This window comes from Ovis aries, chromosome 2 (genome assembly GCF_016772045.2).
Source record: "Ovis aries strain OAR_USU_Benz2616 breed Rambouillet chromosome 2, ARS-UI_Ramb_v3.0, whole genome shotgun sequence".
Classification (NCBI taxonomy): domain Eukaryota; kingdom Metazoa; phylum Chordata; class Mammalia; order Artiodactyla; family Bovidae; genus Ovis; species Ovis aries.
Window position 1 is genome coordinate 27059091 of NC_056055.1, and position 134016 is coordinate 27193106.

The following is a 134016-nucleotide window of genomic DNA, read 5'->3' on the forward strand; positions in this document are numbered from 1 at the left end:
TGCATGTGAATTAAGGAGGCAGAAATACTTTTCCTGGAAATCTTCAATATTTGGAGTGGCTTCTGTAAACCAGTTGCAGGAAAAAAAATCACAGACCTGGATATTACATGAGTCCCAAGTCCTTCTGGAATGACTTCCTACTGGAACATGTAAGCGGGAAGATAGGCAAACTTTTTGCGAACTTGTCTCCATTATTATCATTAATAACAACATATATTTTGTACTCAGTAAACATCAAGTGCAATTTAAAGTATTTGCATGTATCGTACCCAGTTCTCACAATGTCTCTATGGGTTGCGGCACAGTTACTCTCATTTTACAGATGGAGAAACGAGGCACAGCCAGTTTAAGTCACTGTCCAGGTTCACACGGCTGGCAGGTGGTGATGTTGGTCCTTCTAGGTGTCCAGACTCTGGGGCATCCTCTGCACTGTGCATGGAACCCCTGGGGGCCTCCTCCGATGTTGCAGTCTGTGGAATAAATGTGAGAGGAAAACGGGGCCTGAGGTGATGCACAGCATGGGGAGTGCCTCCAGGGAACTTCTTGCACACCATTGAGCAGGGGAGAGACGGCTTGGGGTTTGGGGGGACATAATCACTCGGAGGGTAAAATGCAACAATCAGGGGAATGGAACCGAATCTTTGAAGTTTTCTGGCTTGTGTGTTTTCATCAAAATAGGATACTGATTGGTGTGAGTCACATTCCCTGTGGGAAAAGTGTGCACAGGTAGTTCTTTCTCAGTGACAGAGGTCTCTCTGGAGCCAGAGAATTTCCCAACTTGGCTTGGGAAACACTGTGACAGGAGGATTTAAGATAATTCAAATGTGGTCCATCTACCTAACTCTATTTCATAAAGAACTTGTTCAGTGAGGAGGGTCCTGTCCGAGGACTCATGGCAACTGAGCAGATAAGCTAGGACCAGACCCTGTTCTGCTTTCAAATTAGCCTTGAGCTGCCTCCTGTTCTATTTTGGCATACTGTCCTCTGGTGCTGAGACCTGCCACCCCATGCACATTGCGGACTTCTGGATGTCCATCAGGGACAACACATTTGCTGAAATGACTGAAAGAGTCAATTGATTAGCAATTATGTTCATTATCACAGATTTGCACTTGATTCAATATAGCTGTTGTTCAGCCGCTAGGTTGTGTCCGACTCTTTGTGATCCCATGGACTGCAGAACGCCAGGCTTCCCTGTCCTTCACCAACTCCCGGAGTTTGCTCAAATTCATGTTCCTTCAATCAGTGATGCCATCCAACCATCTCATTCTCTGTCACCCACTTCTCCTGCCCTCAACCTTTCCCAGCATCAGGGTGTTTTCCAATGAGTTGCTTCACATCAGGTGGCCAAAGTATTGGAGCTTCAGCAACAGTCTTTCCTATGAATATTCAGGATTGATTTACTTTAGGATTGACTGGTTTGATCTCCTTGACTCAACGGTTTCTAGTATATTGAGTTGTGCATCCATCACCACAATCCTATTTTAGAACATCTCCTGCAAAGGTCCCCTGTGCTGACAAGTCTTCATCAGTCAATCTCAACCTCACCCCCAGTTGCAGACAACCACTAACTTTTTATATCAGCTTTCTCTGGACATTGAATATGCATAGAACTACATAATTTCATGGTCGTTTTCATCAGTTTTTTTCACTTACCAAAAAAACTTTTGGAGACTTTTTATTGCTAACTTGTATTCCATTTTATGAATATACCACTTTGTTTATTCAATCATCAGCTGGCAGACATTTGGACTGATTTATGGCCGTGAACTCCAGGAGTTGGTGATGGACAGGGAGGCCTGGCGTGCTGCGATTCATGGGGTTGCAAAGAGTCGGACACGACTGAGTGACTGAACTGAACTGATGGCCGTTATGAATAGCGCTTCCCAGGTGGTGCCAGTGGCAAAAAAAAACCCCTGCCTGCCAATGCAGAAGATGTAAGAGATGCAGGTTTGATCCCTGGGTTGGGAAGATTCCCTGGAGGAGGGAACGGCTACCTGTCCAGTATTCTTGCCTGGAGAATGAATGAACAGAGGAACCTGGTAGGCTACAGTTCATAGGGTCAGAAGAGTTGGACGTGACCGAAGCGACTGAGCATGCACACACACATGGCAAATTTATGTTAAATTGAAGAAGCTGCCAAACTGTTTTCCAAAATAGTTGTACCATGTTACCTTTCCACCAGCTATGCATGGGGTTTCCAATTTTTCCATATCTTGATGACATTTGGTATTATCTATCTTTTTGATTATAGTCGTTCTAGTGAGCGTGTAATGGTATCATGTTGTAGTTGTAATTTGCATTCCTCTGATGACGAATCACATCAAATATGTTTTCATGAGTTTAGATATTTGAATTTCTTGGTGAAATGCCTAGTCTTTCACTATTCTAAAATTACACTTTTTCAATTCTTATTTTGGAGTTGTGCTCTTTACATTCTTTATAGATACGTATCTTTTCTTATATAGGACTGGCAAATATTTTCTCACAATCTGTGGCTTATGTCTTTCAAGCTGTCTTCTGAAGCGCAATTAGACAAAAAAAATTAATGAACCTTAATTTACCAATTTTTTTTTCTTTTATAGCTTATACTTTTGGTATTGTATCTATGTTTGCCTAACCAAAGATTTGAAATATTTCCTTCTGTGCTTTCTCTTAGAACTTTTGTAGTTTTATCTTTATATTTAGGCCTATGGTTCATTTTTCCTAAGCTGGAGTCACCTATAGACAACAAAAAGGGAGCAATTGTGTGTGGCTTCTTCCTCCCCTGGGGGCAACCGCTGAGCGGTAATCTGCTCCAAAAGCTTTCCATGCTGCTCACCTAGTCACTGCCTTTCTAAACAGAGGACAGAGCACTTCAGAACCCTCTCTCACTGTCTCTAAAACAGCAATTTGCATCCTGCTTTAGATTTGAGATATTGTCTCTCAACGTTTCACTTGTTTTATACATTATTTTGCTTCTAATAGGTTTTTTTGTGGTGTGTATTACTGGATTGTGGTCGCTCTATGGCTTTAATTTAGGCTTTGTTTTCGGTTCATGTTGATGTGTTTCAAGGACTGAAGTTAAATAATATGTGCTGCTCCATTTTTTTCCAGGAACTTCCAATCATTTTTCAAAAGTAGCAATAAAAATCTAGATACTGCAATTTCGACTTTGAAAGGTTACAACCTTAATCTGCTTATAAAAAGAACAGGCCTGGCATTTTTGTAGTCATACGGGGCCAAGGCTTCAATCAGTATGAACCAATGAAATTTCTGATACTATATATTGAAGAAAGGCATTAAGGAATTAAACACCCCCATAACATACATACACACTCACACACGGACTACCACCCTAGGTCTGCAGAAGTTAAAATTAAGAGACCATTCTCTTGAATATATTACATATGCAAATAGACTGATTATCAGGAATGTAAGTTTATTTAATTAAAAAACAAAACAGAACAGATTCATCCCCCAGAGTACTGTATCTTTTAAAGCAGCAGCAATCACAAGGCACATATGTACAAAACACATCAAGCAAAATAGAAACTAAACATTAAAAAATATATGTTATCTAAAAAGATGTTGAGGACCATTTGTTAATATGAACATATACTATAAAAATGACATTTTCAATATAATTTTATTCCTTTCCCTTTAACAAGAGATGGAATAATAATGTAATATCTATGCACTATCTTGTGGCACATATCACAAACATTTATATCACCCAACTTGGTCTGCTAAAGAAAAGAACAGATAGCTAAAGCACAGACTAAAAATTTTATTTTCAGTGCTTTCACATCTTTTTCAGATATCTGGAATTCATTAAGCTGAAAAGAAATAAAGGTCTCATTTTCTCTAGCTTAGAAAAAGCCCATGGTTATATGTCCCTAGGCAAACCCACGATACAAAAAAGAATACATTCAAGATATTCTAAAATATCAAGGACATGATTTCTATTTTGGGATGATCACAGTAACCCTCTTCAGAAAACAGATTAGAAATCAACAAAGAATAAATGTAAAGGTCAATTATACTAAAATAAAATAGTATTTGATGTAAATTATTGCTCACTTAGGAAGTATGACTGTTCTCTGGTTAGGGATGCTAAGATTCAATGTTAGAAATGGTGCAATATCAGTATTTAGTGTATATAAAAATTCTAGGATTCAAATATATTATAATGAAAAGTTTATAATAATTACACAAAACTCTTCCTTTATATATATTAGCCACCACTGAGCTTCACATGACAAAGACTGAAAAAGATGTGGCTGGATTAGAACTTCAGTACATTTTATATCATATATGCTGAAGTGCCTCTAAGCTTTACTGGTGTAGACAATTTTGTCTATTTAGACAAATAGTACTAAATAGCACAATTTAAGTATCAGTTAGATGCTGTCATTAGTTTTTCCTTTAAAAAAAAAATAGATTTTGGGTTTTCGGATGTTTTCCTTTAAAAAGTCACCAGCATCCATCTCATGGTCAACACGTTGACATCCACACCGTCTAGAGACACTTTATCAGGTAACTGCAAGGCATCCTCTGCTCGCTTGGCCATGATTCTGAGGCCTGAGTGTGGTGTGTGGAGTGGCCACCAGGCCCCAGACTAAAGCAGCACGGTCTGGGCCACCTCACTGATCGTGGACGCAGCTTTCTCCAGGTCCTCTTCTGTTTGTTCCACTGTGACCACAACCCTAATGCTGAGAAACCATAAGGGACACAAAAGACAGTCAAACAAGAGTTTACACAAAGGGTCAGCGGCCATCTGTTTTTGTGCATAAAGCTCTTCTACTGGAACATGGCCTACTGTCCACAGCCACTTTCTCACTGCCCCAGCAGGGCTGAGCAGCTATGGCAGGAACCTTGTGTCCTGCGAACCGCAAGTACTGACTGCCACTTACAGGAGGTGACTATTCCTCCCTGGACTACTCGTGATTTGGTCAAGGTAACCTTGCAGTGGGGCTCTGCTAGGGCCAACAGGAAACTCTATGCTTTAAATCCACCACTGCAAGCAGTACCAGGTTCAAAGCAGGGAGTCAACATTTCTCAAATTAATGAGTCTGCGGTTGTTCACAATTTTAATTCAGTAAGTCATACAGAGTTCTACAATATTTTGATGCAAGGCAAAGGTTTTCAAGTTTTCAAGAAACATCAGCTTGACAGCTCAATGCTACTCCTGTGCCTCTTACTCTGCTCTGCAAATATCTGCATCAGCCACTGGACACACATGTGCTGAGGTCGGCTGGGCTTGGAATCCTGAGGGCGCAAAATTAGGGTGGCCCCTGTCCTCATGAAACACAGGCTCACAACTCAGGATGGTGTGATTAGAGGAGAGAGAGCAGGGTCTTCAGGGTGCGTTCCAGCTGCTGCCAGAACAGTCTTCCAGAAGCCAGTCTGGTGCTCCGTGTCTGCATGGTGCTCTGACTCCATATGCTCTTCTGGGTCTTTCCCAGGCTCCCTCTCGATGGTTCCTCTCAAACCTGTGCTCTGGGCTCCCCTGATGCACCTGTAGATCTCCATAACCCTGCATTCCCTGTTGGAAGGTCTCATGCCCACCCCAGCTTGTCTGATACACTCAATTTTCCTGGTTTGACTTATGCATCACCTGCTCTCGGAAGCCTGAGTCCCGCCCAGGCTAGCATTAACCATATCCTCCTCCTCCTCTGTGACCTGTGTCATGACCTTGAACACTCGATGTTCTGGGTATCTACCTCCTTGGACTACACTGTAAAGACTTAAGGGCAGAATAAGGATGTTCTGTTCAATGATCGCTGATTTTACTTATTTTTTAAAATTAATTTATTTTAACTGGAGGCTAATTACTTCACAGTTATTATAGTGGTTTTAACATACATTGACAAGAATCAGCCATGGGTGTCCACGGGTATCCATGTGTTCCCCATCCTGAACCCCCTTCCCACCTTCCTCCCCATTCGAACACTTATTTTAAATCATGAGTCAAGGTACTTTCCCTGGAGGGCTGCTCAAACCTCTCTCGATTTTCCCCACTGATGCTTTGTTTTTCCTTGGGGGTTTAATAAATGTTTGTCAGATTAAGTATCACACAGTGCTTGGGCCAGAGGTGAGATGAAACCACCCACCAGACTGTGCCCTTCCCTACAGGACTGTCCTTGTGGCAGAAACGGCTGCCACAGCACAGTGGCAGGTTGTAACCAATGGGAACCTGGGCTGTCCCAGTTCAGTCTTGGGATCACAGATGTTTCATTTACTAGAGTCCTGAGGGATTTGCAGTTAAAAATGGAAAAACATCTAGTTTAAGAACAACTGGTGATATACTATTTTTTAATGATACATATTCTTCCTTATCCCGTGATGATCTTTCAAAAAATTTCAAAACATAATGTATTTCAAAAGAGCTTAAAGTATTAAACAAAATGATGCCTCAGGTCATATTTTAAAGTCTACTAACCTCGGAGGGGGGAGGTACTTTTCTTCTTTCTCCAAGTAGCGTGCCTGAGTTAATGCGATGCCTCTGTCCATGCACTGTATAAAAAAGGAATATACCTGTGACTTGAACTGCAGATGTATGTGGGTGCTAAGTTGCTTCAGTCATGTCTGACTGTGTGTGACCCTATGGACTGTAGCCCGCCAGGCTCCTCTGTCCATGGGATTCTCCAGGCAATAATCCTGAAGTAGGTTGCTGTGCCCTCCTCCAGGGGATCTTCTCTACCTAGGGATCCAAAACACATCTCTTGCCTCCTGCAGTGGCAAGTGGGTTCTTTACCACTGCCACCAGCTGGAAAGCCCAGACTGCAGACCCTGGTCATTAAAACAGGAAGGTACACTGAAATGCCACCCTCAATAGAAGTCTTAATTCATTTTTCCAATTATAACTACCAGAAGACAAAATAACTACAAAATCATTCTGAGCACACTGTTCTACAGAGCTTCCTGCAATGAGGGAGGTGTTTACTCTGCACCTTTCATGGGCAGTCAGGGACCCACGTGGCTTTCGGTCACTATGAAACATGGCTAGTGCAACTGTGACACTGAGCTCTGAGTCTGACTTAATTCAAATGGCCGTAGGTAACTAGGGATTACCGTTTTAGGGAAAGCAGAGTTAGGACAAGGGAAAACAGGACCAGCAAAGCCCTACAGTCTTACCAAGAGCTGGATTTAATACTGCCAGCAGAATCACTTCAGAAAGAAATTGCTCACAGGGAAATGGCAACCCACTCCAGTATTTTTGCCTGAGAATACCATGGACAAAGAGCCTGGCGGGCCACAGTCCATGAGGTCGCAAAGAGTTGGACACACCTGAGCAACTAACACTTTCAAATGCTACCAACACCTCTGATTCCCACATGCTACACTTGGGCACGGGGCTACCAGGCACAGAAAAGTCTGGTATCACACATGTTTTGAACAGTTTTCCCATACATTAGCCATCTGTCAACAATTTTAAAAAATTAACTAATGCTATCAAAATAAAGAAAGCATAAAGTCAGACAAGGGTAATGATTTATAACAGCTTTTCTTTGGGGTGATGAAATGGTTTGGAATCAGATACTGATACCTGCACAACCCTGTGAGGACACTAAAAACCACTCAATGGGATACTTTAAAGGGTGAATTTTACAGGTGAATTGTATTTAAACAACAACAACAAAACCCAACCAGAGCAAGAGGTGGTATAAACGAGAGAACAATCACAGCCAGCCTGTGGCAGCTATCAGCCTGAAGAGAAACAACTCTGTAAGCTAGGAAGGCAGGTTTTCCTCTGCTAGGAAAAGATGGAAAACAACGGCAGGCAGTGACGGTTGCTAATTCTACATTCTGGAAGTGTACTTGGAAAAGTTAACTCCTTCTGTAAACATCTGGACTGGCTCTGCTTCCTGGCTAGTTAAGAAACATTATAAACCATAGCTCAGTTTGTAAAAACAGTTGTTTTGTCAAGCAACTCAACAAAAACTTGGCAGAACCTCCTCTCAGTTCTACAAAGCTTGAAAAAGGGCTACGGTGTCATAATTCTCTTTTCTCTTTCAAATACAGAAAAGAAAAGGCAAAGAGGAACAAAGGCTTTTAAGATGGAAGCTGTGATGATGCAAAAACACTGTAAGAACTGCCTCTTCCTTCTTACAAATGCAGCTTTCACAGAGTATTCTGTTCCCTCCTCCAGAGCCTGCTCTCTCCTCATTCGACTCTCAAGATGATTTCCCAGAGACAGCCAGTGTCGATCAGGCCCACAGATACTACTTGGGATTTGTGAACTGTCCACAGACTCACTTTTTCTTTTTGTTATGAAGAAAAGCTATGTTAAGTACAGTATGGAGCCAACTGATTCACATGCCCTCTTCTGAGTCTCCCTCTGGAACAAAGTAGCAGTAAGACTAGCTGTTGCCACGAATGAGAAGAAGACAGAGGTGAGTCTGATCAGAACAGACACTCTGGCACCTAGACAAGGCCCATGTCCCATGACACAAAGTATGTGTGGAGAAACATTACTATTACCCTGACACCTGGCAGCACAGATTCAGGGCAGAAGGCTGAGGAAGGAACTGTCAGGACAAGCAGGACAAGGAAGCAGAGTGAGTCTGTTTTCATTTGCAAATATGTATGTATTCACCTAATAACTGGATACTCACTTGAGTTACTATTTCCTGAAGCAGTTTAACATCTCTCTCTCGACACCCAGTGGTCTCTTCCAGTTGGAGGTGCAATGCTGGAGAAATAGACTCCCCCACTACTTTTAGTCCAGGAATGCTGAAAGGAAAACACATACAGAAGCATAAATCCCCTTCCAAGCTCAGGTTGTGCTTGTGCTCACTTGCTCAGTTAAGTTCAACTCTTTGTGTCCCCATGAACTGTGGCCCGCCAGGCTTCTCCGTCCATGGGGATTCTCCAGGCAAGAATACTGGAGTGGGTTGCCATGTCCTCCTCAAGCTCAGGTTCCGCACATATCAATAATCTTATGAAGTCTGCATTAATGAATGTGACAGAAACTTGGAACTTTCATGGGAAACATCATGTGATGGGATTCTAGATCTGACAAAGCAAGGTAAAAACGCATGCTCTGGGTAGTGCTTCCCAGGCTAGGACACCCTGCAGCACGGCTGGGAAGATGGTTCCCTGTCTGGAGGGTCCTGCTGGGCTCACATTTCACAGGGAACACGGACATCGTCTCCAGCCTCCCCCCAGGTGGTCTGCATGCCTCACCCAGCTTGGCTGGGACTGCCCTGCCGCAGTGGGGCCCTCTCAGGTCCCACGCGGGTCATGGGCCTCGGTCTTGCCGCTTCCTCTCCTCATCTATTCTCTCGGGTCCTCCTGCTGGTGCCAGACATGCCTGGTCCCGGCCCACTGTCACTCCCCTCAGGGCCTCCCTCATCACCCACTCTAGGAAAGCACCTTCATTTTCTATTATTTTGTCTTCTTCATGGACAACTTATTATAGTCAATAATGTTGCTTCCTTATTTTCTAAATCTTTAGTTTGTATCTTGTTTTTCACAAATTACAGGAATGACTTCTGACACTGAAATTTTATATTTTGACCACCAGCAATGTTCAGCTTGTAAAGCTGCCTTCTTGTGTGCATGTTTCACTTGAATTACAATTCTTTTCTTTTTTCTTAGGATTAACAGCACAGAAACCTGCTCTTTCTCAAGGAGAAAAAGAGATTTATTTAGGGGTGAAAGTCTGTATTTTCAAATGACTATTATAGATGTTATGAGAACCACAGGCCATACTAGTTAGTCAGGAATGGTATGATTTTTGACTTATCTCGAGGGAGAGAAACCATAATAGATGTCTATTTGAAACTGGGCTAAACATTTTAGATTGCTTTCATTTAGTGTGCTTTACTTGGAAAGATTTGCTTTTCCCTTAGACCAAAATGAATACAAAAAGCACTTGGTAGCATATTCAATTCCTCAAATATCTTTAGGACTCACCACGCTTTTCCTGAATGACTACTTGTGCCAAATAGCACATGAGGTGGGGAGGCTAAGATCACCTGCCTTTCAAGCCACCCCTAAACACCATTAATTTACATCTACTTTCTTTACATATAATACATCATGCTAGGATCTCTCAATAAACCAGGCTGCAGATTTGAATGGAACCTTAGATTCTAGACTTCTAGAATACTGGGAAACCTTATAGATCAGTTGTTCTACTAATGTAGAGACTAAGTAATATGCTTTCAAAACCCATCTCCTAGGTGAATTTTGAATGTGTTAAACTGTATACAAAGAAGTATCAATTATTTTAGGTCATATACTCTCAGAGAGAACTGAAAATATTACTTTTCAAACAGCATTTCCTATGAATAAAATGGCCTGGGTTTTCCTTGTTAACAAGGAGGCACCTAAAAGCCCAATTAAGCTTTATTATTTGATCAAATGGGCTCATTTCACATGTTGGGTGGAGCAAGCTGGTGGGAGAAGAATGAAACAAAAACGCCCTCTTTCTGGCTGCCTGGATACTGATGCGTTAAAGTTTAACTAAAACCAACAGACAGAGTTATAACTTGAGTTCAGAAACTTAGAAGCTGTGTTTCAGAGCCTATTATACTTAAAAATTTTGGAGACCTTATTATCAACCATATTTCTTTACCAAATGGAAATCCTAAGCATTGATCTAAGTCCCAGGGACAGAACAATCAATAATTCAGACACAGGCTCTATCATGTGCTTACTGTGGGGACAGCACTGGGCATGAATAACTGACAGAATTTAAGGACTTCAAGATTCCAGCAAGGATTCAAACTAGCATAGGCCATTGACTTCCTCTCCCAAATGCAGCCTCAGAGATGACGGAAGCAAATCTCTGATTCAGTTCAGTTCAGTTCAGTCGCCCAGTTGTGTCCGACTCTCTGCGACCCCATGAATCGCAGCATGCCAGGCCTCCGTGTCCATCAACAACTCCCAGAGTTCACTCACACTCACATCCATCGAGTCGGCCATCCAGCCATCTCATCCTCTGTCGTCCCCTTCTCCTCCTGCCCCCAATCCCTCCCAGCATCAGAGTCTTTTCCAATGAGTCAACTCTTCGCATGAGATGGCCAAAGTACTGGAGTTTCAGCTTCAGCATCATTCCCTCCAAAGAAATCCCAGAGTTGATCTCCTTCAGAATGGATTGGTTGGATCTCCATGCAGTCCAAGGGACTCTCAAGAGTCTTCCCCAACACCACAGTTTAAAAGCATCAATTCTTCGGCGCTCAGCTTTCTTCACATTCCAACTCTCACATCCATACATGACTACTGGAAAAACCACAGCTTTGACTAGACGGGCCTTTGTTGGCAAAGTAATGTCTCTGCTTTTCAACATGCTATCTAGGTTGATCATAACTTTTCTTCCAAGGAGTAAGCGTCTTTTAATTTCATGACTGCAGTCACCATCTGCAGTGATTTTGGAGCCCCCCAAAAATAAAGTCTGACACTGTTTCCACTGTTTCCTCATCTATTTGCCATGAAGTGATGGGACCAGATGCCATGATCTTCGTTTTCTGAATGTTGAGCTTTAAGCCAACTTTTTCACTCTCCTCTTTCACTTTCATCAAGAGGCTTTTTAGTTCCTCTTCACTTTCTGCCATTAGGGTGGTGTCATCTGCATATCTGAGGTTATTGATATTTCTCCCGGCAATCTTGATTCCAGCTTGTGCTTCTTCCAGCCCAGCATTTCTCATGATGTACTCTGCATATAAGTTAAATAAGCAGGGTGACAGTATACAGCCTTGACATACTCCTTTTCCTATTTGGAACTAGTCTGTTGTTCCATGCCCATTTCTAACTGTTGCTTCCTGACATGCATATAGGTTTCTCAAGAGGCAGTTCAGGTGGTCTAGTATTCCCATTTCTTTCAGAATTTCCCACAGTTTATTGTGATCCACACAGTCAAAGGCACAGTCAATAAAGCAGAAATAGATGTTTTTTCTGGAACTCTCTTGCTTTTTCGATGATCCAGTGGATGTTGGCAATTGGATCTCTGGTTCTTCTGCCTTTTCTAAAACCAGCTTGAACATCAGGAAGTTCACGGTTCACATATTGCTGAAGCCTGGCTTGGAGAATTTTGAGCATTACTTTACTAGCGTGTGAGATGAGTGCAATTGTGCGGTACTTTGAGCATTCTTTGGCATTTAGAAAAGATTTTAAAAATTTCTTAGAACTGAATGTTGGAAATACTGTCTTTGAAAATGTTTATCTTTAAGATATTTTCTGGAAAATAATAAAAACCAATAAGCTAAATGTAAAAAGCTAAAAAAAAGAATAAAATAAAAATTCAATGAATGAAGGAGGTAGAAAAATAAGGAAAAAAAAAAGATCAATCAAAGAAAACAAAATCAAACTTAAAAAATGTGCTGGGCAAAAATCCTGGAGAAAGTATCATAAATGGAAAATGACAGAAACAGAAAATAAAAACAGGAAATAATACATACACAGGAAAGATAATCATAGACTATATGCTCAAACCAAAGGCCCCAACTCCAGAGAGTCTGACAGAGGAGTCTTGCTCAACTCTGAAGAAATAAATCATCAAGCCTGGTCTTACACAGTAGCTCCATAACGCAAGACAGTGGAAAAACTATCAATCATTTGAAGCTACCACAACACTGATTCCTAGGTTACGTAAGGCTGTTGGGACCAAATATTGCAGGCCCATTTAAATCACAAGTATGAATATAAAAATTCAAACTTTAAACAGTGCAGAAAAATATACTATAATCAAGTACGGGTTTACTCAGGAATACAAGGATGTTTTAACATCAAAAAATACAGTCATCCCTGTTAGTAACAGGCACATGCTGGGCAAAGTGCAGGAGTGGAAGTGGGTTTCAGTAGTTTCAAGTTTACATGAGAGGTGAGGATGTGGAGAAGGCTAAACAATGGGAAAAAAGACGGACTACACAGAGAGGCAGAGCAATGAGCTAGTTGCTAGAAGAGAGTGTGGGGTCATGGGAAAGAAAAATTTAAGTCAAGACAGGGCTGCTGCTGCTGCTAAGTTGCTTCAGTTGTGTCAGACTCTGTGTGACCCCATAGATGGCAGCCCGCCAGGCTCCCCTGTCCCTGGGATTCTCCAGGCAAGAACACTGGAGTGGGTTGCCATTTCCTTCTCCAATGCATGAAAGCGAGAAGTGAAAGTGAAGTCGCTTAGTCGTGTCCGACTCTTAGCGACCCCATGGACTGCAGCCCACTAGGTTCCTCTGTCCATAGGATTTTCCAGGCAAGAGTACTGGAGTGGGGTGCCATTGCCTTCTCCGGCAGAGAAAGGAGAGGAGACAATCAAAGGCACTCGGTTTTAAGATAGAAGAGCTATGATGGATGGAGGAACACCCCTCTGGCTGTAACACGAGGGAAGACTGGCTTGGATACCTGCAGGTGTACAAGTTTGTGAGGGAAAATGAAGGAGTTCCCAAGGGAACGCATGAGCCAAGGCTGTCAGCTAAAAGTGGGTGGAGTGAGACAGAGGGCAAGGGATTTTAGAGAGGAGAAGTTTGAAAGAGCTGGGAAAAATGGAGGATTGGACTTAAACATACAAACACTGCGAGACAGAATAAAGGGCATCTGACGCATGTGTTCATGAAGTGACAGTGACTCCAAGGTGCTGGGCTGAGCAGGTTTATTAACATTTCATAAACCAATGTAAGTGGAAACAATAACAATATCTCTCTACCATAAATCATGCAAGAACTTTTGCTATGATCATCAAGTCAGATCAGACTTTAATTATTTCTGCCCTTATATTATCTGGAACATCTGTGACCTACTTATTTATCAACTGTCTTTTCCATTTATAAAAGTTTCTAGATTCCGTATCTGGGAACAGGGATAGGACTTCCATGACTGAGAAGGCAGGTTTCACCTTGGAAAGGCAAAAAGAAACACCACAGGAAAGGTGACATAATTTTCTCTAAGAGCCTGATGATGTCACCAGCCTCAATTTTTTCCCCCTCAATTCTCAAGGCATTTTAAAGAACTACTCTTGTATAGTTAATATAAACAAAATAAACAGAATACACATAAGGTTCACTTCACTTTCACTAGTTTCTTTAAGTAATTTAAAATAAAACAGTATTTTCTAAAAAGTAACATGGACAGTATGAATCCACCGTCATCTAATTACATCCTTCTATTCCTACATTCAAGAAGCGGTGGCTGCGCAGGCACAGGAGATCCGAGAGGAGCTACTCCAGGTTCAAGGCCAGGAGGGGCGGCCATGAGGAGATACCCTTCGTCCGAGGTAAGGAGCAGCGGCTGCACTTTGCTGGAGCAGTCGTGAAGAGATACCCCACATCCAAGATAAGAGAAACCCAAGTAAGATGGTAGGTGTTGCAAGAGGGCATCAGAGGGCAGACACACTGAAACCATACTCACAGAAAACTAGTCAATCTAATCACACTAGAACCACAGACTTGTCTAACTCAATGAAACTAAGCCATGCCCTGTGGGGCCACCCAAGATGGGCAGGTCATGGTGGAAAGGTCTGACAGAATGTGGTCCACTGGAGAAGGGAATGGCAAACCACTTCAGTATTCTTGCCTTGAGAACCCCATGAATAGTATGAAAAGGCAAAATGATAGGATACCAAAGAGGAACTCCCCAGGTCGGTAGGTGCCTAATATGCTACTGGAGATCAGTGGAGAAATAACTCCAGAAAGAACGGAGGGATGGAGCCAAAGCAAAAACAATACCCAGCTGTGGATGTGACTGGATGTAGAAGCAAGGTCCGATGCTATAAAGAGCAATATTGCGTAGGAACCTGGAATGTTAGGTCCATGAATCAAGGCAAATTGGAAGTGGTCAGACAGGAGATGGCAAAAGTGAACGTCAACATTCTAGGAATCAGCGAACTAAAGTAGACTGGAATGGGTGAATATAACTCAGATGACCATTATATCTACTACTGCAGGCAGGAATCCCTCAGAAGAAATGGAGTAGCCATCATGGTCAACAAGAGTCTGAAATGCAATACTTGGATGCAGTCTCAAAACGACAGAATGATCTCTGTTCATTTCCAAGGCAAACCATTCAATATCACAGTAATCCAAGTCTATGCCCCAACCAGTAACACTGAAGAAGCTGAAGTTGAACGGTTCTATGAAGACCTACAAGACCTTTTAGAACGAACACCCAAAAAAGATGTCCTTTTCATTATAGGGGACTGGAATGCAAAAGTAGGAAGTCAAGAAATACCTGGAATAACAGGCAAATTTGGCCTTGGATTATGGAATGAAGCAGGGCAAAGCCTAATAGAGTTTTGCCAAGAGAACACACTGGTCATAGCAAACACCCTCTTCCAACAACACAAGAGAAGACGCTATACATGGACATCACCAGATGGTCAACATCGAAATCAAGACTGATTATATTCTTTGGAGCCAAAGATGGATAAGCTCTTTACAATCAGAAAAAAACAAGACAAGAGCTGACTGTGGCTCAGATCATGAACTCCTTATTGCCAAATTCAGACTTAAATTGAAGAAAGTAGGGAAAACCACTAGACCATTCAGGTATGACCTAAATCAAATCCCTTATGATTATACAGTGGAAGTGAGAAATCGATCTAAGGGACTAGATCTGATAGAGTGCCTTATGAACTATGGATGGAGGTTCATGACACTGTACAGGAGACAGGGATCAAGACCATCCCCATGGAAAAGAAATGCAAAAAAGCAAAACTGTGTCTGGGGAGAACTTACAAATAGCTGTGAAAAGAAGAGAAGCGAAAAGCAAAGGAGAAAAGGAAAGAAGCATCTGAATGCAGAGTTCCAAAGAATAGCAAGAAGAGATAAGAAAGCCTTCTTCAGCAATCAATGCAAACAAAGAGAGGAAAACAACAGAATGAGAAAGACTAGAGATCTCTTCAAGAAAATCAGAGATACCAAGGGAACATTTCATGCAAAAATGGGCTCGATAAAAGGACAGAAATGATATGGACCTAACAAGCAGAAGATATTAAGAAGAGGTGGCAAGAATACACAGAAGAACTGTACAAAAGAGATCTTCAAGACCAAGATAATCACGATGGTGTGATCACACACCTAGACCCAGACATCCTAGAATGTGAAGTCAAGTGGGCCTTAGAAAGCATCACTATGAACAAAGCTAGTGGAGGTGATGGAATACCAGTGGAGCTATTTCAAATCCTGAAAGATGAGGCTGTGAAAGTGCTACACTCAATATGCCAGCACATTTGAAAAACTCAGCAGTGGCCACAGGACTGGAAAAAGTCAGTTTTCATTCCAATCCCAAAGAAAGGCAATGCCAAAGAACGTTCAAACTACCGCACAACTGCACTCATCTCACACGCTAGTAAAGTAATGCTCAAAATTCTCCAAGCCAGACTTCAGCAATACATGAACCGTGAACTTCCTGATGTTCAAGCTGGTTTTACTGGACATGGAACAACAGACTGGTTCCAAATAGGAAAAGGAGTATGTCAAGGCTGTATATTGTCACCCTGCTTATTTAACTTATATGCAGAGTACATCATGAGAAACGCTGGACTGGAAGAAACACAAGCTGGAATAAAGATTGCCAGGAGAAATATCAATAACCTCAGATATGCAGATGACACCACCCTTATGGCAGAAACTGAAGAGGAACTAAAAAGCCTCTTGATGAAAGTGAAAGAGGAGACCAAAAAAGTTGGCTTAAAGCTCAATATTCAGAAAACAGATCATGGCATCTGGTCCCATCACTTCATGGGAAATAGATGGGGAAACAGTGTCAGACTTTATTTTTGGGGGGCTCCAAAATCACTGCAGATGGTGACTGCGGCCATGAAATTAAAAGACGCTTACTCCTTAAAAGGGCTTCCCTGGTGGCTCAGAGGTTAAAGCCTCTGCTTGCTATGTGGGAGACCTGGGTACAATCCCTGGGTCAGGAAGATCCCCTGGAGAAGGAAATGGCAACCCAGTCCAGTATTCTTGTCTGGAGAATCCCATGGACGGAGAAGCCTGGTGGGCTACAGTCCACGGGGTCGCAAAGAGTCGGACTCGACTGAGTGACTTCACTTTCACTCCTTGGAAGAAAAGTTATGACCAACCTAGAGAGCATATTAAAAAGCACAGACATTACTGCATGGAGATCCAACCAGTCCATTCTAAAGGAGATCAGTCCTGGGTGTTCTTTGGAAGGAAATGATGTTAAAGCTGAAACTCTAGTAGTTTGGCCACCTCATGTGAAGAGTTGACTCACTGGAAAAGACTCTGATGCTGGGAGGGACTGGGGGCAGGAGGAAAAGGGGACGACAGAGGATGAGATGGCTGGATGGCATCACTGACTCAATGGACGTGAGTTTGAGTGAACTCAGGGAGTTGGTGATGGACAGGGAGGCCTGGCATGCTGCAATTCATGGGGTCGCAAAGAGTCGGACACGACTGAGCAACTGAACTGAACTGATCCCTACGATGTGCAGAGATTCTCCAATGTTTATCAGTTATTTCTGGTGGTCAAATGTTCTGTTTTTTTGTTATTTTTCATCTTTATCTTTTGTACTGCTGTAATTATTTTACTAACAAGCTTGTTATCATTTTTAGAAAAACAAAGCTATGATTCTTTAAACAATTGCAAAATGGATATTCTGGATTCACACAAAGAGAAATTTGAATGAACCGTGTTTTTGGTTTCTTGGTTGCAATTTAGTCAAACTGACCCAGCCCATTAAATTCACTCAAAACCACAGAAGTAACATTCAAAAGTTTTCATGAGTTGTTTGAATGTGATGAAGATAAACTCTGAGTTGGTTGAAAAGATATAAAACTCACCCTTGTAAAGCTTTATGAATTCGTTTGCACTTTTCCTTCAATACTGCAAAAATACCTGAATGAAACAAATACATTTGATAGTACATTTAGAAAATTTGGTATTGCTAATCTAAAAATGTTTTTAAAGACCCAGTTCATCAATTTATTTTAAGTAATTAATTTTAGTTTTGGCCATGCCATGTAGCATGCAGGATCTTAATTCCCCAACCAGGGGTCGAAATCATGCCCCTGCAGTGGCAGCGCAGAGTCTTAACCACTGGACCACCAAGGAGGCCCCCAGTTCATCAGTTTCAAACGCTGCAAATCCTTCTGCCTACTAATAATACACAGACAGCTAGTAGCTCCTCTGAAGACCCCCAACTTTCATCTCTGGCACATACTAGCTGGCACCTTCTCACCCCACTTTCAGCAAAATCCAGGAGGTTTTCAACAACAGGTCAATGGCTCTTTTTCTTACCAAGATTCTATAAATTATCTAGCTAAGAATAAAAGGGTACAAATCTGATTTCTGGACCCTAAAGAATTTAGGAAAACACAGACAAGGTGTAATGTTTATGATCTCTTTCTTGATACTTTTCTTTCTTTTAAGGAAATTTCACAAGCTGAAATATCTGAGGAGATGAGAGTGGCAGGCTACCTGACAAGCAAGCATATGAATATGCACAGAGAAACGTTCACTTTTACTGATTCTCTGAATTAAAAAAATCAATGCTGAAACTTTAGAAATTTGGAAAAGTTAAACTTTACAAAACCTAGGCCTGCTCTTGCATTTGTGTTTTAGCCCTTGGTGAGGAGGTGTTATCACAACCTAGAATCACATTTTAAATTGAGTCACCTGCCCATTAAGCAAGCTTTAATGGCTGGTAAACCAGTTTGACTTTGGTACCAACTCATGGTTCAAAGGCTGAAGGGGAAAATCAGACAATAGCTATAAAATTATTTGTATCAAATATTAGCATACTTCAGCAAATTTCTCAATAAATAAATAAATAAATAAACTAAACGGTGGCTGGCCCAGAGGTAACCCTCCTGTTTCCGGCATCTTTGCCCACCAAAGGAGCCAGCTCTGCTGTGGCTCTGGCTTCATCTTCAGAAATGAGAGAAACTCTATACCAAAGCCCTGAGGCAGAGACAATTTCTTCACCACCATTCTTCCCATAGGTTGCCAGATAATCTAATTCTGAGAAAGAGCTTTGTCTAAGAAATAATTCCCTCCAGCCAATTTCTCAGAAAGCAAACCAGGAGCATGGCTAACATAACCTGTGGTATCTTTGATTTCCCGGGATTAAAGGTTATACCTGGATTCTCTTCCATGATGTTGAGAGCCTCAATTGCAGCAGCAGCTAACAGGGGCGGTAAGGAAGCTGAAAAGCAGTATCCCTGGCCAGAAAGCCGCTGAAAAGAAACAGAAACAAACAAGTCACAAAGCATACATTTGGTTGGGGGTGGGAGGTTAGGGGGACAGAGAGGCTAAAAAAACTAAGTGCACTAAATCTCCGTACCACCTACCAAATATTGTGTACAACTGCTAAGGTGGTAAAACCCAGGCATGCACAGATGTTATCATGTAACAAAACAAAACCTTTTTTTAAAAAGGGAAACAATTTCTAAATGTAAATATTTTGAGTGATTCTTTAAGAAACCTATTTCTAAATAAAAACTGTATGATAAACTAAGAATGAAAATTTGCAAAAACATTTACATGTTTGGGTGACTGAAATGGAGCAGTAAGTTTCAGGTTTTGCTCTTTGTTTTTATTTTTTTTTTTATTTTTTTTTTGCTCTTTGTTTTTAAAAAGAACCCACCTGATGGTCAATTACGAAAGACCTGCCACAGCAGAAACCCCCAATAGAAGCAAGTGAATTCTCCATGTTGGCACTGATGAGATCAATATCATCAATCTGCCAGAAAAGAGGGACAGTGGGAGTTACTTCTCAATTTAAAGAAAAGGGAAAAAATAAAAAAGGTCAATGTCAAGCTTAGAGACAAAACTTCAGCAGTGATGATGTTAACATCTGGATTCAAACCACCTCTACGAAAATAAAGGTTAAGTCATACAAAATCAATTGTTAAAAGGACTGTTGCTTCACAACCTACCTCTGAAAGTGTCTCATTTTATATACCATTTCGTCATGCACTGACAATTTATTCACAGAGGATAAAAGATGAAATCTAAAGCTGTTTGATACTAAACATATTCAGAGGCACAAGATCAGATCATTCCTTGCTAAAACAGTGGTCTCAGCTGGCCTTCTCCATAGAAGGTACTTGAGAGAAACAAAAAGGAATCTTTTGAGCATTTTTGGAATGTGTACTACATTCATCTTTTCCACCTTTCCAAAAACAAAATCAATTTATTCAAACATGAAGGCAATAGGTTCTTTGAACAAATGAACCAATTTGGGCAGTGGATAAACCTAATGTGCCCAGTGCGCTCCTGAATACCCACCACCTTTTCAACTGCTCAGCACTCCTTGGGTCCTCACATTCTGCTCCGTCCCCCAGCACCAAGTTCTAGCCTGTGTATACCAGCCATTCAGTAATTACTCACTGGTGGCCATAGTAACTGGTCAGATCACATATGGTGTGATTTTAAGTGTTCCACAGATCCAACAAGGAAACCTGCACCCTCTTATTCATCTTCATCCTCTCCTTATGAAAAATTCCAAACATATATCAAAGTATTACAGAATTACCACCAGATTCAATAATTATCAACTTATGGACAATTCTGTTCTATGAACAGCCCCTTACTGCCCTCTTCATTTCTTCGGAGCAAATTTCGGACTTAACTTGTTTTCATCCATAAATATTTCAGTGAGCATTTCTAAAAGATATGCACCCTTTCAAAAACATTATCAAAATTTCTTAATGTCAGACATTGAGGGTTCAAATATCTGTTTCACAAACCTTGTTTTCAAGAATATTTGTATGAATCAGGATCCAAATAAAGTCCATACATTCTGTACTTTTACTCAAGCTCTTATAAATAGTATCTCTGAGACCACTGCTAAAAGCAGTCAGAAAACCAGAACAGTGAAATTAGATGGTGCTTTTATCTTCTTTAAAATCTTCATGTCTTAAAAGCTGCTCTGGTGTAAATTTTACTTGAATTACATTTCCATTTTTCTTAAATTCTTTAGGGCATTTAGTTGCCAAATGCCAGTCTGTCTCTGGGGAGCATGCTTCAGGCAACTTTCTGTGATAGTCATTCTGCTTCACACTTTTCTCTAGTTCTGTATGGGTAGAGGGATGCAAATATAATTGAAGGTGATTTTGTTTCGTAAGTTCAACTTTTTAACACAAGTTGTGAAAATTTTTATACACAAGATTTGGAGAAAAGCTTTTTTAACTTGACCACACAGCGGAGGGCAAGGACAGGCTATGGCAGTGGTGAATGAAGACAGACTGCAGCAGCGGTGAGCGAGGACAGAGTACACAGTGGTGGGTGAGGGCAGGCTACGCAGCGGTGAGTGGTGACTGGTTGTGCAGATGGGCCCACGCTGCTCGTCCTTCCTGAAGATCTAGGCGCTCACACCACCAAGGGTGGGGCCAACAAGCTTATTTTCCTTCAGCAAAAGGACATACTCCAGTTGTCTGGGACCTTGTGGGGTTTTTCTGTGAATGCCACGTTGGTAAGTGTTTCTGATATTGTACATATAAAAATCATCCCTATATATATGTATTACACAGAATATACAATTTTAAATATTAGAAAGAACATCTTTTCACTGCAATAATAAATATTTTCTAAGGACAACTTGAGGAATTCTTACTGATTTTAAGGAAAAAAAAGAAGGTAAATTTAACTGTTTCTAGAGAAGAGATACTGAAAGCTGGGATCAAATGCTACCTTGTAAACAGAACACAACTCTATGATTAGCCACTCTGCGTTCGTAGATTTCGAGGGAAGATGGGGCCTCTGGTGTGGCCGAGCCATCCTCCACGGACTCAGTGAAGTGCTGCCCGTGCACACTGACGAGGAGTACTGTCTTATATCCATGAAACCTGCCCAGCAGGATGGAACTACACGGTTACTATATGGGGGAATGTTCCAAAAAAGGAGAGCTTACATTGATTCCAAAATGTTCCGTGACTCCTCGGCCATGCTCTCCCAGGACTCCAAATGAAAGGCTTTCCTCCAGAAAGATTCTTGCTTTATATTTATATTTTAACTTAACCTATGTGGTAAATAAACACAATTTTAAAATACTGATAATTAGCAGTGCATAGAACATATGGTTAAGAACAAAATTAAACCTAAAATAAAAAGGAAAGGAAAAAAATGTACAGTTGATCCTCAGTATTGGTGGATTCATATTTGTGAAACTGCCAATTTGCTAAAATTTGTGACCCCAAATTAATACTTAAGGCACACTTGCAGAGTGGTGAAAACTGTGAGTCACCTGGAACACACTTCAGCCGAACTAACAGGCTACTGCTTCAGCTCATACTGTGAATAAGTGCCCTCTTCACGTCCTGTTTACTGCCACATTTTTCACATTTTGTGCTTTTTGTTGGTGATTTTGTTATTTAAACTGGATCCCTAGCACAGTGCTGAAGTCTTATCTAGTTTTCCTAAGTGCAAGAAGGCTATCATGTGCCTTATGGAAAAAAATGTGTCTTACAAAAGCATCATTCAGGCCAGAGTTATAGTATTGCTTGCCATGAGTTCAATGTGAATAAATCAACAATATATATGAAATAAGGTGTCTTTTAACACAAACACATATAAAACAAGGTTATGTATTGAGCAATGGATGAAAACATTGTGATGAGAGGCTTGCAGAAAACTAACTCTGTATTTGTCCTAGGAGCAAAAGTTTAGTATTTGATTAATTCAGTATTGGCAGCGTGTTAACAGAACGTAAGTAAATATACCACAGGCTTTCCTGGTGCTCAGACAGTAAAGAATCTGCCTGTGATGCAGGAGACTGGGTTCAATTCCTGGGTTGGGAAGATTCCCTGTAGAAGGCAATGGCAACCCACTCCAGTATTCTTGCCTAGAGTATTCCACAGACAGAGGAGCCTGGCGAGCTACAGTTCATGAGGTTGCAAATGACTCAGAGACTAACACATACACACTCTTCATAGATCAGAATTGCCATAAATAACGAAAATAACAAAATTTGGATGCTCTAAAATGATTCAATTTAACTCAAATAAAACAGACAGCACAATGCCAATTTTTAAAAAAGGAACTGTTTAGACCTTATAAGTACAAACATGTAATATATCTGTCAAATATTGGTCTAATTATGCATAAAAATTCCTAGGGAAATGTTGTATACATTCTTCCCTCAGAGGCACTGTGTTTCAATTTAGATTCATTTTTTTAATGCAGAAAAAGTTTTCATTAGTATGGTTTTTTAATCTTTTTTTTCCTTCCTCTTTGCTTTCTGGCTTGTAGGAAAGTCCTTTCCCATCAAAGGTTTAGATGCATATTTATCTATACGTTCTTCTACTTATCTCATAAATTTTGGGGTGTATACCTTGGGAAACGCACAAGTGTACAGTTTCTTTTTTTCTCCTTCTGATATCTAGTTGATTTACCCCTTTACAATATGTATGTGATCAGTTTTACAGCTGAATTAAAATACAGTGATTATCAACCACTAAATTTTTATGTATGTGACACGAGAAGTTGGGTCATAAATCCTTCCACAACTCAAGTGCCACAATCATACTTTTAATTATCAAATTTTAATTACTAAGACTTTTCCCACTGAGACTATAGAACTAATGCATAAAAACATATAAGACTCTCATATCATGAGTCTCTGATAATTTCTTTTTTCACCATAATCATGCTGCTGCTGCTGCTGCTAAGTCGCTTCAGTCGTGTCCGACTCTGTGCGACCCCACAGACGGCAGCCCACCAGGCTCCCCCGTCCCTGGGATTCTCCAGGCAAGAACACTGGAGTGGGTTGCCATTTCCTTCTCCAGTGCATGAAAGTGAAAAGTGAAAGTGAAGTCACTCAGTCGTGTCTGACCCTCAGCGACCCCATGGACTGCAGCCTACCAGGCTCCTGCATCCATGGGATTTTCCAGGCAAGAGTACTAGAGTGGGGTGCCATTGCCTTCTCCCTAATCAATAACAAATTGGGAGGAGATTCCCACTGGGCTTTTAGATAAATTTTCATTAACAATGAACAAACCAATTTGGGGAGAATTACATTTTTTCAACACTGACTCTGTGTCCTATCCATTAATATGAGATATTATCAAATGAAATAGCTTCTAAAAACTATGTTTTAGAAAATATTTAATAATATTACAGTACTGGTACACAAACAGACAAGTGTAACAAAACAGGAATCCCTTTGTCAAACCCTAATTTGTATCCTGTAATTTTACAAACTCAATACTTACTGTTCCTACACTTTATATTTTTTCCATTGGCTGTATATCTGCCCATGAACACTGCTTTATTAATGTATTTCTGTAATATATGGTTCTAGTATCCTGTGGCCCACTCTTTCTCCCACATTATCCTATCAAGCTTTGACACAAAAGGAAGGAGAGGATAAGAAATCATCTCTTTTATTAACATTTAGGATGTATCTAGATTTCCTCAATAAACAGGGAAAAATTTTTAAATAAGGTATGAAACTCTTAATTGTAAATCCTTATTCAATTGATGGACTCACAGATTCAGACTTTAATGGTCAAATGCAATGGTGGTTTACTACAGGATAATCAGTGTAACAGACCATACTAATAGATTGAAGGAAAACTACATGATTAACTTAACTGATGCAGAAAAAGCATCTGACAAAACCCAAATCTCGTATGAGAAAAGCGCTCAACAAATTAGAAAAAGGAGGAATTTCCTCAACTTGATTAAGGGCATTTACAGAAAACCCACAGCTAAAATCTACTCAATGGTGATGGCCTGAAAGCGTCCCCTTAAAGATTAGGAATAAGACAAGGATACACACTCCTGCCACTTACAGTCAACACTGTACTGAAGTTCTAGCTAGAGCATTAAGGCAAGAAAAGGAAGACAACTAGATTGGAAAGGAAGAAATAAACCTACCTCTGTCCACAGATGACATAATTTTAAATAGAGAATAAGATCCACAAAAATATTATTTCAGCTAATAAGTTCAGCAAAAGTTGTACAAGACCAATACACAAGAGTCAGCAGTATTTCTTTAACTAGCAATGAACAATTCAAAAAGGAAATTAAGCAAATAATCCTATCAATAACAGCATCAAAAAGAATAAAATACTTAGGATACATTTAACCAAGGAGAGATAAGACCCTACAGTAAAAACCACAAACAGTAATGAAAGAAATTGAAGAAAATAAAAATAAATGGAAACACATTTCTCGTTCATCAATGAAAAGACTTACTATCATTAAGATCATAATACTTCCCAGAGCAATCTAAATATTCATTACAACCCCTATAAAAAAATCTCAATGGCATTTTTTACAGAAATGAAAAAGCTGATTTTAACATTTAAATGAAATCTCAAGGTACCCCAAATAACCAAAAGAATCTTGAAAAAGAACAAAAATGGAGAACTCACATGTCTTGATTTCAAAGCTTACCACAAAGCTACACGAATTAAGCAATTAAGCATGGTGCTCACATAAGGCTAGATAGACAAATGGAATAGAACTGAGAGTCCAGAAAGGAACCCATATATTTATAGTCAGATGATTTTGACAGGGGTGCCAAGACCATTCAATGGGAAAATAATGGTAGAGGGACAAACAGATAATCACATCCAAAAGAATGAAGTTGAACTCCTCTCTCACAGAATATGCAAAGGCAAGTAAGAACAAAAAGTTAGATAAATTGGACTGTGCCAAAATTAAAGACCTTTGTGCATTATAGGCCACCATCAAAGAAATGGAAAGACAATCTACAGAATGAGAGAAAATATTTGCAAATCACATTATCTGATAAGGGTTTAGTATCCAGAATAAAGAACTTAACAGAAAAGACAATCCAATTTAAAACTGGGCAAACAGCTTCTACAGACATTTCTCCAAAGATCAACAAGTAGCCAACACAAGAAAAGAGGCTCAACATCATTAATCATTTAAGAAATAATCCTGAGGGATCCTCTGGAGTGACAGCAATGTTCTATATCATGACTGGGGTGCTGGTGATACAGTAGTGTACACCTGTCAGAACACATCAAAGCACACACTTAAAATAAGTGTATTTTATTACATATCCATTACACTTCAATAAAGCTGATTTAAAAAAACTCAGTCGTGATTACTCTTTAAATGTCATGGTTGGCATTTATGTAAATCTACTTCCCTAATACGATCAGAATGTGCTTATGATACCTATTAAGCAAATCAGTGTAGATGTTATACATTAAAAGTGGTCATAAACAAAAGGTATAACTGCCAAATAGTCTGAATTCTCAAATAATTAATAAACATAGTTGCTCACCAATTCTGGAAGAGGGCAAACAGTTCCAGTATTCATATACAATCCTTCAACTATAATGAAACGTCTAGTTACACGAGCCTTACGAGGATTCTTTAAAAGAAAAAAACAGACATTTTAAACTTTAGTAACTCCAAATACAGAAATCTGTTAGGTGCTTTCGAGCACTTTCACCCTACAAGATGTATTCACCAAGATAAATAAATAAATAGACTAAATTAATTTCAAGTTTAAGGTTTGAGATCCTATTACGATGAGATGAAAAACAGTGCTTTCTTTTCCCAGGTATGTTTTCAGGTCACATAGCCAATGAGGAGGCCTCACCCACAAATATAAACTTAAGAATCTGAGAATATTAAAACAAAACCACAACCCTCCAAGCCCAGAATGACTGGGAAGGGACCCAAGGGAATCTTCTGGGGGAGAAATGGATGTTTTATGTCATGACAGGGGCCAGGACACTGACTATGGCTTCATCCAGCGATGTTCAAAGGTGGTGTAGTGGAGGGACTTAGTCAAATAACACATGCCTTTCCACATCCCACTGACATCAAGTCACTAATAAACCACTCCTACTGCTGAATCTGTGATGTTTCAGGTATACTGCACTTAGACAATTTCACAGACAGAGTTTGCCATCACCTTTCTACTCCAAGGTGTCTTGCTTCCAAGCTTCTAATGAACAACTAGAAATTCAAATAGCAGAGCTGTTTTTTAAGGTATATTGTGGAGCGCACAGCTGTAATGCTCAAAAAAGTGTCTACTGAAGTACGCAAAAGTATATACATCATTGAGTTTTCTTGGTCATCTTCACTCTGCCATTAACTCAAACCTGGAGGCTGTGGGTCTCCTGGGAGGTCACAGGTGAGGACATGGGGGCATCCTGCTTCTCCTTACCTTTCAAGAATGAAGTACCTTTCTTATGATCTTAAAATAATCAACGAAGGAATATTTTATTCCTATAATATTCTTGGGAAATGGAAAAATACAAAAAAGAATTTAACAAATGAGCTTATCACACCACACACTGATTAACTTACTTTGTTTAAATCAGGATTTTGCTGCAATAGTTTTAGGATGTGAGTTTTAAAAATATTATTTGTGAACATTTTTACACTATTTAATATTATTTAAACCATGATTTTAATGGAGATTCACTACTTCACCTTATAGCTTTACCACAGATGAATTAATTATTCCCACAGTATTGGATTTAGTTGTTTCCCTCATTTGGTTTTTGGTTGATCTTTGACACCATTTCTGATTATCTTATCTTCTAAAGACAGAACTCCAGAGGATATGGGTATTTAAGAATCCTGAAATATATGCACCCATTTATCCTCTAGAAAGGCTGTCACAACTGAAACTCTTATCAGAGCTATAGGAGGACCCTTTGTATTATCACATACATCAGTGTGGCACTGATTACTACCATAAAAGCTTTCCCTAATTGGACAGGCAAAAACTTTTACCTTCATTTCTGTAATTGTTAGTGAGGTCAGACTAAGTTTTATTTGCTCAGTTGTTTGTATTTCTGTGAATTGCTGTTTTTAATCTACTGTCTTTTTTTTTCTTAAAGAAAGAATAATATGGGATACAAGAACTGTAGAAGAAAAGGAATGAAAAAAGGTATAAACCCCAATAGTTGGGAAATTTTTGACAAAAAAGTTTGATCCAAATCCAGACTAGATGGCAATATTTTAACTCACTTTCAAAGTAAAAACAAGCATCTAAGTAGAAAATATGTAAAATTTTAAATATGAAAATAAAATTTTAAAAGACTTATTTCTAAAAATCAAAATGTAAAGTAATTTAGAATGCTTACTCTTGGCAGGAAAATATGGTATGAATTAATTAATAAAAAGGTAAAAACTATAAAAAGGAAATAAATTTTAAGATAATTCCTGGTTATTCACTTTTTAAAAGTTCCACAGATTATAAATCTTATAAAATACATACACACAAAACTTGAATATGTTGTCTTCCAAATTTGTACAATGTTAACCTGGCAAAATAACTCTACAGCAGACCAGTCCATTGGTCATACCTCCTATGCAGTGTTCTTCAATACAGTAGCATTCTATTACTGAATCATAATAAGGGGCATCATTTTACAATTTGACGAAAGAATTCACAGGTGATATGGTCTCAATTTTACGGCATTCCCTAACATCTATAGATTTCTCAATTGTGTAATTATACAACATGGCTTACAGCACATCTACCGCAGAAGAGCAGAGTCTACGCATATTCATCACAGGAATGTGTATGATCATGTAGTGCTGCTCCTAGGCTATCACCTAAACAAAGACAACTGAATCCAAAAGAAATAAAACAAGGATCTAGAAAAATGGGAATTAACACAAAATTAAGAATGTGATGAACATCTTTATCAGTTACTCTAGCAATGGATGAGTTGCAGTGGAAAAGTCCACCTGAAAGTGGTGTTTCAAACCAAGGATCTGGTGACCAGGTTACTGGTACATCTACATACAGTGGTTCCTGCTGCAGAACCACAGACCAGAACTACCTTTTCCATCCCTGCTGTCGGGGCAAATAAATGCTAATTCTAACAGTGATGCTTTGAACACGTTTCCTCTATTTCCCCCTTTATCAGAACAACAAGGAGCAAGTTCCACTCCGCCAATTCCCTCCCTGCCCCAAGGACCTATGCAGGTGCTTACTGGAGAAGACTTTGATGCTGGGAGGGATTGGGGGCAGGAGGAGAAGGGGACGACCGAGGATGAGATGACTGGATGGCATCACTGACTCGATGGATGCAACTCTGAGTGAACTCTGGGAGTTGGTGATGGACAGGGAGGCCTGGCGTGCTGCGATTCATGGGATCTCAAAGAGTCGGACACGACTGAGTGACTGAACTGAACTGAACTGAACTGAGAAGTGGAAACAGGCTGCAGGAGGGAAGGAAACCATGCTTGAGGCAGTTGCTTCCCATGGGAAGCAGTCGCTCAGAGCTCTGGGATGAGGCTGGGGTCAGAAGAGTCTTATAAATTCATAAATGAAGATACGCTGCCACTGTTTTCTCCAGTGAACTGATACATGATTTATTCTGATATGAATAAGTCTATTTTGAACTCACTAGGTATATCCTGTTAACACTGTAATGAATTCTGGTGTTATTTCTGTAGAGTTGAGTATATATATTCCTCCATCTCTAAAGTGCATGCTGTTTTTCTTTTTCTCTTTTTAGAAAGCTGCCTAGATACCCTTCTTCCAAATTTGCCACATATAATGATGACAATGATGAGGCAATTACTATCAGACTTGGCTTTCTAACCTGAGGTACATTTAATAAGCAAGAACACCTTTATTTAATACCCAAATGTGATCCACGGGCAAGTTTTCATGACAAATTACCATTTCATTTATAATTTAGCTAGTTAGAAAGTACTAAAGAATTGTATAATTTTCTTCAAAAGAATCATACCTTTTGATCTTCAATCTCTTGTTCTTTTAGTAGTCGCTCCAGGTCATCCATATCATTATGGTTAAACAGCTTAATGTCACTACGTGATGCCTGTAATCCCTTCTGAATAGCAAAGCAGGCCGCTTTATCTCTGCAAGAAAGACAGACCGACCAGATTGGGGTTTAAAGGGTCTTGTCAACATTCTCAGAAAAGGAATGCTTGCTTTTATAAGTTGACCAACATCCACTTGTTAAACTGAACAGGGTAAATAGGTAAAATATGTTTGAACATTAATACATCATTGTTTGCACTTCACTCTGCAAGTCTTTCCACCTAACTACCATACTGACTCTGTTCCAAGAAGCACACTCTTGCCATATTTTGACCTTTGAAAAATCAGCATGCATCTTACTGTACGGATGGCAGATTAATTTATTCACAGCAATTTTCTCATTCTGAAAACTAAATGAAACATTGATGCATCTTATCATCAATAACATCTCTGATTTGACTGGCCACCACTCTGCCATTACTTTGCCATGAAAATGAATACTGGACTGCTGACTCTACATAACCCAGGGGAGAATGCTGAGTCATGTAGATTAAACTTCAGTACGATCTCCCAAATTGAGTTACTTGTGGTGAGAGGGTGGAATATAATTTTTAAAATAAGTGTATTATTTAAAAGTTCAAACAAGACTTCTACTTCTGGGGAGTAAGACATCATTAATTTTTCCTATTTTTTTCACTGGGTAAAACCAAAAATCCTGGAAATTGTGTATAAAACAAATATAAGACAATACTGAAAAATAAGAAAAAGCAGACAAGCAAGGGATGTAAGAAATGACATGAAACAAGTTCCTGGATTTTCCTGATTTAGAACTGATGGAAAAGGCAGTGACACCCCACTCCAGTATTCTTGCCTGGAAAGTCCCATGGACACAGGAGCCTGGTGGGCTGCAGTCCGTGGGGTCACTGAGAGTTGGACATGACTGAGCGACGTCACTTTCACTTTTCACTTTCATGAATTGGAGAAGGAAATGGCAACCCACTCCAGTGTTCTTGCCTGGAGAATCCCAGGGACAGGGGAGCCTGGTGGGCTGCCATCTATGGGGTCACGCAGAGTCGGACATGACTGAAGAGACTTAGCAGCAGCAGGCAAACTGAAAATGCCAACAGGCATAGACAAAAAAGGTCTGACAAAAGTCTGCTCTCTGTAGCCAAAAGGACAGGAAAGGGGGCAGCTCAGCAAATGATAATGTCTCTGTGAGTGTTCTTAGTCAGTCATGTCCGACTCTTTGCAACCCCATGGACTGCAGCCCGCCAAGCTCCTCTGTCCATAGGGATTCTTCAGGCAAGAATACTGGAGCAGGTTGCCATACCCTCCTCCAGGGGATCTTCCCAAATCAGGAATTGAACCCAGGTCACCCACACTGCAGGTGGATTCTTTACCTCTGAGCCACCAGGGAAGCCCAATAATGTCTCTACTGCAACCAATCAAGAACAACCTGGGCCTGTCCCCTCCACATCAGCAAAGGCTCAGGGGGAACCTAGACTCTAGCCCTTGCAAGGCCATAACAAGGCTCCCCAACACCCCCAAGGGAGTTGTCACAGAAGACAACCAGGACTTGTATGTATCCCTACTGGATAGTAACGAGTGGCTCCCACTGTGAAGACCGTGTGGAGAGACCCAACTTCCAACCCTCTTGCATGAGAGGCACTCTCCCCTCTCTATGCTTAGGGTATGTCAGGGGAGGCTCAGAGAAAAGTAGGACTCTCATCAACAACCAGCAGAAATGAAAATAACCCCATGTCAGTGTCAATGGAGGCCCAGTGGAGACCCTGGACTTGTATTTCCATCTGGCAGTAATGAGGCAGCAGTGGCCCCTGCCCCTGTTGGAAGACTGTCAGAGAAACAATTAGAACATTTAAATAAAGCATAAACTATAATAGCATAATATGAAGATGTTGTCACACCAAGAACCAAAAAACATCAAAAAATGGAAAAAAAATAAACTAATGTAGGTAGTGAGATGACAAAGCTGTCAGGATTATCTGTCAATGACTTCAGAGCAGTCACAGTGAAAATGCTTCAATGAGTAATTACCAACATGCTTGAAACAAATGAAGAAACAGGAAGTCTCAGCAGAGAGAGGGAAGAAATAAAGAATCCTGTGGAGATGTTAAAACTGAAAAACAAAATAGTCAAGAGAAAAAACATAGTGGATGAGCTCAAAATCAGAGAGCTAAAAAGATAGAACAGCAGAAATCAAGTCAATGTAGACAGCAAAGAGAAAACAGACTAGAAAGAAAAGAACAGAGTCTCAGGGGTCTGTGAGACTACAATAAAATATGCAACATTCAAATCTGTGGAGTTCCAAAGAAGAGAACCAAACAGGTACTTAAATAAATACTTAAATAGCTGAAAAAAGTCCCAACTTTGGCAAGAGGCTTAAACCAACAGATTAATGAAGCTGAGTGAAATTCTTCCAGGTGAGCCCAAACATATAAATGCCAATATAATTTTAGTCAAATTTCTGAAAACTAGTGACAAAGAAAAAATTCTTGAAAACAGCACCCAAAAAATGACATCTTACATATAAGAGAAAAGAAATTTGAGTGACAGTACATTTCTCATCATAAACCATGAACACCAGAAAAAAGTGTCACAACGTATTTCAAATGCTAAAAGAAAAGACTGGCAACCAAAACTAGCAAAAATATTCTTTAGTAATGAAAAATAACTGAGAATTTTTCTCAAGCGGGCCTCCCCTAAATGAATGGCTAGGGAAAGCTACCCACATAGAAATAATAAACAGATAAAATAAAATAACTGTACATTCTGATGAAGGAAGAAAGAACAAAGCAAAAAGCATGAACAAACACAGTAGGCTTTTCTTCTCATGAGTTTTCTAAATTATTTTTGGATGGTTAAAGTAAAAATTATAACACTATCTCATGTGGTTCTCAAGGTGTTTGTAAGAAATACTTAAAACACCTGTATTATAAAAAAAAAGATATAAGTGATTGTATTATATAAACAAGATAAATAAAAATGGAACTCCCAAAGACATTCAATTAACCCTGAGAAAGGCAGGGGAAAAAAAAAGGAAAACAAAAAACAAACAGAACAAGTAAGAAATGAAAAATAAAAATTGGTAGATCAAAGCTCTCAGATCATGAACTCCTTATTGCTAAATTCAGACTGAAAGGGAAGAAAGTAGGGAAAACCACTAGACCATTCAGGTATGACCTAAATCAAATCCCTTATGATTATACAGTGGAAGTGAGAAATAGATTTAAGGGCCTAGATCTGATAGATATAGTGCCTGATGAACTATGGACGGAGGTTCCTGACATTGTACAGGAGACAGGGATCAAGATCATCCCCATGGAAAAGAAATGCAAAAAAGCAAAATGGCTGTCTGAGGAGGCCTTACAAATAGCTGTGAAAAGAAGAGAAGTGAAAAGCAAAGGAGAAAAGGAAAGATATAAGCATCTGAATGCAGAGTTCCAAAGAACAGCAAGAAGAGATAAGAAAGCCTTCTTCAGTGATCAATGCAAAGAAATAGAGGGAAACAACAGAATGAGAAAGACTAGAGATCTCTTCAAGAAAATTAGAGATACCAAGGGAATATTTCATGCAAAGATGGGCTCGATAAAGGACAGAAATGGTATGGACCTAACAGAAGCAGAAGATATTAAGAAAAGGTGGCAAGAATACACAAAAGAACTGTACAAAAAAGATCTTCATGGCCCAGATAATCACGATAGTGTGATCACTCACCTAGAGCCAGACATCCTGGAATGTGAAGTCAAGTGGGCCTTAGAAAGCATCACTACGAACAAAGCTAGCGGAGGTGATGGAATTCCAGTGGAGCTATTTCAAATCCTGAAAGATGATGCTGTGAAAGTCCTGCACTCAATATGCCAGCAAATTTGGAAAACTCAGCAGTGGCCACAGGACTGGAAAAGGTCACTTTTCATTCCAATCCCAAAGAAAGGCAATGCCAAAGAATGCTCAAACTACCACACAATTGCAGTCATCTCACATGCTAGTAAAGTAATGCTCAAAATTCTCCAAGCCAGGCTTTAGCAATACGTGAACCGTGAACTTCCAGATGTTCAAGCTGGTTTTAGAAAAGGCAGAGGAAACAGAGATCAAATTGCCAACATCTGCTGGATCATCAAGAAAGCAAGAGAGTTCCAGAAAAACATCTATTTCTGCTTTATTGACTATGCCAAAGCCTTTGACTGTGTGGATCACAATAAACTGTGGAAAATCCTGAAAGAGATGGGAATACCAGACCACCTGACCTGCCTCTTCAGAAACCTATATGCAGTTCAGGAAGCAACAGTTAGAACTGGACATGGAACAACAGACTGGTTCCAAATAGGAAAAGGAGTACGTCAAGGCTGTATATTGTCACTCTGCTTATTTAACTTATATGCAGAGGACATCATGAGAAATGCTGGGCTGGAAGAAGCACAAGCTGGAATCAAGATTGCCGGGAGAAATATCAGTCACCTCAGATACGCACATGACACCACCCTGATGGCAGAAACTGAAGAGAAACTATAAAAAGCCTCTTGATGAAAGTGAAAGTGGAGAGTGAAAAAGCTGGATTAAAGCTCAACATTCAGAAAACGAAGATCATGGCATCTGGTCCCATCACTTCATGGCAAATAGATGGGGAAACAGTGGAAACAGTGTTAGACTTTATTTTTGGGCTCCAGAATCACTGCAGATGGTGACTGCAGCCATGAAATTAAAAGACACTTGCTCCTTGGAAGAAAAGTTATGACCAACCTAGATAGCATATTCAAAAGCAGAGACATTACTTTGCCAACAAAGGTCCATCTAGTCAAGGCTACGGTTTTTCCAGTTGTCATGTATGGATTTGAGAGTTGGACTGTGAAGAAAGCTGAGCACCAAACAATTGAGGCTTTTGAACTGTGGTGTTGGAGAAGACTCTTGAGAGTCCCTTGGACTGCAAGGAGATCCAACCAATACACTCTAAAGGAGATCAGTCCTGGGTGTTCTTTGGAAGGAATGATGCTTAAGCTGAAACTCCAATACTGTGGCCACCTCATGCAAAGAGTTGACTCATTGGAAAATATCTGATGCTGGGAGGGATTGGGGGCAGGAGGAGAAGGGGACAACAGAGGATGAGATGGCGGGATGGCATCACCAACTCGATGGATATGAATCTGAGTGAACTCCAGGAGTTGGTGATGGACAGGGAGGCCTGGCGTGCTGCAGTTCATGGGGTCGCAAAGAGTCAGACACACTGTGCGACTGAACTGAACTGAACTGACTGATGGAACATATTCCAAAAGAGACCACATCACAGGCCACAAAACTAACAAATTTACATTTTCCAAAGGTTTGGGAAACGAACAACAAACTTCTACATAACCTATGGGTCAAAGAGAGTATTAAGGAAAATAAAATCCAAGGAACTACATGAAAATGAAAATAAACACATCAAATTCATGGAACACAACTATAGCATGATGAGGTAAATTCATAACACTAACACATTAGAAGAAAAGAAAAGCCTCAAGTTAGCGATTGAAGTTCCCACTTTAAGAACCTAGAAGGAATAAGATAAACTCAAAATGAGGAGACAAGAAATACAACAGAAATCAGCAGAAATGAAAACAAAAATACACTGTACAAAAAAAAAATCTATGAAACAGAGTTGATTTTTTTTTTCCAAAGATCAATAGAATTGACAAATTTCTAACAAAAATGACAAAAAAAGAGAATAGACAAAAATTACCAGTCAGGAAGGAAATGAGCTTCTAGACGTTCGAAGGATAATAAAGGTATATCACATTAGAAGGATAAGAAAGGAATACCACAAAGTATGCTATACATATAAATTTGATGATTCAGAAGAAATGGACCAATTCCTTGAAAAACACTAACAAAACAAACAAACTCCAGGCTCAATTGTTTTTACTGGAGAATTCTAACAAATGTTTATAGAATTTCTCCAGAAAATACTACAAGAGGAGAAAACACTTTCAAATTGGCTTCAGAAAGTATTATTCTGATGCCAAGATTGCTGCTGCTGCTGCTAAGTTGCTTCAGTCATGTCTGACTCTGTGCAATACCATAGACAGCAGCCCACCAGGCTCCTCTGTTCACAGGATTCTCCAGGCAAGAACAGTAGAGTGGGCTGCCGTTTCCTTCTCCTATGCCAAGACTAACAAAGTCTAAAAACAGTTAAGTATGGCTAGTTATCAGGGAAATTTAAACTAAAACCACAAAGAGATATCTTTATACACCTACAGAATGGCTACAACAAAAAATAGTGACACCACCAAATGCGGCTGAGGATGTCAGAAAACTAGATCACTTATACACTATTGACAGAAATATGAAATAATATACCACTCTGGAAAACTTTTTTTTAAAGTTTCTTAAAAAATGAAATATGTAACACTGCATGACCAGCAACTGCACTGTTTGGTCTATATTTCAAAGAAATAATAACTTAAGCTCACAGAGAAACCTATACGTGAATATTTATTGCATCTTTACTTGTAATAGTCCCAAACTAAAAACAACTCTGATATCCTTAAGAGGTGAATGGTTCAACAAACTTTGGTGTATCCATACTATGGAATGTGGCTCAGCAATCAAAAGGAACCAACTCCTGTTTTACATAACAGCTCTGAAGAATCTCTGGAGAATTCATTCAAAATGAAAAAAGGCAATCCTCAAATATTACCTACTATATGATTACATGTGTACAGCAATCTTGAAATGATGAAATTACAGAAATGGGAGAAGAGAGTAGTGGCTGCCAGGGGTTAAAGAGAAAACAGGGTAGAAGGAACATGGGTTTGATAACACCAGGGATTATCTTGACTTTATCAGTGTCTACATTCCAGTTTGAAACTGTATTACAGTTTTGCAAGAGATGACCTTTGGGGAAGACTAGGTAAAGGGTCCAGAAAAATCTCTGCATTTCTTACAGGTGTACGTAAAGCCACAATTATCTCAACATGAAGCATTTCATTAGAAAAGGGTACATAAAGTAACAGAAAGATAAAGTAACAAGGAAAGACTTAAGTATATGAACAACCATTGCTCTGAGATCTGTAGACAAAGCATTATCACAGTTTACTACAAAAGAAAGAAAATGAAACCTCGGGCATACTGCCTACGACAGAGGATGAGATGGCTGGATGGCATCACCGACTCAATGGATATGAGTTTGAATGAACTCCGAGACGGGGAGTGATGGAGTGGGAGGCCTGGCGTGCTGCAATTCATGGGTTCGCAAAGAATCGGACACGACTGAGGGACTGAACTGAACTGAATGAATTTATCAAAAACAATTCATTAAACTACTTACTAAATAAATAAATTTTTACCTCCAGTGTTCCTATCTTCAAACAGATTTCAGGTGGAATATTTAAAATTATGTACAAGGAAATAATTAAGTTGTCTAATGATGTACTAGAAATTTAAGACTTGAAAGTGAATTTAGACTAGGTTTCCCAGCAACTAAACCAAAAGGACAATATAGTATTTATTATCTGACAAAGGAAGCATACAAGTTCAACTGTTAACTGTAAGCTTTTTCTAGACTTTAAACTCAAAAATGAATTTATGGGGCGGTACTTGTACAAAGCAATACTGGATGACACTGTAGTTGTAACTATGCTTTATTAAAAATCTAGTCCCTAGTTGGGGACTTTCTTAACTTTCCAGAAGCAAACATACATGGACACTGGACGTGTGGTATTGCTGCTTACCATAGAGGGGAGGAAGAGAGTGAGGGCTGGCAGAGCCCAGGCAGCAGGTTACAGGCAGCGTCAAAAGTACCTGCCACTAGCCCAAGCCTCTGTTATATTCTGCGTAGATTATTAAATAACTTTTAATTTTAGGTCTCAGACTGACTTTTGCCTCCTCTTTAACACTGTAGCCAGAATTTGGTTTTGTCACACTTCACTTAAAGTTTCCATTGTTCATAAAAATAGAGACACAAGTCCTTATTATGAGTCCCCCAACTCATGACTTCAGTGTTCTAAACAAGCCATGGAGCAAAATCAGCAGAGACCAAGAGTTGCAGCGAGGGCGCTGAGAAGTGGAGTGACTTTAGCAGGGAGTGTGAGTGGGTTATGATCACAGACTCACAAGGACACCATGCTGTCTGGAGCTACACAGGGAAGGCAGAGGGCTGGCCCCTTCCTGCAGAAGTCTGACCTTCTCAATGTTAAAAAAAAAAAATCAATATTTTAGGTAGATGATCTCTAACAGAGACATTTTCTAGGAAGGCCAATATTATTTCCAAAGGAATTTTGATGAGAAATGTAGGTAAAAGTTACTTACACAAACACAATGTCCCCTCTCTTAGAGTAAGCAGGAATAGCACTGGCTATAGTGGCAAATCCATATGAGTATATTATGGCTTCTTCTGTCTTCATAAATTTTGCTAGGCGGTCTTCTAAATCCAAGTGCACATCTAGTTCAAGAGTAAAAAGTTAAATGGTTAAAAGGTCTTTTAATTCTTTTTCTTTGACTAAAGAAGAAAGAAAATAACATAGGCAGTTAGTTTAGTTATTAATAGTCACCTTGTGGTCAAATGTAATTGTTTTTAGTTACAAGTTATACAATATCTACTAAGATAATTCCAGGCCCAAACTATTTCTATACTCTGTGAACTGAGTCAGCTACTCATTTGTCCATAAATATGTGACTGAGATGGCTCTGACTCTGGGTTTTACTTTCATATCACTCTAGCAGTAAGATTTCACTTTGCCTGCTTTAACTTCTCTCAGTCAACAATGCTGAGGTGTTGTTAATGTACATTATTAATGCCTTTTTGCATTTTAGCAGGAGTGACCAAACCAGGCATGAAGACAACCGTCAACCAGCTTTTAAAAGGAAAAGAAATACAAAAGCAAAGTCGTTAAAAAGAACTCTACACACTCTGCATTGAGAGGGAGACTTTCTCAACTATGGTGGTCACTCTGCTGACAGTTTGTGTCAGCATTTATTGGTGGCACCTGCCATTACACTGCAGGACTGAGTTTCTGTCTGAATTTTCTTTTTAACAGTACTGGTGAATTCAAATGTAGAATACAAAGAGAAATACAGCCCTTTTATGGAAGCAGCTTAGGAAGAATGTTGATATAATTATAGGGATAAACTGTAATTATTAAACTGTTTTTTTCCTTCTCTCTTACATCATGGTTCCATATAGCCTTTCACCTTCCTAGGCCCTCAGATGAAAAGACCAGCGATATCTGGAATAAACAGTATCCTGACTGGCTTTGAACTGGAAAACTTCAAGGTATCTTGAAGCATTACCTGAGAGCAGAAATTTTTTTGTAACTTCCTTTAGCTCTTTTAACTACAGCAGGACCCAAGCCTGGAGAACTACATCAGCATTTCACCCATGCCCTGTGCAAGGAGAACTCAGAAGCTAATATAGGGAAGATGCAGCCAGGCCCCTCTAGCCTTGCAGTTTCAAGAGAAAGAGGACGAGCTCAGAGGAGTAAAGGCAGACTTTCAGACAGAGCCGGGGTACGTCCACAGAGAGGAACTCAGAAGCGTAGGCAGCGGCAGAGGACCTAGATGTTCTCCAGTAAGGGGTGAAGAAGGCCGATGGCCCAGCAGAACCCTCCCTTCAGCCTAGACGTCGAGGACCTGTAGGTGGGAGCATCGCACCCAGAGGCCCCTTCAGCATCAGCCTTCCCTGCAGTATGCCCCTCCCCACCAGAGGCATTCCTGGTGAGAAAGGGGAGAAGGAAAAGACCGGAAGGACTGAGATATACAAAAGAAACAACTTAATCCAGCCCACAGTAAGGGACAGGGACCTAGTTAACTATAAAGCTTCCATCACCTTCCAGGGAGGGGTAAGTTCAGCAATAGGAATAAACCACTTTTTAGAACATTTGACTAAAGTGTCTAAACTCTGTAAACCCACTTACTGATATGTCAGAGGCAAGCTAATCTTATTGCAATGCCTTTTAATTAATAAGAGACAAAATTGAGAATTATAAAAGATACAACTTCACAAAGGACTACATTTTAAAAAGGAGATGAGGGCTGTCTAACAATCTCAGTTAATTCAACTGTTAATTAAACATTTAGTAAGTGTCACATAAAGATACTCTGATAAGCACTGGGTCAGGGAGAAATCAGGGCTCCTGCCACTTGACAACGGAGAAGGCAATGGCGCCCCACTCCAGTACTCTTGCCTGGAAAATCCCATGGATGCAGGAGCCTGGTAGAGGTCGCGAAGAGTCGGACACAACTGAGCGACTTCACTTTCACTTTTCACTTTTATGCATTGGAGAAGGAAATGGCAACCTACTCCAGCGTTCTTGCCTGGAGAATACCAGGGACGGGGAAGGCTGGTGGGCTGTCGTCTATGGGGTCGCACAGAGTCGGACACAACTGAAGCGACTTAGCAGCAGCAGCAGCAGCCACCTGACAAAGTGAGACAGCTAAGAGAGGCATCTGGCAGTTCTCAATGGAGAACTCTGAGCCTACAGGGGAGACCACTGAGTGAGATATGAGACAACACAGAGGATCCAAACTAAATCCCAATTTGATGGCAAGAGAGGTACAGTGAGGAATTAGAAAATTCAGCAGCAACATCTGAAAAATAAAATAAATCAAAGTCTATTTCATTCACAGACTTCTTAAAGGATGATACAGAATTGTGAAAATGAACTATTTACCCCATTCTAATCAAGCAATGATTTAAAAACAATCTAGTGTGCTTCTGCCCATTTATAAGTTTAAAAGTATACCAATATAGCCTGAAAGTGAAAGTCACTCAGTAGTGGGCAACTCTCTGCAACCCCATGGACTATATTATACAGTCCATGGCATTCTTCAGGCCAGAATACTGGAGTGGGTAGCCTTTCCCTTCTCCAGGAGATCTTTCCAACCCACAGATAGAACCCAGGTCTCCTGCACTGCAGGCAGATTCTTTACCAGCTGAGCCACAAGGAGAAGCCCAAGAATACTGGAGAGGGTAGCCTATCCCTCCTCCAGCAGATCTTTCTGACGCATGAATCGAACCGGGGTCTCCTGCATTGCAAGTGGATTCTTTACCAACTGAGCTATCAGGGAAGCACTCCCATATAGACTATTACATAGAAAATACATGAAATATCACTTGATTTCCATTACTAATCAAATAGTTTTTATAACTGATACTTTAATTAGATCAATATTAAATAAACATGAGATTTCACAATAACAAGGTCTAGAAAATGCATCTTGGTTGATCGAAATGGTACCAAAGGAGTGCTTAGCTTTTCAAGCATCAAACCTGTGATAGCAACACCACCAAGTCTACAGACTTGATTTTGCTCCTGCTTGCCCGCCATTCTATGAGGTATGTTGCCATGGAAAGGTTTCAGGCAAAAACCTGACAAGAACAAGGAAAGCAGAAAAGCACCAGACACCTAGCTTCCTCCATGCGGCTGAGCACAAGCATGTCTCGGGTGTGCCTTCCTTCTCCTCTTTGTTAGTGTCCTCTGAGCACCTTCCCTACACAAAGACCCCCACCACTCCACTGCCTCTCATTTCTGATCAGATGAGAGGGCAGGTCCCACGTAGGAGGCCTCCTTCAAATTACAATGCTACCTCTAAACCGGGAATTATCTATGGCAAATCTCAACAATTTAGCTAGCAGAAGTGCTACCCAAGTCACAGTGAAATGCTTTCATTCATTATCTCCATTTCAAAAAGAAAAAAGATGCTGTGGATACAGACAAACTCTCTGCCAGCCACAAAAAGGGATTTAAAATCATTCTGTAGATCTAAATGATTCTCTTCACTGATTAGCAATAAAACAAATAAAAATAAATAAAACAAACACATCTTGGCTCTGCTTTAAGGGTTTAGAGTTAGTAACTCAGTTGATAAAAAAATTATGTTAATACTCTCATCACACATACTCATAACCATTTTTATGTCATTACCATGAAGTAGTAAGAAGAATCTTTCTACAATAAGTCAGTGATTTACTGGTTCTTGTCTAGTCCCAGAAGCTTAAATAAGACAGGCCTTTTCTCCTCCTAATTAAAAACACTGGGCTTTAGCTGATGTCAGCCTTGCAAAGCAGGTTTTGTGACAGGTGAACAAGGATAGCTGTGTAACTTCTTTTTATGTATGATATTACTCTACAATGAAGAAATTTTCAACAAAAGGGTGAGGGAGCCAGCAAACAGAAAAATCTGCCAGGGCATGTTCTTTGACTCTGGATGTCTATCTTCTGTGTGTATGATCCATTTCAACAATTAGATTCATAGATTTGCATGGGGCATTCTTTAATTCACTGCTAGGAAACAATATGGCAGGCAAGAGGCTATGGCAGGAGGTGACCAGAAGGCCTCCGTGTCCTCTCAGCACTTGCTGCTCTTTCTGGCACTTGCTCCCTCACCAGAATGTAACAGATGGGAGGCAAGGCTAGGGTAAGATGCCCCACACCAAGCACAGAGCCTGGCCATGTGGTCATCACAGGGGCTCAGATCTGGGCTCCCTCACTGCCTGCTGTGAACCCCAGACAGGCCTAAAACTGTTCCGTCCCTCTCAGGTCCTTCCTCTGTCAAATGGCAACAGCTGTACCTACCTGAAAGGACTGTTAGGAGAACCACAAGAGTTAATGCTCATAAACACTCAGAATAACGCCTGGCATGGAAAAAGCAGTATACTGTGTGTTTGTTCAACTAAATTAATATTTGTAGAATAAAAGAAAATGCTTTCTTCTTTTAAAAGGAAATATCAGATATGTTATCTTCTAATGAAGCTATCTAAATCCTGGATATCCAAATATAAGGGCTATCTTATATTAAAGCCACTTGGTTCAATTTCCTATTTATCAGAATAAAAGGAGGTTTTATGGCCAAGTTCTAGTTTGTTGTTCAGAGGAAAAACCATAAAATTGCCAACTTTAAAACAGTTTAAAAACAACCTACTATGTTTTCTCTTTTATCTCCATATTTTTATATTACATACTTTTTAAAATATCTGAGACTTGAATAATTTTTCTTAAAAGTACAAATATCACATATATACTCATTAGAACACAAAAACAGTGCTGAATGTTTTCCAGAATGCTTTCGCATGCAGTATTTTTTCACAAACAGTATCTTATGTGATTCTTACCAAAATGTTCTAAGTTGCACAAAGATCATTCCTTGCCTACACTGAGAAGACTACAATCCCATGACTGGTAGAAGGAAGTGGCAGATCTAGGAATTTTATGACCAAATGCTTTTCATACTAAAACATGCAGTCAAGATGCTACAACAGAGAAAAAATATCTTTAAAATAAACAAATGAACAGTTCTTTACTACTGGCTCTAAAACACAATTAAATGTCACTATCTCTCACAATGAAACCCTGCCAGTAACTGTCTTTTGATTTAGTTTAAGACCATAGAGCCAAGTATGTATTATATACGTAAGGCAGACCCCAGGCCTGAGGAATAAACAAATAAATGAGATCTGAATGCATTACAAACAAAATAAAAAGGTTCAACAAGAGCAATTATCAAAGGCACTGGGACCGCATTAGCCTCAGAGAAAAGGAAGGCTCCACAACTTGATAACACCATTTGATTGATTCTAAAATACACATTAAAACAATAAGATGAGAAGGTGGAAAAATCTCTGATTCACATGGTCCTTTACTATATAAGACAATTTGCTGGGCCTTTAGGAGCTAGGTAAACATTTAGCCTAAGAAACTAGAAGAATTTTAATTCAATTCTCAATTTTCTTTTTTCTGTGTTAATCATCTAGTATCACCTAATTTTACTATCAAACAATAAGCGGAAAATGTTTTAATAAGGACATTTGCTTTTCCAATATGTGATTTTCATTCATTACTTGAAATGTTGAGAAAAGAGCTAAAACAGGCAACATTTTCAATAGATGCCTCAATGATCCTTCCAGGAAGAAGACAAAATTAAAAACAACCTTTTGCTGGGCCAGGGAAAGAGACCCTAGTCTCACAAACGCACAAGCTACTAAAATGAAAGGAAAGGGGTCTTCACTTCTGCTTTAATGCTTGGTGCAAAGGGTTAATGTACCCTAAATATTCAGAATAATTTAACTGTAGAAGGTATTTTAGAGATTTAGAATATAGCCTTAGCAGATCTCAGGTAGCTTCCCTGAACTTACCTACACTGAAATTTCAAGGTAATGTAATACAACTACAATAATTTAAGTGATCGGTCCCAGAATAAGGAAAAACACAGAAAATATCCTATTGAAAAAACAAAAAGTAAAAATACATGCAATATACATATAAAGGAAGGAAAAAAGATGATAAGCAAGCATGGATAACTGCTAAAAAGGAACAAAGCAAGTTAACAGGAAGGACAATATACTCAGAAAACATTACACGTTACTCCAGGCTGTAGGTTTGGTGTCTTATTACAAAACCACGGCAAATTAATCTTCAATCTTTGTCCAGATAACACAGTCTGTTTGAAGCTTGAACTACAATAGGATAAGAATGATACGTGTGAGTGGATGTGTGCTGTTATTTAGTCATGTCCAGCTCTTTGAGACTCCATGGACTGTAGCCCAGCAGGCTCCTCTGTCCATGAGATTTTCCAGGCAAGAACACTGGAATGGGTTGCCATTTCCTACTCCATGGGATCTTCCTGACCCAGGATCGAACCCACGTCTCCTGCATTTCCTGCACTGGCAGGCAGATTCTTTACCACTGTGCCTGCCACCTGGGAAGCCCAAGAAAGACACAGTGACAAATAAAGTAGTTCACAAAAGAGCTGATAACACAACTATGTGTTTAGTACATTCAGACATATGAGAGATTAAATTTAAAACAAACTTGAACAGCATACTATGTATATATGTATGCTATCACTTTTGTAAAACTGGGGTGAAAAAGTATGAAAGTGGTTTGCATACACTGAAAAAAAGTCTCTGGAAGAATTAACAAACTACTGACAGTAGCTGTCTTTTCTGGGAGGCAGAATGAGAGTAGGGAGAAGACTTCACTATCTTTTTAAAACTTTTTGAGATTTATATCATGGACTGAATTATTCAATCAAGAAAATTAATTTAGGGTTTTATGAAAAGTGAAATAAGTCAGATAGAGAAAGACAAACACCGTATGATCTCACTTATATGTGGACTCAAAAAAACAAGCAAACAAACCACAATGAAAACAGACTCATAGAGAAGAAATATGTGGCTGCCAAAGGGAAAGGGGATGAGGAGTGGGGAGAATTAGGTACAGATTAAGAGGTACAAACATCCCATTATAAAATAAATAAGCAATGGGGATGTAATACACAGCATAGGGTATATGGCCAATAATATTGTAATAACTTTAGGAACAGATGGTTGCTAGACTTGTCATGGTGATCATTTCATAATGTATGCAAATGTCAAATCACTATATACTTGAAACTAACAATATTTTTTGTCAACTATATTGCAATTTAAAAATTAATCTAAAAATCATTAAAGACTCCCCACACACATACACACAAATCTGGAAGCACACAGCATCATATTATGCATATTTCAGGTGATTCAAATGAAAAATTAGGCGATTATAACATATTTCCACAGTTCTAGGAAAACTGGTCTTAAAGATTTGAAACTTTTTTTTCACTAAATTTTACAATAAATCTCTTATTGGTCTTCTCAGATAACTCTCGAGCAAGAGTCAAGGCCACACAGGCAAATAAAATCTGCTGGAAAGAGAGGCTTTTAAGAAAGCAAATTCTTTACCCCAGCAAGCAGATCATGGAAAGAAAGGCTTGTTGATCACATTACAACAAATAAACCTGTAAAAACAAGAAGTGCCTTTTCTAGTTTTCTAATTCTTATCAAGGAAATAATACCCTACCAATAAAAAGCAGGCAAACAACTCATGTTTGCATTAGGCTAGAAGAAAGAGGGAGGCTCTGATCTAAGCTCTTTAAAGTCTTTGATCTTCCCATTCTGACTGCAAATCAAGAAACTTGTTTTCTAGTTTTAGGGTTGAAGTTAATTAGCAGTGTGACCATGAGGAAATCACTTAACCTCTCTGAGCTTTCTAGTTCTCTTCTGAATAGCTTGGATGCAGGAATACAAGATTTTAAAGATCCTGTTCAGCTGCAGGATTCTTGGACACCAACTCGCATCATCTGTTTCCAATACAAATAATTCAACCACTAAACTAGCTAAGGGATAAAGAAAGGTGCTCCCTTAAATAAAAACATCTTAACTGCAGAAGTGAAACAAAAAGCACAGACCAAGGAATGAAAATGGGCAGAGAAGACAGAAGAGACTTCCTTCCCTGGCCTCTTTCCCCAGCCTCTGACATTTCACAAACCAGAATGTTGTTTCCAGTAGTATACTCACTTGAACAATTATATAACAACATTTCTGAAATTTTCAGAAGCAAAGAACAATATACATTTAACAAAAACCACCATAAAATTCCAAGGTCTTCTTTGATGACTCTGATTTAGGGAGTTCACTGTGTTTGAAATCATACTCATCCTAACATGTAGTTAATCCATCCCCAGGTCATCCACACATAAGGAAATCAATGATCCTTCATCTTCATTCCAGAAAGAAAAGGGCTATACAGTTGATCACTGCCCTCCATACCCCCAATCTGTTCTCACCTTGCTCCTGGCATGTGGTGGCTGCCCAGCTAGGGCAACTTCCCAGTCCCTCTGCTGGAGGCATGATCCGGGTTATGTTTTCACCAAAGGAATGTGGGCAGAATGATGAGTAATACCACCTGCCCACCCAAACGGGTACAGCAGCCCTGCACTCCTGCTCCCCCATACTCATCATTTGGCTACAGCCACGCAGACAAGGAAGGTGCCCTTATTAGGCCAACAGCAACAATACAGGGAAGATTTGGGTTCCTACACAACTATAAAGAGCAGAGCCATTCAAACCAGATGCTTCCTGTTACAAATGTCATGCACGGCAGACAGTCTCCTCACACCACTGTCTCTTGGGGCAAATGCAAGAAGAGCTCAGTCTTCATCCTATCGAGATAGTGCGCCTTAGGTACCCATGGCCCTTCAACACAAGGGACAGTCAGCCTAAGATCAACATGTCTGCCACCAATGGTCTCAAACACAAAATCTTCTAGAAAGTTCACCTGCTTATTACCACAACTAATTAAGGATACCTTTTCCAAGGAGTTTTGAAATCAGATTGGATCTTAATTGTTGAAAGCAGCAGTCTAAAAAATATGACAGAAAACATACCAAATGTGCCATAAAATCCTCTAGGTCCACAAGTTCCCACACCATACTTCTTTAGAGATGCCAAAGCTGCTGCCTTTGTGGAAAAAAAATATATATATTGTAATAATTCATCCTTAAGAATTCAAATATGAAATTTTTTTTTCACCCACATAGCTCACATAGCTCTCCAGTTGCCTGGTTTTTCCTCCTTTATAAGAACTAAGACAATTCTGACAGGATATAAAGAAAGGAGGGATGGAAAGATTAAGGCATATGACTAAGAACATGGAAAAGTTGTATTAGCTTGACCATTAAAACCTCGTTGTTAGTCACTCAGTTGTGTCTGACTCTTTGCGACCCCATGGACTGCAGCCTACCAGGCTCCTCAGTCCATAGGATTTTCCAGGCAAGCGTACCACAGTGGGTTGCCATTTCCTTCTCCAGGGGATCTTCCCAACCCAGGGATCGAACCCAGGTCTCCTGTATTGTAGGCAGATGCTTTACTGTCTGAAAACCTGGTTAACTCAATGCAGTCGCACTTTTGGCATTTTGGGCATAAGTTTTACCTCAAAGTTCATGGACATGAACTTGTACAAACTTCGGGAGATGGTGAGGGGCAGGGAGGCCTGGCGTGCTACAGTCCAAAGGGTTGCATAGAGTCAGACATAACTGGGCGACTGAACAACTTTCCTCAAAAAATGTTTACTGGCCCACAATCCCAAAAGGAGATGAAGCAGTTTCCTGGACACCCCTCCAGCTATTGCCAGGTTTGGTTCATATAGTTCTCTGGCTATCACCTAACACTAAACCCCATCAGGACACTCCTGCCTTCCCTTGTTGAAAACTAGGTTACAGCTCTGTCAAGAAAGAATAATGATAAACATTTACATAGCCCTTTCAGATAATCTGCATTTGTCTCTTATTTTATGCCCAGTTGCTTAAGTCAGTCATGTTATCTGTCCACTTCAGCATATGTGCTACCTACCTTGAGCCTAGGGTTATCCAACAATCCAAGAAAATTGAATGAAGCAAAGTTTATACATTCTTTTCCATTCACCACAATGTTATGGCTTGGAGGGCTGGGGAAAGAGACAAGAGTGGTATACTTCAGTCATTTGTGTTGCAGGACACACATTATTATACTGTCTCAGAGAGCGAAGGGGAGAGGACACACAACTGTTGTCATTCTACTCTGTCTGCGTACTCCTATTTGCATACTCCTATCTCTCTTTTTATTCTTAAAAAGTAAAATCAGAAAATGGTATATCAAAAAATCAGATACTTGGTTATTAATTCTACTCTTAATAGGCCCCTCTATATTACTTAAATTAAAATAAGGTGAGCTAGAATTTCAAGATTTTGGATAGATGAATGGCAAACAGTTGCTTGGTTTTGAAACTCACTTAAGTTGCTAAATAAAGTACCTCAGGAAAATATAGAAACATTAAGATCAAAGGCATGAAGAGGCAGAGCGAGTCACAATCTTACAGACAAGAGTTTAAAAGTATGTGTTATCTACAGGAAGCCACCACAAGAATAAGTGAGCTATGGCCCCCGTTTCTAAAGTTAATGCTGAAATGCTATTTCAAACGAATTCCCACCCCTCCACAAAGGGGTAAAATAAGAGTGCCTGGTTGCACAGAGCATGAATCTGAGTTCAGCTGAACAGGAGATGGGCTCTTACTCAGACAACCTGTTGTCCTCTGCTGAAAAGTACTCGAGCTACAAGTCATGCTTTAAAAATGTGGGCCAACCTATGGGACATGAGCTATTGAAGGGTGTGATTACTGGATCACAGCCAGCCTACTTCACCTGAAGAAAATAATAAGAATAAAGAATAGAATGGAATAGAAACGTACCACACAGGGCCAGGGAGAGGACAGTGGCACGGAACTGACTGTGTTTCACAAACTCACTGCTCAGTCACTGGGCTGTTCTGTAACCCGTACTGCGGCCAGGAAAGATGAGGGAACACCACTATCACAAGTATATTCTAACAGAACTGGTTTTCTATGAGAAAAATAATGAAAAAATGCTGGGAAACCAGGGAAGGAAAGGAATGACTACTAGAAGCAAATTAACAAAAGCAGATGAACTCATACAAGACTCAGTGCAAAGAACAGCTGTAGAGCCAGTCAGACAGACTCTGCCTGCACTGTGGCTACTGACGGCTTCAGAAGCTCAGGGGTGTTACCTGGCCTCCATGAGCCTCCGTTTCTTCATCTATAAAGTGGGGCGAGAAGCTATGGCTCAACTTGTCATTACAAACAGTGCTCATAACCATCCTCTTTCTTCTCTATGGCTTCAAGGGCTTTTTCTCTTTCAAATCATCCACTATGATTCTAAATCCACTATGTCACTTGTTTTCCCAATTCCTAGGACTTCTTTAGTTTCACAGAACTGAAGTTTCATAAAATTTCCTGAGGTGGTGGAGCTGGCACCCACAAAAACATGAAAAACCAAAATATCCATGTAGACAAGGGCTGCACACAATAATCTCAAACATTCCAGAACGGAGGGCAGAATCAGTAACATGAAAGGACCCACTCACTGACCTTAAGAGAGCCTCCCAGAGAGGCAGGAGGATGGGACTTAATGTGGAGACAGAGATACTGGCAGCAGTCATTTTTGGGAGACCATCATATATGGCAACACTGGTGCTGACAAGTGCCATTCTGGAATTCTCACTCTAGCTTATTAGCACTGAAACTGAGCTCTGTCTACCAGCCAGTCAGCACTAGTACTGGGAAATGCCAGGCCAAGGGACCAGATGGGCAGAAACACAGTTCCACCTATTAGCAGGCAGGCTGTCATAGGACCCCATGAGCTGCAGGAACCCCAAGACTAAACCTGCCCACCAACACTAGGTAAACACTAGCTCTGGGGCTCCTGGTCTTCAGTCCGCTACTTCGTAACCTGGGCCCACCCACCAGTAGGTTGGCACCAGGCCTGGTACTCCACTAGCCATGTAGCTAGCTGTGCAGGATCTGAACATGCCCATCAGGGGCCAACAAATTCTGCACAACTTCTGCGGTAACCAACCAGACCAAGGACCAGCCACGGCTACCAAGTAAGTATCCATAGGAGTCAGTCCACTGAAACAGACTCACACACAGGGCATACTCAGAAGCTGTAGCTCTGGTGACCAGATGGAAGTATGCTGTTGCAAGTTTAAAGCAATACAAGACTGACTATCTCAAGAAACAAAAAAATCCCTCAAATAAACGACAACCTTACACTTAAAGGAGCCAGAAAAAGAACAAGCAAACTCTGAAGTTAGTAGAAGGAATAAAATGTCACACACACAAAAATCGCAGAAATTTCACACAAAAAGGACGTTACAGACCAGTATCATTGATGAAGACAGATGCAAAAATCCTCAACAAAATATCAGCAAGCTGAATTAAACAGTACATTAAAAGGATCATACACCATGATCAAGGGAAATGTATCCCAAGGATGCAAGGATGATTCAATATCCAAAAATCTATCAACATGATCTATCATATTAACAAACTAAAGAATAAAAATCATGACCATCTCAACAAGGAGACAAAGTTTTGATAAAATTTAACATCCATTTATGATAAAAACTCTCAACAAAGTGAGTACAGAGGGAACATACCTCAACATAATAAAGTTCACACAGAGCAAGCCCACAGCTAATATACTCAATTGTGAAAAACTGAAAGCATTTCCTCTAAGATTAGGAACAAGACAAGGATGAGCAAGGGATCTAAATAGATATTTTTCCAAAGAAAACATACAGATGGCTAACAGGCACAAAGATACTCAACATCACTAATCATCAGGAAAATACAAAACAATGATGAAATACCACCTCACACCTGTCAGAATAATTATCATCAAAAAGACAACAAATGTTGGCAAGGATGTGAAGAAATAGGAATGCACTATTTGTGGGAATGTAAATTGGTGCAGCCACTATGGAAGACAGCATGGAATCACTTCAAAAATTAAAAATGGAGCTATCATACAATATAGCAATTCTAACCCTGGGTATTTATCTAAAGAAAACAAATGCACTCATTAGCAAATACTGTCCACACTCATGTTCATTTCAGCATTATTTACAGTAGCTCAGATTCAAAAGCAATCTGAGTGCCCATCAGTTTGGATAAAGAAGATGTAATATATGTGTATGTATGCATGTGCGTGTGTGTGCACACACACACACACAAAGGAGTATTACTTAGCCAAAAAAAGAGAACAAAATCTTGTCACTTGTGAGAACATGAATAGATCTACAGGGTATTATGATGCTGAGTGGAGTAAGTCAGGGAAAGACAAATATGTATGATTTCACTTACATGTGGAATCTGAAAAACAAAACAAATGAACAAACAAAACAGAAGCAGTGACAGAGAAGCAGAGTCACAGCCAGAGGGAAGGGAGGGTGGGGGAATGAGAAAAAATGGGTGAGGAAGGTACAAAGGTACAAATTTTCAATTATAAAATAAATTAGTCACGGATATGAAATGTACAGTGGGGAAATATAGTTAATGATTATTGTAGTATCTTTGTATGGTGATAAATGGTAATTCAATTCATCATTGTGATCATTCTGAGATGTATAAAAAAAAAATCACCATGTTGTATACCAGGAACTAACATAGTGTTTTACGTCAATCATACTTCAAAAAGAAACAAACTCATAGGAAAAGAGATCAGATTTGTGGTTACCAGGGGCAGGTTAGGGAGAGGGGGTATTGGATTAAGGTGATCAAAAGGTACAAACTCCCAGGTATAAGGTAATTAAGTACTGGGGATGTAACGAGCTCCCTGGTGGCTCAGATCATAAAGGATCTGCCTGTAATGCACGTACAACATGACAAATAACGTTAACACTGATGTTAAATTATATATGAATATTGTTGAGACTAAAACTTGTTTTCCTCAGAAGGAAAAAAAAAATTGCTATTTAATTTTGAATCTGTATGAGATGATGTATGTTCACTAAACTTAATGTGGTAATCAATTCATGATCTATGTAAGTCAAATCATTATGCTGTACACCTAAAACTTACATAGTGCTATATGTCAAGTATATCTTAATAAAACAAAAAAAAATTATTTTCTAATTTTTAAAAGATACTTTATTGGTAACAAATGACAACCATCATCTGACAACACAGTTCAGTTCAGTTCAGTTACTCAGCCGTGTCCGACTCTTTGCGACCCCATGAATTGCAGCACGCCAGGCCTCCCTGTCCATCACCAACTCCTGGAGTCCATTCAAACCCACATCCATCGAGTCAGTGATGCCATCCAGCCATCTCATCCTCAGTCGTCCCCTTCTCCTCCTGCCCTCAATCCCTCCCATCATTAGAGTCTTTTCCAATGAGTCAACTCTTCACATGAAGTGGCCGAAGTACTGGAGTTTCAGCTTTAGCATCATTCCTTCCAAAGAACACCCATTGCCACAAACTTTTAATCTGTAAAAAATGCAGTATCTATGGGAGTGCAATGGAATTCCCAGGTGGTAGAGTGGTAAAGAATCCGCCTGCCAGTGCAGGAGACACATGAGATGTGGGTTTGATCCCTGGGTTGGGAAGATCCCGTGGAGTAGGAAACAGCAACCTGCTCCAATATTCTTCCCTGGAAAATTCCATGGACAGAGGAGCCTGGTAGGCTATAGTCCATGGGGTCACAAAGAGTTGGACATGACTGACCGCGTACACACACACACATACACACACACACGAGGACAACAAAGCAAAGCACAATAAAATGAGATATGCCCATATATAAATATCTGCAAACAGCAGCAGCTGCACCCACCACTAAGTTATACATATTTTGTTCTAAATGGGAAAAAATATAATTGAATAACCATATACAAAGGTGAATTCCAGGCATTTTAAAAGCCTAAAGAGTACTCTGAAAAAGATAACAGAAGAAAATTTAGAAAGTCTTTGTGACCTTGGAAGAGGAAATGATTTCTAGAGCAAGTCTCCAAACACAAACCATGAGGCTAAAATGGATGGATATGACCAAGTCAAAACTAAGAATTTTGGTTCAGTGAAGATACCACAGACAAAACTAAGAGATGGGTGATAGAAATTTGTTTTATTTCATGAATCCAAGATGGCATCGACTGTATTTTATCTACCACTAAGGAAGAAAGACATGGCCAATTAAAATGTAATGACAGTTTTATTATTATATGTGTTTCAGGTTATATTTAATGAAAAGGCATTCCTGACACAGATTTTTGTCATTCTACTTTCGCACCTATGTATGGAAAAATATAAACAAGATAAATCAGTTAAGACATTCCTAACTTTTAGTCAGCAGTTCTGAATGACTGCTCCCCGCTACATCATGGATTTCACAGGTATTCACACTCTGCGCTAACGGGAGTATCCTGGTAGTGCTTAGGGGGATGCTCCACTATCATCTCTGAGATTACCTGACAAGTCAGTATCACCCATTCCTAAATTTCGTGCTGGAACATTCCTATTGGACTAAACTTCTAATTTAATCTTTCCTCAATTGAATCACGTGTTTCTAGAAAGTAAGCTCTTATTATCCAAACACAGCAGGAATTTGACAAAGGAATGCTCAAAGCCGTAGTCCCAACAGCCTCTGTTCATCCGTCTGGAGGAATGTGAGCATTTCTCCTTCCATCAGCTGTCTTATACAACTTATGGCCACGTAACTCAACTGAGGTGTTGGCAGTGAGTATAGCCATGATCAAGTTCATCAGTGCTAAGAAATGATACCACCCCAACTGCCCCCAGGTAAGAATGACTCTCAGCAGCTGTAAGATTTATATCCATTTTAGAGATCTTAAAATAGAAAGAAAAAAAAGTTTCTTAGAATCATTGTAATAAATCACTACACAGTAACTAACCAAGAATTAAAATCTACACAATATTGGGGATTCCTGATAATTGAAAGGTAGGCTGGGAATTAGGTAGAAAAAGAAGTAGAAGATACTAGTAGGCATTCACAGAAGGGAAAAGCCCCAACAGCTAATAAGTAGATAAAAATATACTTAGTGGCTCAAATAATCAGAGAAATGCAAAATAAAACAATGTTGTCCACGAATTGGGTACCAAAGCAACAGTTAGAACTGGACATGGAACAATAGACTGGTTCCAAATAAGAAAAGGAGTACATCAAGGCTGTATATTGTCAACCTGCTTATTTAACTTATATACAGAGTACATCATGAGAAACGCTGGGCTGGAAGAAGCACAAGCTGGAATCAAGGTTGCTGGGAGAAATATCAATAACCTCAGATATGCAGATGACACCACCCTTACGGCAGAAAGTGAAGAGGAACTAAAAGTCTCTTGATGAAAGTGAAAGAGGAGACTGAAAAAGTTGGCTTAAAGCTCAACATTTAGAAAATGAAGATCATGGCATCTGGTCCCATCACTTCATGGGAAATAGATGGGGAAACAGGGGGAAACAGTGTCAAACTTTATTTTGGGGGGCTCCAAAATCACTGCAGATGGTGACTGCTGTCATGAAATTAAAAGATGCTTACTCCTTGGAAGGAAAGTTATGACCAACCTAGACAGCATACTAAAAAGCAGAGACATTACTTTGCCAACAAAGGTTCGTCTAGTCAAGGCTACGGTTTTTCCAGTGGTCATGTATGGATGTGAGAGTTGGACTGTGAAGAAAGCTGAGCACTGAAGAATTGATGCTTTTGAACTGTGGTGTTGGAGAAGACTCTTGAGAGTCCCTTGGACTGCAAGGAGATCCAACCAGTCCATTCTAAAGGAGATCAGTCTTGGGTGTTCTTTGGAAGCAATGATGCTGAAGCTGAAACTCCAATACTTTGGCCACCTAATGCGAAGAGTTGACTCATTGGAAAAGACTCTAATGATGGGAGGGATTGGAGGCAGGAGGAGAAGGGGACGACAGAGGATGAGATAGCTGGATGGCATCACCAACTCGATGGACGTGGGTTTGAGTGAACTCCAGGAGTTGGTGATGGACAGGGAGGCCTGGCGTGCTGCGATTCATGGGGTCGCAAAGAGTCAGACATGACTGAGTGACTGAACTGAGCTGATACACCTGTCTCATTTCCCTCTGGGACTTTCCTACATCATGATTCTCCTGCTGGGCCCACAACCCCTAGAGAGACTCAAACAGGTCAACAGGATATCAATCAGGTTTAATAACCACGCTGTTTGCAGCACTGGGGAGTAGAGGCAGCTGTGCTATATATCACAAGGCAAATAGCTAAGTAAAACATGGTGGCCATATACAACAGAATCATATGTAGCAGTCAGAAGAAATGGTGAGAAGTACACTTAGCAATTCCACTCTCTGTGCTGCCTCATATTTCTCTATACCACTCAACACCAGCTAACACTATATTTACTTCAATTTTGGTCTGCCTGGCCTAAGAGAACTAAGATTTTGATTTACTGTACATGCTCAGCATATTCCTTGAACAGAGCAGGAACTCAAACATTTGTCGAAAAATTGTGTTGAGTAAAAAACTTGTTAAAAAAAAATCAGAATGGAATCTAGAGCACAAAATTAAAAACACACATTAATAAAACATTAAGATTAGTTTCAAGAATCTATACATGCTAAAAATAATAAAATACATGTTTTTAATGACATAGAATAAGGAAAGAAGTAAAACACAAGCATTACAGCGAGATACATTACTGGCGGAGAACAGATGCAGGTGCTAGGGATAAAGGAAACAAAGAAAAAAGCAAATGAGAATGCTGTCTACACGAGTGCTGATGAGAACAGTGTTGAAGAGGTCAATATCTGTGTCTGCAAGAAAGGCCCAAGATGAAGAAAATAAAACAGAGACTGAACTAAACCAGAGGACAAACCTTTAGCAAATTTGAGTGAGAAAGGAGACACAAATGACTGCAATGCAGACACAAACCCCACAGATGTGTTGTTCTACACATCTGTATATAAAGTTGTGTGTGTATACATATATATATAGAGAGAGAGCATATATATTATTTTACATATGAGGAGGACTTCCCTATAGCTCAGATGATAAACAATCTGCCTGCAATGCAGGAGACCTGGATTTGATCCCTGGGTCAGGAAGATCCCCTGGAGAAGGAAATGGCAATCCACTCCAGCATTCTTGCCTGGAGAATCCCATGGACAGAGGAGCCTGGCAAGCTACAGTCCATAGGATAACAAAGAGTTGGACACAGCTAAGTGACTAACACACACACACATATATATTTTATATATTATATACATATATTTTTACATATAACTGTTTGAGAAATTCTATGAACTACTTCATGCAAAAGCATTTGAAAACACAAGAAGAAATGAACAATTACTAAATGACAATAACCAAAACTTACTCATAAAGGAAATAGAAACGGCTTTACAAACTCACTGAAGACATTAAATTCATGATTAAAAGTCTATGCTCAACAGAACAAACAACAAATACATATTATTGCCAAGAAAATTACAAAACTACTAAATTTCTGATACCAAACCTGGGCCAGCATAGTAAGGGAAAAGAAAAGACTAAAGCCGTTTTCTACTACTGATACTAAAAGTACCAAATATTAGCAAAAAAAAAAAAAGAACAAGCCAACAATTAATAAAAATTAACCAAATAGTCATGCTTAAATAGGGTTTATCACTAAGTTGTAAGAGTTTTCTAATATATTATTATTTTGGATACTAGCCCCTTAACAAATACATGGCTTGAAAATATTTTCTCCCATTTTGCAGGGTTTTGTATTATTTCTCTGACAGCAGACTCTGAAGCACAGATGTTTTTAATTTTAACGAATTGCAGTTTATCTATTTTTCCTTTGGCTGCTTGTGCTTTGTGTGTCATATCTAAAAATCTTTGCCCAACCCAAGATTACAAAGAATTACTCTTTTGTTTTCTTTCTACCAAGCATTTATAATTTTTGCTCTTAAATTCAGGCCTGTGATTAATTTTGAGCTAATTTTTACACATGTTGTGAGTTTGAGGTCTGTCATCATTCTTTTATATATTTCTATCCAGTTGTGCCATCACCATTCGTTAAAACAGGCGAGTCTTTCCCTACTGAATTGTCTTGGCACTTTGTTGAAAATCAATGGACCATAATTTAAGGTTGTCTACCCATTTTTAAGAATAAGACACTGAAATGCTAACCAGAAAGAAAAAAAGTGAAAGTGTTAGTTGCTCAGTCATGACCGACTCCTTGCAATCCCATGACTGTAGACTGCCAGGCACCTCAGTCCATGGAATTCTCCAGGCAAGAATACTGGAGTGGGTAGCCATTCTCCAAGGGCTCTTCCTGACCCAGGGACTGAACCCAAGTCTCTCTCATTACAGGCAGATCCTTTACCATATGAGCCACAAGGAAACTAATTGGAAGCACTATGTAAATAGGCCTGGCTTCTTGATTCACAGTGGGCTTCACTCTATAATAATCAGACATGAGTTCATCTGTGGAAACACTAAGCTCAAAATTTTCTGTTTTTATTCTCTTGACTTCAAATTTCACCAAAGAGAATTCCTTTGGTATATATGAGGTATAAATCTGGTTGCCAACTTTCTCTAAGAGCTGAGATGGAGGAAATGGAATCAGCACCCCTACTCTTCATTATAAACATTTTACTTACCTTCTGTTTTCAGAAGGGCACCCGTTCCCTAACACATCCTTTGGACTTTTCATTTATATTTAGCCTTTCCAGAGGGTAAATCTCCATCTTTCTACAAGTCTACCAAGTCAGAATCTGAGTGACGATGAGTGGCATGGTTGCTTGCAATTTTCTCAAGAAATTTTATGTCTGTGCTTAATTAATGTAAAAAATCAATCAGTACAATTTAAAACAGTTATGGATTGGCAGAGAAGAGTCACAGTCATCTCAACAGATTCAATAAAATTTAATACTCTGATTTTGAAACTAACAAAAAGTTCCCTTAGCAAATTAGGATGAGAAAGGAAGGCCTGTAACACCATACAGGTTATCCCTTAAAAGCTGTCAGGAACAGGACACAGAAGTCTTTCTTACCACTCCTATTCAACACTGCATAGAAAGTATCCTAGCCAGTGCGATAACACAGAAACAAGAAGAAAATGATGCTCTTCATGACAGAAATGAAAACTCTCTGGTATCTGGAGATAAAGCTATTAAAAGATACGCAATGTCAATCTCCTGGCTATGATACTGTACTATAGTTAAGCAAGATGTTACCACTGGGGGACATGATGAAGGGTATATGGAATCTATCTGTATTATTTCTTATGACTTCATGTGAATCTATCATGTTTCAAAACAAAAAGTAAGAAAAGTTAAGCAAAATCTTTATGAAAAACGTTATCCAACTTTTCTCAGAAACATGAAAGACCTAAATATACAAGTTATACATAAGGTATATGGTGATGAGATTCAGTATTAGCAATATGCCAGTTCTCTCCAAATTAATCCACAAATTCAATGCATTACTAGCCAAAAGTTCAAATTCATTTTCTGGTCAAATCTGATCAGCTAAACCTAAACTATTAGTGAAGAGTCAAAAAACAGCCTAGGCAATTCTGAAGAAGATAGCTAGCCAAGACCTATTATTAACCTAGTGGTATAAATGAAGTTCTGGCATAAGAAAAACAAATAACACTGTGGACGGAGGTTTGTAACACTGTACAGGAGGCTGCAGATGGTGACTGCAGCCATGAAATTAAAAGACGCTTACTCCTTGGAAGGAAAGTTGTGACCAACCTAGATAGCATATTCAAAAGCAGAGACATTACTTTGCCAACAAAGGTCTGTCTAGTCAAGGCTATGGTTTTTCCAGTGGTCATGTATGGATGTGAGAGTTGGACTGTGAAGAAAGCTGAATGCCGAAGAAGTGATGCTTTTGAACTGTGGTGTTGGAGAAGACTCTTGAGAGTCCCATGGACTGCAAGGAGATCCAACCTGTCCATTCTAAAGGAGATCAGTCCTGGGTGTTCTTTGGAAGGAATGATGCTAAAGCTGAAACTCCAGTACTTTGGCCACTTCATGTGAAGAGTTGACTCACTGGAAAAGACTGATGCTGGGAGGGATTGGGGACAGGAGGAGAAGGGGACAACAGAGGATGAGATGGCTGGATGGCATCACCAACTCAATGGACATGAGTTTGGGTGAACTCCGGGAGTTGGTGATAGACAGGGAGGACTGGCGTGCTGCAATTCATGGGGTCACAAACAGTCAGACACAACTGAGCAACTGAACTGCACTGAAGTGAACTGAATAGGAGTGAGTGAGTGAGTGAAGCTGCTCAGTCATGTCCGACTCTTTGCAACCCCATGGACTGTAGCCTATCAGGTTCCTCCGTCCGTGGGATTTTCCAGGCAAGAGTGCTGGAGTGGATTGCCATTTCCTCCTCCAGGGGATCTTTCCGACCCAGGAATCGAACCTGGGTCTCCCACATTGCAGGTAGACGCTTTACCGTCTGCAGAAAAAGAAATGCAAGATGGCAAAGTGGTTGTCTGAGGAGGCTTCACAAATAGCTAATGAAAGATTAGCAAAAGGCAAGGGAGAAAGGAAAAGACATGCCCAACTGAATGCAGAGTTCCAGAAAACAGCAGGGAGAGATAAGGGCTTCTTAAATGAACAACACAAAGCAACAGAGGAAAACAGCAGAATGGGAAAGACCAGAGATCTCTTCAAGGAAACCGAAGATAACAAGGAAACATTACATGAAAAGATGGGCAGGAAAAAGGACAGAAACACTAAGGACCTAACATTAGCAGAAGAGATTAAGAAGAGGTAGCAAGAATATACAAAAGAACTACACAAAAAGGTCTTGACCGAGATAACCACAATGGTGTGATCACTCACCTAGAACTAGACATCCTGGAGTGTAGTCAAGAGGGCCTTAGGAAGCACTGCTACAAAGTTAGTGGAAGTGATGGAATTCCAGCTGAACTATTTCAAATCCTAAAAGATCATGCTGTTAAAGTGTTGCACTCATATGTCAGCAAATTTGGAAAACTCAGCAGTGGCCACAAGATGGGAAAAGGTCTGTTTTCATTCCAATCCCCAAAAAGGGCAATACCAAAGAATGTTCAAACTACCCTACCACTGAGTTCATTTCACATGCTAGCATGGTTACGTTCAAAATCCTTTAGCCAGGCTTCAGCAGTACATGAACCTAGATACATAAGCTGGATTTAGAAAAGGCAAAGGAAACAGAGATCACATTACCATTATCTGTTGGATCACAGAGAAAGCAAGAGAGTTCTAGGAAAAAAAAAAATCTACTTCTGCTTTATTGACTATGCTAAAGCCTTTGACTGTGTAGGTCACAACAGACTGTGGAAAATTCTTAAACAGACCAGACCACCGCACCTGTCTCCTGAGAAACCTGTATGAAGGTCAAGAAGCAACAATTAGAACCAGACATGGAATAATGGATTGGTTCAAAACTGGGAGAGGAGTACAACAAGACTGTATATTGTCACCCTGCCTATTTAACTTATATGTGGAATAATTATGCAAAATGCCAGGCTGGTTGAATCACAAGCAGAAATCAAGATTGCTGGGAGAAATACCAACAACTTCAAATATGCAGATGATATCACTCTAATGGCAGAAAGCAAAGAGCAACTAAAGAGCCTCTTGATGAGGGTGAAAGAGGAGAACGAAAAAGACGGCTTGAAACTCAACATTCAAAAACTAAGATCATGGAATCTGGTCCCATCACTTCATGGCAAACAAAAGGGTAAAAAGTGGAAGCACTGACAAATTTTGTTTTCCTGGGCTGCGGACAGTGTCTGCAGCTATGAAGTTGAAAGATGCTTGCTCGCTGAAAGAAAATCTATGAGAAACTTAGACAGTATATAAAAAGCAGAGACATCACTTTGCCAACAAAGGTCCGTATAGTCGAAGCTATGGTTTTTCCAGTAGTTGTGTATGGATCCGGAGTTGGACCATAAAGAAAGCTGAGCTTCCCAGAATTGATGCTTTTGAATTGTGGTGCTGGGTAAGACTCTTAAGAGTCTCTTGGACTGCAAAGAGATCAAAGCAGTCAATCCTAAAGGATTCAGTCAACCCTGAATATTCATTGGAAGGACTTATGTTGAAGCTAAAGCTCCAATACTTTGCCACCTGATTCGAAAAGCCAACTCACTGGAAAAGATCCTGATGCTCGGAGAGACTGAAGGTAAAAGGAGAAGGGGGCAGCAGAGGATGCGGTGGTTAGACAGCATCACTGACTCAACGGACATGAATTTAAGCAAACTTAGGGAGACAGTGAAGTACAGGGAAACCTGGTGTTCTGTAGTCCATGGGGTTGCAAAGAGTTGGATATGACTTAGCGACTGAACAACATAAACGAGGTTCTGGCACAGGGAGAACAAATACACCAAAAGAACAGAAATAAAGCCAGAAAGAGATCTTATATAAGGGAACTTAACAGATCGAGGCTTCCCTGGTAGCTCAGATGGTAACGAATCTACTTGCAATGCAGGAGACCCAGGTTCAATCCCTGGGTCAGAAAGATCCCCTGGAAAAGGATATGACAAAGGAGGTGGACAAGAATGAGTGATGAACACGACACATGAAAGTAAGGAAATTTCCAATCAGTAGGTAAAAAATGGATTATTCAACCAATTATGTTAGGACAAGTACTGTCATACAGAAAGCAGGCAAATTAGACATCTGAGGTAGGAAGGATTTTATGATCGTAACATTAATGATTGGTAAGTCTGATTTAAGAACAAGTAAAACTTTCATGAGACCAAAGAAATTCACCAAAGTGAAGAATACAAGCCTCTCTCATGTCAGACCAGAAGTAGAAGGACAGTCTCAGGAAAATGTTGCTCAGTGGTGTCTGATTCTTTGCGACTTAATGGACTGTAGCCCTCCATGCTCCTCTGTCCACGGGATTTCCCAGGCAAGAATATTGGAGTAGGTTGCCATTTCCTTCTCCAGGGGATCTTCCTGAGCCAGAGACTGAACCCACATGTCCTGCATCAGCTGCACTGGCAGGCAGATTCTTTACCACTAAGCCACCTGGGAAGCTCTCTCAGGAGAACATGCTGCATCATATTTTTTAAACGAATACTGAAAACTTTCACGGCAACAGGCATATTGTTGTAAAAGCATAAATATAAGCAAAGGAACATCCACCAACTTCAAGATTGTAAATAGCAGTAAAACCATGTATCTGGAGGGATATATTAAAACCATGTATCTGGAGGGCTGACTATAATCTAGATGTAGGTTTTTGACTGCATGGAGGGTCAGCAGCCTTGCCATACTGTTCTAGGATCAACTATATTTCTAATGCTCTATTTCTTTTAAAAAACAGATTTGAAGTAAACAGCAAAATGTTAATACCTATTACTTCTTGATGGTGGGAACTATGTGTCTAGTATTTTCTCTCTACTGAAATAGAAGAACTAAAAATAAAAACAGATAAAACACTGGAAGCCAGGAGGGACTAGCTTAAGTGAGTTGAAGTTTCATAATTCATACTGTGAGAGTCAACAGGGACTGTCTATACTAATCAATCAAGAAACAGTGGTGCAAGCATACCATTACTATCTAGTTATAAAGATTTACAACAGATATAAAATCGGAAACAAACCGGTGGGAAAAAGGAGGAATGCTGTTTTTCATTTCACTGTCTCACCATCTGAAATATTATATGTCTGTATTACTTTGAAAAATAGATATGTTGTTTTAAAGAGACAAACTCTGAAACCCAAACTGGAGACTATTAAAGAGCATTTCCGATCTCCAAAAATTTTTGAACGTCTTATTTCAGTTAAAAAGGAAATACTATATAAACCAACATATACTTTGCTGAATTTACTTTCAGGAAACCAAACACCAGCCCTTGACTAGCAAAACCAATTTACCCTGAAACAATGTTGTAGTTGAGAGCAGGATGGTCTTTTGAGACAGGAGGAACAAGCGGCTCTGGTTGCCACTCTTCAATCAGTTCTTCCTTTTCCTACAAGAGAAAAGCAGTTAAAATACAGTGCAGTGCTACTTGCTGCTGCTGCTGCTGGGACAGCAACTCGAGCAGTATCTAAACTGTTTGTTGTAATGATGCCATTGTAATGAACACGCTGCTAGAAAGCGGCCCAGATGCTGTGGCTGGAAATGACACTAAATCACTACTGAGTTTTGTGCACTTAACCCCTCACCTCTTTTCTCAACTCAGACTAAAGGCTCTTTTCCCATGAAACTTCCTGGGTGAAGGAAAATTTTTTTTAATTTTATTTCTGTTCAGAATTTTTCACTGTAGGAAGTATAACTGCTACTGATGATAAAACAAAAAGTCTACAACACAAAGATAAGAAGCATGACTGCAGGTTAAGTGACCTCAGTCTCTTGCAAAATACTACAGACAGCCATACCTTAGGTTCTTATAGGCATGATAGTCATAGGAAGGGATCAACTAGACTACAAAGCACTGTTTCTATAAGCCACTGGCAAGGATTCAGAAGCAACTGAAATACACCAAAAGACTCTCTAATAATAATTATTATAATAGGATTTAGTTGTTTGGAAATTTCTCACAGAAAGCCACTTTATTCCTTTTACCTGTTATTTCTTGCATTACAGGTATTTTGACTATTTTGAGTTTCTTATCCTTTCTTGAACTAGAAAAGGAAGTGAAATTTTGAAAATGTACTCTGGATGTACATGATGAGATGAGGCACACCTGATGAACATGACAGAAACAGCAATTCTAGCCTTAGAGAAGCCCACTCTTAATATTTCTATTTCCACACTCCTGTTAAATGCTTCTGTGTATGTTTCTCCTAACAGGCAACTCTAGGGCATGGCCAGGAGCATCTCACTTAAGGCTCAGGGACTCAAAAATGCTTAGCTGAATAAATCAATTGCATGGAAGAACAGTAGCCTGAACAAGCCTGGAGCACGTGTGATATACACACAGTCCACTGGCTACCATGGAGACAGAATCAATTCAAGATTGCCTGGTATTCGAGAGACTCTGCACATCTGTAAAACTGAGAAGGGCATTTCTTCTTTGCTGCCATTAAGTTAAGCTTTAGAAACGCTCACATGGTTGGTTTTTTTTTTTTTCTTCCTTCCACAGCTTTTAGGGTAAGATGTCAGTGACTACTGAATCTTGCTCTAGGTAAGTTTTGCTTTTAGAGGGTTATTCTAAAATTATGTTTAGGCATTATTCTTTCAAAATGTACATTTGTGTAGACTGATATGCTTAAATATTAGGAATGATCAACCCCTTAAACAGCTGGGCTAGAAATCTGTTCCATGGCCACGTAATCATTCACATGGAGTTCCTAAATAGCAAGGGAAAAAAAAGAAGACAGGATTTCTAGGCTGGATAACTCAATTTTACTGTAATACCATCAAAAGAGTGTTCTATGGTACACTAATCCCACAAGGATTAGTGTGCCATAAAAAAAGGCAGGGGTGAGGATCTGTGGTCAAGTTTAGGGTATCTCTCCAGAAGTTCAAATAGCCACTGGTGTATAAAAAACCTTTTATATAAGAAATCATGCAATGAGACACCTCTTTAGTTTGCTTTACCCAGGTTTCCTAAACTTATTTGCCCTAAGAGTCACTTGCTGCATATCCCCTAGAGGGGATACTGTCTGACCATCTCATGATAAACATTAATGATCAAGACAGCAAGGGCCAGCCAGTGAAAACAAGGAAACACTTGCCACACTGCTGTAATTCCATTCCACTTGCACCTTCTCCTGTGAATGCTCCAGTAAGCAAAGAAAAGAGCAGTGCCCATCTTTGTGCTACACTTAACGCTGCCTTGTGAACTTCTGAACTGAAGTTCTAGGCACTTTTGTGGGAAAACATCTCTAACTGTACCTGTCTCTAAGTATTCTGGCATTTTGCTATAGAAGCTGGACAGGGAAACAATCAAAGTCACAGAAACCATGCTGCAGTCAAAACTGCTCTTCCCCTCTCATGCCTGGGGCACAGTTACTCAGTGTTCCCACGTGCACGAGAAGGTAGAGGATTCCACAAACCCTTTGGTCCTCCATACTAACAACAGCCCCCAGAGGGGCAGCACTGAAAGTCCTGTTGACCCTTCTTTCGAAAGTTTGCCCAACTTGGGCTTGAGCTGGGTCCTTTACCATACAGAACACATCAAAATTTGATTTGGGGTGGGAAAGTGGAGAGTGGTGGGATGGAGAGGATTCTCTCAGACTCTGAATCTCTTTTATGAAGACCACAGGGAAAACTTTCATTCAGACTTGAGAAACAGTGCTGCTTTTCCCAAGCAACTCACATAACCTTACAGGTGGACACTGGCAATTCAGCAGTAGCCCATGTTTCCCTTCCAGCATCTAGTACGTTTCCAGACTGCTGTTTACTCCTAGCAAAATATAAAGGCCTGTAACATGGTACTCCTTTGTGTACTTACTTTATCCCTGGATTCTCTGTAATTTGTTTACCCTGATATTTCATTCTTGTTTTCCTTACATTCCAGAAAACATTTTAACACATATAGTTGAGCCACCACAAGTCCTTTTTGAAAGATGAAGCAACTATAATCATACACCAAATAATAAAATAGAAATTTAACTTCTCACCTTGAGTGTAAGATCAGATCGTTCTTGCAATTTGTAAGTTTTAGAGAAAAGAAGTCTGATTATCCAGAGTATTAAAATTCCTTCTAAAATAAGATGATAAGCAGGAGCCTAGGAGTGAGTCAAAAAACAAAAGTAAAACAAAAACAAGAAATAAACAAATATTTCCAAACCTGCACATATAATTTAATGTATCTGCATATACTACTACCCATGACCCTTACAAAACCTATTTATTACTTCTGAAGATTTACTTCCAAAACTCACTGTATGTCTGCTCATTCCATTTCCCATTTCTAACAGAAGGCATTTCTCCTAACATGAAAAAATCTCTAAAACTGCAGCTTTAAACCATCTTTAGGAATAAAAAATTTTTTTTTTAAATCTGACACAGAATTTCAATAATTAAACAATATTAACTATCAGATCCTTCAGGTAATTTGTATTTTTACTAGTAGGAAATGACTGTAACAAACATTTTGCAGCGTCACAAGCCTTCTATCACTTCACATACCATGGATGAACTGAAAACTGTTTGGAAACCAGTTTCCACAATTTTCAAAGAATTTTGCACATCTTACTACATTTTCTGTATCCCTGATAAGCCTCTTTAAATTCTCCTTGGAACATGGCAGAAAGACTTTATTAATGCTTAAAGAAATAGCATGTCTCTTTTTTACCATAGTTCCCCAAAAGTACGTAGTGTTTTCCGTGTCAACAGGCAAAAAGTTACCTTAATGAAATTATCCATGTCAGGTCTTCTTTTCAACTGCACATTTCCAGGATAAAGGCCAAGCTAGCTGACTTTTATGTTTTATACAACTAAACATACCAAGTACATGTAGAAGATTCCAGATATCAACTAAACCACCATCAGTCAGTTATGGAGTGCTGTATTCCAATAGGTTGTCATTGGAAAAGTCATTTAAAAGAGGTATTTAGAAATGTAAATCGGAGAAGGCAATGGGAACCCACTCCAGGACTACTGCCTGGAAAATCCCATGGACGGAGGAGCCTGGTAGGCTGCAGTCCATGAGGTCACTAAGAGTCAGACACAACTGAGCGACTTCACTTTCACTTTTCACTTTCGTGCACTGGAGAAGAAATGGCAAACCACTCCAGTGTTCTTGCCTGGAGAATCCCAGGGACGGGGAAGCCTGGTGGGCTGCCATCTATGGGGTCGCACAGAGTCGGACACAACTGAAGCGACTTAGCAGCAGTAGCAGCAGAAATGTAAATACAAACTACTGTAAAGCATTAGAAAGTGACGAGTCACAGTAGTTCAAGAAATTCTGAGGTGGTGACAGGGAAACTGAGGACAAATGCATACATAAACTTTCAGATCACTGCACAGGTACCTTTAAAACTGCATACATGTTATCTATGTATGGGTACACAACAAGACTCCTTAAATTCTATATCCAAGGTACACAGAAATTAGAAGCAAAACCAGAAATCTAAGATTATTTTTAAAATTTGCTGATCCCTCCTGAATAGAGTTCATTTAAGAATAAGTGCTCTACTAAAAAAAAAAAAAAAAAACCCTTTTGGTTTTATCAATAATTGGATTATAGCTGACAAACAAATATCCAAGTCACTAAACATTCCACCCCACAAAGACATCATCCTAAGAAAAGCTGAAATGTCTAGTGAATTAATACAAATTATAAATGCAAGTTCTTTTCTTCCCTAGGAAAGACATCCAGGAGGACTTCTCTCAAGGCTCACTCATGGTCAGTACTAAGGTATGAGAAGTTACATAACCGAAGGGCAGTCTTCAGAAAGGCAGCAACAATATACAGTAGAAGTTATTCATTTCTGAAACACAAATCTTAAATTTCAGTGGCTCTTCTTAAGTCACTGATAGCTCAGTTGGTAAAGAATCCACCTGCAATGCAGGAGACCCCAGCTGGATTTCTGGGTGGGGAAGATCTGCTGGAGAAGGGATAGGCTACCCACTCTGGTATTCTTGGGCTTCCCTTGTGACTCAGCAGGTAAAGATTCCGACCGCAATGTGGGAGACCTCGGTTTGACCCCTGGGTTGGGAAGATCCCCTGGAGAAGGGAAAGGCTACCCACTCCAGTATTCTGGCCTGGAGAATTCCAGGGAGTTGCAAAGAGTGGGACAAGACTGAGTGACTTTCACTTTCACAGTCACTGTGATTAACCTACGGCTGGACATCTCCTAAGCCATATTCTCTTTCTTAACTGGTTTTTTTTTTTTTTTTTTCCCAAAAAGTCCTGATGGGTCCTGATGCATCTTTCATCATCACCGCTGCCAGTAAGTGCAATATTAAGTTGAAAATTATCGAAAGAAAACTGAGATTCACTTTACATGAATGTGAGATCCATAAGCACAGCCGACTTTTACCTGTTTGCTCACTGCACTACTTCTAGCATTTACATCTGTGCTGCCCAATACTATCGTCACTAGCACCATTCAACTATTTAAATACACATCTAAATTAAAATGAAAAATTCAGTCCTTTAGCGGTACTAGCCACTTTTCAAGTGCTAATAGCCACATGTGTTTAGTGGCTACTGAACAGCTCAGAGAACAATCAGAAAGTTCCACTGTACAGTGCAGGGAAACTCACTAAATGTCGAATGAACATTTTACAAGAACGACATTTAAATTTTATATTATCTTACTACCTGAAATGGCTGGCCTTTCAATAAACATCCCTTAACTAGTCTTTCTTCAAAGATTTACTAAAGTAGTTGTATCTCTGCAAGACAGAAAATGGGACGTATGCGGAAGAATGGCTATTTCATATTCCTAAATCATTCGGCTTCCTTTCCAACAAATCATTCGGCTACCTCCCAACAAAAACAAACTCCAACTTATTATTTTTTCCCCTATTATCTGCTCCACAGTTCCAAGGACCTGTCTTCCCTGGGACCTATCCAGACTGAGATTTTCCATTCTACTTCCATCTCTCCCGTTTTAGCAGCTCTGGCTTTTGACTAGTCTCTCTCCTGTATTCGGACAGGACCTGGAGAGGGCTCTCCGGTCGCTGGAGAGCAAATCGAGATCCCCCCCCCCCCCCCCCCCCCCCCCCCCCTCCAGTTCGGCTCCCACCCGCGCTCCCTACATTCCGCAGCTGGGAAATGTGTGCCTCTGAGCCCTTCCAGGGAGCGACGCCGAGGGTCCGGGCGTGACTGGGCCAGGCCCGCCTAGGCCCTCAGCACAAAAATCCACACAAAACGTCCCACTTCCCCAGGGCTGGGTCTGGTCGTGAGCCCCTGAAGTCGCCAAGCTCACCTCGTAGAGAGCCTGGACCATCTCCACCAGTACCCACTGCTCCGCGACGGTCGCCATAGTTAGCGGCCGGGGTTCCCTTCCGGAAGGCAGATCGCAGGCCCTTCAGATACTCAGCGGCGCGGCCCAGTGACGTCTAGGTGCCCGGGAGGCGGGGCTGCCGGGAGTGGGCACCGCCTTCTGGCGCCTGCGTTTTGGATGGCTGGCGGCTGCGTCGTCTCAGGGAGAATTAGCGTGGTGACTCTAGGATCTCGCTAGGGTGTGGGGAGTGGTGAGAATCGGCAGGCTGGTCCCCGCAGCACGTGTTCACAGCCAGGCCATTAACTACTGGACCCCGTGCTGGGCTCTTGGGATGGAAGGGTTGTAATAAACCTACCTCTTGGCAGGTAGTTGGGTTCAGGGAGTTATTAATGCAGTCACAAACATATTCTTTACTTTTAAATTATGTAAGTAATGCAAGAATGCATTTTAATTTTTTTAAAAAGACAATTCTTATTATACCACTTACCGTGTAAGGCTATGTACGTATTAAGCCGTATATCAGTTAGCTGTGGAACCTTCAAGAGCATAGGTATCCAAACCTGATGTGCGCATATTTCGGTTGGATTTCTTAAATATAACTGGGATCGTAGGGATAATACTGTTGCACAATTGTCTTCTATTCTTTTTTCTTTTGGGGGCTATACATTTTATATTTATAATCAATGAAGAAGCCTATTTATTGTCATTTGTTCTGTGTATTTCTCATCACATTTTATTTAAACACTTTTCTTTTAGGGGGCTTCCCTGGTGGCTCACTTTCTCCACCACCCCGCCCCACACACACTTTTTCACCTATTACAAACAATGCTCAGTAACCATGGATGTGTGTATGTCTTTCTGTGCATGTTGGGATATTTCCAACAAGTTTCCTCAAAGTCAGATTTTACTCAGTGTGCATGTTAATGTCAGTAAACACTGCCATACTGCTCTCCAGAAGGGCGCAATCAATTTTAAATATTTGAAAGTGTTGTTCTGTTGTTAGTCTCTAAGTCCTGTCTTTTGAGACCCCATGGTCTGTAGCCCGCCACACTCCTCTGTCCATGGGATTTCCCAGTCAAGAATAGTGAAGTGGGTTGCCATTTCCTTCTGCAGAGGATCTTTGTGACCCCAGGGACTTCAGGATGTCACCTGAAGTTTTCAAAGGTGATCTAAATATAATCTGGGGGGACAAATGATTTAGATGAAAGTAAGTGAGATATGCAGAGTATATCACGAGAAACGCTGGGCTGGAAGAAGCACAAGCTGGAATCAAGATTGCCGGGAGAAATCTCAATCACCTCAGATATGCAGATGACACCACCCTTATGGTAGAAAGTAAAGAGGAACTAAAAAGCCTCTTGATGAAAGTGAAAGTGGAGAGTGAAAAAGTTGGCTTAAAGCTCAACATTTAGAAAACGAAGATCATGGCATCTGGTCCCATCACTTCATGGGAAATAGATGGGGAAACAGTGTCAGGCTTTATTTTGGGGGGCTCCAAAATCATTGCAGATGGTGATTGCAGCCATGGAATTAAAAGACGCTTACTCCTTGGAAGAAAAGTTGTGACCAACCTAGATAGCATATTAAAAAGCAGAGACATTACTTTGCAAACAAAGGTCCATCTAGTCAAGGCTATGGTTTTTCCAGTAGTCATGTATGGATGTGAGAGCTGGACTGTGAAGAAAGCTGAGCACCGAAGCATTGATGATTTTGAACTGTAGTGTTGGAGAAGACCCTTGAGAGTCCCTTGGACTGCAAGGAGATCCAACCAGTCCATTCTGAAGGAGATCAGTCCTGGGTGTTCTTTGGAAGGAATGACGCTAAAGATGAAACTCCAATACTTTGGCCACCTCCTGCAAGGATTTGACTCATTGGAAAAGACTCTGATGCTGGGAGGGACTGGGGGCAGGAGGAGAGGGGACGACAGAGGATGAGATGGCTGGATGGCATCACTGACTCGATGGACTTGAGTCTGAGTGAACTCCAGGAGTTGGTGATGGACAGGGAGGCCTGGCGTGCTGCAATTCATGGGGTCACAAAGAGTCGGACACGACTGAGCGACTGGACTGAACTGAACTGAAGTCAGATAAAACATTAAAATATCTTCCAAAATCATTTGGTAACTTAAAACTGTACAACTTTTCTGTAAATAAAAGTAAATAATGAAAATTCATTAAAAGTCTAGATCATTTCCAAATATGATAAAATACTGAAATATTAATTGCTAAAGTCTCTTACTTATTTCTGTCTTTTTATTATAGCAAAACTAAATATGTTTCAGAGAAGGCAATGGCAACCCACTCCAGTACTCTTGCCTGAAAAATCCCATGGACAAAGGAGCCTGATAGGCTGATAGGCTGCAGTCCATGGCGTCGCTAAGAGTCAGGCACAACTGAGCATTGGAGAAGGAAATGGCAACCCACTCCAGTGTTTTTGCCTGGAGAATCCCAGGGACGGGGGAGCCTGATGGGCTGCCGTCTATGGGGTCGCACAGAGTCGGACACGACTGAAGCAACTTAGCAGCAGCAGCAGCAAATATGTTTAGATTTATTAGAAACGTGTCATGTACCAGATTTTAAAAAAAAACATTATTATGTTATAAGGAAATGTATGCTTCTGGAAATTATGAAATGTATTCACATGGTTATACCAAAAAATACTGGTATAACAAGCAGTTCACAATTGCTTACTGCTGTTTTCTTAGAAATTAAAGTTTCTAAGGGTTCAGTTCAGTTCAGTCACTCAATCATAACCAGCTCTTTGTGACCCTGTGAATCATAGCATTCCGGGCCTCCCTCTCCATCACTAACTCCTGAAGTTCACTCAGACTTACGTCCATCGGGTCAGTGATGCCATCCAGCCATCTCATCCTCTGTTGTCCCCTTCTCCTCCTGCCCCCAATCCTTCCCAGCATCAGAGTCTTTTCCAATGAGTCAACTCTTTGCAGGAGGTGGCCAAAGTACTGGAGTTTCAGCTTTAGCATCATTCCTTCCAAGGAAATCCCAGGGCTGATCTCTTTCAGAATGGACTGGTTGGATCTCCTTGCAGTCCAAGGGACTCTCAAGAGTCTTCTCCAACACCACAGTTCAAAGGCATCAATGCTTTGGCGCTCAGCTTTCTTCACAGTCCAACTCTCACATCCATACATGACTACTGGAAAAACCACAGCCTTGACTAGACAGACCTTTGTTGGCAAAGTACTGTCTCTGCTTTTCAATATGCTATCTAGGTTGGTCACAACTTTTCTTCCAAGGAGTAAGCGTCTTTTAATTTCATGGCTGCATTCATCATCTGCAGTGATTTTGGAGCGCCCCAAAATAAAGTCTGACATTATTTCCACTGTTTCCCCATCTATTCCCCATGAAGTGATGGGACTAGATGCCATGATCTTCGTTTTCTAAATGTTGAGCTTTAAGCCAGCTTTTTCACTCTCCACTTTCACTTTCATCAAGAGGCTTTTAGTTCCTCTTTACTTTCTGCCATAAGGGTGGTGTCATCTGCATATCTGAGGTGATTGATATTTCTCCCGGCAATCTTGATTTCAGCTTATGCTTCTTCCAGCCCAGTGTTTCTCATGATATACTCTGCATATAAGTTAAATAAGCAGGGTGACAATATACAGCCTTGACATACTCCTTTTCCTATTTGGAACCAGTCTATTGTTCATGTCCAGTTCTAACAGCTGCTTCCTGACCTGCATACAGGTTTCTCAAGAGGCAAGTCAGGTGGTCTGGTATTCCCATCCCTTTCAGAGTTTTCCACAGTTTATTGTGATCCACACAGTCAAAGGCTTTGGCATAGTCAATAAAGCAGAAGTAGATGTTTTTCTGGAACTCTCTTGCTTTTCCATGATCCAGCGGATGTTGGCAATGTGATCTCTGGTTCCTCTGCCTTTTCTAAAACCAGCTTGAACATCTGGAAGTTCACGGTTCATGTATTGCTGAAGCCTGGCTTGGAGAATTTTGAGCATTACTTTACTAGCGTGTGAGATGAGTGCAACTGTGCGGTAGTTTGAGCATTCTTTGGCATTGCCTTTCTTTAGGAATTCTAATTAATATGCCATTAAAATTAATAAGGAAAACATCTTGCTATGTATGGGAAAAATGTACAAGGAGTAGAAATACATTTTGCTAAGAGGAACACAAGTAATTTTGTCCTCAAAAGAAGTTTAAAAATAAAAAAAAGAGGAAGAGGAAGCACAGCACAAAATTTGAATATATAAAAGAAAGAAGTTATATAGAGGCTTATGGAAAAGAAACCCTGAGAAAAGTTTTGCATGTGCTTAGGACTGGCTAAGGTTAAAATAAATTTAATTGAATGAATGAATTTTAATATTAAAACTAAGCTGTTGCTGCAAATTCCCTGGCAGTTCAGGGGTTAAGACTCAGTGTTTCCACTGCAGAGTGTGTGGGTTTGAAACCTGGTCAGGAACTAAGACCCCACAGGTCACTCAGTGTGGCAAAAACCACCAAGCTGCTGCAAAACTAGAATTTTGCTTTCTCTGTCTGCTAAGAGGACAAAGTTTTTTTTTTTTTTTTTTTTTGCAATAACGATCTGTTTGATAGCAAACTGTAGAATTTATTTACCTCATAAGTAGTTTTGAAATTTTCTGTATTTGCCTTTGAAATATTTTATTGTCACTTTGGTTAAGTGAATAAATATTTATACTGACATATGATCCTACTTGAATGAATGTTTTAAAACCTTTTGATATCTTTGACACATTTCCCAAAATCAAATTCTGGATAAAGTCTTTTAGCCCTCAAGCTAACTTTGAGATTTTTCAGAAGGCCCCTGGAAAAATCTCAAAAGTGTGATATTAAACTTATTAGGTTGCAGAGTTCGAAAGAACAGCAATGAGAGATAAGAAAGGCTTCCTATGTGATCAATGCAAAGAAATAGAGAAAAACAACAGAATGGGAAAGACTAGAGATCTCTTCAAGAAAATCAGAGATACCAAGGGAACATTTCATGCAAAGATGGGCACAATAAAGGACGGAAATGGTAAGGACCTAACAGAAGCAGAGGAGATTAAGAAGAGATGACAAGAAAACACAGAAGAACAATACAAAAGAGGTCTTAATGACCCAGATAACCATGATGGTATGATCACTCACCTAGAACCAGACATTTAACTTCTGTGCAGAGTATATCATGCAAAATGCTGGGCTGGATGAAGCACAAGGTGAAATCAAGATTGCCGGGAGAAATATCAGTAACCTCAGATATGTAGATGACACCACCTTTATGGCAGAAAGTGAAGAGGAACTAAAAGCCTCTTGATGAAAGTGAAAGTGGAGAGTGAAAAAGTTGGCTTAAAGCTCAACATTCAAAAAATGAAGATCATGGCATCTGGTTCTATTACTTCATGGCAAATAGATGGGGACACAATGGAAACAGTGAGAGACTTTATTTTCTTGGGCTCCAGAATCACTGCAGATGGTGACTGCAGCCATGAAATTAAAAGATGTTTGCTCCTCGGAAGAAAAGTTCTGACCATCCTAGACAGCATTTTAAAAAGCAGAGACATTACCAACAAAGGTCTGTATAGTCAAAGCTATGGTTTTTCCAGTAGTCATGTATGGATGTGAGAGTTGGACCATAAAGAAGACTGAGTGTGGAAGAACTGATGCTTTTGAACTGTGGTGTTGGAAAAGACTCTTGAGAGTCCCTTGGACTGCAAGGAGATCCAACCAGTCAATCCTAAAGGAAATCAGTCCTGAATATTCATTGGAAGGACTGATGCTGACTTTGAAGAGCCAACTCATTGGAAAAGACCCTGATGCTGGGAAAGATTGAAGGCCGGAGGAGAAGGGGACAAAAGAGGGCAAGGTGGTTGGATGGCCTCATGAACTCAATGGACATGAGTTCGAGCAAGCTCTGGGAGATAGTGAAGGACAGGGAAGCCTGGTGTGTGTGCTACAGTACATGGAGTTGCAAAGTCGGATACAACTGAGCAACTGAACAACAATAACAACAGGTTTATTTGGTATGTTTAATTACATTGGAAACACTGTCAAATGAGTAATGATAAGCTTTAGGTTGTATTATATGAAGGTTACTAATATAGATGTTGTAGAAATTACATAAAATTCTTAAAACTCACATATGTCCTGGTATAATATTATCAATCACAATTCTAGTAATTATTTTAAAAGGCAAAAGTTTTATTTTGAAGAAAAACATAAGAATCTAGTTATGATTTTAAAATATTGCATGTTTCATAAATAACCAAATTTCCTTGTCACTTGAATTATAAGATATTTAGCCATGCCATTTTAAGTATTTTGTCATTTATAGACAGTTACTGTTTTTCTCTGATGCTTTCACAAAAATGCTTCATCTTCAAGAAGATTTACAGAAAGGATTTTTCTGAGAAATGCAGATTTCCCAATAACTTTCAAGTCATACACTTAATTGGATAAGGAATTAACAAATAAAAATCCCCTACAGTAGGACTTCCCTGGTGGCTCAGGTGGTAACGAATCTACCTGCAATGCAGGAGACCCAGGTTCGATCTGTGTGTGGGGAGGATATCCTGGAGGGGAAATGGCTACCCACTCCAGTATTCTTGCCTGAAAAATTCCATAGACAGAGGAGCCCAGTGGGCTATTGTCCATGGAGTGGCAAAGAGCTGGACATGGTTGAGCACCACACAAGTAAGTATCCTGTTTGCAGAGTTCCCAGCTGACTGAAGCAGGCACAAGAATCTTAGGATATTTGGGGGACCTCAAGAAGAGAAGAATTCACCCAAATATATAGGTATTACAGGCAAACCTGATGGCAAGTCCTTGATGTGGTTTCATGACTTTGTGGCCTCCATAGGCAAATAAAAATTTAACTTGGAATTCCATGTGAAAAGTTCCAGCAAAGCAAATTTTTAAAAGCCTTTATGGTCAATCATCATTTTGGGGGGACATATTTAAGTAATCAGGCCAGGTTTAATGAAACTAAGCTTGTTTTACAAACTAGTCTTTATTCAGCTATCTTTGTTAGAAACGAAGGTGATATTAGAGAAAAATGTTTTTCAGTAGAACTTTAATACACAGTTATAGATATTAGATTCTAGTTCTGTTAGTTATCTTCAAGGTTTTGCTTTTCTACTTGTTAGCTGAACTGGATCCTGAATTCTAGTTTCCTCAAAAGTTTTCCTATAACGTTCAAACTAATGTTTTCACTATTTCTCCCACTTTTGACTTGGAATCACTGAGAATTAAAACTTCCCTTTTCCTGAATCTCTGTAAACTGAAAATGAATAACTCGATATAAATTTAAGAGAGATGACCACAATACCCCATGTTTAGACAATCTTTGTGCGTATTGCTATGTAAGCCAACAGAAAAGTTACCTAAACACCCAAAGACATCCTCAGAGACATTCCAAACTGCAAAAGATGCTTCAGACCTGACACTGAGAAATCTGGACTGGCAGCACTCAGGACTCAAGACAGTGGGTTCACAACGTTCTCCAATCCTTAAGCATTGTTTTTCTTTCATCTCCATAGAATTGCCTGTTATTAAATACCTGACTGCCCATACCCTATAGACCTAACTTTGAGAGCCCACCTGCATCTCCGCTTCCTGAAATAAGTAACTAAACTGATCTGTTATCAGGACTGACAGACTGGTTCAAAGAGATGTAAAACAATCTATCGATTTTACTTCTGGACTATGAAACTTAAGAGAAGTTTCAAAAATGGAACTGCAAAGGAGCAAAATTTGCCCCCTCCAAAATGTTTCTTTGGCATGCAGATGATTTTGAGCTGAAAAAAGTCAAAGCCCAAAAGACTCAGAAAGAACCTTTGACCTTCCTCCTAACTGCTCAAAGAATGTAGATAAATGAGCAGTTACCATAGATAACTATGGTATGAACTGGGCATGTAGCAGGAACCTAGCAAAGTGCTTGTTAGAATTCCTCCCTGGCCCCCTCTGCATAACCCACCAGACATTTATTTATCAAACATTTGCTTTTCCATATCCATGTAAATTGCTTTCCTCCTCTTTGAAGTCCCGAACCACTACCCACAACATCCTATTTTGCCTCTAGCCAAAGATGATATGTAAGGTGAGTGTTTCTGCCATTTTGCTGAGTTACCCAGTTTTCCTGGGTCTCTACAAAGTACACACTGTTATTAAATTTTTCCCTGATTTTCTCCTGTTAATCTGTTTCATGTCAATTTAATTCTCAGACTAGCCAGAAGAATCTACAGGGTTGAAAGAAAAATTTCTTCCTGGACAGAGTGAACCTGCAAAACCCTAAGCACCCCAACCTTGGACCCTAACAAAAGCAGAGCCCCAGAGTCTCTCCAAGTTCTCTTTCTCTCTCCCCCTCTCCCACCCCATGAGTTCACAGTGTGGCCCTGAAGCATGCTGCGGATGCTCCAAAACCTGTGAGTAATGATCTTGTTCTTTGAAGTTCTCTGATGGTTTCTGCTGAAGTGCATACTGCAGTGATAATAAGATTCACAAGGGCCAGACCAGGGACATTGGCTCAGGTCAAGAAAATGCCTGTGGAGGCTGCCACAGTAATACAGGCCCTGGGCAAATGTCTCAGGCATTGCTAACCAACAGTATCACTATCAGCAGGCTGAGACTAACACAACATACAGATACAAGTATTATTTTTAGTAATGTTAAACATGTTTTGTTTATTTTGCTGGGTACCAGGTGGTTTATTTCAGGCTGAAGCATCATGTCTTTCTTCAGTTCTAGAACAATTTTTTTTTTTTTACTATTTCTATCTCATGTATGTGATTTTTAAAAAATTTATTTATGGGAGAAATTATTTGCAAACTACATAACTGGTAAGAAATTAACATTCAGAATAAAGAACCTCTACAACAAAACAACAAAAAAAAAATAAGCTACCAAGTCAAAAAATGGACAAGATATTTGAGCTGACATTTCACCAAAGAAGATATGCAAATAGTCACTTTTAAAAGAATTCTTAATGGTGTTGAATTACACACTTAAAAGTGGTTAAAATTGTAAAATTTGTTATGTGTGCATGTTCTACCACAATGAAGAACTGCTTTTTCTTTATATGTATATATTTATATTTTATATAAATTAACTTTTTCTTCAAATTTCCAATTTTTGTCCTTTTAAGTTTCATTTTGGTAAACTTCCTGGTATCAACTTTCTAATCTACCTAATTTATTTTTAGTTGTTCTTATTCAGCCCAACTGATCATTGATTTAAAATCTAATTTCAGTGATCATTTTTAATTTCTAGAAATGCTAATTGTTTAAAATTCTAGATGTGGAATTCATTCATTCATCAACATCTATTTGTTGAGCACTTACTTCCTAAGGCACTGGAGCATAGAAATGTACAAAATACTCACATCCTTGCCCTCCTGGAGCTTACACTCTAACTAATAGATAAACAGATAACATGGCTTAGAGTTATGAACTGCTATGAAGAAAAGGAAAGTATGTACAGAGAGAAAGAATTACAGAGAGTGCACAGGGAAGGCTCTCTGAAGAGATTTTGTCTGGACAGAACTCTTAATAAAGAAACGAAATGTATGAATCTTTGGTGAAAGAGTGATCTAGGTAGAGGAAAGACCAAGTAATGAGAAGATGTTTTGGGAATTCAAACAACACCAAAGATGTGAGGTAACTGGATGGTAAGGGTCAGTTCAGTTAGTTCAGTTGCTCAGTCATGGCTGACTCTTTGCAACCCCATGGACTGCAGTACACCAGGCTTCCCTGTTCATCACCAACTCTCAGAGCCTACTCAAACTCATATCCACTGCGTCGGTGACGCCATCCAACCATCTCATCCTCTGTGGTCCTCTTCTCCTCCTACCTTCAATCTTTCCCAGCATCAGGGTCTTTTCCAATGAGTCACTTCTTCACATCAGGTGGCCAAAGTATTGGAGTTTCAGCTTCAGCATCAGTCCTTCCAATGAATATTTAGGACTGATTTCCTTTAGGATGGGCTGGTTTGATCTCCTTGCAGTCCAAGGGACTGTCAAGAGTCATCCAACACCACAATTCAAAAGCATCAATTCTTCAACTCTCAGCTTTCTCTATAGTCTAACTGTCACATCCATATATGACCACCACGGCAGAAAGCAAAGGAGAACTAAAGAGCTTCTTGATGAAAGTGAAAAGTTGTCTTAAAACTCAACATTCAGAAAGGTAAGGGAAGTTCCTGCAAAACTCCTGACTTAGATGCAGTTGGTAAAGTTGGATGAGGTGAGAAGCCATCATTCCAGAGACATCATCTGTAGGTAGAGCTGATAGGATTTGCTTCTGGGGGTTGGGAGAGAAAAGAGGGTCAGGATGCTCCAAGGTCTTTATCCTGAATCAATGAGTAAATGGCAGTACCATTTCCTGAGATGGTAAAGATAAGGTGAGCAAGTTGGAAAGCACATGTTAGAAATATATGTGGAGATGTCCCAAAGACGTGTGGATGTTTGGATCTGAATTTCAGAGGTGAGATCAGGAATAGAAATGAAAACAAGTGTAGATACAGAAGAAAAGAGGTATAAAGGCTATGCCTTAAAGTACTCCTTTCTGGGTATATTAAATGCATTTACTTTAAAATTGTCTTCTGTTTTCTCCATTAATCATATTTCCTCAGATATTACTTCTATTTGATCATATTAGGTATTAGTACATTTGAAAAATATTTCTAAAGTTAAAACTTTTTTCTAAAATTTTAATTTTTTCCTACCTTGGACTGCTGCCACTCAGAGATTGAATAAAATGAACATGAATTTAGTGAGAGACTTTACTATAGCCTCTGAAAAGACCTTTTAATTAAAGCCCAGTAAAATCCCATTTACTTTATGTCTCAGGATTTCCCTAACTTTTCAATATGAATGGCCATCCAAGATTCACCACAAAATTGAAAAAACCATGAAAGGAAAACACTAAAACAAGGGATAAAAAGGACTTGACCCAAGTGACTTTTTAGCTGTGACAGATGTACCATACAAGCGTAAGCTGTTTAATAATAGGGGAACTGGTTGTGAGTTATGTAGGACTTTTACCACCTTCACATTTTTTTTTCTGTAAATCTAAAACTATTGTAAAATTACAAAGCTTATTTAATAAAAAGAACTTGGGGAAACACAGTTAATGTGAAATGAAGAAGGAAAAAATATATTTTCAGGGAAAAAAAGAAGAATGTAATACAACCACAAGGCAAGAGCCATATGTCATAAAAATGAACATCTAGCAGGGGAGAAGGCAATGGCACCCCACTCCAGTACTCTTGCCTGGAAAATCCCATGGGCAGAGGGGCCTAGTAGGCTGCAGTCCATGGGGTCACTAAGAGTCGAACACGACTGAGCAACTTCACTTTCACTTTTGACTTTCATGCATTGGAGAAGGAAATGGCAACCCACTCCAGTGTTCTTGCCTGGAGAATCCCAGGGATGGGGGAGCCTGGTGGGCTGCCATCTGTGGGGTCACACAGAGTCAGACACGACTGAAGCGACTTAGCAGCAGCAGCAGCTAATAAGGAAGACCTCTTCAGAATTAAAGCGTGGAAGCAGAAATGAAAGAATATACTAAAAGTCTTGAAAGATAAAGTTGAAGCAGTGTTCCAGAAAGCAAAACAAAAGTGCAGAGATTAAAAAAATTAGGGACAAAACACATAGAGATGAGAGAATAAGTTTAGGAACTGAAAGATTAAAAAACTTGAGTTCCAGAAAGGTAGTGCATGAGAAAAAGTGGAGAGGAAGCAAGCTAAGACATAATATAAGAAAATTCCCCAAAGGACATGAGTTTCCAGATTGAAAAACTCCCTCAAGTGTCCGACCCACTGAATATTAGAAGTCCTACAACTACTTATACTTTAGTAGAAGGTTAGGAAAAATGAGTATATAGAAAGCTCCTAAATCTTCTAAAAGAGGAGATAAAACAGTCACACAAAAAGGATCAAGCGTAAAATGGCATCAGGCTTCTCATTAGTATTATTAGAAACTAGACAGTGGAACAGGGCCTTCAGACTTCTGAAGGAAATGATTTCCAACAAAGGATTCTATCGTTAACTGTCCATAATTAATAGAAGTAGAATGAAGATACACAGTGTGTATAAATTAGGATCACCTAGGTGATGCTGCAGTAACAACCATCCCCCAAATCTTTGTGGCTTATTATAACCAGTTTATTTCTTATGTATGCTACATGGAACAGCAGACTGGTTCCAAATCAGGAAAGGAGTACATTAAGGCTGTATATAGTCACCCTGCTTATTTAACTTATGTGCAGAGTACATCATGAGAAATCCTGGGCTGGATGAAGCACAAGCTGGAATCAAGATTGCTGGGAGAAATATCAATAACCTCAGATATGCAGATGACACCACCCTTATGGCAGAAAGCAAAGAAGAACTAAAGAGCCTCTTGATGAAAGTGAAAGAGGAGAGTGAAAAAGTTGGCTTAAAGCTCAACATTCAGAAAACGAAGATCATGGCATCTGGTCCCATCACTTCATGGCAAATAGATGGGGACACAATGAGAACAGTGACAGACTTTATTTTTGGGGGCTCCAAAATCACTGCAGATGGTGATTGCAGTCATGAAATTAAAAGAAGCTTGCTCCTTGGAAGAAAAACTATGACCAACATAGACAGCATATTAAAAAGCAGAGACATTACTTTACCAACAAACGTCCATCTAGTCAAAGCTATGGTTTTTTCAGTAGTCATGTATGGATGTGAGAGTTAGACTATAGAGAAAGCTAAGCACTGAAGAATTGATGCTTTTAAACTGTGATGTTGAAGAAGATTCTTGAGAGTCCCTTGGACTGCAAGGAGATCCAACCAGTCAACCCTAAAGGAAATCAGTCCTGAATACTCATTGGAAGGTCTGATGCTGAAGCTGAAACACCAATACTTTGGCCACCTGATGCGAAGAAATGACTCATTGGAAAAGACCCTGATTCTGGGAAAGATTGAAGGCAGGAGGAGAAGGGGACGACAGAGGATGAGATGGTTGGATGGCATCACCAACTCAGTGGCCATGAGTTTGAGTAAACTCTAGGAGTTAGTGATGGACAGGGAGGCCTGCAGTGCTGTAGTCCGTGGGGTTGCAAAGAGTCAGACACAACTGAGTGACTGAACTGAACCGAACTGAACTGATGCTACATCCCTTCATAAATGTGAGATTAGAGGAGATTCTGCACAGTCTCTCTTCAAGTTCCAGGCCAACACAGTAGCCACCATCCTGGATATCACCTAAAATTGTGTCACTGCCAGGATCACCCTAGCAATTAGTGCTCTGGCATTAGATGACATGCCCTCTTTATTCATATGGCAAGGTGTGTTACTAGCCCATGTTGGGAAAACAGAGCCAGAAATATTGGTGAGTAGCACCAATGCCTGGCAAACACGTTCTTAATAACTGATATACTTTGGTACTCTTTCTCAGGAAACTGCTGAGTGATATGCCACACCCAAATGAGTAAGCAGAACAAGAAAGCAGATGGCATGGCACCTCAGGGAGAAAAAAAGGGAAGAAAGTTTCAAGATGACAGCTGTGGGCAGGGCTAAGTGTGACTAGGCCAAATTGGATTAAAATGATGAAGGGCAGAAGGAATGGACCAAAGTAGGTCCAACATCAAAGAAAGAAAGAAAAAAAAAAAAAACAAGAAAAATGTTGTAGAGATGAATCACTGTTTGGCTTGACAGTGAACAATGTCCAAAGTCATTTTGTAATAGAAACACTATGAATGAACTTCAATGAAAAATGGAAAGATTGGAGTTGGTGAAATGTGTATGAGAGAATGTAAGACACCTTACCTGGAGGTAAGGTAACTCTTAACAAACAACAGCAAAATGAAAACATCATAGCAGAATAGCATGAATAAATAGCAGAATAGTATGCTGTTTAAAAACAGAAAGGAATTTTTAGAAGATTAGAGATCTCTTCAAGAAAATTAGAGATACCAAGGGAACATTTCATGCGAAGATGGGCTCAATAAAGGACAGAAATAGTACGGACCTAACAGAAGCAGAAGATATGAAGAAGAAGTGGCAAGAATACACGGAAGAACTGTACAAAAAGATATTCATGACCCAGATAATCATGATGATGTGATCACTAATCTAGAGCCAGACATCTTGGAATGTGAAGTCAAGTGGGCCTTAGAAAGCATCACTACGAACAAAGCTAGTGGAGGTGACGGAATTCCAGTTGAGCTGTTTCAAATCCTGAAAGATGATGCTATGAAAGTGCTGCACTCAATACGCCAACAAATTTGGAAAACTCAGCAGTGGCCATAGGACTGGAAAAATTCAGTTTTCATTCCAATCCAAAAGAAAAGCAATGCCCAAGAATGCTCAAACTACCACACAATTGCACTCATCTCACATGCTATTAAAGTAATGCTCAAAATTCTCCAAGCCAGGCTTCAGCAATACGTGAACCATGAACTTCCAGATGTTCAAGCTGGTTTTAGAAAAGGCAGAGGAACCAGAGGTCAAATTGCCAACATCTGCTGGATCATTGAAAAAGCAAGAGAGTTCCAGAAAAACATCTACTTCTGCTTTATTATGCCAAAGCCTTTGACTGTGTGGATCACAATAAACTGTGGAAAATTCTTCAAGAGATGGGAATACTAGACCACCTGACCTGCCTCTTGAGAAATCTTTATGCAGGTCAGGAAGCAACAGTTAGAACTGGACATGGAACAACAGACTGGTTCCAAATAGGAAAAGGAGTATGTCAGGGCTGTATACTGTCACCCTGCTTATTTAACTTATATGTAGAGTACATCATGAGAAATGCTGGACTGGAAGAAACACAATCTGGAATCAAGATTACTGGGAGAAATATCAATAACCTTAGATATGCAGATGACATCACCCTTATGGCAGAAAGTGAAGAGGAACTAAAAAGCCTCTTGATGAAAGTGAAAGAGGAGAGTAAAAAAGTTGGCTTAAAGCTCAACATTCAGAAAACGAAGATCATGGCATCCGGTCCCATCACTTCATGGGAAATAGGTGGGGAAACAGTGGAAATAGCGTCAAATTTTATTTTGGGGGGCTCCAAAATAACTGCAGATGATGAATGCAGCCATGAAATTAAAAGACGCTTACTCCTTGGAAGAAAAGTTATGACCAACCTAGATAGCATATTCCAAAGCAGAGACTACTTTGCTGACTAAGGTCTGTCTAGTCAAGGCTATGGTTTTTCCTGTGGTCACGTATGGATGTGAGAGTTGGACTGTTAAGAAGGCTGAGCGCCGAAGAATTGATGCTTTTGAACTGTGGTGTTGGAGAGGACTCTTGAGAGTCCCTTGGACTGCAAGGAGATCCAACCAGTCCATTCTGAAGGAGATCAACCCTGGGATTTGTTTGGAAGGAATGATGCTAAAGCTGAAGCTTCGGTACTTTGGCCACCTCCTGCAAAGAGTTGACTCACTGGAAAAGACTCTGATGCTGGGAAGGATTGGGGGCGGGAGGAGAAAGGGACGACCGAGGATGAGATGGCTGGATGGCATCACGGACTTAATGAACATGAGTCTGAGTGAACTCCGGGAGATGATGATGGACAAGGAGGCCTGGCTTGCTGCAATTCATGGCATCGCAAAGAGTCGGACCCGACTGAGTAACTGAACTGAACTGAACTGTCTTTTGGAAATGGGAATCTGGGGTGAGGAAGGGTATACCAGGACAGATTATTTTTTTTAATAAATCTTCTTTTATCTGAATTCTCAAGATATAATGTACATGCTGCTGCTGCTGCTGCTAAGTCGCTTCAGTCGTATCTGACTCTGTGCGACCCCATAGACGACAGCCCACCAGGCTCCCCCATCCCTGGGATTCTCCATGCAAAAACACTGGAGTGGGTTGCCATTTCCTTCTCCAATGCATGAAAGTGAAAAGTGAAAGTGCAGTCATTCAGTCATGCCCGACTCTTAGTGACCCCATGGACTGCAGCCTACCAGGCTCTTCCGTCCATGGGATTTTCCAGGCAATAGAACTGGAAATGGTTTGCCATTGCCTTCTCCAATACTGTACATTAGCATGTATATATATGTATAGAAGATTATCTGAAGAGGAAATGGCAACCCACTCCAGTATTCTTACCTTGGAAATCCCATGGACAGAGGAGCCTGTGGGCTATAGTCCATTGGGTTGGAAAGAGTCTAACACAATCAAACAACTAAGCACACACATACACACACATATATATGTATATGTACTAAATTGGAAAAAGCAAAATTTTAAAAAGTTGTATCCTTAACTGTCCTTTGCAATATTTTACCTAACATATTTAGCATTATGTGTCAGTTGCTGTTTTTGGTAATTTCTGTGAATTGCATAGTGGAATATATTATTTTGGGATGTAGGAAGATTGCTGTTTGTATCTAAAATCAAATAGACTTGTTGGCATAATGAAATTAACTCTGAAAATTCCTTAAATCTCATCATTAAAATAATTTGTGAGAAATTTAAAAAGTGAGGTTCAGGTCATCCCTGAATAGCTCTAGTCCTGTAACTCAACAAAACCATTGAGGACTTTGATTTTTCTGAGACCTGTGTTCCAGTATCCAGAGCAGAAATTCTTTGTAAGACCAGTATCAAGGTAATTTTAAGACCAGTATTCCTCACTGGTTATAAGACAGCAGCTGATGGTAATCAGTTCTTCATGATTCCATGTTCATATCCAGGCACGGAATGACTCATTTCCTGAGGTTTTTTTCTTAAGAGCAAGGAATTAAGTTTTTGATTCCATGATGCTAAAGCCATATGTAGAGGTCATGGATGCTAAAAGTTCCATGATGGTAAAGCCACATGTCGAGGCGATGAGTAAGCATGATGGTTGACAGCCCCAGTTGAGCTCTCAGGCAACAGCACATCAGTGAGTCACTTGGGGCATTTGGCCCAGCTGAGCCTTCACATGACTGCAAGTCCCAGCTTCTAAATTTCTGCAACCTCCTCTAAGACCGCAAGTGATAACTGCCCAGCTAGGCACAGTCAACCTACAGAACTGTGAGATAATAATACGTTGGTGCTTTTTGCCATTAAGTTTTGAGGTGATTCATGACTTAACAACTGATCGCTGAAACAAATGCCTTCCTAAACATATCAGTTTGGGTTGCATTTGGCTGTAAGTAAGAGGACTGACCAACAATGACTTAAACAATGGCCTTAAATGATCCTACATATCATAAAGCCTAGGGGAGGCAGTTCCAGGATTTGCTCAGAGGCTCAGCAAAGTCAAGGACCCAGATACTACTTTTCCATTTGGCCATCTTCAGCCTGGTGGCTTTGTGTTGTTAAGATTATCATGGGTTCCAGATGACCAGTGCCACCCTGTCACATAGAGTCAGGACAAGAGGGGCAAGGTGAAAAGGATGTCTTCTCTTGACCTCTGAAGTTTTGCTTGAAAATCTGATTTTTCCCAGTGACCTTCCAGCATTCTTCCATTTTTTTCTTTATTGATTAGAACTGGTCACTTGCCAGCTCCTCATTGGTCACTGGGAAAGGAGGCATAGAATAGCAAACCAATTATGACAGATATTTTGAGCCTTGGAGCTGGGTCTGCCTTCGCTGAGATCAAGGGGTCTCTCCCTACTGCCTCAATAAAACAGGGTTCTGTTTTTAGGAAATAAGGTGTAGAATCGGATATGCCATGGTACCTGCCACATCATTACATAAAACTCAGTCCTCAACCATCCTTTGTTCTGTGCCCAATTCCCCACTAACCTTTTCCTTCTTCTTGTCCATGTATCTTGGCAAGATGTACCCAGAATGCTGTCTTCTCCCAGCCTCGATCTGAGACATATATCCTTCAGATCTCAACTCAAACACTACTTTCTCAGGGAGTTCCCCCTTCCCCGAGTTATATGGTCTCTACTTCTTTTTTTTCTTTTTCTTTTTAGAACTCTGCACTTCTTGATTCCTTGTAATAAAACCTAAGTATGTAGTTGTGTATGTTTGAATTAATGCCTGCCTTCTTCATTGACTAAAGAGCTGTGAAAATATTTTGTCCCTGTTTTCCCAAGAATCTAGTGGATATTCGACACAGAATTAAGAAATATGTGAAAGACTGTGTTTTACTCCCTCACCTTTACCCATACCTCCCTACACTGTTATTGTATAAACACTGAGTCATTTTAAAAATTACTCTGTATCCTAAATCCTGTAAAGCTTCAACAGGGTGATCTTAGATTGTCCCAATAGTAAGTTCCATTTTGCTTAAACAAGAGTTTATTTTATGCTTGGTGAAATTATTGTTTCAGTTCAGGATACTATAAATAAACAATTCATAATGTCATAGAATCCTATTTATCTTTCAAGTCTTGGATAACTATTACACATTTTTCTAAAAGTCCAGATTAACATAATTAGGAGAGCCCTCTTAAAGAAGGATAAATTAATTTTTTAGAAACTAATGTATTTATCACATACTCAACCTAAGTGTCCTGAGGTGACCTTGTAACTTGAGTTTCTTAGGGAACAGAATCTTAGAGGAAGACTTAAAGGGTAGATGACTTGGTAGTGGACAGTCTTCTATGCCAATAAGTCTACAGAGATAGATGTAAAAAAAAAACAGTATTTCCATACTTTAATTTAAAGGAGAAACCCTGTTTTAAGTTACTGTCTGTGCTTATGAATTTCCCTCCTATACACACCAGCTCTTTAACCTTGGGTTGCTTAACCTCTCCGTGCCCTAGTTTCCCCAGTTGTGAAATGGGATGAGACTGTTGTGAGGATTAGGTGAGTCAGCATATGTAAAATGCTTTGAACGGCTGGCCTGTAGTAACTGCTGTGCAACTGGGTTATTATTTCAGTGTCTAGCATAGTGGCAGAATCTCACTGCAGAGCCACCAAAAGCATACGTTTTCAAAGTTTGAACCCAAGCTCTACCACTTAACCAGCTCTAGGACCCTTGGTAAATCATTTATTCCCTTTAAACCTCTGTATTCTCATCTGTGTAATAGGAACAATATCCACCTTATGAAATACAGGTTAAGTTAAATTAAATCAAGTTGTGGCTGCAAGTGCCTGATAGACAATACTGCTCTATTTGATGTCTCAGCCACCAAGAAGCCATCATACCTGCATAACAGGCCAGAGTGCCTGGGACTGCAGGGCACAAAGGGAATTAAGAAACCATTAAGCTCAAGTTTGATCATTTTTCAGAGGGAACAAATCCAGGCCGGAAGGAGAAGGGATAAAGTGACTTGTTAAAAGTCATCTAGGTAGTTAGAAACAGAGACCTGTTGTAAAAGAAAAACAATTGTGCACCTCTCTGTTTTATGATGACATACTTTGTTTTATTATATTTACATTGGGTTAATTTGTAATCACCTTCTTTTCTAGGAGTTGCAGCTCCTGTAGTCCAGCTGTTACCCATCAAGGTAAGAGAAGCAGGGATAAGTTAATTGCATGAGCTGGGACCCCTTAACCCTTCACTGTCTTTTAGGGGACCTGTTACAGACAGGTCCTCTGAATAGGAGGAGTCGATGGATTAAAGCTAGTCTGGGGAACCCTGGGGCAGGGGCTGTCCTGGTTCAGAGGCCAGTGTAAGGGCCCAGGGTCAAGAGTCAAATTCTATCTCTGTTCCCTATAATGAGCAAAACAGAAACATTTTTTCAAATGACTGTATTAGTTTTTAATGAGAATCAGCCTTCTCTTGGGCTTCCCAGGTGGCCCCAGAGGTAAAGAGTCTGCTTGCTAAAGCAGGAGATGTAAGAGGTGCCAGTTTGATTCCTGGGTCAGGAAGATCCCCTAGAGAAGGGAATGGCAATCCACTCCAGTATTCTTGCCTGGAAAATTCCATGGACAGAGGACCCTGGTGGGCTTCAGCCCATGGGATCACAAAGAGTCGGACATGACTGAGCACCCCTGTACACACACACACACACATGTACGGTCTTATCTTAACGAGTGATCTTTAACACTACAACTGTGTACCTATAGAGAATATCTTTATAAAGAGCTCAAAGGTCATATCAGATAAATATCCGGAAGGCAGGAAGTGATCCCATTGGCCTAATTTCTTGAAGGTTCATTGAGCCAAATGGGGAGCCGCGAGTGGCCCCTCAGTAACTCCTGAGTGAGCTTGCTGTGTCTGAACTAGACGCAGCTCCAGCACCCACTGCAGTGTTTGGAGCTGCCAGGAGTGAACATTGGGCCCAGATATGCATCTGGGCCATCAGGGGAGACTCACCCCAGCAGCAGTTGTGGGATTTTCATCTCTCAGACAGACAGTTGCTCAGTGTATTTGCCCCTGTATCAGGCACCAAGGCTGACCAGTGCCAACCTAGAATTAGCCCAGATCTATGCTGGCTTCTACTGATGAACTTTTGTCCACTTCCTGTGAAGAATAGAATTTTACCCACTTAAAAGTGGTTTGGGGGAGAAGGGATACACGTATATGTATGGCTGCATCCCTTCACTGTTCACCTGAAACTGCCACAACATTGTTAATAGGCTATGTGCTATGCTATGCCTGGTCACTCAGTCGTGTCTTTGCAACCCCATGGGCTGTAGCCTGCCAGGCTCCTCTATGGGGATTCTCCAGGCCAGAATACTGGAGTGGGTTGTCATGCCCTCCTCCGGGGAATCTTCCCAACCCAAGGATCAAACCCAAGTCTCCTGCATTGCAGGCAGATTCTTTACCGTCTGAGCCACCAGGGAAGCCAAAGGATACCTGAGTGGGCAGCCTATCCCTTCTCCAGGGGATCTTTGTGACCCAGGAATCAAACTGGGGTCTCCTGCATCGCAGGAGAATCCTTTACCAGCTGAGCTACCAGAGAAGCCCCATTAATAGGCTATATCCCAATACAAAAGTTTGGGGAAATAAGGAAAAAAGAAAAGAAAGTGTTTATTCTTTCACAGGAAACAAAATTTAACCAAAATCCTATTTCCAGAAAAAACAAAATAGAACATCAGTTTAGTCGCTCAGTCGTGTTTGACTCTTTGCAACCAAATGAACCAGAGCACACCAGGCCTCCCTGTCCATCACCAACTCCCAGAGTCTACTCAAACTCATGTCCATCAAGTCAGTGATGCCATCCAGCCATCTCATCCTCTGTCTTCCCCTTCTCCTCCTGCCCCCAATCCCTCCCAGCATCACAGTCTTTTCCAATGAGTGAACCCTTTGCAGGAGGTGGCCAAAGTATTGAAGTTTCAGCTTTAGCATCAGTAATTCCAAAGAACATCCAGGACTGATCTCCCTTAGAATGGATTGGTTGGATCTCCATGCAGTCCAAGGGACTCTCAAGAGTCTTCTCCAACACCACAGTTCAAAAGCATCAAATCTTCAGTGCTCAGCTTTCTTTACAGTCCAACTCTCACATTCATACATGACCACTGGAAAAACCACAGCCTTGACTAGACAGACCTTTGTTGGCAAAGTAATATCTCTGCTTTTTAATATGCTATCTAGGTTGGTCATAACTTTTCTTCCAAAGAGTAAGCATCTTTTAATTTCATGGCTGCAATCACCATCTGCAGTGATTTTGGAGCCCCCCCAAAATAAAATCTGACACTGTTTCCACTGTTTCCTCATCTATTTCCCATGAAGTGATGGGACCAGATGCCATGATCTTCGTTTTCAGAATGTTGAGCTTTAAGCCAACTTTTTCACTCTCCTCTTTCACTTTCATCAAAGGGCTCTTTGGTACCTCTTCCCTTTCTGCCATAAGGGTGGTGTCATCTGCATATCTGAGGTTATTGATATTTCTCCCGGCAATCTTGATTGCAGCTTGTGTTTCTTCCAGTCCAGAGTTTCTCATGATGTGCTCTGCATAGAAGTTAAATAAGCAGGGTGACAGTATACAGCCTCAACGTACTCCTTTTCCTATTTGGAACCAGTCTGTTGTTCCATGTCCAGTTCTAACTGTTGCTTCCTGACCTGCATATAGGTTTCTCAAGAGGGACGTCAAGTGGTCTAGTATTCCCATCCCTTTCAGAACTTTCCATAGTTTATTGTGTTCCACACAGTCAAAGGCTTTGGCATAGTCAATAAAGCAGAAATAGATGTTTTTCTGGAACTCTCTTGCTTTTTCAATGATCCAGAGGATGTTAGCAATTTGATCTCTGGTTCCTCTGCCTTTTCTAAAACCAGCTTGAACATCTGGAAGTTCATGGTTCACGTATTGCTGAAGCCTAGTTTGGAGAATTTTGAGCATTACTATACTAGCATGTGAGATGAGTGCAATTGTGTGGTAGTTTGAGCATTCTTTGGCATTGCCTTTCTTTTGGATTGGAATGAAAACTGACATTTTCCAGTCCTGTGGCTACTGCTGAGTTTTCCAAATTTGCTGGCACGTTGAATGCAGCACTTTCACAGCATCATCTTTCAGGATTTGAAATAGCTCAGCTGGGATTCCATCACCTCCACTAGCTTTGTTCATAGTGATACTCTAAGGCTCACTTGACTTCTCATTCCAGGATATCTGGCTCTAGGTGAGTGATCACACCATCGTGATTATCTTGGTCGTGAAGATCTTTTTTGTACAATTCTTCTGTGTATTCTTGCCACCTCTTCTTAATATCTTCTACTTCTGTTAGATCCATACCATTTCTGTCCTTTATTGAACCCATCTTTGCATGAAATGTTCCCTTGGTATCTCTAATTTTCTTGAAGAGATCTCTAGTCTTTCCCATTCTGTTGTTTTCCTCTATTTCTTTGCATTGATCGCTGAGGAAGGCTTTCTTATCTCTCCTTGCTATTCTTTGGAACTCTGCATTCAGGTGCTTATATCTTTCTTTTTTCTCCTTTGCTTTTCACTTCTCTTCTTTTCACAGCTATTTGCAAGGCCTCCCCAGACAACCATTTTGCTTTTTTGCATTTCTTTTTCTTGGGGATGGTCTTGATCCCTGTCTCCTATACAATGTCACGAACCTCTGTCTAGCAAATCTAATTTACTAAGGAAGGAAAAAAGAGTGAAGAGTTCATGTGAGGTCTGAGGAGTCAAATTTAACAAAGGAGCTGCTTGTAGGAAACTTGAAAATGAATATGAACCACTAAAATGAATATGCTCAAGAAAAAAATCTCTATTGATAGTATCTGTTCAACTCTGGTGTTGCGTCTTTGTGTTGAGTGGTGGGAAGTGTGCTGCTTAGAGGGAAGTCCCAGGAACACTGCATTTCTCAGCTCTGCTGCTCATAAAAACAGAACCCTGAGCTTAAAACCACCAGGGGCCTTGGGCTTGGACAAAAGGAAGTTCTATTTTAGATGCGAACTATGGTGACTTCAGCCATGAAATTAAAAGACGCTTACTCTTTGGAAGAAAAGTTATGACCATGCTAAGTGCTCAGAACTGTGCCTGGCACATAACCTTATTTTACCAACAAAGGTCCATCTAGTCAGGCTATGGTTTTTCCAGTGGTCATGTATAGATGTGAGAGTTGGACTGTGAAGAAAGCTGAGCACCAAAGAATTGATTTTGAACTGAGGTGTTGGAGAAGACTCTTGAGAGTCCCTTGGACTGCAAGGAGATCCAACCAGTCCATTCTAAAGGAGATCAGTCCTGGGTGTTCTGTGTAAGGAATGATGCTAAAGCTGAAACTCCAGTACTTTGGCCACCTCCTGCAAAGAGTTGACTCATTGGAAAAGATTCCGATGCTGGGAAGGATTGGGAGCAGGAGGAAAAGGGAACGACAGAGGATGAGATGGCTGGATGGCATCACCAACTCGATGGATGTGAGTTTGAGTGAACTCTGGGAGTTGGTGATGGACAGGGAGGCCTGGCATGCTGCGATTCATTGGGTTGCAAAGAATTGGACATGACTGAGCGACTGAACTGAACTGAACTGATTATATCTAGGATGGATAAACAACAAGATCCTACTTTTAGCACAGGGAACTTGGGTTGGCCAGAAAAGTTCGTTTGAGTTTTCTATGTTACAGGAAAATCCGAACAAACTTTTGGTCAACCCAGTATACGTACTGTCCTATGATAAACTATAATGAAAAAGAATATGAAAAAGAATAATTATATGTATAACTGAGTCACTTTGCTGTACAGCAGAAATTAAAGTTTGGAGGGAAAAGGAAGTTTACCCAACACTGTAAATCAACAAAATTTTTAAAAATATTTTTAAAAAGAAGAGGCTATTTTGCAAATGAGGCTTCTGACCTTTTAAGATCTATGCTTAGTGTTGGGGAGAGAAAAAGGGTGCAGGGTGGTTAGGAGAAGGAGTTAAGCCCCACATACACCCTTCCTAGCTGTGTGCCTCATTTCCTTATCTGTCAAGCTGGGATGATGGTGGGAATCATTTCCATGGGTGACTGTGGAATAATAAACAATGCAGAACAAGACCGAACATGCTAAGTGCTCAGAACTGTGCCTGGCACATAACCTGAGTTCACTTAGACCCTTACTGTTACTCTGTAACAGTAGCAGTTTTTGAGTACCTATCATGTTTTAGACTTAGTGCTGGGAGCTTACCTCCAAACTCCTCATAGCAACCTCAACAGTAACAGTAGAGAAGAGCTCATTGTATAGAGTTTCAGACAAGAGTGTAGGGAACAAGGTATAAGGAAGGTTGAGAAGTGCTTGCAAACGAGACTCTCAACCTTCCTTATACCTTATTGCCTACACTGGGCAGAACATCTCGTTTGCAAGAATGTTCAGCCCTGGTTGAGAGTCTCGTTTGCAAGCACTTCTCAACCTTCCTTATACCTTGTTCCCTACACAAGAGAAGAATTGTGAGGCTTGTGTTGATCAGGGAAAATATTCCTGGAGTAGGAAGACTTAAGCTGGGCCACTTAATGAGAAAGAGGATGAACTGAGGGGTTGAGTAGGGAGTTGGCGATGAGGTTTTCAGGAAACGGGAACACCATGGGCAGCGGCACAGGGACTGGGATAGGGCACTTCCCACCCAGCACAGTTAGAGACATTCCTTGATGACAGGAAAGAAGAGAAGTCAGAGCTACTCAGATCCCACCAGGTGGTCACAGGATGCACAAGCATCCTCTCTTCCAGTTCTACTGGTTGAGATGGATGACTTGCATTTGTCATTCAGGAAGCATCTTTTCACATGCATTTAGTATCAGTGGCTCACAATCATTTACAACCAATCCTTACCAGTTTTATACATTAGAAACAAATATATACATTACTACCGCACAACTGCACTCATCTCACATGCTAGTATAGTAATGCTCAAAATTCTCCAAGCCAGGCTTCAGCAATACGTGAACCGTGAACTTCCAGATGTTCAAGCTGGTTTTAGAAAAGGCAGAGGAACCAGAGGTCAAATTGCCAACATCCGCTGGATCATGGAAAAAGCAAGAGAGTTCCAGAAAAACATCTATTTCTGCTTTATTGACTATGCCAAAGCCTTTGACTGTGTGGATCACAAGAAACTGTGGAAAATTCTTCAAGAGATGGGAATACCAGACCACCTGACTTGCCTCTTGAGAAATCTGTATGCAGGTCAGGAAGCAACAGGTAGAACTGAGCATGGAACAACAGACTGGTTCCAAATAGGAAAAGGAGTACGTCAAGGCTGTATATTGTCACCCTGCTTATTTAACTTCTATGCAGAGTACATCATGAGAAACGCTGGACTGGAAGAAACACAAGCTGGAATCAAGATTGCCGGGAGAAATATCAATAACCTTAGATATGCAGATGATACCACCCTTATGGCAGAAAGTGAAGAGGAGAGTGAAAAAGTTGGCTTAAAGCTCAACATTCAGAAAATGAAGATCATGGCATCTGGTCCCGTCACTTCATGGGAAATAGATGGGGAAACAGTGGAAACAGTGTCAGACTTTATTTTTGGGGGGCTCCAAAATCACTGCAGATGGTGACTGCAGCCATGAAATGAAAAGACGCTTACTCCTTGGAAGAAAAGTTATGACCAACCTAGATAGTATATTCAAAAGCAGAGATATTACTTTGCCGACTAAGGTCTGTCTAGTCAAGGCTATGGTTTTTCCAGTGGTCATGTATGGATGTGAGAGTTGGACTATGAAGAAGGCTGAGCACCGAAGAATTGATGCTTTTGAACTGTGGTGTTGGAGAAGACTCTTGAGGGTCCCTTGGACTGCATGGAGATCCAACCAGTCCATCCTAAAGGAGATCAACCCTGGGATTTCTTTGGAAGGACTGATGCTAAAGCTGAAGCTCCAATACTTTGGCCACCTCATTCGAAGAGTTGACTTATTGGAAAAGACTGTGATGCTGGGAGGGATTGGGGGCAGGAGGAGAAGGGGAAGACAGAGGATGAGATGGCTGGATGGCATCACAGACTTGATGGACGTGAGTCTGAGTGAACTCCAGGAGATGGTGATGGACAGGGAGGCCTGGCGTGCTGCGATTCATGGGGTCGCAAAGAGTCAGACATGACTGGTCGACTGAACTGAACCGAACCTATATATTTATGTCGGCACAGCCCTGCATATATACATGTATTTGTGTGTATGTGTGTGTGTGTGTATGCATGTATATATCAATACACTACTTTGCATTACTTTGAATACCCCCAGGGTAGTAAGATAAGCAGTGTAGTATCTTTCTCTCTCTCCCTTCCTCACTTCGCCTTTCTTCTGTTTTTCATCTATTACATTCTTTTATTAGATGAAGACTTGGAACCAAGTAATCATATCAGTCCTCTCTATTAGACAGTCAAGGATCCTTAGGCTGTGAATCCAGCTTGGGTTCCATGTGTGATGTGTTCATGGAATAAAAAAAGAGTTAAGTTTGCTTCTTTGGGAGGTCTGCAGGCACATGTCTGAAAACTGGAATGGGGACAGGAAGTGACAGTCCACAGAATAGGGGAATGACTGTAGTCCAAGCTCAGTTGAATGGATCTGGTCTCCTGTCTTAGCTTTCACGCTCTCAGCACATTAAAACAAATTCCTCTGCTTTCTTAGTTTTCTTGTATGTACCATGGGAATAGTAATTTCCTCTTAGATTGTCACAAAGATAAGATGGTTTCATAAATATGAAGCATCTAGCATAGTAATAGACAGTAATAACTGACATTTGCTATCATCATTGGGGAAGTTCCAGTTTCAGTGGGGACAGAAGGGACCCTTTACCAGGAAGTTGAAGTCTATATTCAGAGCCAATTTAGAGAGCAACCAGTTGACTTGCCAGGATTCCCAGCTGAGATGGACCAAACACATATACCTATAGCATCATCTGGGTCATCTAGGGTGAAAAAAGCGTTCATATGTACCCTGAACAAAAATATAATCAGGGCATAAGGCAAACAGACTCTCCAAGCCATGCTTATGATTTTACCTCCTTTCTTCCTCCCACGTCAACCACCAAAGTTAAAGGAAAGAGTCAGAGAATTGATGCAATTCATCTTGGCACAGTGAACAAGGGTGACCTATTGGTGACTGACCTCCCTTCTGTTCAGTTCAGTTCAGTCACTCAGTTGTGTCCTACTCTGCGACTCCATGGACTGCAGCACACCAGGCTTCCCTGTCCATCACCAGCTCCTGGAGCTTGCTCAAACTCATGTCCATCAAAGTCAGTGATGCCCTCCAACCATCTCATCCTCTGTCGTCCCCTTCTCCTCCTGCCTTCAATCTTTCCCAGCATAGGGTCTTTTCCAGTGAGTCAGTTCTTTGCATCAGGTGGCCAAAGTATTGGAGTTTCAGCTTCAGCATCAGTCCTTCTAATGAATACTCAGGACTGATTTCCTTTAGGATGAACTGGTTGGATCTCCTTGCAGTCCAAGGGACTCTCAAGAGTCTTCTCCAACCCCATTTCCAACAACACTTCCTTCTGTACTTGCCATTTATTCACTTGATGTCCTCAGGTGAGTCATTCTGCCTTTCCTGACCTCAGTTTCCTGATATGTATGCAAAAGGGTTTGACAAGGTGCTTACTATGATTGCTGGGGTCAATGGAAATAATGAATAAACAAATTTATGATAAGAATAGAGAGAGTTTTATTCAACTCAAACTGGGGACAATAGCTCAGAAGACATCTTCTCAAATTGCTCTGAGCAAATCATCCAGGGAAACGTAGTTTTCAGGACAGTTTTATATTTTGTCAGAACAAAACATCAGGCATGATGGGGGTATATTTCTTCAAGGTTTCAAAAAAGGCTGGCACATACACAGTGAGTCAGTATGACCTCAGCATCCGGGAAGGGAGAGCCCATCATGAGCTGCCATTGGTCCACGTGCTAGGGACTCAGAGAGGAGCTCACAAAGGAGGTGGTGAAATCAGGGCAGTGCCAAGTGGAGGCCAAGGGGGGGGGGCTAAACTCCTTAGAGTCCCTATTCTCCTCACTTCTCTTCATTACTTGATTTGAAAGTCAGCTAGTTCTCCACCTTGTACAAAGTGCCCTCCAAATGTACGGTCCAGAACCTCCTAGGTGGAACCACGAACCCTTCCTTCACCCAAGTTAGACCAAGTTAGATTTAGTTAGATTTTTAAGATGAAATCCTATTGTGTTTTTTGTCTGCAACTTCAAGCTCTCAAACTGAGTTTGTCTGTTTTTTAATGTCACAGACTGGAGACCATTAATAACCACTCTTTCTTTATTTTAAACATAAAAGAGTTTAAGTATGTGGTAATGCTAATCCTGAGCCCAGAGTGCATCTTGTTTTGGTGGAAAATGGTGACAGAGCCAAGGAAAGTAGGCATGTTCTGTGTCTTCTTGAAAATCTTGATTAAAATTAAGTCCCAGGTTTCTGGAGTCAAGCATTCAGGATCCACAAGAAGTAGGACAAGTTTGACAACATGTTGATCTCCTTTGCTGGATTTCTCTTAGCTGGATTTCTCAATGATAGGCTTGCACAATAGCATATCAGAGGTATACCAGGCTACCCACTTTAATGCTGTGTTCCTTTTTATTTCTGTGATTAAATGTGGATTTAAGTTCTAAGACTGTATTTTGATGAAGAGAAAGTAGGTTTCCCAGTGAGTTATAAAATCCCAAGGGAATGAGCAGGTTGTTAGAAATTTATTAATATATCTAAAACATGTCTTCATTCTCTATAAGGAAAATCAGCAATGTAATCACCATACAGATAACAGCAGAACACTGTTGTTCATGTCTTTGCTACTTGTGTGGTTGTTTTTGTTTGTTTTTTTCAAGGAATACACTATTTTTTAGAGTAGTTTTAGGTTCACAGCAAAACTGAGCAGAAAGTACAGAAATTTCACATTTACTCTCTGTCCATACAAGGCACAGTCTACTCCACTGTAAAAATCGACTATTAACACCACCAGATAGGTATGCTTGTTGCAATTAATGAACCTACGTGGATACATCTTTATCACACAAAGCCAACAGGCTATATTAGGGTTCATTTCTGATGTTGTAGATTCTATGGGTTTTGACAAATTTATAATGACATGTATACAGCATCATAGTATCATATAGAATAGCTTTACTGCTCTAAAAGTCTCTTGTGCTCGAAACTGTTCATCCCTTGTTCTCTTCTATCCTTGGACAGTTCCAGTTCAGTCACTCAGTTGTGTCTGACTCTTTGCAACCCCATGAACTGCAGCACGCCAGGCCTCCCTGTCCATCACCAACTCCAAGAGTCCACCCAAACCCATGTCCATTGAGTTGGTGATGCCATACAACTACCTCATCCTCTGTCATCCCGTTCTCCTCCTGCCCTCAATCTTTCCCAGCATCAGGGTCTTTTCAAATGAGTCAGCTCTTTGCATCAGGTGGCCAAAGTACTGGAGTTTCAGCTCCATAGTTTTACATTTCCAGAATGTCATAAAGTTGGAATCGTAGGGTTTGTAGCCTTTTCAGATTGCCTCCTTGCATTCAGTGATACGCATTTAGGGTTCCTCCACATCTTTTCATAGCTTCATACTTCATTTGTCTTTAGTGATGAATAATATTCCATTATCTGGATGTATCACAGTTTATTTATCTGTTCTCTTTCTTGAGGATGTCTTCATTGCTTCTAAGTTTTGGCAATTATGAATGATGACCTTAGAAAGCATCACTATGAACAAAGCTAGTGGAGGTGATAGAATTCCAGTTGAGCTATTTCAAATCCTGAAAGATGATGCTGTGGAAGTGCTCCACTCAATATGCCAACAAATTTGGAAACCTCAGCAGTAGCCACAGGACTGGAAAAGGTCAGTTTTTATTCCAATCCCAAAGAAAGGCAATGCCAAAGAATGCTCAAACTACCACACAATTGCACTCATCTCACATGCTAGTAAAGTAATGCTCAAAATTCTCCAAGCCAGGCTTTAGCAATACGTGAACTGTGAACTTCCAGATGTTCAAGCTGGTTTTAGAAAAGGCAGAGGAACCAGAGATCAAATTGCTAACATCCTCTGGATCATCGAAAAAGCAAGAGAATTCCAGAAAAACATCTATTTCTGCTTTTTTGACTATGCCAAAGCCTTTGACTGTGTGGATCACATAAACTGTATAAAATTCTTAAAGGGATGGGAATACCAGACCACTTGACCTGCTTCTTGAGAAACCTGTATGCAGGTAGGAAGCAACAGTTAGAACTGGACGTGAAATGACAAACTGGTTCCAAATAGAAAAAGGAGTACGTCAAGGCTGTATATTGTCACCCTGCTTATTTGACTTCTATGTAGAGTACATCATGGAAATGCTGGGCTGGATGAAGCACAAGATGAAATCAAGATTGCTGGGAGAAATATCAATAACCTCAAATATGCAGATGACACCATCCTTATGGCAGAAAGAAAAGAAGAACTAAAGAGGCTCTTGATGAAACTGAAAGAGGAGAGTGAACAAGTTGGCCTAAAGCTCAACATTCAGAAAACTAAGATCTTGGCATCTGGTCCCATCACTTTATGGCAAATAGATAGGGAAACAGTGGAAACAGTGTCAGACTTTATTTTTTGCTCTCCAAAGTCACTGCAGATGGTGACTGCAGCCATGAAATTAAAAGATGCTTACTCTTTGAAAGAAAAGCTATGACCAACCTAGATCACATATTAAGAAGCAGAGACATTACTTTGCCAACAAAGGTCTGTCTAGTCAAGGCTATGATTTTTCCAGTGGTTGTGTATGGATATGAGAGTTGGACTGTGAAGAAAGCTGAGTGCCAAAGAATTGATGCGTTTGAACTGTGGTGTTGGAGAAGACTCTTGAGAGTCCCTTGGACTGCAAGGAGATCCAACCAGTCCATCCTAAAGGAAATCAGTCCTGAGTGCTCATTGGAAGGACTGATTTTGAAGCTGAAATTCCAATATTTTGGCCACTTGATGTGAAGAAGTGACTCATTGGAAAAGACCCTGATGCTGGGAAAGATTGAAGATGCGAGGAGAAGTGGATGATAGAGGATGAGATGGTTGGATGGCATCACTGATTCAATGGACATGAGTTTGAGTAAACTCTGGGAGTTGGTGATGGACCTGGTATGCTGCAGTCCATTGGGTCGCAAAGAGTTGGACACAACTGAGCGGCTGAACTGAACTGAGATGATATGTGGTAGGAAAAAGCTAAAGTCTGTCTAAAGGGGAATGATTGTGAATGACTCTGTAGCAGAGGCTGTTTGTACCTCCTCCCCACTCCACAACACCCCTGCACTTACAATTTCTCTACCAGCACCTGTGGGACTTCATCTGGTCTGCTTTGCCTGCGTTCAGGTCAGGCCAGAAGTGCCACAGAATGAACTGATTTGGCAACATGCCCTTCACCAACTTCCTTCTCTCCCTTGCCCACTTCCCCACTGCAATCAGGGGTTTATAGGGGTCATCTCCTAAATGAATTACTTGAACCCTCATTCTGAGATGCACTCACATCTCACATCTCAGGGTCTCCCTTGCAGGGATCCTCAAAAAGACAGATGCATACTAGAATCTCACTTGTGAGAGGGTAACAGGCAGGAAGACCAGGGGTCTCCAAATGGAGGAAATAGCCTGCAAGTGTCAGACATTTTTATCTCTCTTAAGTGGCAGGAGGAAACAAACTATCGATATTTTTTCCTTATCTATACAAATTTAAAAGGAAGTTTCTCTTAAAATTCTGTGTTGCCATAGTGACAGCTGGTTTCACCTGAAGTTAACCAATGCCTTTTTCTTATGGAAATGTTTATCTTAAGCTATGCTAATGTACTATGCATTTACCCCAAACTCTTCAAGTCGGTTCCACCTTTTGGCTCAGAACCTACTTGATAACCCAGTATGTTATACTCAGAGATTGTTCCTCTAATCTATGTAAATGAAACTATTTGTGATCTGCCCTTCTTCAAGATTCAAGTTAATCATTTTATGGCCCAAGATAAATCATTTGGTGCCAAGATTATCCCAAAATGCATCTTATGGGTGAGAGGCCTGGTGCCATTCTGAGTTTTAAGACATTCCTTTCTTTCATTAACAGACTGCTGGTGACTATATAACATCTAGCTGAAGACTAGCAGGGGGGTACTCTTTCTGCCCCCTTCTGATGCCTATGTCAGAAGCTTTCTCTATCTCCTTTATATTGTATTATACAAAAGCTCTGAGCAATCAAGCCTCGTCTCTGGCCCTGGATTGAATTCTGCTCCGGGGGCCAAGAATCCGGGCGTCTTGATTCAACAACAACCTTTCACTTGGTTGCTAAAATATCCCCCCTCCACACACACTCAACATGGATATAACTTTAAAACTAAGTACTAGATGATAAAAGTAGGACATGAAACAAACTTTAAAAGCACATGCCATTTGTATAAAAAAGAAAAATCTTACAGGTAAAACTAAAAAACAGGATATACTTTTTGAGACTACATATATAACTAACTGCAAAGAGTCGGACACAACTGAGCAACTTCACTTTCACTTTTCACTTTCATGCATTGGAGAAGGAAATGGCAACCCACTCCAGTGTTCTTGCCTGGAGAATCACCGGGATGGGGGAGCCTGGTGAGCTGCCGTCTATGGGGTTGCACAGAGTTGGGCACGACTGAAGTGACTTAGCAGCAGCAGTAGCAGCATATAACCAAAGACTATACTAAACACATTATAGAAAGAAACAGGAGTAAGCTCTCAGGAATGAAATGTAAACACCATGCTGTGAACTGAAATTTACACACATATATATATTTATTTCTATAAATATATGTTTCATATAGGGCTTCCTGGTGGTACAGTGGTAAAGAATCCACCTGCCAATGAGGAGACACAAGAGACACAGGTTTGATCCCTGGGTCGGGAAGATCTCCTGGAGAAGAAAATGGCAATCCACTCCAATATTCTTGCCTGGAAAATTCCAGGGACAGAGGAGCCTAGTGGGCTACAAGTCCATGGGATCGCAAAGAGTTGGACACAACTGAGCTACATACATACACATTTTATATAATACATACGTTTATATTTTATATTAATATACATTTTATACCATATTATATTTATATAATACAAACTATTGTTCATTTATATATAATATAAATGTATTTGTGACTTCGTTGATAGCTCAGTTGGTAAAGAATCCGCCTGCAATGCAGGAGACCCTGGTTCAATGGGTCGGGAAGATCTGCTGGAGAAGGGATAGGCTATCCACTCCAGTATTCTTGGATTTCCCTTGTTGGCTCAGCTGGTAAAGAATCTGCCTGCAATGGAGGAGACCCTAGTTCAATTCCTGGGTTGGGAAGATCCCCTGGAGAAGGGAAAGGCTACCCACTCCAGTATCCTGGCCTGGGTCGCAGAGTCAGACACGACTAAGCAACTTTCATTTTCATGAATTTATTCATATAAAACATTTTATGTTATGGATTTGTATATTATATACATTTGCATTTATGCATATTATGTATTTCCACATAAATAAACTTTTAATTTTCCAAGGGCTAAAGAAAAGATAAAAGGAAAAACATATATCCTTTCTCTTATTTCATGGTCTTTTTGGTGATCAGCCTACTATGCTGCTCTGACCCTTAATGCCCGTATCTCAGACATATATTCCAAACATGCAGCTTGGCATACAGCATAATTGCTTTAGTTCTGACTTAGGACCCTGAGGGCTTCCCTGGTGGCTTGGATGGTAAAGAATCTGCCTGCAGTGCAGGAGACCTGGGTTCAGTCCCTGGGTCAGGGAGAGCCCCTGGAGAAGGGAATGGCTACCCACTCCAGTATTCTTGCCTGGAGAATTCCATGGACAAAAGAGCCTCGCAGGCTACAATTCATGGGGTTGCAAAAGAGTTGGACACGACTGAGCGACTTGCACTTTCACTTTGGGAGCCTGTGGGCTGTGTTGTTTCACCATCCCTCCTCCTTGGCTCCTTGGATCTGCTTTACGTGGCAGGTCACACTAACATTTTAGGGCTCCAGTGATCTAGTCCTCCAGCTCATCCTGCCATGTTATGCATGACAAAATTGGGGTTCTTGTGTCCCCCATGTTGCCAACTCTGGGCAAACGCAGGGTTGGGGGAGACTTTGGATGCAGTTTCCCAAGTGGCCTGTTTAAGTTCAAGTCCTGATTCCACCTCTTTCTAGTTGAACAGACATGGTTAGCTAATTAACCCTGTGTCCCTTAGAAGAACTGGGGAGTCTGTATGTTCTACTACCCAGGGTAGCTGTGGGGATAGAACAAAACTAGCCTTGTAAAGGGTTTCCTGGTGCATGACACATGCTCAATAATACTCACCTCTTAGCCCAGGGCTTCTGAGATGTTCACACTGTTCTAGCCAATGCTTGGCCTGGGCCCTGATCTGTTCTTGTCCTAACAAAGGTTTGCCTCAGTTTCTGTTACATGCACTCTGTAAGGAAAGGCTGAAAATGCTAACGGTGCCATAAACCAGTTAGGCCAGTGGGTACAGAACATTCTTTCATCCATTTTGGCTTCAGTTTGAAAAATCACAGTGGAAGTCCTAGGTTTTCTTTCTTTTTATTTTTTTTCAGGTTCCTAATGTTTAAAATTGGAAATTAAGGATCTACCTTCTTCACAGAGTGACGGTGAGGTCCAAGCAAAATCATCCAAATGAAAGCACACAGAATACACTCCAGAGTGCATACTTCTGAGCTCTGAAGGCTTGCGCAGTCCCATCACCCACACACCTATTTTCAGGAACTCAGCTACTCCCCTGCCCCTTTTTCATTATGGTAAAATGCACATTATATAATTTTTGCCAGCTTAGCCATTTTTGAAGTGTACTGCAGTCCAAAACTCTTTCCATCTTGCAAAATCAAAACTCTGTACCTACTAAACAATAACTCCTCATTCTTCCTTTCTCTCAGGCCCCCAGGAACCCCATTCTACTTTCTGTTTTTACGAATTTGACTGCTCTAGATACTTCATATGAGTGGAATCACACAGAATTTGTCTTTTTGTGGCTGGCTTATTTCACTTAGAATAATGTCCTCCAGGTTCATCTATGTTGGAGCCTGTGTCAATATTTCCTTTTTAAGGCTGAAGAATTCCATTGTATGCAAACACTGTGTTTTGTTTATCCATTCATCTTTCAGTGATCACAGTTGTGTTTCTTTCATGTTCTGTTTTCATTGTGATTACCATGGTGATTACATTTTAAACCCTCACATTAAATCACTCTAATTTGAATTTGTATGTGTGCCTGCCAAGTCACTTCAGTTGTGTCCAACTCTTTGTGACCCTGTGGACCTTAGCCCACCAGACTCCTCTGTCTATAGTATTCTCCAAGAAGACTGGAGTAGGTTGCCATGCCCTCCTCCAGGGGATCTTCTCCACTCAGGGATCGAATGGTTCTTTACCATTAGCACCACCTGGGAAGGCTTAATTTGAATTTATCAGCTTTAATTCAATAGCATAAAATAAGTCTGCTCCTTTACAGCTCTGTCCCCACTATTTTCAGTTACTGATGTGAAAAAAATGTGTTAAAATACTTGTGATGTAAAATTTACCGTCTTGACTACTTTTAAGTGTACAGTGAAGTGGTATTAAATCATATTCACACTGATGTGTAACCATCACATTATCCATTCCCACAAATCTTACAAATCTGAAACTCTGTGCCTATTAAATAACAGCTCCCTCTTTTCCCTTCCCTCCCTCTAGCACCTGCCAACCACTATTCTACTTTCTCTATGATTTTGACGACTTTTAAGTACTTCATATGGGCTTCCCTGGTAGCTCAGCAGTAAAGAATCCACCTGCCAATGCAGGAGACCCAGACTGGGATTTTCATAAATCCCAGTCGTCTGCTATTACTTTTGTTGCCTGTGCCTTTGGATCCCTAGGTCAGGAAGATCCCCTGGAGAAGGCAGTGGCAACCCACTCCGGTATTCTTGCATGGGAAATCCCACTGGACAGAGGAGCCTGGTGGGCTACAGTCCATGGGGTTGCATAAGAGTTGGACATGACCTTAGTGACTAAATAACAACAACAAGTACCTTATATAGGTGGAATCTTGTGTTTATTTTTTTGTGACTGGCTTATTTCACTTAGCATAATATCCTTAACGCTCATCTATGTTGTAGCATATTGTAGAAGTTTCTTCCTTTTTAAGGCTGAAAAATATTTCACTGCATGTATATACCACATTTTACTTATCTACTCATTGGTAATGGACATTTGAATTTCTTCCATATTTTAGCTGTTGTGAATGGTGCTGTTGTGTACATGGATGTAAAAATATTCCTTTGAGACTCTGCTTTCATTTCTTTTGGGTATATACCCAAATGTGGTATTACCAGATCATATGCTAATTCTATTTTTAATTTTTTGAAGTACCCCCATAGTGTTTTCCACAGTAACTTTACGATTCTGCCCTCCCAGCAACACTGCATACGGCTATAATTTTTCTACTTCACCACCAAAGCGTTGTCGTTGTTTTAGATTGTAGCCATCTTAATGAGTGTGGGGTGGCATCTCGTTGCAGTTTTTATTTGCGTTTCCTGAATGATTAGTGAAGTTGATCATGTTTTCAGATGCTTATTGACCTTTTGTATAGCTTCTTCAGAGAAATATCTGTTAAAGTCCTTTGCCCATTTTTAAATCACATTTGTTTTTAGTTGTTGAGTTTTAAGAGTTATACATGTATTCTGGATAATTATCCCTTATCAGAAATATAATTTGCAAATATTTTCTCTGAATCTGTAGGCTGCCTTTTTACTCTGTGAATAGTGTCTCTTGATATACAAATAAAAATAATTTAACATTTTCATGAATCCCAGTTGTCTGCCATTACTTTTGTTGCCTATGCCTTTGGTGTCATATCCAAGAAATCATTGACAAATCTAATGTTGTGAAGCTTTTATTCTTTATATTTTTTCAGAGTTTCATTGTTTTGGGTCTTATATTAAATGTTTGATCCATTTGGAACTAATTTTTATATATGGTGTTGAGTAAGGATCCAACTTTCCAACTTTATTCTTTTGCACATGGATATCCAGTTTTCCCAGGACTTTTAGTGATTCCAGAGTGTTAAGTTGCCTACATTTGATTTACTTGGAGGGTATAAAGCTCAGGAATAAGATCTATTTAATAGAGGTGAAAGGGAAAGGATTTTATTGATTTTTTTTTAAAGCAGAAGCTTGCCAACTTGTAATGTCTTTTTTGAAAACAAACTTTGCAAGATGTACTGAAAAGATGAAGCAGGAAGAGGATCATTGTAAATGGTAGCAAAGCACTTTGTGCTGTGTAGACTCTATGCAGTTTTTATTAATGCAGCTTTTCTGGTCTTCTCAGCCCTTGTCCAGTGAGGGGAAGGCGATGCTGAGGAGAATCTTAATGTTTCTTAAAGATTTCCCCTCCCCTTCCTGTCCTCCCTTTTCCTCCCCATAGAGCACCTGAACTCTTGGGGTTACAGTGTTGACTAAGGCACTCTATCTCTGAAGACATAGTTTTGGTTGAGTTAGAATATTTTCCAGTGAAATATGGGGTGTAGATCCTGGGGTGATGGCTGGGATTTGGGCTTCTGACCACAACTGCCTGGGGAAGGGCTATTCTTAATGGAGTGAAAAAGGAGCTTCTTAAAAGACAGCAACTTCTGAGAAGTTCATATACTTTATTTGAAAAAGACTCTGAATATAGTTTTGGCAAAACAGTCCTAGAATGCTGTGGATTCACAAAGATGTAATGAGAGAGAGTTTTTGAGGTGATTTACCATTTAAGCAATGTATAACTGGGAAAAAGTGCCGAAACACTCTAAGCTAGAGATTTTTATTCCACATGAAACTCAATTGTTAGTATCTTATCAAACCCGTCATCTTTGAAGGGACTGTTTGATGCCTAACGAGAATGTGTTGGAAGATATATGAATGGACAAGCCTATTTTGTTTCCAGTATCATTTCCAGGATTACCCACCTCTTATCTCTCTAGCAAATGCATTGCAAGACCAACTGGTGGTAGTTCTATGTGACAGGGAAAGTCCTGGCCTGAAAATGTGAATGGGGTCGACAGACTGTGGACCTGGCTCTGCTAAGACTGAGTTGCCCTTTCCCTGCCTTCAGCGGGAAAGAGTTGTGTTTAAAATTTTGTCTATAATTTATTCTTCCTGTATAGCACAAAGTATACTGTATCTTCATGCCAAGAAGGTTCAAGTTATGAGTATGTGGGGTCACAGATATTTTTTATTGTGTATTACTTGGAGGGCACATCCATGGAGAACCAACATTAAATATGTGAAACCTTCAAAAAAAAAAAAAAAACAAAAAAGACTTTCCTTTATTGAATGACGGGCACCATGGTCAAAAATCATTTGGCCAAATATACAAGAGCTTATTTCTGGGTCGTTATTCTATTACATTGACCTGTATGTCTGTGTTTATGCCAGTGTCACACTGTTTGATTACCACAGCTTTGTCATAAGTATTGAAATTAGGACGTGTGAGTTCTCTAGTTTTATTGTGTTTTTCAATATTGTTTTTTGGTTATTTGGGCTCCGTTGAAATGCGTTATGAATTTTAGGGTGAGTTTATCTAATTCTACAAACAATATCTTTGGGATTTAAATAGGATTGCATTGAATTTGGGGAATATTGACATTTTAAAAATATTAAGTCTTCTAATCCATGAAAATGGAATGTGTTTCCATTTATTTTGTCATCTTCATTTCTATTAGCAATATTTTGCAGTTTTTCTTATATAAGTTTTTCACTTCTTTGGTGAAGATAGTTCCTAAGTATTTAATTCTTTTCGATGTTAGTATAAATTTGCCTTTGTAATTTCCTTTTCATATTATTCCTTATTTGTATGTAGAGATGCAGTTAATTTTGTGTGTTGACTTTGTATCACTTTATTGAATTCATTCATTCTAACAGCTTTTTGGGAGAATCTTTAGGATTTTCTGCATAAGATCATATCATCTGCAAACAGAGATAATTTTAATTTTCCCATTCCAATTTAGATGTCTTTTCTTTCTTTTTCTTGCCTATTTGTTCTAGCTAGAACTTCTAGTGCTCTGTTGAATAGAAGTCGTGAAAGTGGGTGTCTTTGTCTTGTTTCTGATCTTGGAGAGAAAGCTTTCAGTCTTTAACCACATGTTTGCTGTGAGTTTTTCATATGTGGCTTTTATCATGTGGAGGTAGTTTCCTTATTTTGTTGAGGGTTTTTTTTAATCACAAAAGAATGTTCAATTATTTCCAAATAAATTTTCTGTATCAAATTAAATGATCATGTTTTTTCCTTCATTTTGTAATGTGGCATATTACATTGATTGATTTTCACATTTTGAGCCATCCTTTTATTCCAGGGACAAATTTTGCCTGGTTAAGGTGTATAATCCACTTAGCGTGCTGCTGAATTGTGTTTGGTAGTATTTTGTTGACAATTTTGTATCAAGTTTCATAAGGGATATTGGTCTATATTTTTCTCTTCTTGTAGTATGTTTGTCTTGCTTTTGTGTCAAAGTTATGTTGTCCTCATGGAATGAGTTAGGAATTGTTCCCTCCTCTTTAATATTCCGATAAATTTGAGAAGGATTGGTATTAGTGCTTTCTTAAATGTTTGGCAGAATTCACAGTGGAGCCATAAGATCCAGGGCTTTTATTTACTGGGAGATTTTTGATGCAGCCTCCTGAATAGTTACAGGTCTAATCTATTTCTATTACTTTGTGATTCAGTCTTGGTAGATTTTGTGTTTCTAGGAATTTTTATTTTAGGTTATTCAGTATTTTGGGGTATAATCATTCACAATACAATCTTTTTTATTTCTATAGAATTGGTAGTGATGTCTATATTTTCACTTCTGATTTTAGTAATTTGAGTTTTTTCTCTTTCTTAGTGGCCCATCTAGTTAGATCTTGCCAATTTTGTTGCTCTTGTCAAAGAATCAACTTTTCATTTTATTAATTTTCTTCATTGTTTATATGTACTATATTTCATTTCTCTCACCTAATCTTTATTATTTCCTTCCTTCTGTTAGCTTTAATTTTAGCTTGTTCTGTTGATCTTAGATCTTTCTTGTTTTTTAATGTAAGAACTTATAGCTATACATTTCCCCCTTAACACCACTTTTGCTGGGAACTATAAGTTTAAGTATGTTATGTTTCTGTTTTCGTCTACCTCTAATTATTTTTGAATATCCCTTGTGATTTATTATTTTATCCATTGGTTGTTTAAAAGCTTGTTGTTTAATTTCCACAGTTTTGTGAATTTTCCAACTTTGTTATTGATTTCTAACTTCATCCTTTTGCATTAGTCTCTAAATGTGTAGAACACAAAAAGTAAAGTTACAAACCAGTGTTACAATAATACTAGCTTTCATATTTGTCCTTGTATTTTATGTTTATTCATACAGCTTTGTGTTATGGTCTCTGTCCTTTCATTTTACCTCACAGGACACCCTTGACCATTTCTTGCAGGGCAGGTCCTGTGGTCACAAACTTGCTAAGCTTTACTTTCTCTGGGAAGGTCTTGTCCCTTCATTTATGAAGAACACTGTGCTTGAGAGATTTTTTCTTTTTTTCCCTTCTAACCCACTTTCTTCTGGCCTCCAGAGTTTCTGATGGGAAATCTGCTTATAAACTTATTGAGGATCTCTTGGAACTGATGCTTCATTTCTCTCTTGCTGCTTTCAAGATTTGCTTTTTATTTTTAGCTCTTGAAAATTTGGTTATAATATATCTTGATGCAGGTCTCTTTGTGTTCATATTAGTTGTAGTTTAGCATATTCTTGCCTTTCCTCAAATTTGAGATCTCAGCCATTATTTCTTCAAGGATTCTCTGTTCATTTCTCTCTATTCTACTTCTTCCTCTAAGACTTCCCTGATATTAATGTTTGTTATTTTGATGATGTTCCTATTTCTTCTAGGCTTTGTTTAATCTTTTTTTCTTTTTCTCGTCAGTCTTGATAATTTCCATTGTCCTGTTTTTAAGTTTACTGATTCTTTTTTCTGCCTGCTCAAAACTGTCTTTGAATCCTTCTAGTAAATTTTTAAATTTTAGTTTTTGTACTGTTCATTTCCAGAATTTCTTTTTGGTTTCTTTTAGGTTTTCTCTTTATTAACATTTTTATTTTGTTCATACTTTGTTTTCTTAACTTTCTCTACATTTTCCTTTAGTTTTTTAAGCATCTTTAAAACTATTATTCTGAGGTCTTTGTCTAGTGTATCTTCTCTTTTTCAGGGACAAATTTTCTTGAACTTTTTTTTCCTTTGAAGGGGCCATACTTTCTTGTTTCTTTGTACGCTTTGTGGTTTTTTTTCAACACTGGACATTTGAATTTGCTCTGGAAATCATGGTTTCTACATTTCCCCAGAGTTTGCTATTTTTGTCATTGTTTTCATCTATCGGTTTTGTTGTCATTGACTATTGTAGCCTCTCTGCTGAGCATCATTCTATGGTATAAACTTAATGCATTCTGCCTTTTCTATCTTTGGGCATCCACAGCTACTTTCTAATTTTTTCCTATATGTACACTTGTTTTCGAATGTTCTAGTCTTTAATGTCTGACTTCTGAGTGAGGAAAAGCAAATATGTAGGGGTAGTAAAATGGCACCTGCCTTTGAAATCTCCTGGAAATCACATTAGTCAAAGGAGGGTTTTGCAACAATGGGAAGAGGTACAACAATGATGACTTGTGCCTATTCATCTGTGCCTATGTGATCAGAAGCAGCAATCAATAATCAGAGCAAAAATTACCCTATATTTGGAGAATATAAACCTTTTTGCACATCCCATATCCCACAAGCTATGTTCAGGTTGCTCAAAGAATACCTGCACAGCTGCCTGCCACATGGCTGAAGTTGGGGGGATGGGTAACTGCTACTGTGTTAAAAGCTGAAATTGGCCCAGATTGACTGCAATTTACTGTCCAAGACTTTCCATGGACGTTGCAAGCCTTCAATAGGCTCCAGATTTCCAAAATAGTTACATCAGACAGATTCTGTCAGTGCAATTTTTGTCTAGATAGAGAGACAGATTCCTGGCACATCCTAATTCTCTGTGTCCCCTGAAATCCCTCCTGCCAGAATTTTTTCTCCAACTGCACGTTGCATATTCCCACCAGCAATGTATGAAGGTTCCAGTTTCTTCACATCCTTGCCAACACTTGTTATTATCTCTCTCAACAAATGTCTTTTGATAAATGACCAAGTGATGGGGGTGGGGGAAGCTAGAGAAACAGAAAAGAACTGTTGAGAAGAAAAAGGGTTGAGTGAAAATTCTGAAAAAATTGATCAGGGGAAATAGGGAGAAGTGCTAGAGACTGAGTGGGAAAAAGGTTGGAGGAAACCTAGTATGAATAGTGGGTTCAAACCTAGTATGAACCCACTCCCACAAATTTGAAGTAAGGAGAAAGACAAAAGCAAATATGTGGGCTGGGAAAGGCCACAAAAGTGGGAATCACTGGGCAGATGTGAGTGTATGGGGTGCCAGCTGGGTGACTATGTGGACAGAGGCCAAGGCTGTAGCTGAATTTGGCTGTAGCTACACTGGCAATGGTTTGGAACTTTATTAAGGAAACTCAAACCTGCTCTGTGTTCAGTTCCTTGGAAAATACCTCTTTACGGGACAAGATTTTTGGCCATTTGTGATGTAAAAATTCTTTCATTACTGAGAAGATAGCTCTGCTAAGCTGTCACTTGAGAATTCCATGAGGCTGGACCATTGTTTTTCCCAAAGGCAATTTACATGAGTTGCAAGAGGGAATAAAACCATAAGAGGCCTGATGAAGTCTATGTATCTGTTCTATGCTCTGTAAACTTTTATATGCTTCATTCAGTTTAGTTCAGTTCACTCGCTCAGTCATATCCAACTCTTTGTGACCCAATGGACTGCAGCACGCCAGGCTTCCCTATTAATCACCAACTCCCGGAGCCAACTCAAATTCATGTCCGTAGCATCGGTAATGCCATCCAACCATCTCATCCTCTGTCATCTGCTTCTCCTCCAGCACTGTGCTCTTTTTTACATGAAATGTGCTCTTGGTATCTCTAACTTTCTTGAAGAAATCTCTAGTCTTTCCCATTCTATTGTTTTCCTCTATTTCTTTTCATTGATCACTGAGGAAGGCTTTCTTATCTCTCCTTTCTATTCTTTGGAACTCTGCATTCAAATGGGTTTATCTTTCCTTTTCTCCTTTGCCTTTCAGTTCTCTTCTTTTCTCAGCTATTTGTAAGACCTCCTCAGACAACCATTTTGCCTTTTTGCATTTCTTTTTCTTGGGGATGGTCTCAATCTCTGCCTCCTGTGCAATGTCATGAACCTCCATCCATAGTTCTTCAGGCACTCTGTCTATCAGATCTAATCTCTTGAGTCTATTTGTCACTTCCACTGTATAATCATAAGGGATTTGATTTAGGTCATACCTGAATGGTCTAGTGGTTTTCCCTACTTTCTTCAATTTAAGTCTGAATTTGGTAATAAGGAATTCATGATCTGAGCCCCAGTAAGCTCCCAGTCTTGTTTTTGCTGTCTGTGTAGAGCTTCTCCATCTTTGGCTGGAAAGAATATAATCAATCTGATTTTGGTATTGACCATCTGGTGATGCTTCCTACTTGGTGATATTTCTTTAATAGATGGCCCACTTCCCTGAGTGCCAAATGAGAAAGGAGTTTGAAGTAGATGTCATTACTGTTTGTCATCTCAGACATGACTGAGTGAGGCAGGGGCCTAGTCTCCTCATCATGCTTACAGAGTTGTGTCAACACAGTCTGCCTCTTTGCCTGTCTCAGGATAGGTGAGTGGTGACTTTTACCATAAACCATTCAAGGGAGGAAATATCACCAATAGACTATCTGATGATTACTAATGTTGAGTTGAAAATTAAAGAAAGTTTACTGAAAAATTCTTTGACACTGCCTGTCCTTTAATGTACTTCATCTTTCACTCCTTACCTTACCAGGAGAAATGAAACTCTCTTACATATAGTCAGTTGATCTCAAACCTTCTGGTAGAGTTGGGCTGCAGCAAAAGGCTCTGAGAGACCTTAGCACCTTAGCTATGGGACTGGCCCTTCTGTAAGTTGATGTTAGTGTGTAAAATATGGCGAGTGCACAGGTTAGTATGTTTCTCTTTTCTCCTTTCTTGTATTTAGTTTTCTTTTAGCATAGTAAAAATGTAAGACATTGGACAAGGTGAAAAGGAAAGTCCAATGAGAATTTCCATTTTCTAGTGATCATTATGAGATTGGTTCACTGAAACAGAAATGAGCCAAAAGAAGAATGATTCCTAGTTTACTCACAAGTGTAGGGAAATTTTTTTTTAAGAATTCAGAGAAGGACCAGGACAAAACATACCCAATCAACTGAAAAGTCTTCAAAGAATCCTTGTACTTCTTGGCTACAACTGCATTTGCATTATTTATTTTAATTTATGCTATTTTAAAATTTTACATATAGTAAGTTAACTTTCTTTTGTGTATAGTAGTATGAGTTTGAATACTTATAGAGTACTGTAAAAATGGAATCATATAGTATGTTATTTTTTGAGGTTGGATTTTTGCACTCAGTGTAATGTCCTTAAGCTTTATCAAAGTTCTTTTCTTAATATAAATTTATTTATTTTAATTGGAGGCTAATTACTTTACAATATTGTATTGGTTTTGCCATACATCAACATGAGTCCGTCACGGGTGTACACGTGTTCCCCATCCTGAACACCCCTCCCACCTCCCTCCTCGTACCATCCCTCTGGGTCATCCCAGTGCACCAGCCCTGAGCATCCTGTATCATGCATCGAACCTGGACTGGCGATTCGTTTCACATATGATAATATACACATTTCAATGCCGTTCTCCCAAATCATGCCACCCTCGCTCTCTCCCACAGAGTCCAAAAGACTGTTCTGTATATCTATGTCTCTTTTGCTGTCTCGCATACAGGGTTATCGTTACCATCTTCCTAAATTCCATATATATGTGTTAGTATACTGTATTGTTGTTTTTCTTTCTGGCTTACTTCACTCTGTATAATAGGCTCCAGTTTCATCCACCTCATTAGAACTGATTCAAATGTATTATTTCTAATGGCTGAGTAATACTTCATTGTGTATATGTACCACGGCTTTCTTATCCATTCGTCTGCTGATGGACATCTAGGTTGTTTCCATGTCCTGGCTATTATAAACAGTTCTGCGATGAACATTGGGGTACACGTGTCTCTTTCAATTCTGATTTCCTCAGTGTGTATGCCCAGCAGTGGGGTTGCTGGGTCATAAGGCAGTTCTATTTCCAGTTTTTTAAGGAATCTCCACACTGTTCTCCATAGTGGCTCTACTAGTTTTCATCCCCACAACAGTGTAACAGGGTTCCCTTTTCTCCACACCCTCTCCAGCATTTATTGCTTGTAGACTTTTGGATCACAGCCATTCTGACTGGCGTGAAATGGTACCTCAATGTGGTTTTCATTTTTATTTCTCTAATAATGAGTGATGTTGAGCATCTTTTCATGTGTTTGTTAGCCATCCATATGTCTTCTTTGGAGAAATATCTGTTTAGTTCTTTGGCCCATTTTTTGATTGGGTCGTTTATTTTTCTGGAACTGAGCTGCAGGAGTTGCTTGTATATTTTTGAGATTAATTCTTTGTCAGTTGCTTCATTTGCTATTATTTTCTCCCATTGTGATGGCTGTCTTTTCACCTTGCTTATAGTTTCCTTTGTTGTACAGAAGCTTTTAATTTTAATTAGATCCCATTTGTTTATTTTTGCTTTTATTTCCAGTATTCTGAGAGGTGGGTCATAGAGGATTCTGCTGTGATTTTTGTCAGAGTTGTTTTGCTTATGTTCTCCTCTAGGAGTTTTATAGTTTCTGGCCTTATGTTTAGATCTTTAATCTATTTTGAGCTTATTTTCGTGTATGGTGTTAGAAAGTGTTCTAGTTTCATTCTTTTACAAGTGGTTGACCAGTTTTCCCAGGTTAAAGAGATTGCCTTCTCTTCATTGTATATTTTTGCCTCCTTTGTCAAAGATAAGGTGTTCATAGGGTGCGTGGGTTTATCTCTGGGCTTTCTATTTTGTTCCATTGATCTATATTTCTGTCTTTGTGCCAGTACCATACTGTCTTGATGATTGTGGCTTTGTAGTAGAGCCTGAAGTCAGGCAGGTTGACTCCTCCAGTTCCATTCTTCTTTCTCAAGATTGCTTTGGCTATTCGAGGTTTTTTGTATTTCCATACAAATTGTGAAATTATTTGTTCTAGCCCTGTGAAAAATAGCTTGATAGGGATTGCATTGAATCTATAGATTGCTTGGGTAGTATACTCATTTTCACTATATTGATTTTTCCAATCCATGAACACCAGTATATATTTTTCCATCTATTAGTGTCCTCTTTGATTTCTTTCACCAGTGTTTTATAGTTTCCTATATATAGGTCTTTTGTTTCCTTAGGTAGATATATTCCTAAGTGTTTTATTCTTCTTGTTGCAATGGTGAATGGAATTGTTTCCTTAATTTCTCTATTTTCTCATTATTAGTGTATAGGAATGCAAGGGATTTCTGCGTGTTGATTTTATATCCTGCAAGCTTACTATGTTCATTGATTAGCTCTAGTAATTTTCTGGTGGAGTCTTTAAGGTTTTCTATAGACAGCACCCCACTAGGCTCCTTTGTCCGTGGGATTCTCCAGGCAAGACTACTGGAGTGGGTTGCCATTGCCTTCTCCAATGCATGAAAGTGAAAAATGAAAGTGAAGTCGCTGAGTTGTGCCCAACTCTTAGAGACCCCATGGATTGCAGACTACCAGGCTCCTCTGTCCATGGGATTTTCCAGGCAAGAGTACTGGAGTGTGTTGCCATTGACTGAGCAGCAGCAGCAGAGGATCATGTCATCTGCAAACAGTGAGAGTTTTACTTCTTCTTTTCCAATTTGGATTCCTTTTATTTCTTTTTCTGCTCTGATAGCTGTGGCCAAAACTTCCAAAACTATGTCCACTACTATAGTGGTGAAAGTGGGCAACCTTGTCTTGTTCCTGACTTTAGGAGAAATGCTTTCAATTTTTCACCATTGAGGATAATGTTTGCTGTGGGTTTGTCATATATAGCTTTTATTATGTTGAGGTATGTTCCTTCTATTCCTGCTTTCTGGAGAGTTTTTATCATAAATGGATGTTGAATTTTGTCAAAGGCTTTCTCTGCATCTATTGAGATAATCATAAGGCTTTTATTTTTCAATTTGTTAATGTGGTGTATTACATTGATTGATTTGCAGATATTGAAGAATCCTTGCATCCCTGGGATAAAGCCCACTTGGTCATGATGTATGATCTTTTTAATGTGTTGTTGGATTCTGATTGCTAGAATTTTGTTATGGATTTTTGCATCTATGTTCATCAGTGATATTGGCCTGTAGTTTTCTTTTTTTCTGACATCTTTGTCAGGTTTTGGTATTAGGGTGATGGTGGCCTCATAGAATGAGTTTGGAAGTTTACCTTCCTTTGCAATTTTCTGGAAGAGTTTGAGTAGGATAGGTGTTAGCTCTTCTCTAAATTTTTGGTAGAATTCAGCTGTGAAGCCATCTGGACCTGGGCTTTTGTTTGCTGGAAGATTTCTGATGACAGTTTCAATTTCCGTGCTTGTGATGAGTCTGTTAAGATTTTCTATTACTTCCTGGTTCAGTTTTGGAAAGTTGTACTTTTCTAAGAATTTGTCCATTTCTTCCAAGTTGTCCATTTTATTGGCATACAACTGCTGATAGTAGTCTCTTATGATCCTTTGTATTTCTGTGTTGTCTGTTGTGATCTCTCCATTTTCATTTCTAATTTTATTGATTTGATTTTTCTCCCTTTGTTTCTTGATGAGTCTGGCTAATGGTTTGTCAATTTTATTTATCCTTTCAAGGAACCAGCTTTTGGCTTTGTTGATTTTTGCTATGGTCTCTTTTGCATTTATTTCTGCCCTAATTTTTAAGATTTCTTTCCTTCTACTAACTCTGGGGTTCTTCATTTCTTCCTTTTCTAGTTTCTTTAGGTGTAGAGTTAGGTTATTCATCTGACTTTTTTCTTGTTTCTTGAGGTATGCCTGTATTGCTATGAACCTTCCCCTTAGCACTGTCCCACAGGTTTGGGGTTGTTGTGTTTCTATGCATATTTTGATTTCTTTTTGATTTCTTCTGTGATTTGTTGGTTATTCAGCAGCGTGTTGTTCAGCCTCCCTATGTTGGAATTTTTAACAGTTTTTATCCTGTTCAGTTCAGTTCAGTTGCTCAGTAGTGTCCGACCCTTTGTGACCCCATGAATTGCAGCACACCAGGCCTCCCTGTCCATCACCAACTCCCGGAGTTCACTCAAACTCACGTCCATTGAGTTGGTGATGCCATCCAGCCATCTCATCCTCTGTTGTCCCTTTTTCCTCCTGCCCCCAATCCCTGCTGGCATCAGAGTCCTTTCCAATGAGTCAACTCTTCACATGAGGTGGCCAAAGTACTGGAGTTTCAGCTTTAGCATCATTCTTTCCAAAGAAATCCGAGGGCTGATCTCCTTCAGAATGGACTGGTTGGATCCCTTTGCAGTCCAAGGGACTCTCAAGAGTCTTCTCCAACACCACAGTTCAAAAGCATCAATTCTTCAGTGCTCAGCTGTCTTCACAGTCCAACTCTCACATCCATACATGACCACTGGGAAAACCATAGGCTTGACTAGATGGACCTTTATTGGCAAAGTAATGTCTCTGCGTTATGGTCAGAAAAGATGCTTGGAATGATTTCAATTTTTTTGAATTTACCAAGGCTAGATTTATTGTCCAGGATGTGATCTATGCTTGAGAAAGTTCTGTGTGCACTTGAGAAAAAGGTGAAATTCATTGTTTTGGGGTGAAATGTACTATAGATATCAATTAGGTCTAACTCGTCTATTGTATCATTTAAAGTTTGTGTTTCCTTGTTAATTTTCTGTTTAGTTGATCTATCCATAGGTGTGAGTGGGGTATTAAAGTCTCCCACTATTATTGTGTTATTGTTAATTTCCCCTTTCATACTTGTTAGCATTTGTCTTACATAATGCGGTGCTCCTATTTTGGGTGCATATACATTTATAATTTTTATATCTTCTTCTTGGATTGATCCTTTGATCATTATGTAGTGTCCTTCTTTGTCTCTTTTCCCAGCCTTTGTTTTAAAGTCTGTTTTATCTGATATGAGTATAGCTACTCCTGCTTTCTTTTGGTCTCTGTTTGCACGGAATGTCTTTTTCCAGCTCTTCACTTTCAGTCTGTATGTGTCCCTTGTTTTGAGGTGGGTCTCTTGTAGACAACATGTTATAGGGGTCTTGTTTTTGTATCTATTCAGCCAGTCTTCGTCTTTTGGTTGGGGCATTCAATCCATTTACGTTTAAGGTAATTATTGATAAGTACGATCCCATTGCCATTTATTTTATTGTTTTGGGTTCGAGTTTATACTTCCTTTTTGTGTTTCCTCTTTAGAGAAGATCCTTTAGCATTTGTTGGAGAGCTGGTTTGGTGGTGCTGAATTCTCTCAGCTTTTGCTTGTCTGTAAAGCTTTTGATTTCTCCTTCATATTTGAATGAGATCCTTGCTGGGTACAGTAATCTGGGCTGTAGGTTATTTTCTTTCATCACTTTAAGTATGTCCTACCATTCCCTCCTGGCCTGAAGAGTTTCTATTGAAAGATCAGCTGTTATCCTTATGGGAATCCCCTTGTGTCTTATTTGTTGTTTTTCCCTTGCTGCTTTTAATATTTGTTCTTTGTGTTTGATCTTTGTTAATTTGATTAATATGTGTCATGGTGTGTTTCGCCTTGGGTTTATCCTGTTTGGGACTCTCTGTGTTTCTTGGACTTGTGTGATTATTTCCTTCTCCATTTTAGGGAAGTTTTCAATCATTATCTCCTTAAGTCTTTTCTCATGGTCTTTCTTTTTATCTTCATCTGGGACTACTATGATTCAAATGTTGGGGTATTTAACATTGTCCCAGAGGTCTCTGAGATTGTCCTCATTTCTTTTAATTCGTTTTTCTTTTTTCCTCTCTGATTCATTTATTTCTACCATTCTATCTTCTACCTCACTAATCTTATCTTCTGACTCCATTATTCTACTATTTGTTCCCTCCAGAGTGTTTTTGATCTCATTTATTGCATTATTCATTATATACTGACTCTTTTTTATTTCTTTGAGGTCTTTGTTAAACCTTTCTTGCATCTTCTCAGTCCTTGTCTCCAGGCTGTTTATCTGTGATTGCATTTTGTTTTCAAGATTTTGCATCATTTTCACTATCATTATTTGGAATTCTTTATCAGGTAGATTCCCTATCTCTTCCTTTTTTGTTTGGTTTGGTGGGCATTTATCCTGTTCCTTTACCTGCTTGGTATTCCTCTGTCTCTTCATCCTGTTTATGTTGCTGTGTTTGGGGTGGTCTTTCTGCATTCTGGCAGTTTGTGGAGTTCTCTTTATTATGGAGTTTCCTCACTGTGGGTGGGGTTGTGTGGGTGGCTTGTCAAGGTTTCCTGGTTAGGGAAGCTTGTGTCAGTGTTCTGGTGGGTGGAGCTGGATTTCTTCTCTCTGGAATGCAATGAAGTGTCCAGTAATGAGTTATGAGATGTCAGTGGGTTTGGAGTGACTTTGGGCAGCCTGTATATTGAAGCTCAGGTCTATGTTCCTGTGTTGCTGGAGAATTTGCATGGTATGTCTTGCTCTGGAACTTGTTGGCCCTTGGGTGGTGCTTGGTTTCAGTGTAGGTAAGGAGGCTTTTGATGAGCTCCTGTCAATTAATGTTCCCTGGAGTCAGGAGTTCTCTGGTGTTCTCAGGATTTGGACTTAAGCCTCCTGCTTCTGGTTTTCAGTCTTATTTTTACAGTAGTCTCAAGACTTCTCCATCTATATAGCACCATTGATACAACATTTAGGTTAAAGATGAAAAGTTTCTCCACAGTGAGGGACACCCAGAGAGGGTCACAGAGTTACATGGAGATGCGAAGAGGGAGGAGGGAGATAGAGGTGGCCAGGATGAGATGAGGTGGAATCAAAAGAGGAGAGAGCAAGCTAGCCAGTAATCACTTCCTTATGTGTGCTCCACAGTCTGGACCACTCAGAGATGTTCACAGAGTTATACAGAGAAGAGAATAGGGAGGAAGGAAACAGAGGTGGCCAGGAGGATAAAGTGGGGAATCAAAACGAGAGAGACAGATCCAGCCAGTAATCAGTTCCCTAAGTGTTCTCCACCATCTGGAACACACAAAGAGATTCACAGAGTTGGGCAGAGAAGAGAAGTGGGAGGGAGGAGATAGAGGTGACCTGGTGGAGAAAAAGGAGAGTCCAAAGGGGGCGAGAGCAATCAGGCCAGTAATCTCGCTCCCAAGTAAAAGTGGGTACTGAAGATTGGGTTCTTAAAGGTACAAAATTGATAACAAATACCGAAAAGCAAAGATTAAAAATCTGGAGTAGAGGTTGAATTTTCAAAAATTCAATATTAAAGGAAAAAAAGTCACAAAATTGGAAAAAATACATATATGAAGTTTGCTTTAAAAAATAGGGTCTCTCTCTGTCTTTTATTTTTTCAAAGTAATAGTAGGTTATAAAAATGAAAATTAAAGGAGCAATAGAGGACTTAAAATTTTTTAAAAAGATTGAGAAAAAAAAAGAATGACAGCAAAAATATATCTAGGACTTTCTCTGGTGGTGTTGTGGACAGTGTGGGGTCAGTTCATTTTCGAATAGTTCCTTGATTCAGCTTATATTTCTCAAGATCTATGGGCCCCTTCCTATGTAGTCGGTACTAACTACAGGATTTTAATCTATTGCACCTGTCACTTCCAAGGAGGTTCCCTCTGATTTGGCTTCTTCTGTTTGCTGGTCTCTTCAGTGTCTAATTTCTGCCCTGACACAAGGGGGTGGTGGTAGACACTTTTTTAGGCTCACTTGTTCAGTCTTGCTGCAGGGAGGGAGGGACGCTGCAAACAAAAACACTGGTGTGTGCTCGCAGTGTCTCGGCCACACTGGGCCTGTCCCCGCTCATGGCATGTGTGCTTTCCCTGTCTACACTGCTTGGGCTCTAGGTTGCTCTGCTGGGATCTGTCTGAGGCCAGCCCTGGGTTGTATGCACTTCCCAGTTCTAAGCTGCTCAGGTTCAGGTACTCAGGTACTCCTCAAGGGCACAGACTCGGTTGGGCCTGCGTTTTGTGCCCTTACCAGGTCCAAGCGGCTCAGGTGACCTAGTGTTTGGCGAGCGCAGTCGCTGCAACTTATCGTGTCCCCTGTCTCTGCTGCTCGGTTTCCTGGGTATACAACCGACACACCTTCTCAGGCGGATGTTGACTGTCCAGAATCCCAAGAAGTCTTGGTTAGCAATGAAGCCTGCCTGCAGTTTGGTAAATAATGCCTTTCTGGGGCCGTGATTGCCCTCTTCCAGCTCTGGCTGCCCTCGCCTGCCTGTCATTGGAGGGGGATGGGCTGGCCGGTAGCCGGCTAGCTCTGCTCAATCCTTTGCTCTGTGAACGACCCTGGCGGTGTCTTAGGTTAAGGCTTTTCACGTGATAGCTATCCCACAGTCTGGTTTGCTATCCCAAGTTAGTTTCCTCAGATTGCCCTTGGGGCATTCAAGCCCGGTCCTTAACTCTAAGCAATGCAGCCCGTGCCTCCCTGCCCAGCTCCCACTTGCTAGTGGCGGATGCAGGTGTCTGTGCTGCTTCTCCGCTGGGGGAGTTACCGTTGGGCATGTAATCTGTGGGTTTTAATTATTTATTTACTTTTCCTCCCAGCAGTGAGAGTGTTTCCCGGTGTTTGAAAACTTCTCTGTTTTGTAAGACTTCCTTCCCGGGATGGAGCTCCATCCCCCTCTCTTTTGTCTCTCTTTTTATCTTTTATATTTTTTCCTACTTCCTTTTGAAGACAGTGGCCTGCTTTTCTGGGTGCCTGATGTCCTCTGCCGGCATTCAGAAGTTGTTTTGTAGAATTTACTCAGCGTTCAAATGTTCTTTTGATGAATTTGTGGGGGAGAAAGTGGTGTCCCTGTCCTATTCCTCCACCATCTTAGGACCACCTCTATCAAAGTTGTATATTTTATAGCTTGTTTTCTTATCGCTATGCAATATTATATTATATGAATGTACCAGAATTTACTGAAAAACCCATTAAAGGATATTTGACTAGTTGACAGCTTTTGATGATTTATAAAGAGTCCTGTTATAGACAACTGTATGCAGATTTTCTGTCAACATGACTTTATTTATCAAGAGCGAATACATAGGAGTAGGATTATCAGGTCATGGTGTGTGTGTATTTAATTTCTTGAACTTGCTCAGCGATTTTCCACTGTGGTTGCACTATTTTTCATTCTTACTAACAATGTATGAGAGTTCCAGTTACTCAGTGTTCTTGCCAGACAAGGTATTGACTATTAAAAATATTTAAGCTATTATAATGGGTGAAATTGTATCTCATTATGATTTTAATTTGCATTTCCCAAACAGCTAATGGCTAATGCATTGAGCATCTTTTCATGAGCTTATTTGACAACAATACATCTTCTTTGGTGAAATGTCTGTTCAAATGTTTTTCCATTTTAAAAAGTTCCTTTGTTTTCTTACTGTTGAGATTTGTGAATTCTGGATACAAGTTCATTGTCAGATAAGTGTTTTGCAAATGTTTATCCCAGCCTGTACCTTGTTTCTTCATTCTCTTAATAGTGTCTTTAACAGGTTTTAATTTTGATGAAGTCCAGCTTATTTTTTTTCTTTTGAAACATGCCAGGTATACTTTGCTCAACCAAGGTAGTTAAAATTTCTCCTGTTTTCTTCTGTAAGTTTTATAGTTTTATACCTTACAGTTAAATCTGTGATGCACTTTTGAGTTAATTTTGTATAAAGTGTGAAGTTTAGTTTGAGCCTTTTTTCTTTTGCATACAGATAAGGAATTGCTCTGGAACCATTTATTTATAAAGATGTATTTCTTCATTAACAATTTGATAGAATTTTCCAGTGAAATTATTGGGACCTGCAGTTTTCTTTGGGGATATTTTTAAAGTATACTTTTAACTCCCTTGCTAGATATAGTACTCTTTGACTTGTTTATTTTTTCTTGGGTAATCTTTGGTATAGTTTATGGCTTTCAGGGAATTGGTCCATTTTATCTAAGTCTAATTTATGTGTCTAGAATTGTTATAGTTCTCTCTTATTATCCTTTTAATGTCTGTGAGGTCTGAGGTGATATTTTTTTTTCCATTTCTGATATTGGCAATTTATGCCTTTGTTTTTCTGGCTAGAGGTTTTATGAAGTTATTAATTTGAGATTTTACTTCTTTTCTTATATAAGCTGTTAAATCTATAAATTTCTCTTTACTGCTTTAGATCACAAATATTGATGAGCTATATTTTCATCTTCATTCAGTTCAAAATATTTTCTGATTTCCCTGGAGACTTCCTTTTTGGCACATATCTATTTGAAAGTATGGCTTTTGTTTCTAAGTATCTAGGAATTTTTAATTTATCTTTTTGTAAGTGATTTCTAGTTTAGTTTCACTATGGTCAGAGAACACATTCTGTTTGAATTTATTCTTTTTAAATTTGTCAAGGCTTGTTTTGTAACCTAGGATATGATCTCTCTTGACAAATTATTCCATGTGTATTTGAAAACAATATGAATTCTGCTTCTCTTGAATGAAGTGTTCTATAAATACTAGATGAAGTTGGTAGATGATGTTGTTCAGTTCTTTTGTATTCATACTGATTTTCTACCTGCCCATTGTATTGAGTATTGAGGACAGAATACTGAGGTTTTCAACTATAACTGTTGCTGCAGATCTGCCCATTCTCTCAGTTTCACTTCATGTAGTTTGAATCTCTGTTGTTTGGTGCATATACATTTAGCACTGCTATGTATCCTTGTTATTTGACACTTTCATCATTGTGTAATGTTCTTCTCTATCCACACTATTTTATATTGCTCAGAGAGCTAATTTGTCTGATGTCAGTGTAATGACTTCTGCTTTCACCAGTGTTGGCAGGGCTTATATTTTTCCATCCTTTTCCATTTAACCTGTGTGTATCATTCATTTAAAGTGTTCTTCTTGCTAGCAGCGTAAAGTCATTTGAAAATCCATTCTGACAATTTGTCTTTTAATATGTGTGTTTATACTATTAACATTTAACATAATATTGATAAGTGTGTATTTAGGCCTACTATCCTATCACTTGTTTTCTGTTTTTTCACTCTGTTTTCTGTTCCTGTTTACTCTTTTTTGACTTCTTTTGGAGTATTTGAATTGTTTTTAGATTTCCATTTTAAATTATTTATTGATTTAAAAAATAATACTTCTTTAGTTTTTAAATTGGTTTCTCTAGATATCATGATGGGCTTCCCTAGTGGCCCAGATGGTAAAGAATCTGCCTGCAATACAGGAGACCTGGGTTTGATCCCTGGGTTGGGAAGATCTCCTGGAGAAGGGAATGGCTACTCACTCCAGGATTATAATATATATATTTACCTTTTCGTATTATGCTAAAACTTTAATATTTCAACACTTCAAATTAAATATAGAAACTCTTTACCACCATATAAGCCCATTAACTCTCCCTATATATATTATTGACATCATCAATAATATAAATTGTGATATGAATTGTCACACATATTTAAAAGAACTTGAGAAAAAATTTTAAAATATTTAAATAGATACTATTTCTTTTTCTCTTTTTTGTATTCCTGAAATTCTACCCTTTTTGTTGGTTATTATTTCATAAAAATTCCTTTTAGCATTTATTTTAGAGCAATTTGCTAGAATGGATTCTCTTAATTTTCCTTCATCTCAGAATATGTCTATGTTGCCTTTATTCCTGAATAACATTTTAAATGCACATAGATTTTTTTTTCTCCCAGTATAACATATATTCTAGTTTCTTATCTCCATGGTTTTTGATGAAAATCATCTCCTGATCCTGATTCAAATCACTACTCCTCTCCATGTAACGCCTGCTTTTTTTTTTTTTTTTTTAGCATTTTGCTTATGATGTATTTGGGCATGGATTTATTTGGATTCACTGAGATTCTTGAATGTGGAAGTTTATGTTTTTGCCAATGTTGGCAATGTTTTAGTATTAAAAATGTTTTTTCCTCACACAGTCTCTTCTGTGAATAAAGTGACACAAACATTTAACATTAAAGGTTTTGATGTATCCAATAAGTCTGAAGCTCTGTTCCTTTTTTGTTTTCCAATCCATTTTTTCTCTGTTGTTCAGGGCACTTTATTCCACTATGTTCAGTTTTCTATTTCTGCATAACCAATGGCCTTAAGTTTAGGGGCTAAAACACCACATACATTTATTATCTCAGAGGTCATGTGAGTCAGAGGAATCTGGACACAATTTAGATGGGTCTTTGTCTTAGTGTCTTGCACATTTAATTTGTCTTGGCTTCTATTTTTTTGGTAGGCCACAGTAAAACTAAATCTTTTTAAAATCCCAGTTTACTTTTATCTACCTGTCATATTTTATATATCTTCTTGAGCATGTGATGTGTACCCAGATTCCCTGTTCACTGAAACATTTTTTGTCTCCACTGCTGGGAATTCTGTCAGCTCTCAGCAACTCCAGGGATTACCTTAGCTCCAGAAAGTCACTTTGTCAAGGTCTTGACCCTTTTAGGGTAGCCCACATCTATTGACTGATGAAGAGCATAAAAGCCTACTCTTCTTTGCCCAAGGTGACATACATTGGAAAGTTCATTCTTGCTCTGGAGTTCTTCATGTTGTCAGTTTAGACTATCATCAGGGCTTCTTGCTGACTCAACCTCTCTCTCTTCCCAGTCCTGCCCCTCTACCCTTCCTTCCGTAAGTATTGCTCACAAGTGCATCTGAGTAAACTCTGACTCATAGTTGGCTTCTGGGAGATCCAGGGCATGGCAGGTATGGATTACCTGTGGGTTTTTGCTCTTGTCTGTTTTTACTTTTGTATTTTTGATTACCTGATCATGTTTCCTGAATTTTTAGTGTACTAAATTTTCATTAAATGGCAGAAATTTTGATAAGCAATTATATAGGCTCAAGATGAAGTTGGTTTTCTTTAGATAGGTTTCTCTACTGGTAGGCAGATTAAAAGTGAGTAGTTCCTCTGAATCTTATTCAGATAGTATTTCCAACATTGCTAAAACTGGTCTTTCTGGTTTGTTCTGAGTTCCATGGTGAAGACCTTCTTAAGTCTCAAATGAAAACTTAGAATGTTAACCAAGATTTCTGCTCTTTGATAGGCTCTGAATTCCAGCTTCTATTACTCCAGCAAAATTAGATAGCTGAAACTCTGCTTTTGTTTTATTAATCTCTTAAAACTGCTTTTCTGCTTGTCTTACGCAAGACAGAAAAAGAGACACAGATGTATAGAACAGTCTTTTGGACTCTGGGAGAGGGCGAGGGTGGGATGATTTGGGAGAATGGCATTGAAACATGTATATTATCATGTGAAATGAATCGCCAGTCCAGGTTCGATGCATGATACAGGATGCTCAGGGCTGGTATACTGGGATGACCCAGAGGGATGGTATGGGGAGGGAGGTGGGAGGGGGTTTCAAGATGGGGAACACATGTATACCCGTGGTGGATTCATGTCAGTGTATGGCAAAACCAATACAATATTGTAAAGTAATTAGCCTCCAATTAAAATAAATAAATTTATACTAAAAAAAAAGAAAGGGGAAAAAACTCTGCTTTTCTGCTTGTCTTTTCATATGTGTGCATCCAGTCTGTTTTTGTTCAGTTGCCAACTCTTAGTGACCCCATGGACTGCAGCACGCCAGGCTTCCCTATCCCTCACCATCTACTGGAGTTTGCCCAAGTTCATGTTCATTGAATCGGTGATGCCATCCAATCATCTCATACTCTGTTGCCCTATTCTCCTTCTGCCTTCACTCTTTCACAGTGTCAGGGTCTTTTCCAATGAGTTGACTTTTCACGTCAGGTGGATAAAGTATTGGAGCTTCAGCATCAGACTTTCCCAAGAGTATTCAGAGTTGATTTCTTTAAGATTGACTGGTTTGATCTTCTTGCTTTCCAAGGGACTCTCAAGAATCTTTTCCAGCACCACAGTCCAAAAGCATTAATTATTCAGCTTCTGCTTTCTTTATTGTCCAGTTTTCACATCATACATGACTGCTGGAGAGACAGTAGCCTTGGCTATATGGACCTTTGTTGGCAAAGTGATATCTTTGCTTTTTAATACACTATTGTTGCTCAGATGGTAAAGAGTATGCCTGCAATGCTGGAGACCTGGGTTCAATCCCTGGGTCGGAAAGATCTCCTGGAGAAGATTCGGTAACCTACTCCAGCATTCAAGAAGTCCGTGGATAGAGGAGTTTGGAGGGCTACAGTCCATGGGGTCACAAAGAGTCGAACATGACTCAGTGCCTTTCACTTTCATGTTTGTCATAGCTTTCCTGCCAAGAGCAGTCATCTTCTAAGTTCATGTCTAATTTCACCATCTAATTTCACCATCTGCAGTGATTTTAGAGTCCAAGAAGAGGAAATGGGTCACTGGTTCTATCTTTTCCCCTTCTATTTGCCATGAAGTGATGTGACCAGATGCCATGATCTTAGAATTTTTAATATTTAGTTTTAAACCAGCTTTTTCACTCTCCTCTTTCACCCTCATCAGGAGGCTCTTTACTTCCTCTTCACTTTCTCCCATTAGGGTGGTATCATTCACATATCTGAAGTTGTTGATAGTTCTCCTGGCAATCCTGATTCTAGTTTGTAACTCATCCAGCCTGGAATTTCACATGATGTGCTCTGCGTATAAGTTAAATAAATACATTGACAGTAACAGCCTTGTCATACTCCTTTCTCAATTCTGAAGCAGTCAGTTGTTCCATACAGGATCCTAAGTCTTGCTTCTTGACCCCCATATAGGTTTCTCTGGAGACAGATAAGATGGTCTGGTGTTCCCATCTCTTTAAGAGTTTTCCACAGTTTGTTATGATCCACACAGTCAAAGGCTTTAGCATAGTCAGTGAAACAGAGGTAGATGTTATTCTGGAATTCCCTTGCTTTCTCTATGATCCAGCAAATGTTGGCAATTTGATCTCTGGTTCCTCTGAGTTTTCCTAATTCCTAAGAAGGGCAATACTAAAGAATGTTCAAACTACTGGACAATTGCACTCATCTCCCATGTTAGTAAGGTTATGCTCAAAATCCTCCAACCTAGGCTTCAACATTACGTGAACCAAGAACTTCCAGATACTCAACCTGGGTTTAGAAAAGGCATCCAGCTTAGGAATTAATAAGTGCCTTCGTACCTCAGTTGGTAAAGAATCCACCTGCAATTCAGGAGACCTGGGTTCAATTCCTGGGTTGGGAAAATCTCCTGGAGAAGGAAATGGCAACCCACTCCAGTATTCTAGCCTGGGAAATCCCATGGACAGAGGAGCCTGGCAGGCTACAGTCCATGGGGTCTCAAGAGTTGAACACAACTTAGCTACTAAACTAACTAGCTAACTAACTATGAAGAAGGAAGTTGCAATGCAGAATGTCAGGTCCTTTTTGGCTCCATTTCTTCTCAAATTTTGGCCATCATCTCCTTCAGTCCAGTGATATTGCTATAAGCTCTGGGCTGCTAACTTTTTGCTCTGTGTGTGTCCAGCATGGCAAACTAACAAATTCTCTGAAGGGAAATGTTGTAGTGAACATAAGCCCCGCTCTATGTATTTCCCTTTACTCTGGCATCTTGGTGGCCTTGGTTGACCTTCAAAGACCTAGGTTTTTGTTTTAGGTTATTTTAGTCTTATTTTATAGTCATTCTGAAGTCTTATCATTTTTCTTTTTGGTTTAAGAAGGGAAGAAGCTTGAGCTTGTTGGAAGAGTTTAAAGGAATTTGTATAGGATTTCTATACAGGTCCTCTTATCCAGATGTGTTAGTGAAGACAGGATTCTGAAAAGAAGGATTTTTAAATTTTTTTCAATAGTATTATGTATGTGTGCGTCGTCCTTTGCTAATAACAAAAGTTCACATGGAGATACACAATCAGTTATCTTCCTTGAATTAAATTAAACTTTTCTAAAACAGTTTGGTGTGTATAGAATATTTTCCAATTACACTTTCAAACTAGCTGATCCTTATTTACCCTTGTCTTGGAAAACATCATCTGAATGTCCCTGATCATCCAATGCCCACACTGGATGATCCCATTGATGACATCCATCATTCAGCAAGCCGTGATACAATATTCTGCCAAACTGCCTTCTAGTCTTCTCTTGGCATATTTCAGGAAATCCAATAAAACTTTATGAGTGTATCTATCCTGCTCTCAAAGGTTACATTAAGAGTTATAATATAGAACACTTCCTATTAATTTAATATAGCTAGGAGAATTGAATGAACTGATATAATTTTCATATAGCTGAGAATTTCTACATGGTCCAGAGTTGAGATTAAGAGATTTGTTTGTGCCTTGTGGAGCCTTGCCTTCCCTTTGCCCCCTGCTTGCTTTTTTCTGCATCGTTCTGTATGTTGTTGTTTAGTCGCTGTAGTGTCTGACCATTTGCCACCCCATGGACTGCAGCATGCCAAGCTTCCCTGTTCTTCTCTATCTCCTAGAGTTTGCTCAAACTCATGTCCATTGAGTCGGTGATTGTTCAGTATGAGCCCAACAAAATGAGGGCCCTGCAGCCTCTTTAATGAATGGTGCTGGGAAAACTGGACAGCTACATGTAAAAGAATGAAATTAGAACACTTCCTAACATCATGCACAAAGATAACTCAAAATGGAGTAAAGACCTAAATGTAAGACCAGAAACTATAAAACTCTTAGAGGAAAACATAGGCAGAACACTCGATGACATAAATCAAAGCAAGATCCTCTATGACCCACCTCCTAGAGTAATGGAAATAAAAGCAAAAGTAAACAAGTGGGACCTGGTTAAACTTAAAAACTTTTGCACAGAAAAGGAAACTATAAACAAGGTGAAAAGACAACCCTCAGAATGAGAGAAAATAATAGCAAATGAAGCAACTGACAAAGGATTAATTTCCAAAATATACAAGCAGCTCATACAACTCAATGCCAGAAAAATAAACAACCCAATCAAAAAGTGAGAAAAAGACCTAAACAGACATTTCTCCAAAGAAGACATACAGATTGCTAACAAACACATGAAAAAATGCTCAACATTGCTCATTAGTAGAGAAAAGCAAATCAAAACTACAGTGAGATATCATACCAGTCAGAATGGCCATCATCAAAAAGTCTATAAACAATAAATGCTGGAGGGTGTGGAGAAAAGGGGACACCCTTGCAATATTGATGGGAATGTAAATTGATACAGGCACTATAGAAGATGGTATGGAAATTCCTTTAAAAAATCAGAATAAAACCACCATATGATCCAGCAATCCCACTCTTAGGCACATACCCCGAGGAAACCAAAATTGAAAAAGACACATGTATCCCATTGTTCATTGTGGCACAGTTTACAATAGCTAGAACATGGAAGCAACTTAGATGTCCATCGACAGATGAATGGATAAAGAAGTTGTGGTACATATACACGATGGAATATTACTCAGCCATAAAAAGGAATGCATTTGAGTCAGTTCTAATGAAGTGGATGAACCTAGTACCTATTATACAGAGTGAAGTAAGTCAGAAAGAGAAAGATAAATATTGTATTCTAACACATATATACAGAATCTAGAAAACTGGTACTGAAGAATTTATTTACAGGGCAGCAATGGAGAAACAGACATAGAGAATAGACTTATGGGCATGAGGAGAGGGGAGAGGGTGAGATGTATGGAAAGAGTAACAGGGAAACTTACACTGCCAAATGTAAAGTAGATAGCCAGCGGGAATTTGCTGTATGGCTCAGGAAGCTCAAACAGTGGCTCTGTATTGACCTAGAGGGGTGGGGTGGAGAGGGAGATGGGACGGAGGTTCAAAAGGGAGGGGATATATGTATACCTACGGCTGATTCATGTTGAGGTTTGACAGAAAACAACAAAATTCTGTAAAGCAATTATCCTTCCCTTAATAAATTAAAACATAGTGAAAAAAAAAAAAAATGAAGGCCCTGAATAGCAAAGCTCTCATGGAAAGCAGGTATTCATCTCTGTTTTACAAACTAAGAATTGTTATTATATTTATTTATATTTATTCCAATATTAGAGTAAATGTGTATGACCTTTGCGACTTTAGGAATAGAGTTTGAACACAGCACATTTAGGACTCAAGCTATTGCTCAGAGATACAGCAGTCACTCAGTTTAGCATGCCTCATGGCCATTTCTCAGATGAACAGATATTTATCAGACTGTAACTCCTGATTCTAAGACCTTTGTCTGCCATGTTCCTTGACTCTTATTCCATTTCCTAAGAGGTAAGGTTCTGTGATGGTGTCAGGCACAAGAATATTTAAAATGTCTATTTTGTGTATTTTATTAGTTTTGCAAAGCTTATATACATGTATATATGTTTGTGCCTCTGTGTCTGTGGATGTATGTGTGTGTTCACGTGTAGTATGTTTATAGGCATGTGTGTGAAGCATATGTGTATGTGTGTGGTATGTGGGTGTGTATACGTATGTATGTATGTGTATATGTGTGTTATGTGTCTGTATGTTCATTTAGTTCTTTCTGCCGAGAGGTCCTAGAAGCATTTATAAGCCAGTAGCAACGAGCACATAGTAACATGCTGTTTTCTAAATACCATTCCCCATAAAATAAAAACAAAGGTCCTTGGAAAATTCTTGATTCCATGTTTCAGACAGTGAAAGAACAAGATGACCTTGGTACATCTTATGCCAGAAAGCAAAAAAGTCTTCAAGTAATATTGCAGCTTGTGAAAAGGACTTAAGAGTTGTTTTGAAGTCTTTCCCTTTGGCCAACAGGAGATGATTGTCCAGATGGAATGAACATTTTATCCCCTCCTAAATTCATATGTGGAAATTCTAACCACCAACGAGATGAGCTTGGAGGTGGGGCTTTTGAGAGGTAACTAGGTTTGATGAGATCGTGAGAGTGAAGCACTTGCAAGAGACATCAGAACACCCCTCCTTTTTCCAAGTGCACATTAAGAGCCCATATGAGCACACAGTGAGACAGCAGCCACCTATAAACCCAGAGAAGCCCCAGGATGAAACCTGCCTTTATAATGCCTTGTTCCTAAACTTGTAACTTCCAGAACTGTGAGAAATACATTTGTGTCATCCAAGTCAACCAACCTATGGTGTTTTGTTATAGCACCCTGCACTGACTAATAAAGGAGACAACTGAGCTTCAAAATAACTAAGGAATAAAATTAAATAGGAGCACGTGAGTATATACTGATGTAAATAAATTAATAAATACGTAATAAGTGAGAGAAAAGGAAAAGCTGTTTCTTACAGTGAATGCTAATTAACAAATGCAGAAGAAATGATGGCATTGGAGATGTGTATTCAGAGCACTGGGCTTCCCAGGTGGCACAGTGATAAAGAACCTTCCTGCCAGTTCAGGAGTTCTAGGGGATTCAAGTTTGATCCATGGGTCAGAAAGATCCCCTGGAGAAGAGCATGGCAACCCACTCCAGTATTCTTACCTGGAGAATCCCTTGGACAGAGCAGCCTGGCGGGCTACAGTCCATAGTGTCTCAGAGTCAGACACAACTGAAGCAACTTAGCATGTACACTTACTTCAGAGCATATTAAGAATGAACAATGAGTGAAAGTTTGATGAAGAACAGGATAACTGCTTAGTTTTGAAATATTTTCCCTACCAAACAGCTTATTAGTTAGAAATGGAGACAAGAAAATTTATAGTCAAGGAACAATCTGCTTACCCAAACAATGTTAATATCACCAACAAAGAGGCAAATGGCCATCAAGCGTCCCTGGGATTCTTGGTGTTGGAGTATGTGCCATCCTACAGGGTACTATAGGACATAACATCAGTTTTATGGAATTCCTCCCAAGCTGCTAATATGTATCTAATCATGTGGAAACCAAACTAAAAATAATCGGTCCACATTTTTCAAAGTTTCTAGGTCATGAAAGACATGAGGAAAGTCTTCAGATTAAAGATATATGACCTAAATGAAATGAGCAGTCCCAGATTCTATCCTGAACCTAGAGCAACATAATTATGAAGGGCATTATTAGGACAAATAACAAAATTTGAATATAGGATATGTTTTAGTTAAAAGTGTTGTGATGATGATGAATGTCCAGGTTTTTAATTCTGTGGTTATGTAATAAGTGTATTCTTAAATGTTTCAGTTCAGTTCAGTTCAGTCACTCAGTCATGTCCGACTCTTTGTGACCCCATGAACTGCAGCACAGCAGGCCTCCCTGTCCATCACTAACTCCTAGAGTCCACCCAAACCCATGTCCATTGAGTTAGTGATGCCATCCAACCATCTCATCCTCTGTCGTCCCCTTCTCCTCCTGCCCTCAATCTTTCCCAGCATCAGGGTCTTTCCCAATGAGTCAGCTCTTCCCATCAGGTGGCCAAATATTGGAGTTTCAGCTTCAGCATCAGTCCTTCCAATGAACACCCAGGACTGATTTCCTTTAGAGTGGACTGGTTGGATCTCCTTACAGTTCAAGGGACTCTCAAGAATCTTTTCCAACACCACGGTTAAAAAGCCTCAATTCTTCAGTGCTCAGCTTTCTTTATAGTCCAGCTGTCACATCTATACATGACCACTGGAAAAACCATAGCCTTGACTAGATGGACCTTTGTTGGTAAAGTAATGTCTCTGCTTTTTAATATGCTGTCTAGGTTGGTCATAACTTTCTTTCCAAGAAGTAAGCATCTTTTAATAAAGTCTAGTGTCTTTGGCTTATTTTCAGGTGATTCAGGGAAAAAAATGGAGAAAAAGAGAGTGAAAGAGAGATAAAGTATGTGGGACAAAATATTTAAAATGTTAAATTTGATAATTTCAGGACCTCTTTGTCTAGTCTCATGATTTTCTTCAAGTTTCAAATTTTATCAAAATTGACAATTACCAAAAGGAAGTATCTCAACAAAACAAAACAGAATAAAAAATTGTAAAACAACTTATAACAATTCCTACTTGTCATATATATATTTGGGGGCTTCCCAGGTAGCGCTAGTGGTAAAGAATTCACCTGCCAATGCAGGAGACATAAGAGATGCGTGTTGATCCCTGGATTGGGAAGATCCCCTGGAGGAAGGGCAAGGCAACCCACTCCAGTATTCTTTCCTGGAGAATCCCATGGACAGAGGAGCCTGGTGGGCTACAGTCCATAGGGTCACAAAGAGTTGGACACAACTGAAGTGACTTAGCACGCATACATATATATAGTCAT

General features: G+C 39.8%; 1 protein-coding gene across 2 annotated transcripts; it reads right to left on the reverse strand.

Annotated features, from left to right (window-relative positions):
* Positions 1 to 3404: 3404 nt before the first annotated feature.
* SPTLC1 (serine palmitoyltransferase long chain base subunit 1) lies at positions 3405 to 68710 on the reverse strand. Of its 2 annotated transcripts, none has more exons than XM_004004066.5 (15): positions 68583 to 68710; positions 65322 to 65429; positions 62628 to 62722; positions 47777 to 47870; positions 46813 to 46885; positions 37922 to 38054; positions 29589 to 29718; positions 26144 to 26233; positions 21794 to 21901; positions 19526 to 19621; positions 19019 to 19115; positions 17721 to 17775; positions 8601 to 8718; positions 6425 to 6498; positions 3405 to 4694 (listed from the first exon to the last, which is right to left on the reverse strand). In XM_004004066.5, the coding sequence occupies exons 1-15, from the start codon at positions 68637 to 68639 to the stop codon at positions 4601 to 4603; spliced, it is 1422 nt and encodes a 473-aa protein (XP_004004115.1). In that variant the 5' UTR covers positions 68640 to 68710; the 3' UTR covers positions 3405 to 4600. The 2 variants fall into 2 exon arrangements, with proteins under 2 accessions (XP_004004115.1, XP_060266803.1); XM_060410820.1 differs by having other exon boundaries at positions 46813 to 46881; positions 47773 to 47870.
* Positions 68711 to 134016: the final 65306 nt, after the last annotated feature.

Coding starts and splice junctions, on each gene's coding strand:
- SPTLC1 (XM_004004066.5), bottom strand. CDS start 68,639: ATGGCGACCGTCGCGGAGCAGTGGGTACTGGTGGAGATGGTCCAGGCT. Junction 6,499..8,600: donor TTCAGGAAATAGTAACTCAA/GTGAGTATCCAG, acceptor TTTTTTATACAG/TGCATGGACAGAGGCATCGC. Junction 4,695..6,424: donor AAGTACCTCCCCCCTCCGAG/GTTAGTAGACTT, acceptor ATGGTTTCTCAG/CATTAGGGTTGTGGTCACAG.